General features: G+C 38.6%; 2 protein-coding genes across 2 annotated transcripts; both read right to left on the minus strand.

Moving 5' to 3' along the window:
• Positions 1 to 6,212: 6,212 nt before the first annotated feature.
• Positions 6,213 to 16,261, minus strand: urm1 (ubiquitin related modifier 1). The gene is made up of 5 exons (XM_041059826.1): positions 16,219 to 16,261; positions 14,751 to 14,821; positions 9,703 to 9,784; positions 7,752 to 7,800; positions 6,213 to 7,118 (listed from the first exon to the last, which is right to left on the minus strand). The coding sequence occupies exons 1-5, from the start codon at positions 16,251 to 16,253 to the stop codon at positions 7,050 to 7,052; spliced, it is 306 nt and encodes a 101-aa protein (XP_040915760.1). The 5' UTR covers positions 16,254 to 16,261; the 3' UTR covers positions 6,213 to 7,049.
• A 3,657-nt stretch (positions 16,262 to 19,918) lies between these two features.
• sh2d3ca (SH2 domain containing 3Ca) lies at positions 19,919 to 70,271 on the minus strand. Its single transcript, XM_041059181.1, has 15 exons — positions 70,088 to 70,271; positions 68,698 to 68,979; positions 68,091 to 68,607; positions 65,254 to 65,293; positions 31,478 to 31,606; positions 28,994 to 29,143; positions 27,956 to 28,233; positions 26,806 to 26,933; positions 26,331 to 26,703; positions 24,755 to 24,884; positions 24,537 to 24,652; positions 23,827 to 23,998; positions 23,619 to 23,730; positions 23,297 to 23,503; positions 19,919 to 22,356 (listed from the first exon to the last, which is right to left on the minus strand). The coding sequence occupies exons 1-15, from the start codon at positions 70,104 to 70,106 to the stop codon at positions 22,181 to 22,183; spliced, it is 2,829 nt and encodes a 942-aa protein (XP_040915115.1). The 5' UTR covers positions 70,107 to 70,271; the 3' UTR covers positions 19,919 to 22,180.
• Positions 70,272 to 101,366: the final 31,095 nt, after the last annotated feature.

Genomic DNA, 101,366 nt, shown 5'->3' on the forward strand with positions numbered 1-101,366 from the left:
TCCCTTGATAGGATTGTTTGACTGTGGTTAAAATGCAGTTGCAGGGGCATACAAACAGAAAACGCTCAAAAAATCTCTTTAATTTAGTTCTGCATTCTTACTATTTCTGTTTCAATGCTTGTAAAAGTATTTAATCTGACCTCATTAGTCACACTGTCCATGATTTCACCAGGTGCGCCCGAGGTCTAAGAGATTTAACCTTTTAAAACAGTTTAAAATAAATAAAAAGAACTGCTGCGCAAGTGCAACAGAACAGTAATTTATAGCGTAAAAGGACATGTGCAGTACATTACTTAGCCTATGCAAAAGGATCGTAGAAGCTTTGCACTCTTTCTGACTTTTATTGCATCTTTTTTTATATATGAAGTGTCTCAATCTAAACAAGATTTGTCATTATTTGAAGTATGAGACAACACGGTCTCTGTCGCCCCCATCAATCGCCTGTCACATGAGCATCATATAATCCTCTCATTTTCTGTCACTTCGGACAACACTTGCCACAGAGGCCTACAGTAGGCTGCCCTTTCTGCAGCAGAATGGCTGCACATGGCGCTGAAGGCACCGCTTTATGTTCAAGTGCCTGGTTACAGCGTTGCACTAGTTTGCTCACACAAGAGAGGGGGCACAGGAGAAACACTAAACGTCATGCAGTGCGGTCAGAGAGTAAACAGTGTCGGGATTGTAATCTCTTTTTGGGTAGAAAATAGGGCTGTTGTGTCTTTAAGAGGGGCTGCTGGTCCCTCATCGCAGCTGCTGGCGTGTGTGTGAGTGTGTGGATGCTTGTGTGTGTATGTGTGTGTGTGTGTGTGTGTGTGTGTGTGTGTGTGTGTGTGTGTGTGTGTGTGTGTGTGACATAGAGGACAGCGGAGATTCATTACTTAAGCAGTACAATGGACATTTATCACCCCGTGGTGTTATTCAAATTCAGTACCAAGCGAGGACCCTCTCCACTCCTCACTCCGCCTTGCGTCGCGTCCGCAGCGTTTATTGTTGGAGCAGCGTAAAGAAAAAGCCAGGAGGGCAGAGAGACATCCATCCAGTCAGTCAGTCAGTCCGAGAGACTCGTAAAGGAAGGATGCAAGGAAGGCAGGAGCGACTGTTCGGAGTGTACGAAGCCCGCTGCTCTCCTGGTCCTCAGCCTCCTTTTTTTGTCACCATCCGACGCTGCTCGCTGGGGGGCATTCGGACGGAGCACAGAGATCCGAGAGAACGCACGTCGTGGGAAACGAACCAAGGACGCACCAACGGGAACTAAGGGGTTTTTCCTCTTTTTTTTTTTTTTTTTTTTTAATTTCTTGGTTTCATCACCAGCCAAAAACAAAAAAATCAGAAGGAAAAACACAAATGCTCCAAGTATTTTTCTTCAAATAGGAGAGGGGATTTTTTTTTTTTTTTTACATATTTAACACCCGTGGAAAAAGGCATTGTGCATCTTGAGGCACCAGAACTGAACAGTCTTTCCTGAAATCGATGACAGAACACAGGTGCAGAAACGACGTTCTCCTGGCGTCCTCGCCTCGGACTTTAAAATGAAAGAAAGTCTAGTTGAGCCGCTCGATTCCCTTCTTTTTCCACCCTTCCCGAGACACTTCAAGAGTAAGACTCTGGTGAACCAAAGGAGATGACATTTTTACCTAAAGATTCAACGGCCATTCAGCCATCTTAAAAGGCCCTGGAGATCTGGACAGATTTGGGGGTTAACTTTACAACTAGCAGCCAGTGTAAAGACACGGAGAGATAACGGTAGCTGTAGTGAGAGAAAGTGGGAACTAGGCTGGGTGCATTTCAGGATGCTTTCAAACAACAGTAGGAAAAGTAACAAAGTGACTGTGACCGCAACAATGCCTCTTTAGCATTATAAAACAACTGAGAGAAAAAAGGACGGAGTTTCTTCCAATGTGGTGATCAGTCAAACTGAGGGGGCGAGTTTCTATTTGAATTAACATTTAATAAGTGTCTTTTGAGGAAAGTATATATATATATATATATATATATATATATATATATATATATATATATATATATATATATATATATATATAGAGGCTTGGTGCAACAGCTCAGCGTTGAAAATGCACAGTGAGAAAACTGATTTTTTTTTTTTTTTCAAAAGGAAAGGCGAAGCCAAGAGGCAATGCTGAGCAGTGAGAATGTCAAGAATAATGCACAGTACTGCAACTCCCCATCTTGTAAGGGGGGAAAAAGGGAAAGAAAACAGTTTTCAGTGTCAGACACAGCCAATACTGTCAAAGGGCATTTAGGAAGGCGAAGCAGGTGCACCCAAGGGCCTATACATTAACTGCTCGTACACAGTCGTGATTTAAATAATCAAATGTTTAATTTCTTCTTTTCATCTTGGCAGAGGATATACAGTCTCTAGCGGTTGATTGTCCAAACGCAATTCTTGAGTAAACTCAAATTCAACCCCAAGAATTGTGTATGGACATCTGTTGCTGCAGACTCACATTCATCACTGCTGTCTTTGGCCAAACGCCACATAAAGAATGTGGGCCTCCACAAACCACAAAGGAGGCTATAGGAAGGCCTTTAGTCTGGTTTTGTTTTGTAACTAGTCACATTTCAGGTAAGATACACATCACAGTTTGCATGTTATGGAGAAAAGAAAAGAAAAAAAGTCGCGGGACTGGGCCAATAAAGTGGAGGAAACCTTACTCTGCCTCATGTAATGTGTTTTTCGGGTTGTGCGTTGTGGTTGGCCCGATTGGTATTTACACTTTGTCGAAGATCTAATGAAGACTGTTTGTTTTAAATGGCAAATATCGACTGGAAGCATTGATGTATCGACTGTGTTTGGCAAACAGTAGGAAGCAGTAAGCTGAATGCTCACATGTAGCACAGATGCACGTTGTGGAAGAGATGAGCAAAGCTAAAGAAGACTGGGCCATATTATCAGAGACATGGAGTCATGAATGAGGAGAAGAGACACAAATGAGCGAGGCAGATTAAATTAAGGCGAAAACTGTTTTCGTTAAAAGCTTCATTTGGCTGGAAAATAGTTTGCTATATAATTTCTAATAATTTATTAATATTCTAAGAGTATATTTAGAGCCCATTAAGGCTGAGCCCAAAGTGCATCTGCAGCCACAGATATATTAGTTAAACACAATTAGTTAAAAACACAGGAAGGTTACCATATCGAATTTATGGCTCCTGGAACCAAATCAAAGGCAGATTACTAAATGTAAAGGTGATATAGTATTTTAAAACCAGAAAATAAACAGAGCAGAAGAGGCCTGATGACTGATGCTGCCAAATGTCTGGAGCCAAACAGCGTCACTGATAAATCACGTGGGACACGTTTTGGCCCATTGGGTGTTTGATCTTTTTACACTTTAATTTTTTTTTTTTTTTCAAAGGAATTCTACTGTCTGAAAAAAATTCTAAATATTCTTTAAAAACGACAAATCACTATACATTTACACCAATATTAATCTAATAAATAATAAAAACAACTGAAGGGTTTAAAGCTAAAAGTTTAGAGCAAAAATATATAAAATATTTGACCTCTTATTTTTCTAATTTTTTTTTTTTTTTTAATCTTACTTTGCTCTCAGTTATAGGCTACAGCCACTAATCAATTAATTCGAAACAACACACACACACATACACAACGCGTGTGTGTTGCTGTTGGAACATTAAAGGCTAACCTTTCTTAATTCCAGGGGATTAGTGCATCATGTTTGCTCTTGTGCAGCAGAAATACTTCTGTGTCCAATATACTGAAATGGACACGTCTTGTCTCTGGTGTTTGTGTCACAGAAGGATCGTTTTTAATCATTTATTTATTTATTTATTTCATAGAACATCAGTTGTCCCTAATTTGCAACAGCGTATTGTTTGGGCCTGTTTTAATATTTGAAGCTTGTTTTGCGCAGGTGCATGGTGTGTGCACGTGTTTTTTGTGCTTTTTTTTTTTTTTTTTTGTTTGCTTGTTTGTTTTAGGAGGCTCATTTTCAATAATAATCATCAGGCTGTAGTGTTATGTTGTAAAAGAAGCCTCTAACACTTTGATTGTGGCGATAGATGCGAAAAAAATCCCTCTAAATAAGGACTTTTTGAACATTACAGAGGCCATAAGCTTAGTTTCAACCGGTTAGCTCAATATCTACAGTTCCAGCTACAGTGTTTTGTTCACATGTAACTAACATATCTTGAGGCTCAGCACTGGCTTCACTGCAGGGAGGTATGGGAGCCTATGGGTGCAACAGCAAAACAAGATGGAGAGCTAAACAGTTGGCAACAGTTGCCTTAAAGCACGTGTCATTTTATTCAGTAAATAATCTCAAATTATATGAGAACATGATCAAAAAAAGTAATTAAGAACAGTTCAAATTCTGTCAGCATAATGGAAATATTAAGTGTAAATATATACTTTCTTAAAGACAGGGATGCAGGTTTTCATGCGTTATAGACAAAACCGTTTTACAGAAGGACCATCCTGTCAGCGTGATGTTAAAAAAAAAACACTAAGTCGATGCTATTATGTATAATCATAGTCTAGTACTTTATTTTTTATTGACTAGTGTTTACTTTATGGCTGTTTACCTCAGACTGGAGATCACAGGCGCCTTTTTTTTTTTTAATTCCCACTGTTGTAACCTGAACTGCTCTGAGTGGTTATGATACACGTGTGTGATGTGATGTTGGGACCAGGTCGCCCCCCCTCAGCATCGTCACTCTCTCTCCTGCTAAGCAGTCAGCTCAGTCAGTGTGCAGCCTGTGCACAGTAAAGACTGTGCAGGACCAGGTAATAGTCCAGACCCCTGAAAAAAATAACAATGGGAATTGGCAGGGAATAAAATGTATAAACCTGGTTTGCACAGGAATTATGAATCATGTAACATAACATGTACGGATCATGTAACATAATACAGGCTATAACATAAAATCATTTTTAAAAAGTTAAAAGGTTATACACTTTAAATCTGCAACAGCCTAAAAAAATTTCAGTCTTTGATGTTTTTAATACTTAGACTAAATAATGAGGAAAGAATTTAATAATGGAGGTCTGTAATAGACGCTACGCATATAGATAAATGTAGATGAGCATCTCCTCTCTGTCAGTCTCTCTCTCTCTCTCTCTCTCTCTCTCACACACACACACACACACACACACACACACACACACACACACACACACACACACACACACACACACACACACACACACAGTATCCCATGCCTGTACTAGTTGACACAGTGCTACATTTTCTCCTCTCTAACCCCCTCGCAGCTTCATTAGCATTTCCTTTCTACCGGCCATTATCGGCCGGTTTCCCGTTGCAAATCGGACTCCACAACCGAGAAAAGGTTTTAGGTCGCCCCGGGCGTTCAGGGGAGGACAGCCCGGAGGCTAGACCTCGACCTCCCGCCGTGCTCCTGTAGTTCATACCCCACCCACACACACCCATACACCCCCTCCTCTTTTATGAATATTCCATCTGAGTGGGGCTATAGGATGGTAAAATCTCCCTAAAGTCTCGTCTAATCAGCCTAAAACTGCAGTGTGATCACAGAGCCGGGTTTAAATCGATCAGGTATAAGCTATCACCAGGAATTATCGAAGCGTGACGTAAAATCCTAATTGAGAAAAGCGTTTGGCTGTAGGCCTCTGTGTGTGGTACATATGGATGCGTGCAGTTAAAACTGGACTTCATGGTGATTCTGTTCAGAGAGAGTCAAGTAGAAATACACAGCGTGGTTTTGGAATTTGTAAGACAAGAGCCTTTACATTAGATAACAAATTCATAACACTGACGACATTTATCATACAGAAGTAGAAAATTACAACAAAAAGATATTTGTAAATGAAAAGTACTATATAACAATTACATTTTCGTAATTTATTCTATCTTTAATTTGTAATTTCACCACTGAGGTTATAACTGAAAATACTCGGTCCTGTCAGGGGTGTAGGCAAAAAGAAAAACGTTAAAAAAAAAAAGAACAAAAATACACTTTGTTGAAATATTTAGAAAAATAAATTGATAATTAAGAGTGAAACACCAGAAATTAAAATTGCGTAATTACAAAAGTCACTGTATAAATTATCATTAACAAAAACATTCAGGCACAGTGTTTCTTTTAAATCTTTTTTTAAAATATCAGAATTAGAAGAATTAAAAAAATATAATAATAAAAATGTTTTTTTAAAATCACATAGGATCCAAAAAAAAAGAAGAAAGAGAAAGAAAGAAAAAACTTATTTATTTCAACATTAGTATTTATAAGTACTACATAAACATTTCATAAACAGTTTATAAACTATGATGTAGGTGTAACAAGCTAAAAGTAAATTTTTAGGTGTTTATTAATGTATAACCTATAGCTCCACCTGTGAGGCATTCATAAGTTGCTGCTGGTGTATCTAAAGATAAAGAATTACACTAACAGTTGTAATCACATAAAAGATGTGTTATATGAAAGGTTACAATTATTGACAAATACATTAATAAACACTTAAAATGTCACATCTGCATACAACTACATTATAGTGTGTTATGAACAATTTATGAATTGTTTATATGCAGCTTATAAATGCTAATTACTGGGGATGTTATCTTGTCTTCAATATTCTCTGGACCAGAAAGTTATTTTAGAATTCATGATGAGGTCATTTTGTTTTTCAGTCATGTTGGAAGAGACACTGCAGGGAGAATAAGGTACACACACTAACTGTAGATCTTTATGCATCTGTGAGCTGACCAGTACAACCACAGCGTCGTATCACTGCTCACTGAGCCTGTCCAGTCTGATTCTATAAAAAAAAAAAAATGTTGGTATTTTCAAAATGTCCCTGAATTCCTGTCTCACGGCTTCCACATTTTTCTCAGTAGCCATCTCTGAATTTCCACTCATTCCTGCGGACTAGCATCAATCACCTCAGTCGCCACGGAGCATGGTTGACACATTCACAGCATCCAATGGGGTGACGTGTTGTTGGCATGTGGGGGGAAAGAGTGAAGAGGATGTGGAGTAAAGGCTGTTACAGAGATGTCACGGATATGTTTGCATTCCTCGCTCACTGTCTATCCTCCATGTAGAGTAGAAATAAACACAACATTGTCTTGGTCTTGTAGTTGGTAATCCAGCTCCCCCTGAGGTTCAGAGACCACACAAAATGTTTAATATTCAAACATCTGTACAAGTCAAAGGAGAAATATGTGTGTTTACCAATACAAATATGTGCATTACTCCCGTGCTCCCTTTGGGGTCCAATCAATAACAAACTTTTCATTTCATTTACATTCTGTGTTGAGTCCTGTAATTGAATCAATGGATTTAAATTGAAGCATTCAGACTGTTTGTGCATGTAAATATGTGTTTCAGATATGAGACCCCAAGGACCAACTTGTCTTGCAGCTGCTTCCACATTATATGAAACATTAACTGACTCAGAGAAAATGAACAATCTCACTATCAGTGAACATACAGGCTAACTTTCACACACACGCACACGCACACACACACACTCTTCTTCTTGCTGATTTAAACGTCCACACAAGCATTTTTATATAGTCACAGGGATCTGTGCACGCAGGCTGAGGACATAAACACTGCTGCATTCATGATCTCAAAACATTAAACACGGTAATAGTGCATCATGAAAACAGAGCTTAAAGTGAAAAATAGTACGTTTTACACACTGCTAGAAACACACACATATACACTCTCTCTCTCTCTCTCTCTCTCCACACCATCTGACAGTGAACATGGCTCCCAGTGCTCACCATTAGTTCCCAGTCTGCATCATTGATAAGTACGAGAATCCCAGGTCTCCTGTGGGAAAACACACCGTTTTGAGTCAGACGCATTTTCAAAAGGTAACAGACTCAAATGCACGTATACGTATACACACGTGTGTAAAAGATACAAACAGCTGTAAACAGCTCACACAAAAAAAACCCCCAAATACTAATTTTGTAAACATTAAGGGAAAAAAGCAATCCTCAAATAAATAATTTAATAAATAAATAAATATAATTGAGAGAAAACATTCAAGTTGTTTTGAGTGTAAATCTGTCAAACTGAACCATGTTGTGGGAAAAAAATTCAATTATTACTAATTAAATTCCCTCTAATTCTTACTAATTACAATTTAGTCTTCAACTCTTTGGGGTGGTAGATTGAGACACAGGGATCATTTGTTTGCTAACACAGCTTGACTAACAATTGCAATCAAATTAAGGTAGTTAAAAAAAATGTAAGTGATGAATATACCTGAAAATAACTAGAAAGAATGTAAAAAAAACATTTGGTTGAAAAAAGGATTTTTTTTAACAATCTATAGCAAAATGTACCCCAGAGAAAATAGGAAATCATATCCAGTGTTTTAATTTTCAGCACTTCACCGTATAAAATTAAAAGACAACCAGTATTATGTTTGAGAACAAACATTAATATATTCATGCAATTAAATGTATTAGTGTAAGTGACTGTGTGTGTTTTTGTGAGTGTTACATCCATTTTACAGCACATATAGGGTCATAAATTACTGTTAATGTTATGTAATAAACTGCTCTGTCTCCAAATATGCATAAAGCACTTTCATTACCAATCACAATTTCCCAAATTGTTTTCTGGCTGAACACAATGATGAGTTTTCTTAAAATAAAAGTGGCTTAAGTAAACGAGTAGAGAGAAAATGGGGAGAAACAAACTGTCACTGGAAATTAATGGGGGCCCAAAAATAACATACAGATGTAGCTTTAAAAAAAAAATTAAAAAAAATCACCACCCTTCGAAAGAGGATAATGGGGATAATGGGGGAGGGTAACAACAGGCACCTTTGGGTGCAGTTTTCTTAACAGATGCGAGTGTATTTTTTCTGAAAGCCAGAGAGCTCAGTTGATGTGGATGGTGAGGTAATGCCTGAAACAGAGACTGATGCCTCTTGTATAGTTCAAACAAGCATCTTTCCACCTCGTAGATGCTCTATGACGTCACTGACAAAGGGCAATGCGAGAGGAACCTGTGAGAACAAACGTGTCTGCACAAACGTACACACACACACAGGTCTATGCTGAGAAAGAACAAAAGAACCGAAAAAAGGCAAAGACTGTAAACTAATCACTCACAGCACCCACAGATCTTTTTAAAAGATAATGAGGAAACACCTTGATGGTGGTTTGCTCAAAAAACAGTGTGCTGCCAACATAAAGCACGCACACAAACACACACATCTAATCTATAAGGTTTATAGGTAGCCTAGCTTTTTCTCCATTCATTGGTTAGGTGGTGCTATAAATAGTCCTGCACAAAGGCAGCTGTAAAAGTCAGCCAGTCCTATAAGACTGCTGTGAGCCCTGGACCCAAACACACACACACAGCATACAAACACACAACCTCAAATGCACACACACACACACTTGCACACAGGTAATCATCTTACTGAAACCTATAACCTGAAGGCGAGACTGTTTTTTCCCCTCCGCATTTCAGCAGTTTTAAATTTCAGGAAAAAAATGCTTCAGAAAAACTCACAGTCTGGTTCGGTTTCATTTTAAAATTTTCAACATACTGAGAGCTGTTCTTTCAGAGTCATTTTGATCAAATCTTACAGTTACTCGTAATACTTTGCAGTTACGATTTTGTTCCAGCGGTAGTGCGATGAATAACACATCTTTTAAGGTTACACTGTTGTACACAGATCAAGTGTGTGTCAAGTGCACACACACTCACACAGACTCTCCTTGGACAAAGAGCTCAGGCCTTTCCTTCAGCAGGTTCCGTTGGATCCAGACCAGCAGCTGCTTCATGTCCCCTAGAAAACACAACCACACATACACACATACACACACACACACAAAGCCCATACACAGGCAGACAACAGAGGTCATAGGTTAGGGGTTAAGGGTCAAGGTGCATGGTTCCAGCCCCCTGGTCGATGTGACGCGACAGAGGCACCAGGCGGGACGAGGCTGTGTATATATGTGTGTGTGTGTCTGTGTGCATGTATATTTATGAGTGTATGTGTATGTTTGGGGGGGAAAGGAGAGGACACTGGAAATTGGGGGAGGGTTGAGTGATGTCAATGGCCAAGAGCGACATTTCATTTCACTTTGGTTAGAAAGAAATAAAATTAATGATTTGTGGGTAAAAACCTAGAAACCACGGAACAGATTGGAAAACAAAGACCATCTACAGCCAAACAGGTAAATTTTAAGTGTTAAAATGGAGAAAAAAATAAAAACATTAAGGCCGATATTTTCTAAAAACGTTCACCTTAAAAACAACTGAAATGCAATTACGTTTCTCTCTCATATTTGTGGTGAAAATTTTCAGTGCAGGACTAATGAAATAAACAGCAAAGTCCTATTTCAGAATAATAATTTCCTTTGTTAGAGTCGGACATTAAACGCACTGTGTTTCGCCTTGAATATCAGCAATGCCTGAATTTTCTATGAGTCTGACCTCTCTAACAATCAGATTGACCTTGTCTCAACAATAGGTTGAGCCTCACTCAGACCGACTGACAGCCACAAAGGCAACGACAACGAGAGGTTTTAGGATAAATCCCCACTAAATAACTTACAATGAATGTATTATAGTTATGGCTATCGTCATCATTAAGATTCAAGGTGTTTAAGAGCCTTTGAGTGTTTGTGGGAATGTGTTAGTGCTTGGTGTGCTTCCTTATAAAATGAATAATGCTATGATGTGGACACACAAATTAGGTGAATGCAGTAAAAACAAAATCCACTAATTTAATATTTTCTTTTAACCATTTACTGGTTGTGTGTTCATGTATGTGTGTGTGTGTGTGTGAGAGAGAGAGAATATGCTCACAGTTGTCCCCTTAATGTACATGTGCACGACGACTCGCAATAACACTTGAGAGCAGGACCACAATCGCTGGAAGCTCCATCGTACACACACACACACACACTGCACACTCACACACAACATCAAAATTAACAGTACCGGCCTCCTCCAGCAGTTTACACAGGACTTAAAGAACACAGGAGATTAGGTACAGAAATGTGCAAGGAGAGAGTAAATAAATAGAGGAGGGAAAGAGCAAATACACGACAGGAGAGCAAGAGGAAAAGAGAGCAGCAGCAAATGGAGCAGATACGAGGGTAAGAGGACGACAGTGAGTCATGTCGAGCCAGGTGTGAGGAGAGCGGTGAAGCCGTAGCAGGTAGGCGTCGAACCGCTCAGGGATTCGCGAGTTCAGCTGGATCAAAGGCTGCGCTAATATCACATTAAAACAGTACACAGGAATCAGCTTTGACCTGAAATATGTTCAGAAAAATGCAAGAGAAAAAAATGTAAAAAAATAAAAATAAAAAATGTTGCACTCTTTCAGTGGAGCCAAATCTGGACTTTGATTTACTTTTCAGTTAATTATTCTATTAGATATAGAATCTGGGTTTGTCCAAATCTAAAATTACTGAGACATTCGGGTGTCTGAATTTCATCTGTACAAAAATTCACCAAAACACCTGCCTTTTCCAGGTTTTCAGATTATGAAATTATATTGAGAGTGGTGTATCAAAGGGTCCACACAGCTACCAAAAACATTTTTTGTTTTATTTTCTGGGAAGGAGTCGTCTTCCGTAGTTCAGGGTGTGGTTATTCGTGCATTAAAATAATGGAAACCAAATCAAGCAACGCTGATCACAAAAGATAAAATACAAATACCCACAAGATAAAATAAAACATAAACTCAAGAAATATCAAAATAAAATCCTGTTTAAGGGCATCTTTTTGAAATTTATACTATTTAACAACAAAACAAGAAAAAGATTAAAGAAAAAAAAAGAGAGAGATTTCTAGAGGCACCTGCCTGGTCACTGTGGCTATGAGGGCAACAGACTGTGTGGATGATATGCCATGTATAAGGTGTGTGTGTGAGTGTGTGAGTGTGTGAGCGTGTGAGCATGTGAGCGTGTGAGCATGTGCACACGTTTACACGTGTTCCTCCAAGCCTGTGTGGATGGTGTTCAGGTTAATTGCAGTGCTGTCGGCCAGCTCAGTAGTATAATGATAGCGCTAGTTTTCTACGGTTCCAGGCCTCCATATAAAAAAAGACAAATACCTCCCCTTGCAACACACACACACACACACACAAAGAGTACTAGGCAGTGAATATTGACCTGCACCTCTGTGGGGCTAAAAACAGAACTAATCACTACAGCAGTCATAACTCCTTCTTTGTGGTGACTCATTTCTTTGCTCTCTCTCTCTGCCTTTGACTATTGGTATTTTTCTCCACCATTACCCCTTATTCTCTCTTTCATCCTCTCGTCCATTTACTTTTTCATTTACTCTCTCCTTCTGACACACACTCACACACTCTCTCTCGTAAAACCTGCTCTCCCACCCTCGTTCTCTCCTCCATCTTTTGCCTTCTGTGTTATATCACCCTCTTTGAACACACACACACACACACACACACAAGCAAACATGTTAAAAGTTGCACATAGAGAATAAACAGGTTGCCTTAGCTCAATACATAGGCTGGTAATAATTCAAACTTTCATCAATTAAGCTTTTTATAAGAGAAACAGTCATCAGCCGTTGCCCTCTTAATGGCTGCCTTGTAAAAGGTTACACAGGTCTACGAATTTCAATCACCCACAGTCTGGAGCAAAAAGACAGGCTTGTATAAATGAACTGCATAAAAGATGAAAGTCAATGTAAAGAAATAAGGAGGTAGAGAGGTGAAAGGAAAGAACAATGACACGGAGGAACTGCGAGCGGAAGGTTTTTCATAGCGCTTTGCGGACCAGGTAGAGGGGGGAAAAGAAAATGAGGGAACAAGCAGACGAGAGAGGGAAAATGCGTCACAGGCTCCAAATGCATCTTGGGATAGCTGCGTTGCGTGGGTGGAAGAGGAGACATGGAGGGAGGGGAGAGAAAAGGCGCCATTTTGACGCTGATTCAAAACCGTGCCCGCTTTTCTTTTGTGCGTGCAGTTTTGCCCCCCTTTCTTCTCCTTTTGCTTTCCTGTCTTCGTGCAATTATGACGGTCATGTAGGGAGGTGGGGTGGGTGGTGGGGGTGAGCTATCCATCTTTCTGCTGATACGAGAGGCAAAAACTGTGTGATCCTTAGACCACAGGGGTTTTGTTGAGTGTATGAGAGAGAGAGAGAGTTAGATAAAGAAGGAAAGAGAGAGAGAAAGAGTGGGGGTGGGGTCTTTCAGTCGAGGGTCATCAATCACCGGCTGGGGTCAAAGAGAAATACGAAGGATTCAGAACCAATTATATCTGCCTTCACTGCACCCCCTCTGTACTCACACACACACATTCATACAAACACACACACTGATGTGTAAGGCGAAATTAGTTCGGGAGCAATATTTTCAGGATCACACAAGTCCAGACTTAAAATTACGATCAACAAATACAGCCAGGAAATGTTATGTCAGAACGTCTGTGCTCCAGTGACATTAAAATTATGAACTGCACGCACTACATGGCAAAATCGCAAGTTTTCAAGTGTAGTGCACACACACACACACACTCGCGCACACATAGACACGGTCGGTCTAACAGTCGGTTTGTGCAGCAAGGTCATATCTGGCTGACATTCCCTGTTCTGGTCAACTTTTGTCTTTTTGTTGTCGTGGTAACATCAGCGCCATGGATGAACACCCTTTGTTTAGTGAAATACCAAAGACACATATTTGTCTCGTTTGTTCTCTCTCTCCGTAACACACACACACACACACACACACTCACACACACACAAACACACACAAACACTTACATATATATATATATATATATAAAATCCCAAGACATTTTCACCTCTAGGCAGCTGCCATTCACAGCCTACACTTTCCCTCCTTGTTTTCTCAATGACCCAGGTCCTGAGCTGGGTTTGGGGAATAAAATCAGGCTGCAGGCAGGTTTTCCCTCCTCCATGCTGAGTTAGTGACCCGTGTTGGAGGGAACCTGAATCCCTTGGCAAAATAAAATCTAATCAATTTGGATCCTGAGGTGGAAAAGTTTTTTATGAATTGAGAAATGAACACACGCCCGCCTAGTCAGCCGAAATGATATCAGACAAAAAAAATTGACTTGAGCTCTGTCACCCCAACGGCTCTTTTGCAACTCACAGAAGCAAAATAAACTTCCCTTTAAACCCCTTTACTTCGCACCTTCACATACTCACATACATCGGCATTACCAGTGGGTGACATTTACAAGTGAAAGAGGCAAAAAGTATTAGTTTAGGGGCAGAACAGGCAGCCACACAGATGTTAGAAAAGAGGATAATGGAAGGAGGGAGAGGAGGAGAAGAAATGGGGAAATTGATGGGAGGATAATGGCTTATAAGATTAAGTTATGACAGAGAAGTGCAAAGGGAAATATCTATGCATGACAGTCTTATTTCCATTTTCTTAAAAGTTAAATATCAAGGTTAAATATCAAGATTTATGCACCTGTTGTATGACACAAACACAATATCAACAAAACATACAAAGTAATGTGATACTATAATCTTATGTAAAAAATTATAATCTTTAAAATTAATAATTTGTCATTTTTAAAACATTTAAATGAGTGTTGGGAATAAAATGACTAAATGACTAAAGCTTACAGAAACACTGGACTGATCCTTTAAGTGACATTTCTAAATACAGCCCTTCAATTCATTAGGGAAATCTCTCATCTTTGGGAGATGCAGCTATATGACATCATGTATAAACACAGCATTCATAGCAAGGAAGGCAATCTAGGTTATATAGACTATAAAGAGGAAGGTAATACTCACAAGGTTCTGACTGGCTTGGAAGAGTCACATGATGTTCCTTCACGCCATTAAATAGCAGCTCTGCTCCTCCTCTAGACAAAGAAATAGATAATATGTGTGTTTCTGTGGCTTTCATACAGCTGTTTTTCTAATGTGTTTGTCTAAATAATTTCCTCCAATGAAAACTCACTTGAATAAGCAACCACACTGTGACACGTTGTGGTATAAGTATAGTTAAACTGAGCATGCTGGAAAATGAAAACGCTGTTTTAACACTGGCGTTCACTAACTCCATCATTTATGTCCCCATCATCAAGAGAAAAACACCTTTACAGATACAGCATTTTAACAACACACATAAAAAAGTGGCCTAAACAGGTTGCAGGATTAAATATATAAAATGCATTTATCCCTGGTTCCCATTACTCTGAGCCTGGGGCGATTTGACCAGACAGTGAAAAAGGTGTTATGTGTGTCTGGGTTTGGAAACTTTGGGACTTAAAAGAAACAATTAAGACAAACTGTCTTCATGATCAAATTGCAGATAGAAATCTAAGTAAAATCTTTTTAAATGGTGTTATCGGAGATAAAGTCCTTTCAATGTTTAAGCTTAATAATTAAATATTCATTGTGTGCCTGTAGTGTGTGCAGCTCGGCTGGTGATAAAACTGCTAACTATTAAAGGTGTTTCTATTGCATCTATTGGATTTTCATAGAACAGACATTTCTGTCTAGTTACCTTGATCATTCATTTCTCAATTAGGGTTTTAATACCAGGTTTTAATACCAGTAAATTGGAATCGGTTAATTGGACATGCACTACAAGAACACTGTCTTTATTCTCCCTATAATTCATTTCACAGAGGCATTTACAGAAATATGCCAGTGAATTTAATGTAGATAAAATGTAGGGAGATATGGGAACCCACAAAAGTGTTATCACGTTATATATTATGAATGATATGATTTTATATATTAATGTAAAATGAAATATACCATGACAAAGGATTTACACATATCACCAACCCATAGGTGACAATGTTTACTGCAGTGTTTTTCTTTTTATCTATATTAAAACTAAGGATGTAAGGCTGACTTCAGTCTGAATCTAAGGTCTGAAAAATGTTTCACAGGCTGCAGAGAGAAGCGTGAACAGGACAGAGAGGATGTTTTTTTAAAAATCGAGTCAGTCAGCTGCCAACACTATTCATACGTGAGCGTCCTCCCTCCTCATATGCTAATTATAATAAACCAGCACACAGTCTCTATCCTCTGTCTCCTCAGACTGGAGAGAAGAAGCGACTACACTTTGATTTCATACACAAACTACAAACTAGCTACTTTCTACGCCGATTTCAGGCCTATTTAGACAAACCACGCAAAAATAAATCACTACAACGGGCGTGCAATGTTTTGTTTTGGCGTGATGACGGACACGAAGCTTAAACAGAAACGATAACCTATCATAGAGGGTTTTAAATTCGCCTACCCAAACTCCAGGTGAATCGCTATAGGCGCTGCCATATTGTCGGCACATGCAGGAAGTAGCGAAGCGGGAAGTCGGAAGTGACGTGTAAACTTTTTTTTCCCCCCCGTTTCGGTCAACGGAGATTTGATATATTAACTGAAAGCAAACTCAATGTAATGAATGTAATTTTTTTAAAAAAAGAAAAGAAACAAATAAATATATATATATTTATATTTATATTTATATTTATATTTATATTTATATATATATATATATATAAATAAAATAAGCAAAAGATGTTTGCATTTTATCACATAGTACAACCCTCTGTTATGAAACAAAAACATAATCTGTCATTTTAGAAACAACCATGATCATGTGCAGTGTTGCCAAGAGCTTGAAAATCGTGCTTGTGCAAACATTTCTGTGTAGAATAATTTTCTTTCTAATTTCTTTGAACGTGTAAAACAGCTGATCAATCCTTGCCGTTTAATTTTATTTCTTATATTTTGTATTGACAAATTAGATCCTGTCAATATGAGGAGCCATATTAGGAGCTAGGATTTCTTCAAATGTTATATTCCTAATGTATAAAACATGCTGTTTCCAGAATCCCCATGCACTTTTTAATACTTGAACATGCTAATTTTGAAACCTCTCTTTTAATTTTCCATTAGTTTTTTAATATTTTTGTTGTGAGTTGAACTGGGATGTTTACTTTCCAGGTTTCAACTGAGTGCTATGCTCTCATGCACTTTTTAGGTGAAATTATCTGATGCATTTGTTTCTAACCCAAAATCTTTGCAATTAACATGCCACATGGTGGTGACTTCATTTATGAACTGATATCCCCTTGAACTTGACTTTATTTTGGGAAATCATTATGTTGGAAAATCTTTAGTACATACAGCACTCTCTCTCACACCCACTCTCTAAATGTGCATATGCGTGTTTGCATGTATTTGCATTGTGTCCATGAATATGAAAGTGTGCAGAGGCATGACATGAGTGTGTGAATGCACATCTGTCTCTCTGTCCCTCTCTCCCTCCTTACATACATCCTCAATCATACTGGTGACAGTTCTAGACCCAGTATACAGGACTGGGAGGACGAGATGGGGGTGGGAAGAGGTCAGTCAAAGGTTTGAATTGCAAATCCGGCGCCTTCTGTTGGCGTCCAAGCCTTAGCAGGCCCTTCCCTGTCTTCATTCATGTGTTAATGAGGAGTCAGTGCAGGGGCAGATAGACAGATCGACCAGGGGCCTGGCGAGGGTGAGGAGGCAGGCGGGAAAACCAGGGTGATGGCGGAGGCAGCAGTGGAAGTTTTGAAAAGTAATGAAGACATGATGAGTACGGTTACTGGTTGCAGTCTTTCGTCCCAGCTGGGATGAAGTGTATCCTCACAACAGTCGTGGGGTAAGCTCAGAGGGAGGCAAAGATGCAGAAGATGGGGTGTGGGTAGGATTAGTGTGACTGTAGCTTCCATAGTTATGGAGTGAATTATCCAGGAATGATCACACCATCACTGGGTGTCACATCACATTTGCTAAGCTGCCTTAAGGTTCACATGCTGCTGTTATGGATAGTATGCCACGCTTCTGTTCTATTCTGATGAATTTCTTGTGCTTTTTGCATCTCAGTTTGCATGCAGTAAACAAAAAAGATCTTTTCCAAGCATTCGATAGGTGTACCAAATGTAGCTACAATTTTTTTTAGAGTTGTAAATACACACATTTGATTTTAAACCAGGACAGTTTGAGATATTTTAGTATTTTGAAAATATATATCCAGTTGAAGTGAAACAGCTGTTAACTTCAGTCTTTGTGGGAATACACATTTTAATACTCATAATACTGGATTTGTAAAATCTCAGTTCACAATACTCTGTTAAAATGATATGCTAATATTCATATGTTGTTTAAAACACAATTTCTCTAGTTTGGACTGACACGAGTATTGGTAAACTCTGATGTGACAAATATTGTGTTTTTCCCCTGTTTTGTTGGCCCTGTCCATACTCAGAGACACATCAGAGCTGGAGCTAACATATATCCTCCTCAGAATCCAGTCATGTTCTCCTCAGCCTCTCTTGCTCAAAGGTGGATGAGTTTGCTGTGATTTTTATACATTTCTTAAGAAAGTAAGAAATACAACAATCAGTCATTCCCCTGAGTCGAGTTTTCACCCCACCACCAATATTCACCCATAGATGCACGTCAAAAGTCAACGCTACACTGCCAGGCACCATCTATAGAGCAGCCAGGGTCACACATGATCAGATGACAATGACCAACACAATGGATTAGCTATAAAAGGGCTGGGGGGGAGAGATTAGGGGTGAATTGATGACGGTTGGTTGGCTGGCAGGCAGGCAGGCCTGGGAGATCTTGGGTCTGTTTCAATAAGGAACATAAAGAGCTGAAATTAACATGTACCATGATACCAAGCAGAGAGAATCCTCTTAGAGATTACATCCATAACATGTTACGCCTATGGAACTGTATGGAAAGGGGAGACAAAGAGCAGAGCGAATGATAATTTTCCATTGTAGACTATGGGGGATCCTATTCAGTTCTGTTCTGATTGATTCTATTGTATTCTGTTCTGTTTTGTTCTTTTCTATTCTACATTATAGTTTTCTTAATGTCACAAATGCAGTAATTCTTCCACTTTCTGTTCTACCCTGGAATAAACTCTTCCCCCCCACCCCCACCACCTCCCCACCACAACCTCAGCATAACAGCTGCCAGGCCGCACTACTGCCTCCTTCTTGAAGGGTGTAAGCAGCAAGGGCAACAGCAGTATTCCTGCAACATCTGTATTGTGGTGCACAGACACACATGTTGACAAATGCACACATTGATACACAAACACATGCGAGCACATGCAGAAACACACACTCACACATGCATGGATACACACACACACACACACACACACACACACACACACACACACACACAGTCCATCTGTCTTTGTCGCCCTCCCACTGCCATCGCCACGGGTCTGTCTACAAAACAATGCGTGATGCTTCGCACAACACGCATGCTCAATGCACCTCACACTGTGCATTTTCTGTGAAAAGGGAGATTCACACATGCGGATCTTTGTGCTTAACAAATATTTAAGAACACTAATAGAGTAGCTAGAGTGCCCAGAAGGCTGCACAATCCAAGAAATGGTAAGTAGTGAGAATGCTGTAATAAGTGGAAGGAGTCCAGAAACCACTGACAGTCAGGAAGTACTGCTCTGCCAGGCACCTAAACTGGATCAGGGACCAGGATTCTCATTAACTGCAGTTGGCTGGATGAGGGACTGTAATCTGTTTATGAGCGTCAACTTTGGGTTGATAGTGAAATGCTGTCCCCTACTGGTTACCAGAGTGAATCACAAGATAATGGCTCCTTAAAGACAAGGATCTTTAACTGTATACAGACTCAATACATCTAAAGTAGCTGTTGCTCAGCGTCTTTACTGGAACCAGTGGTGCAAATGTCTCCCAGTGCAACTCACTGATGTGTTCATGACAGTGTTGGGGTAGAAATTCAGGTCTATGACACAGAAGAAGCTATATCACCTAATAGTTGGTTAAGGTCTTTTCATGGGATTTGATGACTATAAAAAAGATTTATAGTAATTATACCTTGGAAAGGTACTATACAATCAAAACTTTACCGACACATGTATGCTTTTTGTCTCAACAAAGAATCAAACTCACTGAGACAAGCAATCATTTTATTTGAAAAAAAAGTGAATTGCTATGTACAGTAAGTAAAAAAACATGAGATCAGTCCTAAATCATTTCTTGTCTTTTTGCTTTTCAAGTCCATCTCATACAGCCCTGTCACACATAACAGGAGAGTCCACACACTGTCAGAGCATTCCTGTACAGCATTCAACAGAGGACAAATAAAAACATTACATCATTGTCAATTTTCATTTTCAATCATTGGAGATCGTAGATATCAAACCTAAACCAGCAGGCATCCTCTTGGTCTAAAAACACACACAATAAACATTTCCATTGTGTGTATGTGTTCATCTGTTATATTGTATTACAATTAAAGATTCAGTGGTTTTTTTGCTGACTAAAGATCGCCCCCTGTTGGACCACAGCGGGAACTGGCATATGACTCCACATCTCATGAACTCTGATCTGTACAGCTTAGCCCAAATACGGTTCAGGCTAGAAAGTGGGACATTTAAGGAACATTCATTTTTTAGAATTATTTGATTGATATCTTATATGAAATGTATTCATATATAGATTATTAGTTTGGATAAGAAAAGGTTAGAAATAACAAAGCATAAACATTTCAAAAAACAAGGTGATGTCAGGAGAAAAAGTGAAAAACTGACAAAGATTTCCTTAAACATTCTGAATGGGTGTCTGCTCTTTAGGGGTCTCAGCCCTTGGTTGAAACGATTGCATAGCCCTGAGAGTTGGCTCCAGCCCTCTCAGGCCCACATACTGTAAATACAGCAATGATTTAACACCGAACACTCAACCAAAATGTAATTCCCATTAAAATAAAACGATTCAGATCATTTAAGCTCTATTGCCAAAACACGAATTCAAAACATATAAAAGAAAAAAAATTCTCTGTAGCAGGGCTGTGGTTTACATGTCCTTCATTGATTCAGTTTGGAAGTTTTTTTTTTTCCATTTATATCTCCAAACCCAATAAGAGATGAAAGATGTCAAATTTTTCTCCATCTATCGAGTACCCTTCAAGGTCATCCACAGACATAAAATATCTTATACTTTGACACATCTTTATATCTAAATTATTAGTTTAAAGCAACATTTTACTTGGTGCAACATTTATAGCTGCATGCATCAACCATTTTAATTATTTCTGGAAATTTACAAACTGCTGCTCCAGATTGCTGAAGCTAGAGTCGTACCAAAGCATGTTCATAAATGTTTCTATACTAAGTGAAACATTGCTTCAACTAGATTTAAAGAGTATGCATCCCAGTTTTCCTCTGTCACACAATGCTTGTGTTTAGCTACATTTTGTGCACAAGACACACAATATCAAATGTATTAGTTGAACAGTTACAACAGAGGGAGGATTGCTTTGTTCCTCTTAATGTTTTTAACAACTTGCAAAGCCCTCGTGCCGAAGTTGCAGCATTACTTTTGCAAATGTTTCATTTCTGATACATTTATTAATGCATGCCTGATACATTTTTAATGGGATTCAATGGGACTGCTTGATACATTTTTAATGAGCTTTTATGAACATGGTTCCCTCAGAATGAGCACTGACAGATTCTCATGACTTTTGGTGAAGCAACATCCATAATGTTCTGATATCCTTTGATCCAATCAAATAAATAAGACAAAAAAACCCCAAAACACATGGAACATTAATGACACACAAAAATAAAGGAATGTAAACATACATACATATGCATACAAACAGACAGACACTCACTCATTCGCACAGACAAAACATCTATATATGAGCTATGTAAGTTATTGTTGTTATTTCTGCTACAGTGTGTGACAGCAGTTGAAACAAGAGTGTCTGTGTTTTATTGGAGTAAAGCCAAACTCTGCAGCTCTGTTTGGTCCTCGGGGCACACCGTACACATGTTACTGTTTGTACCAAGCAGAGGAGCGGGTCACCTATGTCCCCCATATTCTTTTCTACTTAGCTTGTCTCTGATTTGTTGCCATTTAAATATTTTAGCGCTAAGTGAGGAAGTCCAAAGGGAGGAACAGAAGGATCTCCATGCCCTATTTGGAGTCCACAGTCAGTGCAACACGCTATAAGTGAGTAACCTTCTTTTCTTTATTCATAGTGCTCAATGCACATGCTCTTTTAGCTGCCTCTGCATATGCTCTCACCCCTCCCTGTGTTCATACTGGACTTTTCCACATCATCCCCAGCGGTGCAAAACAAGACTGTTCCACTATGAGTGGTGAGTGCAGATGGGGGTGTTTTTTCGATTGCGGGAGATGGGGTAGGTGCTATAGCTCGCTGTGGCGCACAGGAGGCTCCAGCTTGTGTGACAGGGCAGTGAGAACCTTGTCAAACTTCTCGTAACGCTCCGATTGGCTGCCCTCAGAGCCACGGCTGCCCCAAAGGAGACGCATCTGAAACTCCGTCTGGAAGATCTCGTGTATCTCTGCTCGCTCCTGGACTCCTGGAAACGAAGAAGAGAAGAGAGAAGAGGTTATTCTATGAAATAAAGGTTACCAGAAAACAAAAAAAAAATTTCATAATTAAATAATAAAATTGAAAAACAAGACTATGGGAAAAGTAATACTATACTATAGCTGATTTTATTAAAGGTATTAAATAAAATGAATATTAAATTTTCACTGAAAGCTCTCAAAGCATAGTATTTTGTATTTTGTATTAGAAGCAACAACATCAAAATAAAAAAACACCAAATACATGCTGAAAAGTAATTTAAATTATATAGTCACATTTGCTATTTCCCCTATATATGCCCACTTATTATCACATGACAGACTTTCTGCAATGAGTCAGCTGTCTTTGCTGATAAAGATCACAAGAAGTGGTTGAAAGCTCTAAACAGGCTGGTTAATGGACCTTTGAGATGGGATTATTCTGTCACAGACTTTTCCCAAGGTAAAAAACAATGATTCTCTATGCTTATCTGAGTATGATCATTCTGTTCATTCTGCTCATTGCAATAAAGCTATCCAGAAATAACCCATTCCCCAATAAAAAAAAAAAGTTTAACTCTCTACCCTTCAACACAAACTTCTTCATCTGTACCAGTTTTAACAGCTGTTTGAAGAAAGTGTCTCTGTTCTGGCTTAAAGAACTGTTAATGAAAGGAGCAGACTGAGGTCAGGCTGATCGATAGCGACATGTAACAGAAAACAGAGACGTGAATTGATAGCTACTGAGAGACTGTTCAATAAAGCAGTAATGGCCTCAAACTGAGAACCAATAGAGAGGTATTAGGGATCAATACAATCAACATTGTAACCACACACACGCGTGCGATCATTACACCAAATTAGTGATGTCAAGTAACAGCATGAGATGTAACGCACACTGATCCTACGACAAGAAAACTGTGGTGAGAATTTTCCTGCGCTTGGTCTTACCCTGCAGTTTGGTCTCAGCGTTGGTTCTGTAGATTCCCCCGTGATGTGCGACGTTACGAGCTGACTCTAGGTGGTACATGACCACATCTACTCCAACCTCTGAGCTCTCCCACGGCTCCAGCACCTCCCCGAGAGCCATGCCTCGCTCCAACAGGGACAGGACGGGAATGATGTGGGGAAAGGAGGTATTGGACAGAACACTAGACTCTGTAAGCAAAGGAGAGTCTTATAAGTAAATACACACATTTTGGACTGAAACACACAAAAACACACACCAACTACTTACATACTTATTACAACTCCATGTAAACTAGAATCTCACCTTTGCCATCGTTCATATTCTTCATGAAAGGTTTGAGTTTCTTCTCATATAAAATAGCACCCTCTGTATGTCTCTGCCGTAATGTCACCCACGTCTGTTCCAGGCGGGAAATCTGACGTAACCCAACAAAAAAGTTAAAATGCATCTGAGAACAAAAAAAACTGATGGAGCTTTTGTGTTTTGTGCCTTTTATCTGTAGCTCTCTTACCTGTGGCAACTCCAGGGCTCTCATCACTGCAGCAAAGCCAAACATGTTGCCCAGGTTGCTTTTCAACTCCGCTGCCAACTGGATGGTCTTATGGAGCAAGGCCGCCCTCTCCTCCGTGCTTCCTGTGCAGCCCAGCAGGTCCACTGCCATCATAATAGACATGGTGTAGAACCTTAGGAAAGAGGAACATGAAATTCAATAATAAAAGTTCATTATTGCTGCTGACAGGGGAGCAGAAAATGTTGAATCAAAGGAAAGCCACTCTGGAAATTCACACTGTGACAGGTGATGTAGTGAAAGAGGTGTTGATGAAATATATGTAGCAAGTACTTGTAAGTTGAATAGCTGTATAAAAAGTTTATTCGAAGAATTATGCAAAGTACAGAAAAAAGCTATAATACAGTTTGATGCCTCACATTTAGTTTTTATCAAGTTGGCTTTCAGCAAGATGCTGTTACATTGATTGATTGATTGAAAAATATTTATTACATTGTTTAACCAGCCATAGAAAAGCAGAGGGGAAAAGAAAAGGTGGAATGATGAGAAGCAAGTAAAGATGATAAGAGGTCTGGAGGGTGAAGATAAGAACAGAGGGGGCAAGACAAGAGATGAGAGGGAGAAGAGGAGCAGAGGAAATCAATGTCTGAATGAATGAAGGAGTTACTGTGTGATGCATAAAAGCAGACAGAGGGAAACAAATGTGTTAGCACCTCTCCAGCAGGTCAAGTCTCAGCTGGTGTCCATGTGGAAGTGTCAGTAACTCCAGCCCTGAGGACACTCCCATCATCCTTTGCATCTCTGAGGTTACGCCCAATATTCTAGCCACCTGCCCGAGAATAAAGAAAAAAAGGGTTAGATTGCCCTTGTATCCATGTGTGTGCACTTGCATGTGAACTTCATATATTTGTGTGCATGCGTCTGTATGTACCGTGCAGTCCACCATGGTGATGTGTTTAGCCGCAGTCCTTGCATCCACCTCAGCCAGCAGCTCTTTGACTCTCTTCAGCACCGACATCTCCAGAGGCTTATTCTCAGCTGGCAAAAGGCAAGACTCGTACCTGCACAGGAGCGATTACACCGCATTAGAAAACCGGGACAGGACATAAACGCTGGGAAGGACTACAACAAAAGAGAGTTGTGAAGATAAAGAGGTTCCAAAAGAAACCTGGCAGACTCACACAGTCTAGTTGTTTAGTTCAAAGAACAAAGAGAACATTAAGAATGTTTTTCGATAAAGGATTCCTTAAATTTAGCTACTAAAGATTGATTTTACAGATGAGAAATACATTTATCTGTGCTCTATGACAGACAAACTACAGTAAAACTGTAACCAAATTACATCAAACATACTCTTATCGTTGTTAGTTCAATGAACAAAACCAATAATGTAAAGCTGAAATTTTACCAGACTGGTGCCTTAGACATGAGTAGCCTTTACTTTGAGTTTCCCCAGCAATCTTAACACAGATCTAGCAATAATCCCCTGACACCAAAATTTCACAGCGGACTCTCAGATGTCCAAAGCTGCTGCCTGCTGCATCTCTACTACCAACACATACCATTCTCCTTCTACAAACTGCATTCGCTGTGTTCTCCCATGGCACTGTGAGTCCAATAACATACAGTATCTGCTGTGTCTATGACCACAGAACAAAGTCTGCCCTCATGCTATTTCCCACAGGACTACCAGCAGTTTATTCAGGCCTGTTTCCAGTCTCTGTACACTCATACTGGGGCTGTCCTGCAGTGCCTTGCCAGAACTGCCTCACTCTTGTTCTGTTTTTTTTTTTGTCCTTTATGGCAAAATGAAAGCACATGTATTGAAGTTTGAACACACCAGCTTTACATCCTGATAGAATATGCTTCAGTGTGGAGAAAGCTGTGCAACAGTCAGGAGCCACAGGTTGCAGCATTAGGAAAATGGAAATGCATGAAGATTAATCGAGTTTGGTTTGCTTGCATTTTTCACATCTCATTACAGCTATTGTTTTTTTTCCCCTAGATTTTCCCAATTCATTTATACAGCCTGCTTCACTTGATGAATGACATATAACACCCCACGGCTCCATCCTCCTTATGAATTTACTCTAGAGAAGTTTGTTTTATCATTTTCTTTCTCCTAACAGTTGCCTTTTGGCTAACCTTATGACTTTACAATTTCCCATGCTATGTAATGTTTCACTCAAAGGAAGGAATAAGTAAAGCAAATGGGACTTCCACTGTTGGTGCAAATAGTAAGTTGATGTGCTCTGTTTTTTAGCAAGTGTCTTACTGTATAGTTTGCTTGTTACGTGTCTGAAGCACAACATGAAATCTGGTGGTATTAGCCCACAATGCATTTTGTGTACACCTGAATAAGCTTCTGAATTTCTTTCGTGTCACTGATTTGCACACTTAACTCCCAAAGTTGTCTTCGTGAGCAAGTCCTTCTCATAAAGTATTCTGAATCGAGTTAAAAGAGAGCTTTGGAAGCCTCGTCTTGTGTGTTTCTTTGTGTCTCGTACCTGGATGGTCTGAATGAGGATGCTGTTTCCACCTGTGGAGCACAGAACATCCCCTCTCCTTCCTCCCTCGCTCCATCCTCCCTCCCTTCCTCGACTCGCAATCGCTCCACGTAGCTCTTGGCCGGGGGCTTGGGGGGCCCGGGTGGGCAAGGTCTGAGGTCACAGTAGCTCCCTGCTGTTTCTGAGGAATGTGATTGGTAGCTGGGATGATGGGCAGGTGTGGAGTGCGCCGAATGAGAGGTATGCGCGGGATGCTCTGGAGGGTTGTCACTGGCTGAGGGGCTGACCTGGGGGTCGCTGGAACGACGCATCACAGGGGAGGGTGGGACGACAGCCAGGACCCGCCCGCCTGAGTGGGCTCTTTGTCTGGTGACTGAAAATAAAGAGAACAGTCTTAAAATCCCCTCTGAAAATTGTGTTTGTGAATGTGAGGGGGAGTGTATTTGTTGCTTATTTGTGTGTCACTAGAACTTACTAGCACTATATGCAGGAGACAGTGGGGTTTCCCCAACAGGTGATAAGGGGCAACGATATTCCTGAATCTGGTCCATGCTCATGGCACAGTTCCGCATTGCATCTTTGTGGTGGTGGATTGTTGACGGGCTGCAAACACAGCATTTTTTTAAGATGTTAGAAATCTTTGGTTACGGATTTAAAAGCTGGCATGGCAGTGAAGGGAACCTCACAACTTAGGATGTCACATTTATCAGTTTCAGATGACAGGAATGGTGTGGTTAGGTATGTAAACACTAATTATTTCGGGGTGAGAAAAAAGGGAGACATTTGAGTTGGTGTTACCTTAAAAGCAACTTCATGATACACACAATCTTGTGTTATTTGTGAATTACAACCATGTTTAAGACCTAAAAGCAGGAGCAGAAAATAAAGTACAGAGTAGCTTTGTGGAAAAAGATTTACTGCAAAAAAATACTTAACTAATGTTCAAGTTGTACTATTATCCTTTTTTTTTTAAATCACAGTAACACTGGGAAATATTATCAACAATCACGCCCAAATACTTTTCCTCCTAAAGCACAGTGTGGCTTTGGTTTTGCCCTGTGCTAAAGCTTGCAGAACTCCTGTCCATACTCCATATGAGACTAAAATTTATTTCAACTATACATAACATATTGTCTGCTCCTTCTTTGTAGATTCAAGTTTCAAACAGCCTTGTTCTGTTTGAAACTTGATTGACCCAGTGTAGAGGTGAGCACGTGAACGAGTCATTTTGCAACTTCACTCTCAGAGCACTAACAGGACTTGATTACTCATTACTAAGGGAGGTGCTAATGGTGTCTGTGAAGTGAGGGGACCACAGGACCACACATTAGTTTAGTGCTCAAACACAACACTAGTGTCACACAAACACACAACCTGTAGTTGGGCACAGGTTCCGGCTCTGGTTCTGGTGGTGCCACTGGTGTCTCAACTGGGCTGGGACTTTCTGAGTCACTGATCATGTATATAACATAAAGCAAGAATGAAACAATGACAAATATAACTGCAAAAAAAGAATCGTCAGGATTTAATTATTGGCTGCTCAGCTGTTGTATTTCAGGACGGAGCCGCGTCTCCACCACTCAAAAACACAGACAAACACTCCTCTCCTGTTTCTCCTGGCTCACCTGTGAGGTATCATTTTCTCCGTCGTCAGCCCATCAGTCATGGTGACGCTCCTTCTCTTGATGTACGCTCCCCTCTGACTGGACGGTGAGTAGGCAGAGCCTTGCTTGCTGCTGGACAGTGCGAAGGTGGCCTCCAGGTAGCGCAGAGGGAGAGTCCTGCTGACAGGACAGTAGATGTGGGCACCGCTGGACTGGGAGACAGATTTGCGCTGGCCTACGTAGAACCGCACAAGCTCCTGGACCGAATCGAAACTGTCGGTCTCCAACACGTACTGCACCTGAGGACAAAGAGACAACAGCATTTGATATACCATCTTTGTTTTTTTTTTTTAAATACCTGCTGTAATGATCTTGTACTATGAACATGTGAGACAACAGAAGAAACAAATTTCTTTGAGTGGGGACCACAAAAAGCTGCTGTTCCTCCATTATTTGCACAGTTCTTAAAATCAGTTTACACAGTGCAGGATTATGTAATAAGTCCTTAGTACACATAATAAAATAAAACAGGAATCAGAAAGCAGGGTGGGAATTGAGATTCAGAGGCAGAGAGACAAGAAAGGCACAGCTGGTCAACAAGGCACACCTGCATCACATTAGCCTCCTCCATCATTAGTGGCAACAAGAGAAAACAGGCCTTTCTCATAGAGGATGGATCCTGAATTGCCAAACACAGGTGCTGAATGTAATGTTGAAAATGCATTCCATTCAAGTGTGATGCTGATCTGAAGTGAGATGATAAATGGAGGCTGTGGGAAATGCTGCCATGTCTATAAAGGCAGATAAAGACTAAATAGGCCCTTCTCACAGTGGACATTTTTACAGGTCAAACACAGATGTGACACAAATGTGCATGCTGACTCATAGTACAACTTACTCTAAACAGAACAGAGCCACTATTATAAAACTTTTAAAAAATTATTCTCTGCTGTCATGAGAGCACATGAGAGCAAATATAGCAACAAAGTGGAAGGCAGTATACACAAAAAAAACACTTGTTAAGAAGTGACGGGTACTTAAACAGAGATGAATACATACCTTGGTCTCATTCGATTTGACCAGGACTTTGCTAATCTTGAAGTGCAGCACTTCATTATTCCATCGACAGGTCAGAACATAGTCACCCACACTGGTCAGAGAGTCACGCACCAGGAAATCTCCATTACGCAAAACCAGAGTCTCTGACACCTAAAAAAAAAAAAAAGAAGTGTATGTTTTTAAATGAGTAAAAGCAGACAAAAAAAGCTCCAATCCTAAAGAGCTAGAAGGAAACTTGGCTCACTGAGCTAGAGCATGTGTGCGAACATTTTGTTACTGACACTCTGACTGCTGAATAATTGAATTTAGAGAATCATGATTATTTATGACAATGCCTTAGGACAGTTTGTGTTGCTGAACAAACACAGCAACATCTTTCTCACTGCCAAACTGTCTCTGCTATGCGCAGATTGAATTGGCAATGATAGATAAAACGCCAGCGACAATGGCCCGAACGCCTTTCTGAGGATACATTTTATGGAGTTCAGCACTTCAGTAAAAATAGTTATTATTTTTAATTTATTGACAAAATAAGCAACCCAGCAAAGCAATCTTCCATTCACAGTCATTGGAACAGCTACAGGCCGAATATATATCTTGCTGATACCAGACACTGCAGATGTGTTACTGGTTTCAGTGAGAAGAGATCACAAATATCGATTCGGTGGTCACGTAGTAAAAGGGAAACGTATTTCAATTGAGCAGCATCCCCTTTAAAACTGCCTGCAAAGGGGCTGCCCGTGAAGACCTAAGGTGTAACACTTTCAATCCACTCAATGCAAGGGATGAAATATGCAATGCAGCACAGAGTGTCGTAGACCAGCAGGAGGCAGTATATACACAGATGAAAAGTTCAAACCAAGTGCAGGATCCTTTTATCACCCCTATTTCTAAACACGGCTCTATTTTGGTGAGTTTTTGTAGGCGTTTCTTTAATCAGATCCCTCATTGCGTTTAAGAATATGTCATGTTTTTTTTCATAACAGTTTGGAATAAAGAACATAAAACAATACTGTAAGGAAATACACATTAGTCCATTAACTCATGACTTAAACACATACTGGAAGTCTTAACTTTAAAGGGAAGAACAACAAAACAGGATGAAGAAAACGAGCAGGAAGGAAGGATGGGATTTAGGTACGCTAAAGTACAGTATCCGCCGACAGGGCGGGTGTGAGATCTAGTCATTAAGTATTGTTTTGGAAACCAGGGCGTTCAGGGTATCCCCAAGTTTACACTGGGGCAAATCTATGAATAAATGAATATTTTATGTAAATTAAAAGAGGAAAGACTCACAGATGGCTGATTTGAATCTGTGTGTGTGTGTGTGTGTGTGTGCGTGTGTGTGTGTGTGTGTGTGTGTGAGAGAGAGAGACAGAGAACAGAGGTTGATCATGAGACAGAGGTTGTGTCTATTTATGAGTACCCTCCACATGTGCATGCGGCAGTGTGTGTGGGCGTAGGTCTCTTGTTGTGTGTCTCTGTGTATCTGTGTGGTGGTCACCAGCTGTGAAATTCAATTGCGTACATCAGCAACACACGCAGCTGTCTGTTTGGCAGAGTTTCCCTCCTTCTGAACGCGAAAGCAATTTCTACTGAGCTGTGACAGATGATGGGATTCATTAATCAGTGTCATTCTGTGTGTAAAGCATTTAAACTGTGCTCTCAAAGCCAGAGATTTTGGCCAAGTAATCGCTCAACTAATACTATTGGTTGACAACCACATCTACCCACACAGAAATACCATTATGCCTGTACTTCTATCTCAATTAATTTTTGCTTTTTAAAACAAATTATGAAATGTGAGGGTATTGAAATACAAACTGCAGCAGCAATACATCATTTTCATGATATTGCAAAAGAAATGACTATCAGTTTGTTTATTTATTTATTTATTCATAATCTATTTCACTGCCGCAGGGACTGAGGGACTGTGATGAGAAGTTTAACTTGAAGCTTTCATTCATATCTTTAGTGGGTTTCTTCATAACTAAAGGCTTGAAAATATTCTGATATTCTCATGTGGAGTTTTGGTTATTTTTAGATATGAAGATTCAGAGTGTTAGACTTGATTCAATGTAATCAAAACACACTGAAACTGAACCTAACAGATATTAAGTATTTTTTCTTTGTGAAATAAACTTAACAGTTAATCAATAAACTTAACAGTAAATCAACAGTTAATCAAATTATTTTATAAGTAGATCAACTAATAATTTCAGTGTTTGTTTGGAACTTGCTTTTTATGTATTTGCCTGTAAATGGCTACGCAGATGTGAGCGTGTGTGTGTGTGCGCACGCACGTCCTGCACCACAGTACACAGGCAGTGTGTTACCTCAAGGGTTTATTGCCTTGGAAAGTATATGTGTATCATCTGTTCCCAAACATCCATTCAGGACTTCCGATGACATGACTAACTCAATGTACTCTGCTCTGTATGTATATTGATTATAGAGTGTTCTTTACAGTGTGTGTGTGTTTACCTCTCTGGGTATGTGTCCATGGTACCAGCCATGGCTCCGGATGTCAGCAGGGCTCAGTTTCAGCTCCTCCTCCAGCTCCTTACGAAGTTTCTCAGGGGGAGACTCCAGCAGGTACTTCTCCTTGGAGAACTGCATGAAGCAAACAAGCAGAGGAAAACAAGACGTCAGAGGGAGTGAATTTACACAAGAGACTCACAAACATGTGGCTCGTACAGTGTATTCACATAGAGATGGATCATAGATCAGATGCACAGTTTGTATTTGACTTTTATTTATTCAGGTAAATCCCATCCATATTATCTCAAATCCAAGAGGGATCCAAGAGGGAGTAAATATGTATATAAATACATTTTTTATGAATTTGCAATACAAAGAGTAGTAGAATAATAATGTAATATGTGTGTGGTTGGTGCCATTTATACAAATACACACAGACGTGCAGAAATGTACACCTGTGTTACAGAAGGCAACACCGCAGGGAGGCAACACTGTGTGCTGCCTTCCACACATTCACACACTCACTCAGGCACACACACACACACACACACATAAACACTCATATACAAGAACCAATCCAATCGACCCCGACCTGATTACTAAGACGCAGAAATCATCACGAGTAAGCTCTTATTGTTCTCATGCACTGTGGAGACCGAGCTTTAGCATTTGAGTGCGGTCACTCAGGATGCCCAGTGCACGCACACACACACACACACACACACACACACACATTCATTGACTCCACACACAAACAAATGGATCAGATTACAAAGCGTCATATTTCTATTTGCACAAAGAGCGGCATTTGGGGGAAATCTGGGTTGTAAAACATGAAAATAAATTCCTTTGAACATTTTCATGGTTATATACCTACTAATACTCCACAGTTTTGTGTGTGAGCGATAAAATGTAACAGCGTAAGTTGATTTCTTAGCAGATATTGACAGGTAGATTGGTTGATATGTCTTATTAAGTACTCTACTTTGACATTAACTCCATGCATAGCATGAGTTCCCATATCAGATCTACTCAAGTATTATTTGCTTAGGTAAGGAAGGAAAAACGGAAATCCCACACTGGGACTTTGATGTTATGTGAAGATACCACAACAACCAGTGATTCTGGAAAGATTGAGTTCAGACAGATGACCTTAGATGAGGCAAACAGAGGACGCAGATACACAAATACACGAGCGCACAAACACAAACTCTTACACAAATATGCTCAAAACACAGAAATCCACACAGGAATAAACAGTGAAAGGAAATCATCTCGACTCTGCCAATATGAGGAGAAATGAGACTGGAGACAAAAATAAACAGTAAACAGCCTTGTCGCTAAGGCTAGCCTGTCGTTCCTCCTAATATTTTCCTTCAATCTCTCACTCACTCTCTCTCTCTCTAGCTCAGTGTTCTGCTCTCACTTTCTCTCAGTCACACTCTTTTCCCTGTTGCCCACAGTTCATCTTCCGCTATGCCTTCATCAACCCCACAAGCATAAAATTTCAGTAAGTTGTTAGACAGTTGTTGTGTGCGACAGACAGAGAGAGAGAGAGAGAGAGAGAGAGAGAGAGAGGGAGAAACAGTGTGAGGAAGGATGGGAAACTGTGATGATCTGTGTGTGTACATAGTGTTTTTCCACCTGCCAGCTTTAATGTGTGTGTGTGTGTGTGTGTGTGTGTGTGATATGAGGAGACTACAAGAGCCAAACAATCGATCTTATCGTCTCCAGGTCACTGCGAGATGAAATTATTAACTTCCTCCTCTCCTCTTCTCTTCTGCCTCTCTTCTCCAATCCTCAGGGGACGATGGAGGAATATCACCATGGAGGTTCACTCTCCCAGATTAGATTTGAGGTGTGTGAGTGTGTGTTTGTATGTATGAAGGGGAGAAGAGGCCAATAAAAGAGCAGAGGGGTCAAGTGTGCTGTTATTGCTTTTCCTTGTCTCCGTGGAAACCCAGATGAGGACTGCCACTGAACTGATGCTCAACAATGAACTTTGTGTGTGTGTGTGAGTGAATGTGTGTGTATATATATGAAGGGTTATGGGGCCAATTGAAATGTCAGTGGGTCTCTATTTATGATACGGTTCAAGGAATAGACTGACATCAGAGGGGGCACACTGACAGAGAGACTGAAAAATAGTCAGACAATAAAAAGTGATTTGACAAGGACAGACAAAGACATAGAAAATACCCTAACCCTAACATATGAGGGAAATAGACAGTATGTGTCAATCACACACACGCATTTCTATCTGAACTGATCCCATGTAAATATTGTAGAGGAATTCCTCTTTGTGGCTATTTGTGCACCATGTACAGTATGTTCTGAATTCACTGAGAAACATTTCCACACTTCTTCAACACAAGTACAGAGACTGTGTGTGTCCTGTGGTGTCAGACACAGTGTCCTCTCACAGAGAGGGGGAAACAACGACGAAGCAGAGACGCAGGAGCTCAAAAAAGCAGAGATTAAAGAGGAGAAAACTGTATTCAGGAAAAAAATATTTTGACTGATGACAAAAGGGGAAGACACTGGGAATTAGAACAGTGGGAGACATCTGCAAAGACTTACTATAATATTAATAGTATTAATACGATCTTGCCACTCTTATACCGCCACTATGCTGAGTCCTTGGTTACCAAGGAAACATCTTATTGTGTTTGTTGGACTGTTGGTGTGTAAAGAAGAATAAAGTCCTCCATCTTTCATCCACTACAATGGCAGTAACTCCACTTATTGTGAACTACAACTAGTACTGCTGCTACTATTAAGTCTACGCTTAGTAACACTAATACAACAACTATATTAAATTTACCTACTTTGATTACTATTAGCGATACTACTGCCACAGTTTCTACTACTGGTATCACTACAATCAGTAATGCTCCTCTCACCTGCCACAGTTAGTAACCTGCTTGTCTTGCTCCTACTTCTATAACCACTATGACTATTAGCATTATAACTGCCACTATTACTAATATTAATATTGCTGTAAATACTACTTTTACTAGTAACACTATTAGCACTAGACCTTCATTTATATAACATTGTAAAAAGTGCTGCATAGATAAAGTTTACTACTAATCCCATTAGTATTTCTACAGCACTACTTCGGCTGATATTACCCTGCCACTATGCTTCTGTTAGTGCTATATATAAAGATGTGTATATCGAGAGCATGGACTCATCAACACAACAGTCATATAGAGCGGCCGAGAAACGTCAGATCAAAACAAAGAGGCCGACAGTTTTATGAACCAATGGACAGACACAGAGGAGAGGAACAGAGGCACTCAGGCAGCTGAAACAGCCAGAGACGGACAGACAAAACAACCAGCCTACATAAAGACAAGACATCAGACATTCAGGAAGGCACAGAGGCAGACAGACAGACAGACATCAGAAACTCATTAGAGTAGGCAGAGAGGCAGACATGCAGGAAGACAGGTAGCCCATTAGCAGATGAGAGAGTTTAGGCAATTTAGCAGCTGATGCAGGACTTTGCTTTCCCCGGGGGGTGAAGAGAGGAAAAGAGATTGGTGAGTGTGTGTTTCCATGAGTGTGTATGTGCAATTACGATTTGTGTGGGTGTGCATTCATCCATTCAGTGCATATGTGTGAGTTCTACATGGGAGGCACTATTAATGGATGAGGCTCTATTTTGGGTGAGGGCTGAATTGAAGAGAAAGTAACACCAGGTTACCAAAGATAAAGGCATGGTTAAGATAAAGGCAAGTTAAAATACATTCATTATAATGTGACTATAATATATGGTTTGAATGGATGGAAGGGAGTCAGGAAACACGCTATAGGGGCCAGAGGGGTGTGCGAACGTGTGAATTTGAGTTATAGATAACAACACAGTGTGATCCATCACCTAATTTACACCAACACGCACTTGAGCCCCTTTTTCCTCGCAGCGGGCCAATTAGGCGGTTTTGTCTCATGACATCACACCACACCCTCCCCGGGTGAAAATTGACCCTGCTATCACTCAACATCAGTAAGAGGAGAAAAAAAATGGACCACCTAAAAGGAAATTAAATGAAAGGGATGATAATGGGGAGAAATTCTAAATATATGCACATATTTATACATATATAATGTCCACACACCATTCCCCTTTTTTCAGCATGTTGTCGACTGTGTGTGTGTGTTACTGTGGTTCTTGGTTTGTTTTGTTGTCTGCTCTGTGCTGAATTGGTAACTTCCATGTTTATTACTCGCATGCTTGTATATTCGCTTCGAGACAACTGTCCAGGGTTAATATTTCTAAAATACAGTTAACGAACATTATTTGATTAAATGCTGTGAATGTTCACTGGTGTGGGATTTAACTGAAAGCAATCACTTTTCAATATAAACACTCTCATTTGGAAGCGCAAGACAAGAAATAAACAGGCTCAGGTATTTACCATGCACAACACAGAGGGGTAGAGTGTAAACTGTGGCACAAATCAGCATGTTGTTGTTTGTTTTTGAACTAGTTTGTTTGCTAATTCTTGCGGAAGGAGCACAAAGCCAAGTACCCTGAGCAATTTAAAGGGATGTAACTAAAAACAAACAACTCTGAGAGCGAAGGCATGAATGAGAAATGAAATGGAAGATAATTGCTGACAAGTATGAAAAAACCTGCAGGGGAAAACAAAAAGTCTCTGGCATTTACCAGCATGGATGCAAAGTGAAAAAAGAGGAACACATTCCAACGAAAAAAAAAAAATAAAGCACCAACACAAGAGAGGAATGCATTCTAAACAGACTGCAGCACCGAGATCTAAGCTCATGTCAGAATGCACCTTCTTTCCTTTTCAGCTCGTGGACTAGCCTCTAACCCCGTTGTCATAGTAACATCCTGAGTGGTAGTGGCAGCGGGGGTGGGAGAGAGGCTGGGTTTGGGGCGGGGGCCTGGGGTCCCCAGCTCCTGACACACAGACACACACACGCACACACACACACACACACACACACACACACACACACACACACAAAATGAGGTGAGGGGGTCCAATTGTTGAGAAACCTTACTATCCCTTGATCTGCTTTCTCTTTCTCCTCCTCTCTCTGCCCCTTTCAACTCTATGGCTCCTCTCTTTTGGGGAGATAGAGACCAGGATTATTGCATATAGGCCCTTGAATCCTCCTATCTCCTATTACACACACACACACACACACAGGCATGTACACATTATAAGGGTTTATATATACGTTTGCGGCCAATATCACCCCTCTCCAGACTGTTGTAATCCCTCTGTGCCCTCCAGCCTGATTTCCACTGTTATATTTCACACTGGTTCACACGGGTATAATAGTCTTTAAGACACATGTAAAATGATACGAGCAGTAGAGGGAGTGCTGGTAACATTAGACGTTTCATATTTACCCTGTAGTTTTTCTTTGCAAGGTGTGGATGGCATTGAATCAAAGCTGATGAATTGCTTTTGCAAGGCAGCTCAAAATGGATTTGACACCTCACCTTTTTTTTTTCTTTTTTTTTTTTGGCAAGTCAAATAATATTCCAGGAATGCACTATATACTGGGGAGTGTTTTGTTTCTGTGTTTGGACTAAGTTGGCATGTTCAGATCTTGTTTTTTTCAAATGATGATTTAGTGTGAAAGGTGTGCTAAAGACAGGTTTTAAAAATACTCTCAAGCAAGATGTTACCACCATGAGAATAATGACCAAAGTAAATAGCCTACTTCTTCCACCAACTCACAGAAACAAAAAGTCCACAACCATCCTTTTCAATAATTAATGCCTATTGAAATGTGTCCATTGTAAAAAGTTTTGGAATAGCAATTCATAAAATCATATCACATACATGTGTACTTGCTCTAAATGACAGTTTAAAATAAAACCAAACTTCAAACTGTAACACTGCCTCTTTCGTTTAAAAAAAAAATTACCCTACCCTAAGGGTGAAAGAAAGAAAGAAGAAAGTTTTGACTTACACAGTCACAAAAAAAAGCTATTATTTTCCACTATGAATTCCACGTTGCCTCGTGTGGCAGTATGCACACGCACTCCAAAAAAAATCCAAAAAGAAAAAAAAATGGATGAAAATAACTGAGCTGATGTCTCATATGATCAGAGAGTATCAGACAACCAGCTACTCCCTTTAAACAGAGAGGGTGACGACTGGTACAGAGACAGAGAGAGAATATGAGACTGATAACAGTGACCTTCTACTGCCATTACACAAGCACACACAAGTGCACACATACACACACACGACGTTCACCCCTTGAGGCAGCTGGATACTGATATATATCCTACTACAGAAATATACACACACAGACACTCACACATACACACATATATAGAGCGCTGGTGTGAGCTGTCAGTCAGTATGATATCAGAGAAGAGACCCCCTGGATTGAGTGACAGCTGGTGGACAGGATATGACACACACCTACACTCCCACTGAGACGACAGAAAGCTTAGTGCCACTCTGCGCTGCACGGCTCCTCTCTCTTTTTCTCAAAACTACACTCTCCCTCGGCTGTACATTTTTGTTTTCTCCATCAGCTCTGTCACTGTCTCTTTTTTTTTTCCTTTTAGCTTTGAGCGTGATTTCTGACAGCTATGGTAATATCCATATTTTCATTGCTGAAGATTTGAGAAAGCGGTGATATCTCTAAACATGCTGTATTACATACTGTTTGTATATGGGTCAGTTAAGCCAAATTGACAGGGTTTAAACAATTTTAACCCAATTATCTTAGCCATGGAAGAAAGGTCATGTTGTCCTCCCTCAGGCTGTAGGTACAACCAATCAGAGGAAGGGGCAACAGCCTCTGTGGTAGTCTGAGGGACACCAGGACACCCCTCCAGGGACAAGAAAGTCAGCAGTTTCCCCTCTTCTGCTCATAAAACTTAATTGCTGTGACAGTTGAAAGTGACCTTCATCAGTATATCACTTTTTTTTTAACCAACGAGCTTCTCCTCTCATGTGAACTGTAGTGTCTGGACAGTGAGAACACTGTAATTTACAGAAATTTTAGTGACTGAATCGAGTGTGTGTGCTAAATGTCTGTTATACTCATCTTCTGAACTGTGGCACTCCTATTTCTGATGCTTGATCTTTTGACACACAGTTGTAAAGCTATGGCACCCCCCCAAAGCCCCACCATCCGACTGTTTCCGTGTCATAACTGACATGAATGAAGGCCACCAGTAATGAAAATAAAAGACAAGTTGTTAAAAAGAGATTAATTTTCCTTTTAATATATGAATCCAAGCATCTGCCTCCTTCTCTGTGGACCTAACATCTCTCTCTCTGTCCCTGTCCTTATCTGACTCTGCCATTCATATTTTAATGTCTCTTCCTCTGTGAGTCACTTCTGTTCCTGCTTTTTGTTTCTGGCTCAAAAACCTACTAAAGCATTTCCTCTCCTCTCATTTCTCTCTCTAATCAACCTGGTGAGCAACATCTATCAACACTTTGATGAGAAGACCATTACTGAGAGTGAAACATGAGTGTGTATGTGTGTGTGTGTATCAGTGTGCATCTCATCGTGCCAAAAGATATATGCTGACAATCAGCTGCCTAAAGGTCTGAATGTCCTCTCCATGTGTGACTGTGTAATGTGTGTGGTTTTGTGTATTATTATCATTATTATGTATGTAGCCACAAAATCAACACTGAACAGAACTGTGTCTTTCTGGGTTCATTTATCTTGGTCTTTTAAAATCTGTTGTGTGTTTGTACATGACAGCACTGTAGGCGACGATAAGAAGGAAAACAGAAAAAAGTAATCTAGACATCACAGAAAATGCAAAAAAGAAAAAAAAAGAAACATAAAAAACTTTTTTTATCCTGACAAAGATGAACAGACGGAGAGACACTAACACATTTGTGCAGAGATATAAATACACATGACATGCAGATACACACACAAACATACACTCAGGCACATACACACAAAGGAGCAGAGCAGATTTTAATGATGTTTGACTGTTAAGTACGACTCCTGACTGCACGTCTCTCCCTCGCCTCCTAACCCCATGGTTTCTCTGCTAAACAGGCCTATAGGCTACGCACCACGTCTGTCTCTCTCTCTCTCACACACACACACACACACACGCACAAACACTCAGAAGAGTGAGGGGAGTAAACATCCATTTCCCCAAAGCATCCACACAGACTCAAATCCCACAAATAAACCTGCACAGTGAACAGAAACACAAAAATAGCACGTGTACAAAGACTACACAGGAGCCCACACAGATATACAAACACACACTGTTAGATACAAGTGTATGTGCAGGTAAAAAAAAAAGAGGTGACAGCGTTCCATTTTGCTGAAGGTACTGATAACGTGTCTGGTTATTAAAGAAACAGATTGGAGTGTTAATGTCACTCAGATACTGATTAGAGATTACACAGATTCAATCAGACATTTCTCTGGATGAAATGAGATCGCTCGCTTGAACCTAATTCAATTCAAATTAGTTTAATACCTCTGCTAATGACACAGCGATACAGGCATAACACATTGCATTGCTGTAGCCAGATACACATACAAATTTTATACAAACACATTCACAGTTTAATTGCAGGGTCTCGCCCAGTGACTAGAGAGCAGAGAGCAGATGACTAAGGGGTCAAGTCTTTTCCGAGCTGTTTAGCTTAAAGGCCTTGAAAACCTATTTCCTCAATCAGCTTTGTACTTTAAGTGATGGGATCATACAGGAAAACAATTTTCTGACAAAGACAGAACAGTTTTGGTTTCGGTTACATCTGTATTTCTGTATAATAAACAGTACCCTAAGATATATTTTTAAAATTACAATATTCAGGATTTTAGTCATGGATGTGTTATGTTATCAAGAAATACCTTAGATTTGAAGCAAAGTTTTCAGGGGAAGTTTATGAGCATTTTAAATGCGCATCAACATCAAAATATGTGTGTGTTAATAATGACAAATACCAATGAAGGCTGATGAAAAGTGAGCGAAAACTCATTTTTGACATGGGAGATGATTCTGCTTCATCTCCTTGTTTAACTTTCAGCAGTCTACCAACATATACCAACATAACCACATATTGACACCCCACTCCTTTACTGTCGACTCAGCAATGCCACACCTATAGATGCTGTTGCCATGGTAACTCCGTAGTCTGCAGCCCCCAGCTGGTGTTTTCCCTGAGGAAAAAATGTATGTGTGTGTGTGTGTGTGTGTGTGTGTGTGTGTGTGTGTGTGTGTGTGTGTGTGTGTGTGTGTGTGTGTGTGTGTGAGAGAGAGAGAGAGAGAGGTTAATGTGCCCCATGTGTGCTTTGCTCTGTCATGTGCAGTGGGGTGTACTGAGGAGGAAAACATGGCTGGTTGGGAGCAGTTATCATGGTATCCCATTGTATGCATGCTTGTGTGTGTGTGTATGTGTGATCTTTTCCTATAGTACTCCTATATTAAAATCATCAGTTTTCTTTCTTTCAAATTGGTTGGTCGAGTAGTTCACACCCCTAAATGAAGATCATGAGACTTTCATTAAAGTACGCTGAAGATACACAAACCAATGAATGAAGATAAAATGCCTCAAAACCCTTTAGATCCACTTTACTGCCAAGAGCTTACAACAAGAATCTGAACTGAATCCAAATTAATTAAACCACCACACCAATAGCTGAAAACAAAGTCATGGAGCCACACCAGAGCGAACAAGTGCGGCCCACTCCATCACTCTGCTTTTTGCTGTTTTTCTTACAATGACTCATGCTTTAAATTTACACACATTACAGTGTGTGGTGACCTGGGCTCCTGCCAACAGGGCTGAGAGGATTTGGGACAAGTACAACATTTAGTAGTCATGTTCCCAGCTGTGCAGTTTTGTTGACTGTAGCATCACTCCACACAGGAACTTGCACAGAGAAAGGTCGGCCAGTACAGAATCAAGGATTTAACAACAGCGTAACTTACATGAATGTGTAATCTATGACATAATTGGTGACAAAGTAGCTAGCAGCTAACCCACCATTGTGGGACCATGTTGTATTGTGTAGTTTTCTCTCTGTGTTGAATAACAGGAAAAGCATGTGTGGTGTGAGGAACTTACGTTTCCAAGCTCAAGAATGAACTTTCATGCTCAAGATGAAACATGCACACAATGTGCTGATGCTCACTGGCAGGCTTCTTCTTCTCTGACATTTATTGGTGCATTGTTACACTTCTTTCCACCAGCTATTGATTAGCGAAAGACAGTGAAACCATCAGCAAGACTGTGCTTTGCATCGCACATGTGCACAACCACACCTTGTGCGTGTACACGAAAGGCTAACAAAACAGGCGTCCACTCTTGAAAGACGGCTCTATAGCACTGCTCGCAGTCAAAAACTGCACAAGGTACTTCTAAACCTGGGTATCTGTCTATTTTTTTCCAGGACATTTTGGCAGACAATTGTTAATTGTCACACACCTGCATGTTATCGTAGCCAAAGTCAAACCATAGAGGGTAATTCAATCCCTGGTGGAGCCACACAGGTCTGCCCCCGGCTAAGAGCCAACTTGCATGAGGCACTCAGATGACATTAATAAATGCTGATCACCGTGTTCCTGGCTCTGCCTCTGCATCTTGCAGGGACCCTGTCATTGTTTTTTCTTTTTTGTTAAGGGCAGCTTACAATGTGAGAGGTTTGACAGTTTCCCCTGCATCATCTTCTTCTCTGGAGCATGTGGAAACTGTTTCAAAACACTTCATTAACTGTTTATTAACCCTGACTGGCACAGGTGAACTGACCCTGCCCATTTTGGCGGCTGGTCGAAGCTCAGAGTAATCAACGAGAATGAAGGTTCTGCTGTTCAATCATTGCACTTCTGCCTGCTTTTCTGTGCCTAACATACTTCACTTCTCCCTCACTGCAGTGCAATTTATAGACAGCTCAAATGTACACACACACACACACACACACACACACACACAGGTGTGACTCTTCATATGGCTTTCTTTTACTTCATCACTTTATTCACACCCCCCCGTGTATTAATTAAACACTGCAGCCTTTCTCTACATTCCTTAGCTTTCCTCTTGCCATGTTGTACTCTTTATTTGAATGCTTATCTTTTTCTGAACTTGTCTTTTTCTTTGTTTTTCTCGTACACCTCCTCATTCCGTGACACTTCTACCTGTTTTCCAGATAGAGGCAGGAAGGCTGGAGATAAGAAAAGAAGTAGAGGGAGGTAGGCTGTCTCATTTCCTCTTTTCTAACCAGCATTCACGGCTGGCCTGTGTCACCTCTTAGACTTTCTCTCTTAATATGTACTTTATTGCAACTCAGTCCATTACCTCTTCTGTTTGCTCCTCCTTCATTCCTTTATCCCTAATCATCTCAGTCTCTCTCCTATTCACTGCCAGTTCATCTCGCCCTCCATCCCCTCCTCACGCTCTAACCTGCCATCTCTCAACCACATATCATATCATTCCCCCGCTCTGTGCACTTTCCCTCACCGATCCACTAAGCTGCTCCGTCAGTGTGTATCTGTTTGTGTGTGCGAATGTGTGTTGATGCCATACAACAGCAGAGGCATCACCTTGTTCCATCAGCAAAACAGAGAGAGACAGAGAAAGAGAGAGAGAGAGAAGCAATGCATTAGGAGGCAGAGGAGAGAGAGGGAAGTAAAAATGCTGTATAAAAAATTAAGCCTTCAATCAACCAATCCTAAACATGCGGCTACATTTCTATAGATATTTATTTCGTCAGTAGTTCTAAAGAATTCACTTTTTGCCTTAAGTGAGAGCACATACTGGTCTACTTTCTGCTCTATTCATATAACACCAGCTCAGTCTTTCATCATATAATTATGTTGCAATTATTCTGAAATCAGGCCCCTATAAAATCCCAGTATTCTGCTGTTAAAGGCTCATTCTTAATTACTTTTCTTCAATTTTAGCACCATTTCACCCATGTTAAAGAGTATCCTCTTTTTGTCTTTAATTGAAACAGGAGCTGTTAGTGTCTATGACAACCAGGACCAGCTGGGACAGCTGAAAGATGCTTTGGGCAGTTTATTCACTCGGCTGGAAATACAAATCTAACCTTTCATTTTGGCTGCTCAGCGAGATGCTTGCGATTGGTGGGGCTGAGGGCTTAAAGTATCATGAATGTCAGCAAACTGGAAAAGTACTATTTCTAAATATGGCCTCAGTGTGACAAATAAGCTAATTATGGCATGTTAAGTCAGTGTCACAATAACAAACACCTTTTCCAAGCTTGGTGTCAATATTTCTTTCGAAAGACAGAAAGAGACAATCCCTTTCTCTCTCTCTCTCTCTTTCTCAAACACACACACACACACACACACAGTCACACACAATTCCCCTAAGGGCTGTGCCACTTGCTGTCATCTTCTCTTCTCTGGGCTGGACCATTAATGGCTAATTTGTAGGCTTTTGGGGGTGAAAGGTCATCACCCTGACGGAAGGTCTAAAGGACTCAATACTAAGCTTGTATATGTATACATAAATACATATATAGTACATATATATTGCAACCAATCAGACGTATATGTTGCTACACACACACCCACACAGACATCTATTCCGTACTTGCCATTTAACCGTGCGCTAGTACCATTACCATCCATACTAGTACCATCTATCTTGACAGTGACAGGTGTGAAGGGAAAACCACAAACCCACAATGCATTTCTCCCATGCAGTTAAACAGGAAAGGGACAAAAAGGGAGGCAGCAGTTGAAGGACAGGCAGCAGAGAGGCAAAATAATGAGAGGAGGGGGTTGGTGAAGAGGGAGAAGAGGGCTTTGGTTGGTTAAAATGAAAATAGAAACCTGTCTCTCTCGTCGACTTGTGATCTTAAGAGGGATGATAGAGCGGAAAGCAATTAATGTGCTCACCAGTAACTTCAGAAATTTGGTCAAGTGATGGACAATGCAAAGGGTCATGATTTTGAAAACATTAAGAACATCTACTTATATTGTACTTACATATTATGCCATTAATATCATTATTATTTTAGTTCAACAAAGGCTGTGGCCTAAGCTGCAGCCTCGTTACCATGGATACAAGGCATATGGTGACACAGCATCTAATTAATTAATCAATGAGTGACAGCAGAGGATTAATCAGCTTTGCTGGTTGAAACACAGCCAAGAAGTGGGATGTAAATAGAAACATGGACACAGACAAACACAAACACAACTTTTGATGTTTTTTAGTTTTTCCTTATTATATATTCATTTAATTGTATGTGCACGCATACTGGTCACAATTTACGATTGTAAATGCTACACTACTTACCGTAGCGTTAAGGAATGAGGTTCAACTTTCTGTTTTAAACAAAAGTCAGATGGGATCACATCAGGACTCACTGGCCTGAAAATGGGACTCTGCATCTACTGCAGGTGGGAAAAACTACTCATTTTCAGAGAGCCCGATGAGGTGACTGTGTCCAAATTCTGTTCCAAGCATTGAGACAAATACACTGTGACCACTTTATTTTTATCAGACCACACACACCATTTCAACATCTTACATGTTATTTGTTGAAATGACAAGATGCAGTTTCACAGGGGTTTATGTGCTGTATTTGCCCGTTCAATATGAAGCTATAGAGCCAGGAGGTGGTTAACTTAGCCTTGTACAAAGATTGGAAGCAATCTTAAACTGAATTTTCCAGAAACTGCATGTAAGAGAAAGATCATTTTCATATCATTTCAGCATATCTTGTTTCCAATTTTGAGTCCAACAATGATGCCATTATTTTTTTCCTGAATGAACACATACAGATTCAAATAGAGCTCTGTCTGGAAACCATGCTGCAAACACTCCCTTTAGATGGAAGGTCACAGTAGGGAAGTGTATCATAAACAAGTTTGTCCGTAGCTCGGTCACGGTGACATCCGACTGCTGCGTCAGTACACACACATATACACACACGCAGACATAAATTTTGCCTAGTCACAGTATAAACAATGACCTATCGACAGGCTTTGGAACTTGATACACAAACACATGCACAGGAAGAGGTGATGATGATGATGATGATGTAGTTGAAGATGCAGCTGTAGAGGTAATGAAGAGGGGGTGAGGGGTGAACACACAGTAACAGTAGAGACAGGAAAGAAAGAATGGAAACAAGAAAGGAAAGATGAGAGAAAAAGAGGTTAAAAGTTATACAGCGAGAAAGGGGAAAAGAGAGAGGAGAGAGGAAGGGAGGGAAGAAAAGAAAGTGGTGACCATACATGATGAGATGGAAATGAGGAATAGTTTGATCCCATAAGTAGACCACGGGTGCATTTCAATCAGTTTCATCTCCATATTACAAGCACACACACACACACACACACACATACACACACCCGTCCTCGACACCCCTGATCATGCAGACCAGCAGAAAGAAGCACGCCCTAGAGCTGTGATGCCATTGGCCAACAATGATGTCATCTCTTCCTGGAGGATGAGCAGCGAGCTGTACAATTGGCTGGCTGAGGCAGACAGTAGGAGAGCGGCGCTGAGGTATCAATTCCATTCATACAGTGGCAGCAATGGAGTGTGAGTGTGTGTGTGCGTGTATACATGTCTGCATGTGTGTGTGTTTGTGTGCGTGTGTGACCACTCCCCATTGGGGTATACAGGCAGGGCTATTAGGGCTGTGTCCATCATTCATAGACACAGACAGTACCTGCTGGGATGCTTCCTAATGGACGTTCTCTATCTCACACACGCACACACAAAAACACACACTGGAATTTCGCTCAAATGCACACTATCAAATATGCAAGTAATCAAGCATGCACACACACAGCTGCACACACACACACACACAGCTGACAGGGGTTAGGAGGGTTGAGATGGGTGTTGTCTCCCTGTTGTTACTGGGCTGTTGTCATGGTGATGCAGATGGAGCTTTTACTGCTAGCTGGGACTCTCACTTTGCAATAAACTACACACACGCACAGACAAACACTCTCACATCTCTTTTCACCAATATGTGCACGTGAACACCTTTTCAGAGCAGCCTTGCCCTCACAACTGCTTTCAAGTAACAGAAAAAGGAACAGAAAGGGACTTGCTTCCATTGTTTTTAAGTGTGTGTGTGTGTGTGTGTGTGTGAAGGTGTGAGAGTAAACACTCCCTTGAGACACTAGACACGTTTCTCTAAGAGATGCTCATGGGAAATTAGCCTGTGATAGCCTGTTACAAAGTACTGCGCATTCACTCTCCTTCTTCTCTTGCTCTCTTTCCTCCTCACTTGTTTTACACTCCCCTCCCCCTCTTACTACCCACACCTCCCACTCCTCACCCCGGCACCCCCTTTTTTAGAGTATGATGTCACTCGGAGGCTTGTAATTGCCAGCATAGCTGCAGGGATTTCTTCCAAGACTTCACGTGTGAACACAAGATGCAAACCAGCCGTGAATCTAAAATCGTACCTTAGACTCGTTGCGAGTTTATATGAAAAATCCAGCACACACACTGTAAGATAGATACAAACCCAGATATCACACACTGAAAGCAACCATGATAATGGGAGATGTTCTGATACAGAAAATAATTGCCTTGCTGGAGGATGTTCTTTGCCACAGCCTTGTCCATTATTCTTTTATATCTGGACACTTCCATTGCTTAGTTATTACACATGAAAACAATAACAACTGCTATCTACTGCTCTGTCAACACACTCTCCTCATCTGTGTGTCTCTGTTTAAACTAATCACATTTGCTAAAACCCAGTGATTATGTGTATGCCTGAGTTATATCACGCTGCGGCACACAATCTCTGAGTCCACACCGCATGAATTCCGTCTTAGTGTTAATCTAATTTGAATTGAATTAAGTCCAACAAAGCTATCAAATTTCAGTCAATTAAATCTGTTCAATGTCTAATCAGTATCTGTATCTGGTTCACATTAGCACGCCAACCTGCTTCATTAACGACTAAAAAGTGTTATCAGTGCCTCTACAAAAATGGCACTCGATCTGCCAAGTCTTCTTCATCTCTGTGTTTAACCTGGGCATGTGCAGTAGTCCTGAAAAAACTCGTCAATTACAGAAAATTGACATTTTTGATAATCAATTAATAATTTAAGCTGTTCTAAAAGAACAAACACAAACTGTCTGACACCTTAGAGACTTACAATTCATTGATGTGCAAAAACAATCATGAGATTAAATTTGTTGCAGCCCAATCTGTAGACCCATGCTTGCCCACATGTGTAGGCATGTACACATTCAAAACTGAATGTCTGTGGGTGTGTGTGTATGAGAGAGAGCATGAGCAAGTGTGTGTTCATTGCCATTCTCAGCTGCTCTCTGCAAATCACCCAGAGACGCTTTAACAGCCCCCGGGTCTTTTCATAAAGGAAAATGATGCATTAAAAACTCCACAGAGGTCCAGGGCCGTTCCGTAACTCAAACACACATTACCCGGTGGGATTTATTAGAAATTAGAACAAAAAGCAACCCACTGGCATGGAGAGCTAGAAAACCTTGACCTAAAGAAAATACTCCCTTGCAATCTCCCTGACATGACAAAATTTAGATATTCATCCTATATAAATAAATGAGGAGTTTGAAAATAAGGCTCGCGCAGTGCAGGGAAAACAGAAATATAATCATATCATCGCAATATGCTCCAGCTAAAAGTATATCAATAATAACAAGAATAACAATGAATTCTTTAATATTAACTAAACTTAACTTCTCACTATCATCAGGGGCATCTCAGTGTCTGAGAAAGTTGTGTCATTGTGTACCATTTCACACCAGAAGGCCCTATTTTTTTGTATCAAACAATGGGCTTTAAAAGCACGAGGCGGCAACTGCCCGTGCCGGAACAGCTATTTGTTTCATTTGGGAGAAGTGAACCCTTAAAGCTGCAGCCGCCTGCCATCCAATAGCCTCAGCGTTCTCCGAGGTCAGGAGAGGTCAAAGATGAAGAGAGCAAACAATTGCCAACCTCCTGCTCCAAATCCCTTCACTATGCCACACTCCCTCTCAGCTGTGTCTTTCCCAGCATATGTGAGCATGGTGTGCGTATGTGTGGATCCACAGCAATGTGCGATTTCTCCAGCGTGAGCCTGATGTAGAGACTTCAGAGGACTGATTCACACACAGCACGCACACACACAATCACACACACACACACATACACACACACTACGCAGCCCTCTGTGTCAGTATAGAGGCAGACACTTGACTTCATTCATCTTAAAACACTTCACATTGAAATTTGTGAATGAAAGTTCTCGCAATAAAAGAAGATTCAGAACGAGGGAATGGGAAGTGATGAGACCATTATCCCTACTATGGATCAATGACGAGCACAGGGTGTGAAATACATAAACAGCACTAAAACGGTGACTACATTCAGTGTGAAATTACACCTTTATGTTCAGTTATCAAGACCTCTTTCATTATTTGAGATCATCTATAGATCGTTTCCCGCTCCTCAGCATCCATTCACGTCCGGGAACAATTAGCTTTCAACATTAACATCCCTGTGAGGCCATGGTTGCTATTATTTGGCATGTTTTACTCAGCTCTCAGTCCACAGATTCAAACAAGACAATTCAGATCCAGTAAACAGAGTGAAACACAATTAAGCATAACACACTGTAGACTGTAATTGCAGAGTCTATAGAAGCAAAGGCATTAAAAGATGAAGAAGCAAAATGTAAATATTCACCTAAGTAATTACCTTAAACCCTGCACCCTAAATGCTGAGATAATTATAATACTGAGTTGAGGGGCATTTTCATCTCTAACCTACAGGCAGGTATTCTTCAGAATAATCTCTCTCCTCCACCAGCCTCTGTTTAAAGAGTCTAGACCGTGATTAAATGCACAGCCGTGTTCGCCACAGGTTTATGTTCTTATGTTATTCTATTTTAAAGCTTTCCTCTATCATGTCAGGAGAGAGAGCCGATGATTACATGAGGCACTGAGCTGGAAAGCTCTGTGATCCTGGCCTGCAGCTAAAAGTCGTGATATGAAGAGACCAATTCCATTTTTTTTTTCTTTTTGCATTTCCACTTGTTTGAGCGGTGAGCGTGTTATGCACTTGAGTTTGCTGAACCACAGAGTGCCTGAAGACATATTTCTACTACACAGCCTCTACTATGCTCACACATATGACTGGTTAAATTTATGTATATTACAGTATTTAGAACTCTTTCACTATTCACCTGATTGCTCTTTGGTCTGAAGACTGATTGCAGTTAGAGCTGAGCCTTTAATGTGTAAGATTAACTTTGCAAACAAGTTAATATTATTTAATAAAAGGCTCAATGAACCATATGTCAACACATCTGTTAATCCAAAATGTATCTCTTTAGGAGTTAAAGCACTTCAGGGGCAGTGACCTGCAGCTGAAGGGCCACTTAACTCTCAGTGTTTTCTCCAACCTCTTAAACCAAGATGAGGATTAAAGGGGAGCCTGAGAACAATGTACCAGAAGGACAAAGCACTGCTGACAAATGAGACAGTAGAGGATTCTTTACTATGTTGCTGAGGTAAACTGATTGCTTCCTGTAGCTGCTTCACAGTAAAAGCCTCTAAGCGAAGCCTTCTGGTTGGCTTTTATTGTGAGGCAGCTGCCAAACGTTTTGAGTCCTGGGTAGTTACGGAAGCTTTTAAATGATGGCAGGTCTTTCATCTAACTTTGGACATTTTTTGGTGCTTTTATTGTGACAGACAGCTTTACAGAAATCAGCTGGTTAGGCCAAAAGTCTTGGACCTCAGCACCTTCTTGTGATGTTTCATTTCCCTACCATGTTAGCATCCACGCTATCTGGGAAAGACCTAGAAGGAGACGACTTCGAGGAGACATTTCGTAAAAGGCTTCAGGTTGGTTCAGGCAGAACACTGAAGTTGCACTTACATTAGCTGATTGGCATCTGTTGTTTCACTCATGCTCAACACTGTGGCGTGGTTATCCTCTTGTGATTGTGCAAATCATACCAGTTCTCTCTCAGAAGCAAGATCAGGAGTAGCCGGATGGTTTGGTTACTTTTAGGCACAAAAACTACTCTGGAACCTGCGAAGTTGCAAACGTCAAACAAACTTAAAATAATAAAAATATAAATTAGTTAATCTAAAGAATTGTTGATTGATTATACCAACATGAACTAATCCATGTCTCAGTTAATGCCCAAAGCATAACAATCTGACAAATCCATATCTTGATACGTTCTGAAATTTGATTCGATGTTTGGTACAATTTAGATATTATAAACCAAAGAGATGCTGAGAACGTAGAAATATGAATGAAGAACAATTTCACAGAATGGACTGGAGCACCACACACACACACAGTCATACACACAGGAAACATACATAGCTGAGACGTACAAACACAGACAAGCCTGTTCCTCGTTGCTGCCAAAAACATCACAGTGCCTTAATGAGAGTACGGACTCTGGAACAAGGCAATTTAAGCACACGCACACACACACACACACACACGCACAGCTGCCCTTCACACTATGAGCCCGCAGGGTGTGACAGGCAGGCACGCCAAAAGAGGATTTGTGGTGAAAAGCCTTGGGGAGGAGGGCGAGAGGGAGAGAGAGATAGGAGGAGTGGAGAAGAGGGGATTACATGGTGAATATTTCAATACTAAAACATACCAATTGGCTTGGGCTCTCTTTCTGGCTCGGACACAGACACAGACACAGACACAGACACACACAGACACACACACACACACACGCAGACACACACACACACACACAAAGGCATTAGCAGGGCCATATCTTCCACAGTTAGCTTAGCACTGACTATATAGAGAGTGGGGTAATGGGTAAAACTAATACAAAAACCATTGGGACCCCCCAGGGATCTGACTGACAAGCTGATTGCTGGTTAACCTGCTGTGACTGACTGAGTGGACCAAAACCAGCCAGGCTTTTTCTTTCCTTGTAAGACTATGTCATCTTTCTGGAAAAAAAAAAAAAATCTAAAAAGGACACAGATCCAGCATCTATCCAACATGCAAGAAGAAGTGACGTGTGAAACACTGATTTTGTTACTGAAACTAATAACATCAAAGGTATGTAGAGACATAAAACATCATATAGGGCATAACGCCAGTGCAATTTCTGTTATTAAACTGTGACTTGCTCTTGAGGATAAAGATAAAGCTTAGATGAGATGTACAGAAGGGACAAGAGTGTAATAAAGCTGGACGGTTTAATATGTATGATCTGTTTGTTGCAGGATTTCTTGAAATAAGCCTCCGTCTGTATGTAATAAACCGACTCCTATGATCTCTTTTATTTATAACTAGGGCTTTCAAGTTGTTAGCCATTTACAGTTTACAGCACTAACGCTGTATTTTCACTTACTGAAACAGACTCTGCTGCATCATCAACACCTAATTTGTATTAACTCCCCATTTGTCTCTTCACATTCTATAACCAGAAGATTCTTTTATCTTTGCTCATCACAAGAGATTAAGAGGATTAAGAAACCAGAAAACAAGATAAAAAAAAATGGAACTACATACAAAGTCATTTTAAGGCATCACTGAGAATCAGTTTGCACCAATTAATGTATATAAAGATGGTCGGCACGTCTCTACGTCCTCCCACTGTATAAAAAGAAAGCCAAAGTATCCCAGATAAGAGTGCTCCCATCTTGCACTAGTGATGTCATTTGAAGCCAGAGTCTCCACAGTAGTGTCAGGGGTGTGGAGCTATGGTATCGAGGTCCCGCCCATACACCCGCCCAACCCAACTGAAAGTCAATCACAGCTTTCAATCATGATGTCACACACACTTTTTAGAGCTACCCTGTGAAAAAATAATTTGACCTGTACTTCGATTTTTTATTTTGTCCATTAACATGGAGGAGGCAGGGTTTATTACTTATACTGCTGCCAGCCAACAGGGGCTTTCGCTTCTCTTTTACTAAGCTGTCATGCCGTCCATCTTTACATAAAGTCATTGGTTTGCACAAGCAGAAACTAAGTTCACAGTGTCCAGGATTCGTTGGCAGAGAGGTTCCATGTTGTGAGGTTACAGGTCGACAGCAACATTGTAGATACAGTCGGGCTGCAGGAACGCTAAAGGACAGAGGGGCCGGCTGCTGGCTGGCATGATGGCTGCCACATGCTGGTAAGGTCAGCAGGGAATGAGGCTACAGAGTTGAAGTGGTAGACACACACACACACACACACACACACACACACACACAGAAGGGGGAAGGAAAGGGAGAGTGGCTGGCAGAAAAAAAGGATTAACTTCAAAAACAATCAAAGCGTAGGGGAGGGGACCATTCTGTGTATTTTTGTGTCTATGCATCTGTTTATGTATTTGTGGGTGTGTGTTCATGTATGCATGTGTGTGTGTGTGTGTGTGTGTGTGTGTGTGTGTCTCTCTGTCTTTTTTCTGAGGGCTGATATGGGGGGGGGGGGGGGGGTCACCACTGCAGGAGTCCAGCAGGCAGTTACATTGTCCCAATTTTTACATGCTGGAAGCCCTGGGTATAATGCAGACACAATGGTTAAGCTGTGTGTGTGTGTGTGTGTGTGTGTGTGTGTGTGTGTGTGTGTGTGTGTGTGTGTGTGTGTGTGTGTGTGTGTGTGTGTGTGTGTGTTCATAGTTAGCATACTGCAGTCAAGACCAGGGGATTAAGAGTAATCTCTGTCCACTGATACAGCTGATGAGCAGAGGTCACACACCACTAACACTGCATCAACAACATCTCTGCACATCACTTGTGAAACAATGCAGTGTTACTAATTTATTAATTATAAAAAGGATTTACATGTTTTATCCTTTCTGGCTGCAATTTTGGTTTTAAAACTTAACTGTGGTGTATCTGCTTTACAACTATATCTGAGTTTATTTTGGGTTTAAAAAGAAAATATAATGGTTACAGTTTTCTGTAGTGGAAGCAGTTTTTCATGATGTGGTTACTGACCACAAATGAACATTCATGAAGCACAAGCCAAGACAGTCTGCAGTCATTAGTGGTGCACAGACAGCAATGAGACACTCTGTGAGTAATTACTCTATCTACGGTATCCTGAAAAACATACTGTACAGTCTAACGTCTATTTTAGTTTTTATGGAGAAAGTACTATTAATACACATAAGCCAGATGTTAACATCTGGGTTCATTTATAATGTATCTAAGATACATTTTTATCATTTTATCTTATCAAAGATAGAGTAGATAACAAATCATTGAGGATTTACGTTCAGAAGTAAATAAAAAGTGTATGAAAACACTGCTTCAGTACTGAAAACAAGTGGAAAAAACTAAACTAAACTAAAAACCCAAACTACCAATTAATTCTCATCAAATTTTATCACAGTTCGAATGAGATGATAGCAGCGGCTTTCATTTTCACCAAATGGAGGTATGCTCAGAGATGAACATTATTAGTTCCTCTGAGCATTCTCAGTTTCACACACCAGTGAGGCAGTGAATTATCCTTATTTTTGCAGACAAAAGAAGAAGCAATCACCGATTGTGGGTGTTTAAGAGAAAAGTACTAAATGTGAAATTAAAAGTGTTATATTCTAAGTAATGATAACCCCCAGGAGGCAAAGAAAAACCATCAATATGACACTGAATGTGCAGAACAACTAATGATTAAAGCATTACTTGTCTGGGTAGCAGACAATGTTTGGGTTACATGACACAGTATTGTGCTTGTCAGGCTATGTTAAATTAAAATGGATTGGGGAATCAATATAGGCCTATAGACAAAATCACGCTGTTTGTAAACAAACCCAAGTTGCAGAGAATTAAGTAATTATTATTTTTACAATAGAAAGGCTCCCACTTAACTCTAACCATTCAGTGAGTGCTAATTAATTTACCCCCCACTCACACACACATACCCTACCATAACCACCACTACGCAGGAGCCCCATGACAGATTTAATTAAAATAACTTCATTACTCTGAGCTTCAAAACACTTCACTCTAAAGGAAAGCACATGCCTCTAAAAACTGGGAAAAAAGACAGCCAAGAGTCATTTTCTCTATGTTTTTCTCAAAGACAGGCATTTGGTTTTTAGAACAGCAAAGCAACCAAAGTAATCCAAGATGAAAACACCGACTGTGTCAGCTAGTTGTCACGCTGACGAAATGTCCTGCTCCCACAGACAAGGTGGGACACGCCGACACCTAACATGGGGATTACTGCCCTGAAATGCCGCTAAACCACACACACAAACACAACTCCACAGCTTCCCTTAGTTTAAAGTGAAGCCATAATTATAACAACACAGTCTACAGAGCTACAAATAACGTGGCAGAGAAGAGAAGAGAAGAGAAGAGAGGAGAAGAGAAGCGGGAGCTTCTACATGGTCTACTACAATCACTTCAGTCCAGCAGTATCATAACCCCAGGCAATAACGTCCTTTGGTTCCTCATAGTCTACTATTTCTCATTATCTCATCTATTAACCAATACCCTTTATGTATTCTCTTCTTTTATCACTGCTGTCTTGTGAAATACTTGATACTCCCACTCTGAAAAAAAATTCTTTACTAAAACAAACCCCTGCCAGATAAAACCCAGAGAAGCACTGCAATACCCCCTCAAAAAAAAAAAAGCCTGATTCTGTTGGACCCTGAAAAGTTGACAATTTGGAAATACAAGCACCAAGTATCAAGCACAGCACATACAGAGCCGTGTTGCATATAAAAGTATACACATACAAAACATACTTTTGGTGTCATTCTGTCCCCAGCAATAAGGTCGGATATACGGTTTCAAGCACCAAGCCAGAATTAGACCAAAGTAAAACTGATACTGTAGGATACTGTACGCTTCACTCTACTGTACCCTTCACACACATGCACAATCACACACAAACACACAAATCAGAAACACATATTTCCTTTCTCTCTTTTTCATACACACATACAAAACTCCCAAACCTCTCTCCTCCCTCTATCACTCTCTCCACGCTGTGATTTCACACAGTCCATCTGACACCCAAGTACTGTTCAGCATCTATGATATCATCAGTCTGCCAGCTAGCAGGCAGGCTGACATTACCGGCTGCCGGGACAGGAGAGGAGCCAACAGTGAGCACACCTCCCACAAACACACACAAGAGCAAACCTACAAACACACACACACACACGTGCATAGACGAATGCGCCAAATATGAGGAAACTTGGACAGTATATGAAAACAGAGCACACATATGCCTTGTAATGACATATCATGCACTGAAAACACTTTGTTACACACTGGGAACCACAGGCTCTGTGTTTTTGTGTCACAACACATGCAAACAAACAGAAACACACACACACACACGCAGACAAACAAATAGATGCTCACTCACCTGCACCTGCATGAAGGACCCCCGGTAGAAGCAGCATGCTGCAGCCGACAGGGCACTCCACAGACTACACCTCTCCGTCATGGTAGGTACACACCTTCCTCTGCTACCTTTCCTCAGAGCTTTCCCCCCGCTCCTTTCTCCTTTTCCTCTACTTCACCTCTCCTTCTTCTTCCCTTTCTCCTATCCTCTTCTCTCTCTACCCCACCCAGGGTGTCCAATCTAAAACCCGAGTCCCCCGACTAAGCCTGTCCCACCCCTGCCAGCCTCTTCGCCTGCCTGCCTGCCTCTCTCTGCCTGGCTAACAGCCCCTCAACATAGTGCCACCACTACAAAACCAAGCTACAAGCTAAACAGCTAACACCACAGCTACAGCTTGCAAGAAGCTGCTGGTAACCACATCAGCTATTAGCTACAAGCGAGCTGCTAACAGCTGGTTCTGATAACAGCAAGTGATATTACAGCTCCTGACATCTCCGCTGCTTCTGCCCTGCACCGGCTTCTGTCGCTTCTGCTCTCGCTTCTCTCCCTCTCACTGCACTTGCTGCACTTCACGCGGCTGCTAGGGATTACCTCATTGCTTGCTGATGAAAGGAGTGTGGGTGGGGGGAGGGCGGACCAGAGGGAGAGAGGGTGGGAGGGATGGATGGATGGAGGGAGAGAGGGAGGGGGGTGGTGAATGCTAGAAGGCACAAGCAGAGAGGAGTGCTGTCGAATTGCAGGGCTGAAACCCCACCCACCCACCCATCCAGCCACCCGACGACCCCCGCTTCAGTGCTGAGACAATGCTGACACGGGGTGAGAAGGGGTTGGGGGTGGAGGTATGGATGGAGTGAAACAGGAACAAAGTGAGAAAAAGATGGGAGGAGGGAAAGAAAAGATAATTAAAAGATGGGATGATGAATGAAGAAGATGCGGATAGAAGGAGGGAAAGGAGGAGGAGGAATGCAACCTCCCAAAGGATTCTAACCTTTCTTTTGCCAAGAAAGGAACCCAACTGAGACACACACACACACACACACACACACACACACACATACATACAAGCATGCTTGAATGACTACTCACACCTTTTATTCCACCTACATGTCAACACATACACAAATTACTATATATTACTAGAGATAGCAGTGAATGTGAGTGTGTGAGTGTGTGTGTGTGTCTGTGTGTGTGCGTGTGTGGCTGAATATAATGATGTGTCTCTAAAAAGCCATGCAGACTGCAGCTAGACAGCTCATTATAAGCTGAAACACACAGGCAGGTGTTTCAAGGATAACACGGTGTGATTTTCACCGGCCCATTTCACATACAGACACACACACAGACGTGCACACACACAAACACAAGCACACATACTGGCAGGGAGATGTCAGGAGGGGTGGGGCTCTGTCTCCAGAGGCCTGAGTGAGTGACATCATTGAGGACGCTTCACCATGGCAACACTGCGAGAGCCTTGACAGCATCCAAAATTCTGACACTGCATTTAGTTGGGTCTGCACCACTGCAGGGAAGCATAACGCAAGAAGGAGACATCGCCAGGGAAGGAGAGGAATATGCAACGCACAAGGATCACAACAATAATGTATGCTCCTGTTTACTGTCCTTTACTTTACTTTGTCTTCGAGGTCATCTCTGGACAACACAAACACACACACGCGCACAGAATCAGATGATGCCGTAATCACTTTGCTAATCTGCCTCTTGAATGCATGCTAGTGGGTCAGAGGCAAAGAGACAAAAGGCCGATAGATAAGGAGCTACAAGACACAGGATGGGTTCATTAACTGCAGCGTCTCCTCTTAATGTAATCTCAAACCATCCAGCACTGGATTAGACAGATTACACAGTTGGGACACAATTAATCTCATAAGAGGGACCCTGTGCTTTCCTTCCCTCCATCCTCTGTAATACCATGTCAAAACAATCCCAGCATACAGCATGTTACATCTGGCTGCTGTGCCACACACACATGCAAGCTGTGGGGGAAAACACATGACAATATGATGGATGCAGAGTTTAAAACATAGATGGTCTGCTGTAGCTCAGAGCTTAGCATTAAAATTGCCAATGTTAGGGGTGTAATTCCCACTCAGACAGATCATAATGAAAATGTATTGCAGTGTAAGCTGCATTAGCTAAAAGCCACTTTACAAAATTACACTTTTTGAAACATATATTTTTATATTGCACCACCTAATCATTTTAAACAAGTGTTTGCACAAGTGAAGGAATCCTACCAAGAGGGTGCTCCTCTCGCTGTTTTGATGCAAAATATATTCTGAAAGCTGCAGCTCAACTTTCAGCAAAGCAAAGCAACAGATTCACCATGTCCTCCAAAAATGCATCAATAACTTTTTAAGTTTAAATACGATGTCTTGAAAGGGGTTGACAGTGAACCAAATGAATCTCTTACAGACCTAAATTAAGTCAAATCACAATTTTCAATTGTCTGAATCCCACAGCTGTCTGAGAATACAGTAACTAAAACAACCAATTACAATTATCCTGTAGTGTAACCAACCAGTCCAAACTTTTATATGGATTTACTGTAATTCAAAAGGACAAACAGACAGGAATCGACAAAAGAAATGAAAGAATGTGTATTAAAAACCTAATCTTCACTATTCCACATCCTTTAAAATTTTTTATTGTAATAGACTGAGCTCTCCACAGACACAGGTTGAAAGAAAAATGGATGTAACTTGGTCCCATTTTGTGCCTTTGGGAAGACTAAAGAGAGTCTCACTCTTTCTTTAGGGTCTTGTACACTTCATTACCCTCAATTGTCTTTCTTCTTTTTCTTCCCTAGCCTCGTCCTTACTTTGTTGCCACTATTGCTTCCCTCTAAACCCTTATATCTATCTTTATTTTAATTCTCTGCATTTACAACAGGTGCTTCTGACAGATAACGCGAGTACAGGTACTTGTTCTTCCATTTTCTTTTTATCTTTTCACTCTTCTTTTCATGTCAGTCTTTTCTCTACTTACGCTTATATTCATTCATTGAATCTGTCCTTTCTCTTTCCAGTGTTTGTGTCCCTGAACTCCCTCTGTCTATGCTCTGTCGAATTCAACCTTTCTCCAACCCTTCTTATCACCACGCTCCTCCCCTTATCTCTCCCTCCTACTTATCCCGACCTCTCATCACTAGCCTAACCTCCTCCTTCCAGCCTCCTCCTTTCTCTGATCCCCGTCTTTACCACTCTCCTCTCCTCTGTCCTTCCCTTCTCCTCCACCTCCGCCATCCCTCCACCTTCGCCTCCCTGCAGTCCTCTATCTCTACATCTCCTCCCCTCCTCGGAGGCGGTCTTTAGTTATATATTAATTAGTAAGCCCCATCCCGCAGGCTGATAGGGAGCACAATGGAGAATCCCTGCATGTGCCTGCAAGCATCCCACTAATAAAAGGAGTGTGTGTGTGTGTGTGTGTGTGTGTGTGTGTGTGTGTGTGTGTGTGTGTGTGTGTGTGTGAGAGAGAGAGAGAGATAGAGAGAGATACAGAGATAGAACATGAACAGTGAGAGAGAAAGTGTGTGTGAGAGGGGAGAGAGGGAAATGTATATATGTGCATGTGTGTGAAAGATGAAAAGAGACACACCGAGGGCAGATCAAGATTATATGTGCACACATACCTTTGTGACTGTCTGTGTGCACACGTCTAAAAACAAAGACTGGGCTCCACTGGGAGTTGGGAGGGTACAGCTAATGATCTGTGTGTGTGTGTGTGTGTGTGTGTGTGTGTGTGTGTGTGTGTGTGTGTTCGATTGTCATCAGTGTGTTTTCACGGGGTGGACCATACACACCAACTGGTTAATCCGTACTGAACCATCAGATATGTGTTTCAAAGCCTGTTTGAAACATCAACCAGCAATAATGATGCAGAGACAGAAAGAGGCCTGCTCGAAATGCTGTGCCTATGTTCACGTAGACATGTAGAACAACATTCATTTAGGTTTGAAATAGCACAATTAAAAATCAGCTGTCTTGCTTTAATCGCATTAAAATGACTAAACCTTACACAAATGTGTTGCTGTAGCAACTAGACACATCTTTAGCGTGAATAAAGAAGTGTGTAATGCTGTCTCAGAGAGATCAATGTGTCATTATTCTCTGCCTCGTGTACTGCTTAGTGGTATGAGCATGCTGTCCTTGACCAAGGTGGACAAAATCACAAAATAACCGGAGAACAAAACAGCCCTGCAGTAAATAGTCGAGCTTAATGAGACTCTCAGATGTGTTGATTTAACTGAATGATTTTTTTTTTTTTTTGGAAGGCTGAAGCAAAAATCCAAATATTTTTTGTGTTTTTCAGTCAGTGTCGCTGATGTGCTTGCTGGTGCAGGTTTCCTCTATTTTGCATGTGGTATGAAGATTTTTGACACTTTTCATGACATCACAGATTTTTTTTCAGTGTTTGCAACTGAAGCACCAGTAGTTCAGGCGGGGACTACTGTGCTGTAAATCATAATTACAAAGGCAACTAGACAATGACTCATTAAGTGTGCTTGTCAGCATTTTTAGCCACACTAGCGGCGTTGCTTGAGGGATGGTGACGCTCAGGTCTGGTCAGTCAGTCCACCATGTGGTCCGGACTGAAATATCTCAACAAGTACTGGAGAGATGTGTTAAATGCGGCCCAGATGTTTATGGTCATCTGAGGATGAAGCCAAATTACTTTTTTGATGGCCTCACTTTTCCTCTGGTGCCACCATGAGGTTGACAGTGCTACCATTCTTAATGGGTATCATCATACTGGTATATTCTGAATGGCGCTGTATGGTACTCCAGGTGTTTCTGTTATTTTGTCTAGGGCTGAACGATTTATCGTTTTCTGATCGAAACCGCGATTTCAGACAACGCGATCACGTGATCGACAAAGCTGCGTTTTTTTTTTGCAGTGCTCCTGACTGACCCAGGATCTGCTGTGTCAACTATTCCTACCTGCCAAGCTCACCAATCAGAAGCGGCATGCTGCTCGTGGACAGGTCAGGCTAACGCAATCAGTATAACCTGCTCCACCTGCTGCTTTATTTCTGAAATGGCTTCAGCTGGACCAGACGTGCACCAGAAACAGGTACTGTGCAAAACCTGTCGCGATAAAGTTGCAACATCCAGCGGAAACACAACCAATTTATACCGACACCTGAAAAATCACCACAGGTGTTTGCATCACGAAAAAGTTTCGCTGAAAAGTCTGAAAATGATGCTCAGGCCCGGAGCAGCGAACAGACAATTACAGCATGTTATACCAGCGTAACTCCGTATGATAAGAGCAGCCGAAGACACCGGGAGATAACGACTGCCATAACACACTACACTGCCAAGGACATGGTGAAAACCTCCTCCACACGCTGGGCAGAAGATGTGTGACTCCCTCCCGCACCTGCTTCAGCCAGGTTTCCATCCCACAGCTGTACGTGTGAGTGTAAAGAAAAAGTGGTAACAGCTGAAACATGTGGAGTATTATGCCACAACTACTGATATGTGGTCAAGCAGAACGACCGAGCCATATCTTAGTTTGACTGTGCATTTCGTAAATGACAGCTTTGAGTTGAAAAGTCGCTGCCTGCAGACAGCATACTTTCCCACTGACCACACCGGAGAGAATATTGCCCTGGGATATTTCACTTTTTAAGTTAACACTGTCAAAGATGCTCTTTTAGTTCATTTGTGATCACTGCCATTGTCAAGGACTTTATAGAATTCCCCTTCATGTTTCTTGTTAATGCACTTGAAATCAATTCTTAACTGTATTTTTCATTCTTACATTAGAGTAATGGCATTTAATGTTTCAATGGTATGATGTAGTTTTTTGTCATACTTGTAAATGTTACTGTACATTGTGAATATTGCACTGAAGCTTGATTTGGAAAAAAATTGTGAATCAAATCGAAATCATAATATCTGCCAGAAAAATCGCAATTAGATCTTTTCCTAAAATTGTTCAGCTCTAATTTTGTCCACATCATAGTCAGATCTTATAATCTAGTCTTACATATGACTAAAGATCGTGCTACTGTGAGTCCTTTTTTCTTTTTGGTGACCTAAATAAAACCAATTCGTGCAACAATCCAATATGTAAATGGCTTTTCAGTAAACAAAGTATGTTTTGTGTGTGTGTGTGTGTGTGTGTGTGTGTGTGTGTGTGTGTGTGTGTGTGTGTGTGTGTGTGTAGGCATGTGTCTGTGGTCTGTCTTTGTGAGTCCGTCTGCACATTGAAAGAACAGTAACTAAACACTTTCACAGGGGTGTGTTACCGAGGACCAGCCCTGGCAGTTTGCACCCCCTCTCATTTACAGAGGCGCCACATTAATTCAATCTACTGTAATTGTCACACGCACCCACGCATACATGCACCCACAGGGCACTGCCTTAATTTAATCGGGTGACACGCAGACACAGATTTTGGAAATTCAAACCATTCGCATAATCAAACATGCACTAATGCAGATACACAGCTGAGTCCCTCCACTCATACACACACACACACGTAGATTTTTTTAGGGCAGTGAGTCACGTGCCAGACATATGTTAATAAACCTCATATGAACCAGCCTGTTTCACTTCCCCCCTCCTACCCCTCCCATCAATCTAGCACCAAACCTCTAAATAGGACAGGAGACAAAGCAGGGCTGGGCTGCAGGCAAAAAACACACAATCATAGAGCAAGTAACCACACACGTACACATCATACAAATTGTTCAAAAACAAGCTCACACTTACACTGAACAATTTTGATTAGTTAGCTGATAGCACAGTATAGGCCTGTTTTATTTTTTCACCAGCCATTTTAAAGCTGCTTTTTTCCAGCTTTCACTAAAAGTCACAAAAACAGTCGATATCGCTTGACCAGTTGTGCCTCCCCATGAAAAATGAATGATGATGGATATTTTATGATAAAGCTGAAAAGATGAAGAGTTTGTCCTGAATGCTTTGGGGACGTACTGATTGCTTATTTTCTTTGAGCATATTCAGAGCAGAACTGTTTGCCTCTGTTTTCATTTTACGTGTGATGCTGCATGCGTGCGTGCGTGTGCAAATTGTATGTGTGTGAGTGTGGACATGTGATAAACTGAAGAAGGGAGAGTCACTGGCCTGGTCTTTCCCATTATAACAGTGAACACTGAGGCCAACTCCTGATTTAAACATCAGCTGTCATAAATGTTTCAGAGAAATGGAAGGAGATGGAGGGACTGCTGGCAGCTTTCGGGGGGGTGAGGGTGGGTGGTGGTGGGAGGGTCTGTTGTGGTGTGTGTGAGCAAACAAAAAGAGAAAAGAGACATATTTGGGTGACAAAACATGCAATGGGATTTGGAAAAAAAAAAGTAGGTGAGTTGGGGTTAAAAGCAGGAAACAGTGGCCCTACTTCTCTTCTTCCCTTTTAAAATCGGAGTGATGTGCTCATGCTACAAGCTAGAAATATGTTGAAAATTCATGTTAAGAGCTCTCAGTCACACACACAGTATGTCAGGCTTATTCAAAAATTTAAAAACTTCAGAACAGAAACAAGTCAGGCAAAATTTTGTGTCAGTGTGAGCACAGGAGCATCCACATCTCAAAATGTCCATAATCAAACAGTGACAATAATGCCCTAAAAAAAATGTGCTCATTACAATAATACCCACATAAAAATACCTTGTTTTATGTGACCATGTCATAAACTTCTACATTTTATAAAAGCTCTGTATAAGGAAGTCTTTTTTCATCTTAAAGTTCAGCTCAAAAAATTCTGCTGGAATTCAGTACTCCCAAACTGACTGACATAATACACAGCAGTGTTTTATAATGGATGTGGGCAACCTTGCCTGAAGTAAAGACCACATCACTAACTTAACAAAAATCTATACACTATAAAATATAACATTATTTTAGAGGAGAAAAGAGGAGAGACCTTTGTTTCAGCCAGAAAATGCCACATATCTACGAGTTGCTAAGGCCTTCATCTACAAACCTAGTCAGTCCAAACTGGCTAAACACTAGACAGCTTGATGTAATTTATAAATGTATTTTGATGCTATTTAAGTTGTGTTTGCATCAGTTATGCTTATAAATATGGCAGTAAAACAAGCCTATATTCCTAATTGTGAGAAACTGACGCAAACTTTGCAGATTTTTTATCTGGATCCAAACTCTTTGATTATACCTGTGACTGAAGCTCAAATTTATAAGGTCAAAGTCAAAGTATGTCTGAGGCAAGCAGAGTGAGAGGTTACGTAAGTGTACTATTTGCATGCTGTTGTTAAAATCCGAACAAGAGAGGCAGTGCGGTGGGATTTAACTGTTGTCAATTTGTGGGTGTCAGGGGAAGTTGGATGTATTTGTTTTACAAAAGGGATATAGCTCAGGGTCATAGGAGAAGGCTTTTACCGCCGCACCTGTGATGTATAATCAATAGAAAAACAGATCCCATGAGCTCAACAGTTCACTTCAGTCTCTCCTGCCCTCTCCCTTACTCCTTCCTTCCTTCCTCACTGAGCTTCACTTCCTTGTTCTCACTCCTCACGTTTGCTCTCAGTTTAAAGTCCAATATTTGAACTTATGTGTGTTTGTAGTATACAGGATGAATGGTTTCCTTATCATCCAGCTCCAAAGTCATGAATCAGCTTCACACGCTCTCTGATCTCTGAAGGAGAGAGCATGTGAGTATATAGCCCCACCTACTGGCTGCAGTACAAACTGCCTTCTAGCTGCACAGTGCTGACATTAGCACCGCCTCACTCCAAATTCAATTAGCTAAATGGCAGACTGAATTAGGCTAAATGCAGAGCGAGCCTGCTGAAATGAAGTACAACTGTTGAAGACTAAGAGCTAATAATAAGCCGCAATTATATCTGAGTGCACACGTTAAAAAAATCAAATTCAATAACATGGAAAGGAGGAGGAAATTCAAACTGTATTGCTCATTTAGGCGGAAAACTACAACTCATATCTACCAGCAAGTGATGAAATGAGAAAGCAAACACTGTAAATTATTCTGGGTAGGAAAAAGCTGAAAACTTTTTGTTGCTCTCTTTGTCTGACTCTAATCAATGCCTATACCTACCAACAGGGTTCTCACATTCATCATCAATATCACTGGGGGACTGAGAGCTGCAGAGGTTTAATCAAACACCAGCACTGTTAAAGCACTGACATTTTTGCTTAAGCAGAAGAAAAGGTGTTTTAAACCAACATTTTTCTCTGTCTGAGGAAAAGCTAAATATATTTTCAATGCTGAAATATATGGTGCTACTTTTTTTGAGGATAATGCTGTTGGATATGATCTTTAACATCAAACATTTCACAACACAAGACTGAAAATAAACAGTATGGAATATTGATTATCATTTTAGCCAGAGTTATGAAGACTTTGCTTCATTAAGAGAGAAAGATTTATTTTGGAAAATATTCAGTTCCATGCATGTACGAACACAGAATCACACCACATATTTGAAAGCATGCACCCTGACAGAAGATGACAAAGACGCATACAGATGCAAACATATATGGACTGAAACTTACCTGCACATATTCACCCTGGTTTTCTGCTGGCTCCATGTGGCTGAAAAGACAGAATAAAAAAAGATGGTAAGTGGAAAAAAAGAAGCAAAAAAAGAGAAATAGAGGAAATGTTAAGCAATGTAATAACAGGAAAAAGACTGTAAACCTCTGTCAAAATTGTGTCTACATGTGCGTTAATACACACAGGTACACAGCCTTGGGCTTTTGTGTTTGTTCTGGTATTGCAACAGGTGCAGTGCATGTTATCACAGACCAAAAAAAAAAAAACCTTCCTTCCTGTATTCCCATGACCCACTTCTGCAGCGGCCTTTCCAGTGATTAAAATGTTATTGCAGTTCAGCTTCATAGAAAATGGATAGATAACAAACCCCACTGAGCATCTAAGGTTGCTGAATATGGAGCTGGCCTCTCAAATCTCTCGGGTACAACAACTCATGGTTTTACACTCATGATGGATTCGTATCATGTGTCAAAAACCCTGCTGTGTTGCAGTCTTGGAAGCCATACTGTGGGTACTGCTGTGCAGCTTTGTGATATAGAGCAAGTGTGAGCAAAAGGGGGCAATTACACTCCCAGACAAGTTTTAAGATCAATCAGCACAGTTCCCAGTTGCATGATGGGTCTCATAAGGCCCATGGCAAGGCTGTGTTAAACATGACCACAGAGAGACCAGATCAAAGGGCCCCATCGTGGCATTGGGCGCAGGAATGTTAATAGGTCCCACGGCAGAGGAGCTGTACATTCCCTTCCCAAACTGCTCCTGTGCTGGATCTCAGTTTTTTTAAAAAAAAAGAAAAAAGTAAAACATTTTCTTTCATCATTCACACTGATATCAGCATTTATTCAGAAAGAATGTAACCAGGCTGTAAATACAAAAACATACCAATCATACATGAAGCTTTGAAAACAAATACCACACAGGCTCTAGATAGGAAGAAGGCTGTCATGCACTACAGTAGAGCTGCAGTCAGTGTCAAGCATACCAGCTGTGGTTCACACTTCACACAAACATTTACTGACACGCCTTGTGTTTATGTTCAGGCACTACAGAAAACAATTAAAACCTCAGATTTAGGTTGTAGATATGATCACTGTTTGATGCCAAATTTCAAAATATTCCAGTGTAAATACAAACTGCTCCGCATAATTGTATTGTGCTTGACTTTAATTTAATTAATACTGAAACTCTTTCAAAAAGTCCTTATTGTTGGCTGTTTTTCCAGTGCTAGATACACCTATATTATATACAGAATGTCCATTCTAGGAGGAGATGACAAACTTCTAAACTATTATTTTCATTATCAATTAATCTACAGATTATTTTCTCAATTAGTCAATTAATCAGTTGCTCTATAAAATGTAAGACTATAGGGGAAAATCCCTGTTACTCCCCTTTGCAAATTAGTGCCAAACATTCTGAATGCTCAGCTGCATGATGGACAATGACACCAAAGAACAAAGGCTATAATTATGCCAGTTAACTGAGAAACACCATAACTACATTTCATTTCAGAGCCAAATCTTACCAGCCACCAAAAGCATGAGCAGCAGAGTCAGAGAATCACCTGAAAGGGTTCTCCAGAAAAGAGGGCAGACCTTGTCAAAGAAGTGAGGAGCTGCACTTTGGACAGGATAAGAGCCGGAGAGACCTTATGGACAGTTAAGCTGAGACATGGAAGGAACCCGTGATTTAGGACTGAACAGAGCAGAGAGAGCTCTTTGAGGTGCCCATACTGAACTTGCAGTACCCTATAGAACTGTATTTCCCACGACCCCCGGGCTGACCTAATGGGCTGATGCTGCACGCTCACACATGCGAGCCCATGGATGCCAGCACATCTACAGCCCCTACCCACGCATGCACTTACACACGCAGCACAAATCCCACTGTAATACGATACATGCACTCTGCTATCATGCGTGGAATATTGGAGGCAGAGAGACCTTGGCATGTCATGGGAAAGCAACGGGAAAATGCAATCTGCTCGGCTGAGAGGAGGCGCTGGGGTTGGGGGCATCTTTCAGGAGATACAGTACATTTTCCCCTCAAACTCTTCGAGAAACTTCTGACTTTGTTAATGTTTTGTTTGATACCACAGTATAAAACGCACACAATAGCTAATACAAAAACTTATTTCTGCAAGTCTCCCGTGTGTCAGAACAAATCAATGCAGAATGAGAAAACATCAAACCGGCAACAGTGCGGCAGCTTTCCAGCAGCATCTGATCAATAAAAGGAATCAATGTTACCTGCCGCCTTTAAAAAGTGAAGTAATGAATCGTGTTAGCTTCTCACCTCACACCCATCGCCTGAGAGAAGTCCAGCACACAAAAAAGTCAGCGATAACTGGGAAGTGCCAACTGCCCAAACTTTCCCTATAGCTCCACAAGCCGCAGACCTACGCCCCCTTGCTTACACCCAGAGCATGGCCGGATTAACCTGTTGTGGAGGCCAGGGGGCAAAAATGTGCTCTGGGCTCCAAAAAACCCCGGTTCCTACACTCTCAGAGCAACGTGTTCCATTTTGGGTTTTTTTGTTTTTTGTTTTTTTTTTTTAGAAAACATTTTTACAGATTTAGGGATGTGCAACATGTAAGCACAAAACTGAAATAGTGTGGTTCTTAAAACAATACAAACATTAAAATATTGGAGTAACTGTACTTACTTTCCAGCACTGATTTTGATTTACAATAAACTGCCACTCACTATAAGACTGGAGCTTTCAGGGCCCCCTGGAGCTCTGGGGACTTTGAAAATCCAACCTTAGCATAGAGGATGGAAGCTAAAGCTTAAACAACTGCAAATTCCATATTTTTTGAAAGGGAAAAAAAACTCACCTGTGAGGGCTGTCAGACTTTTGGTTTCCTTCATCTGCTCCTTCGGTCTGCTCTCCACTCTCTGTGACCTCCACTGTTTTAGATACAAGCCCAGACTCTAACCCGTCATGCTCAAGAGTCTCGGACTGATCGCTCCCCTGGCTTGGTGGACGTGATGAAGTCTCTTCAGGGTTCAAGTCTGCTCCTGCCTGGCCGGTTTCTTGCTTGTCACCAGTCTCTGCTTGGAGTGTAGCACTTGGGCCACCAGATGGTGACACATCTTCACAGACGCCTGTGGGTCCAGAGATGATGTTTTGGGTGCTTGTGACATTGATTTCACCTGTGGCTTCCATCTGCGTCTTGGGATCAGTGGCAGAGTCTTGGTTGTCAGCTTTAACTGCAGCTTCATCCCCAGTCGCTTTGCATGAGGTGGCTGTGATTCTTGGGAGGTCATGGTCTTTGTCCCCTGGAAGTCGCTGGCTTTGACTTCTGCTGGTGCTGCTCTTGTCTTTACTCTTCTTACTGCCACTGGGGCCTCCTATAGAAGAAGGGGACATTAGAAATGATCATAAAAATAGAACCTGGACTAATTGCAGTGTTGCAGCATTCATCACTTCTGCTGCTTTACCTTTGGTACTCTTTTCCCTCTTCCTCCTCAGCAGCCGTGGCAGCGTGCCTACATGTGTGTAACTTTCACTGGAGCGTACGTAGCTGGCTGTGCGAGGGCGTATGGCACCCAAGTCGTCCACTGTTGTTTCAGCAACTGAAGCCAGGACCTTTGTGGGGACAGCAGCACGGTCACTGCCATCTCCAAGTGCACACTCAGACTTTGATTGAGAAGACTTGGAGTCGGATTTATCACTGGAGCGGCGAAAAGAGAGGTTGGTGAGGCTGCCGAACCACTTGAAACCTTGGGAGGAGAATAGATTGAAAAGAAGAGGGAAAAAAAGAAATAAAATGAAGCATAATGAGTGGGCAATTCTTTAAAGTTTATTTTCTTATTTGTCAGTGTTTCTGAACTCATCCTCATGAGTTTTTTTTTCCTACATTGTGAGTTCAACTATTTCAAAGTTGAAGGAAAGTTGGTAATTTTGTTATGATCGCTGAAGTATCTGGAAGACAGAAGTGACAAACTCACAGAGAATTTTCGCTCAGCACAGTGCCTCTCAGATCTACAGAGCATTTAAGGGTCAAGCAAGCAGCTCTGACGAGCTACAGCACAGTGCCTCTCAGATCTACAGAGCATTTAAGGGTCAAGCAAGCAGCTCTGACGAGCTACCAGGCCCAGCATTAAACAGAAGAAGAAGTTAGCAGCTGAGTGGAGCCTCTCGCAAGATAAAATGGGGATGTTTTTCTCAGTAGCTGATTCGTGGATGTCTAAATACGCAGCAGGTTTGTTATCATGTTCACTATAACAAACTACTAAGGTCGGTAAAAGTCAAATGTTGTGTTTACAGACCCTCCCCACCCCCACCACCACCACCCCAAATGGGCAAAAAATAAATTAATGACACTTTAACAAATACGTTCTTCTCTCTCTGCCTTGATGTTACAGTAAAATACCCTTTTGCAGAACTAGTTTTTGATTGTGTCCCTGTACAGATGAGACAATGGAAGCAGTCAACTGATGAATATTTGTTTGCATGTGCAGCTATTAAGAGAAATGTATAGGTTCATGTGTATTTGCATGTAAGATGTGAGTGGGTGCATGTAATCTTCCTTGATTATCTCTGTGTTTTAACATTAGTAGGCATGAAAGGGGACTTTTTTCCCCTCTGAATAGAGAAGCAAAGATATATAGGACTTGGTTTTGGTTCTGTGCAAGTCTTCTTTCTCAAGAGAAATCATTTCAGATGCAGGTTGATTCATTATCACCGAAACATTGCAAAACTGACGTGCCTGACCGTCAGCAGTGGTTAACCTTAGTGCTCACACACAGTGCTTATTTTAAATGTAAACACATGAACAAAGTGCAGCTGCTCTACACACAGACTCACACAAACACACACAATACTCACTCAGTTTCCGCATGCTCATGTTGTGGCTGAAGTGTGGCTTAAAAGATCAGCTGCAGGTGGCTGATAGATGGATCATTTGATGAAAGATGAAGATGCAGTGAAACAGAGGAGGAGAGCCAGATAGGGTGGATAAGTTTTTGCTGAGGAAGAGAAACATCAGAATGAACCACAGTTCCTCTCTGTGGGTGAGATACTGCACATAGTTTGCATGTGTGAGAGAGGCAAAAGTGAGAGATGAGCGGCAGTGGCAGTGGCAGGGCAGACCGTGACACTTCCTGTGTAAACCTAAGAGGGCCAATGGTAAGAGGAAATGAAAAGACGACATGAGATGACAAGGGTTAACAGGGTCAGATAAAAACATAGAAGTATAAAACATGTGACATTGTCTTCTGGCAAGGATGAAAATGTGTTGATAAAATAGAGGGCGTGGTGGTGGAAACTAGGAGGAGTCTGAAGTGTCTAAAATAAAGAGCTGGTCATAAACTCTCCCAGAGGTAATAATAACAGCTATCACCTTTGAGTATCCACTTCAAGCTAAGAGTCCTTTCCCACTACAGTTTTTATACATAGTTAATGTTCGATGAGGGCAGTGATTCTTATGATGTTGGTGCACACTTCTGCATGATTAAGATAATTCCAAGGTAACTTTTGTGTGTATAAGAAGGTTTATGTTGGAAATGGAACAAGTTGAAAGTCTGTACTTATCTGCATGCAGGACATCCTGCAGCACAACCCAAATTTGTATTTCATTCCAATGAGTGAGGGTGAAAGTCACACCGTATATTAATGCCTGTTTTAATTTTTCTTGTTCTTTTCCTTCAGGCAGCAATGATGTGCATGTCATTTCTTTTTCCACAGGGTATAGATGAACCAATTTCAGCTATTTGGGGGGCTCATCTTGGATTTCTGATGTAAGGCTGGTGGGTGAGAGCTAATGTGTCATTTGGCATTATCAAGTGAAAACTTGCCACTCAGTTGTGTTTAATTAAATTAGACACAAAATGCCTCCAGAAAGCGCAACACATCTCAGAATCATCCATCTTTTAAACCTCGTAAGAGGCTTGCCGATGGGTCAGTCAGTAAAAAACTCATGCTGTGCAGACAAGTATTAATCAAAGAAGACAATTTATTGTTTCAAAAGATAGTTTCAAAAGATACTGAATATTTCAGGCTGAATTTTGGGCATACGTACATGAAATTGTACAAAACACAGATAGCAATTTGATGGAATTTTCACAGCTGTGTAAAACAGTCTGGTTTCAATATTTATTTTAGTATTATATGTATTATTATATTCTTTTATGTCACTATAATGCAGTATATACTGGCTCTGAAGATACAGATACTGTACAGGGTTTTTGATGAGACTGTATCAACAAAATGTTAGCATCTGCAGATTATGTTTTCCCTGACTGGTAACCTCATCATGTGAATAATGATCAGTTTAAAAGTAAAGTCAGGAGGGGGACACTATAAAACCACAGACCAGAGATAGCATTCTGTCCCCTTTCAGTGGTCACAGTTGGTTTCTTATAATCACAACCACAATCTTTAATTCATGTTTTTTTGTTTTTTTGCCCACACTTAACCAAATCTTTGCCACAGAAGCAGGAGATCAGAACATGATGATTTATTTTTTAGTTGTCGATTTGCAGGGACTGACAAATGACTTATTTGGTTAATTAGGTACAAGGACTTGTTGTTGTTTTTATAGTCAGATGTTCACAAGAGACAGACAGTCCAAGCTCAGAATCATTTTTGTATGAGATACATATTTTAATGGGAGATTATATTTGGTTGATTTACAGTTTTTGTTGTTTTTGTTTTTTTTTTTTTTTAAACAAGTTTCATTTGGAATAATTATATAATAATAATATTGTAGCACACAAACAAGTAGTGATTACTGTAGTGTAGTCTTTGCAAGTCTATGTGGTGTTCAACATGAGCCACATGTCTGCCTGGGTTTTCACTTCCTGTTGACTTTTGGGTGTGCGGTTTCTGCAAAGACACTTTTCGCCTTCCTGTCAATACATACTGCACCAGGGTAATTTTGAAACTGTGAAGTGTGAAGGCAAAGAACAGAGTGAAATAAAAAGAGCAAAATGAAATTTCAGTACATCTGAAACATGATATTTTCTTTAGTTTACTAAAGGAAATATCATGTAACTCGCACAGTGAGCACTGTGCGAGTTCTCTAAATTCTCTCACAGTCTCTTTTCCCAATCTCAGCTTAAGAGAAAAATGAGACATATTGCGCCGCTCTCAAGTTTGTCTCAATTTGATATCCTTACTTGGAACCCCTATCTCAGTTATGTCTCGGTGAGAAATATACATGGTTCTGTCTCTCACTGCTCACTATTTGAGTTCTCAGATTAGTCTCTTTTCTAGCATCTCAGCAAAAAGAAAAAAATGAGAGTAGTGCAAGCTCTCAAATGAGTCTCAATATGAAACACAAGATTATACCTCAATCATATCTCAGTTTATCTCTTGAGAAAATAAGTAATCAATTCAGGCAAACAATGTATGAGATATATGTTTTATTTACATGATCTGTCTTCTTCCTGCTTAATCTAAAGTTAAACTTCTTCTGAAAACCTTTCTTAAGAAACAATGACCTTATTTGAGCCTCAATTGGAACCTCTATGAAGAATGAGGATCTTTCTTCTGACACACTGGTCCCACAAGACAGACATTCTAATTGTTCACCTTCTAATGACACAAAACAATTACTGCAACATTTATGCAATACAATAGGGGATGATGCAGCGTGGGAGAAGAAAAAGTCTTTGAACTTCTGTACATTGTTTAAGCAGTCTGTATTCAGACTATCAGGACAAAGCAACTTGAACATTTTAAGCAAATCACCAAGGACTTTAACACTTTATGACAGTTTATGTAAGCCATGAGGCACTCTGCCACAGTTATTGATGCATTGTCACATAATGGTTTGTCTGTTGTGTCCTTGAAATTTGACTCTTCTGCACACTCCTCACTCAAACACTCTTCAAATCCCTCACTGAATATATGTCAATCCCCCACATCAGGGAGCGCTTCCTCAAATGACCGAGGTGGATAAATGTATATGTTCATTTGTTAGGCCATCAGGAGGATCTCTGAAGGCTGATGTGGAAGATGGTTCTTCATTGTCCTCGATAGAGTCAACAGTTGAAATACTCTCTTGTGCCATGCTTCCTTCTGCTGGTAATAAAACAGAATAAAAATCATTACGGGTAAAAAAAAAAATCTTGTCACAACGCAAAACTTATATAGTCTCAGCCTGTATATCACATTCTTACACTCAAATGATTTTCTCATATTTTAACAGGATCTGCTCAGAGACTAAATTTAATGAGTCAAGTGCCACAGCAGCATACCAAACATGAGGCTGCAGCCACACGGTGACCTATATGAAAGGATCATGGCCTTGTGTTATTAACAGCCTTAACTTAAAGGTGAAGCGTTCAAACAAAGAACATTAATTATACATGCTGAGATAACTCACATTTCATGTTTCATTCTTCACACGTGCTACTGTTATCAGGATAAGAGAAAACAATATTGCCATGCTTGGTTTGACCAACTGTGGACTGCATTCTATCGATCTATCTATTTATCTATAGTGTGCATGTGTTTGTTCAGTATAGAGGTTTCCATCTAATCAGCTCTTTAGTAAAAAGAAATACATTTTATAGCAAGCGTCTTATCACTTCCATTTTCACTTGTGTATTCTTTATCCTGCATTAATTCTCTCTGCTGCTTGGATAAATTTAACAATTTACGCTATTACTTACTTTTAGTGCTTATTCCTTAGACGCTGTCCTGTTTCTTCCAAAACAAGTCAGTTCTGCCCTCCAAATGAGCATGCGTGCAATGCGAACTCATCATTGGACAAATCCATGGAGAGCTGTTCCAAATCTCGCGATAGTGTGTTGTTGCGACAGTGACAGGTCAAAGTTCATTTTCTCCATGATGTGTCCATCTGAAAATTGCCATTTTCGTGTCAAAATGTTCAGAAGAGATATGTCTTGTGAGAAATGAGTCCAATATTTACTTAAGTTACTATGGAGCGAAAAAACTGACCATAATCTGTGTTCGCGTTTCTAAACCATCTGTAGTTTGGGTTTCGCCGGCGGGAAAGTTTAAAAAAAGAGAGCGAGCGAGAGGGACGTGTCCGCTCGCCGCAAGTTTTGCTCCGGACACGCCGAGACTTCAAGAGGTAAGAATCATAATCTGTATTAGTTGTTCAACTACGTAACGTTGTGAAGAGGTGAAATATTTAACTGTTTCGACGACGGAGTGGTCCGTTGGAAGGTGGAGGTGACGTTAATGGCGTCTGTCCAACAAGTAACGTTAGCATAAGTCTTCGAAATGAGCCTCCACAATGCATATTAATTTGGGGGCCTTGGCTTTTGAGAAATGTTTGAGAATACTGCTGTAGGTATAGTAACAATCAACAAAGAAACTCCGGACTACCTTTTTATTCAGACCGGCGGAGATGGTATGGTTGGCTAGGTGTAATAAGAAAAAGTGGCAGATAATGGCTAACACCAAGCTGTGCTGTCAACACTTAGTCTTTGCCAGGAAAATGCTTACAAAACACATGATACACAGAAACATGATTAACGCTGATACTGTGTCATCATGAGTTAAGGCAATGTTTGCTAACTTAATGGAGAGTGTCTTATGCTAACGTTAACTAACTTTATACGATTATTAATGAATATTAACATGTGTGGCTTAGTAATTAGTAATAATCATAACATTATGGTCCAAATGGGGTAATAACATAACATAAAAATAAAGAAAAAAATAACAGTATAAATTGTTGTGCCCACATAGAAATTGTTAAACATTTTCTCTCTCGCTTTCTCTCTCCCTCAGGGTGTTTTTCATTTGTCAGATGGGAAGACAGTTATACCGGCAAAATCTTTACAGGATCTAACATTTTGCCAAGAGATGAGACTCCTGTGCAGCTGCAAGATCTTAGATCAGGAGATCCTGTTTTAGCAAAGTGGTCATATGGTAAAATGTATAGGAACCCTTTTGAATATATTTCAGGGGAAGATCAGACTAAGCCGCCAAAAAATGCCGCCAAACTCCACAGGAGTCATTTTTAAATATGTTAAAAAGCGCTGAGCCATCAGACTCAAGGTCAGGGTCTGACACCATTATATTAGAAAGGAGCCCACTGTCTGAACATGGTGAGAAAATCCCAGCGCTGAATCAATCACCTGATGGGGGACATGCAACAGGCCACAGCACCGCTGGCTCACCATCCTATGGGTAGGCTTGTCATAATTATTACATAATCGCCGGGGCCCACGAGTTCAAAACTTTTAATCATTGTCTGATCAGATTTGGCCAAGTTCAAAACCAAGAAAACATGCATTAGGATAACTTTGTTATCCCATCTGTGTTTATAGGATTATACATTACACATAATCCTTGGTAGCGTTAGCAAATTAGAAATACACTTAAAATGTTATTAAATTATAGTATGAACATTTAACAGCACAATAATTCACTGTATTAATTATTATTGTGATGAGGTAATGATAAAGTATAAGGTAAAGTGTATAAATGAGCTAAAGGTGATCAAATTAATCTGAACTAGTACAATTAAGTAAAATCCATTTTCACTCCTTCACTTCCTTCCTTTCTTCAACTATATAAATATTTTAATAGAAAAAAAATAAATGCAGCAGAGATAGGCCTATAACACAATGGCTCAGACTGAAAACCTAGTTACATGTCCAGTTATACAATTAACAGAAGTGCAACAAAGATAATTTGTGTAGCTACAAATTGCTGATGTTCCCTAATTTAAACTTACACTAGTTCTACTCAAGCACTCATAGCTCTCTCCGTCTTTTAGAGACTTCTACTCACTGCAGTTTTTTTTAGCTGTAGCTGTATTGTTCCACATTAATTGCTATCTAAGATACTTTTAGCTTCATGGGTTAGCTGCTAATGTTCATATTAGCATTACACACATACATATCTTTTTTTTTTTCTTGTGGTGTTGTATCTCTTTCTATTTGCCTTGAAGAAGGCCTATGCGAGGTCATGTGGGCATGTTTTTAATATGTTCAAAAATGAATTTGCCTGCCATTAAAGCTGTGTAACCATTTTGAAGAGTAGCTTGGTATTTTCTCACTCTTGTATTGTTTGTACTATTTCTCCTTTTCAGATCCAGGCCAGGTCAGAGAGCTTCAGACTCTTTGCGACCTCACTGGAGAGAGACATCGTGACAGCGCATCTTCACCATCAGGCCAGCAGCTTTTTCCTGGGAGTGGTGTGTTCATCTCATCGATCCGCCTCGCTGCCATGAATCATGCATCAAAACCACATTGCATGTGTCTTTTTCATGCACCTTTTGATCATTTCTTCACTGTTGAGTGTCAAAATGCAGTCCCCTTCGGTCGCCCTGGCAATAACCCCTCAGGAAAGCGGGTCCTTGACCATAAAAAAGTTGATGGAATGCTAAGTAAGTATTCTCAAAATTAGGCTCTGTGTGTTTTCAGGCCAGGATAGCAGGGACAATGATTATATCCAATCAGGACAGTGTAGCGATGATTACTATCAGAATAGAAGTTTAACACTAGAAATGAAGTTTCATCCAGTTTCACTTACAGCACCTTTAAGGATAACAGACTGTTGTTTACATTTATGTTTATGATTGGCCCAAAGAACTAACTTGCTGTTTTGCAATTCTTTGAACTGAAATGGATGTCACACAGTTTTATGTCCTTTTAACCTGAAGTGTGGTTGTGAATTGTCTATGCGGTAATTCTTTTTGTCAAATTACTCATGCCAGATTTTAATGCTCTTATCTTATAGCTTATGTCCTGAGATGTGCTACTCTACCTGGTTGGGAACAAATCGTGGAGGCCAAGCTCAAGAAGGCCTTTATCAACAAATGTAGGGCCAGAGAAGGCTCTAAGGAATAGGCCACTGCTATAGTCTACAGTATGTGGACTGCTTTCTCTCTCACCCTCTCAAGGGGGTGAGTAAATGATGACTGAATTTTTATTTTTGTATTTATTTTTATTTTTGTATCTTATTTACGTTTTATATATTTGTATTTTGTTTTCAGGTTTAAAAAAGTCTAAATGCTGCTACCCAAATAAAGTCTTAAACTTTTCAATTTTGAGTATTGTTTTTACGGTTAATTCTAATTACTACAGATAATCTTTAAATTACATTCTCAATATGTTCTTGTATTTCTCAAATATGGCTCATATGTCATTCTCATAAATAGCTTTGGTAAGACATTTAAGAGAAATAATCAAGACATGGAAGAGACATGACTGAACCCAGTGAACGTTACTGCTGATCACTGCTCTGTAATCCACCAATACGGAGGTAATGAAGTCAAGTAAGAAATTCTGTAAATATACACACTGAAGCATGTGCAAGCACACACACACCTTGAGGTAATGAGCTGGACTTTCATTTTAGACTTTTTGTCCCTATCAGGTTTTTCACAGAAGTAGTTTGCTGGAGCGAGCGAGCGTGTGTGTGTGTCTGTGTGTGTGTGTGTGTGTGTGTGTGTGTTGTGTCTGTGACTGCTGCTTTAATTTCACCTTGATGAAAAACAAGCCTTCAATAATTCACCTCTCCCCCTCCTCATATGATGACAAATGTCGGTCACTTTGACCCAAGGCCACGCTGATACACTCCACCCTGTGAAAGAGACACACAAACCTGAAACCTTATATAGACAAAATTAGAACTGCTGTGGTCCTGACTAAGGTCCCACCCAGATTTTGCCCATTTTATCTTGTTTCATTTCATCTTATTTTATTTTATTCCCTCAGTCACATATGAGGGACTAAATATTACTTAATCATTTCTTTACAAAGCCTATGTACAGCTGTGTTCTGCAGAAACACAATATGATAAGCTTTCTGAGCAGATTCAGTGTACAAACACTTCAGTAAATCAGGGCAACAAATGTTGTTTCTCATTGGTTATTTATGAGCTTAATATCGATGAATGCGGTAAGAAGTAAAAGAACTGATAGGTAGGTAATAGATATCCACTAGATGATAGGGAACTATCATGCTCCATTTATATTTAGCACTGTCAGAGTTTGAACAGACAAACTGAGAGTCCTACAGTGTTGCCTAAAAATATAATCACGTGATTATTCTTTTTAGCCTTGATAATATATCCTAAAATGTCAGCTTTAACTTTTGTTGAAGGTTTCCTAATATTGTATTTGCTGGGATAATTTGGTTTATAGTGAAAAAACTTTGTGATTATCTTTTGTATTAGTTTCTCCAGTCAAACCTTCAGTGTACTGTGGTATTTAAACAGCACTTTGATTGAATTACCCAGAGCTGTTGCTCCTTAAACTTGAATTATAAACTTATTTCTGGATAACTTCTATTATGTATTGTATCTGCTGTACATGACTATGCACTGCAGTGGGTGTGTTGTGCTACATTGCATTTACAAGATGATGTATCCTGATTACTGATTAGCAATTACCTACTGTCTTTACCGGAGCATGACTGGAAACTATGGTAATCCTGTAATTTGCAGCTGTCAGAAAGAAAGGAAAAACTACAACAAAAACACAAGAGAATATGTAGAGGAGGAAAGAAAAATTAGAAGAAGAAAAAGTCATGGCCAAAAGAATGAAAGTAGCTGCTTTATAACTGAGCGGTGTATATACAGTATATTTTTTGTCCTTTTTCTTTTGTCCCATGAAGCAGCAGGAGATAACTTTAATATTTTTTTTCTATAGTCCCTCCCGTCAGGTCAAATCTCCCCAACAGTTTATCGTTGTTTATTTTAAGCTCCGTTTTTGCACTGTGTGGCAATGCAACCTTGTATCTGTACTTTACATCCCTCCTCCTCCTTTGTGTCATGGCATCTCCTTTCCCTTTCAAGCATCCTATCTGTCACTTATTATTGCGTACTGTCCAATAAAAGAGAAATGCTGCAAAAAACAATAATCGTAAAATAAAGTGAAGGTGGAAGAGGAAAAGGTCAAGCCGACGGTGTTTCAGATTGTGTTGTCATCAGGTTTTGGCACTTTGTATTGATGTGGCCTCTATTTGTCACAACATAAGGGAGGCTGAGAGCTGAATTATTGAAGCCTTGTTTGTCATCAAGGTGAAATTAAGGCAGCGCACACCTACAAGCACACACATTCATCCTGGCATGCACAGACACATCCTTTGCTGTACTTGTGAGGACCTCAACATTATGTTACTGTTTCCAAAGGGGAGGAAAAAAAATTGCATGACGTATGTCATTTGTTATGAAATGGCTGAACCATCAGAGGTGGCATTTTGTCCACCAATGACATTTACTATCTTTTGTGCTAAAACCTTGAATAATTTAGTCCATTTGAATGATATTATCACAGTTATTTTAGTTTTATTAATGTTAAAAGAATGACCTCAAATGTCCAAAAATCCTCCTTGTAGATGAGTTAGGGCAATGTGTCAACATCATGTCCAAACTCAGATGCACAAAGGTTTAATGTGAAACAGATTTAAGGTATTGTTGACTTTCTTGCACAACTCCATATTGAAAGTAGTTTAGTCACTAGCTAGTTGTTACTGCTGGAGATGCAGCAATAATTAGAATGTTTGTGTGTGTGCAGTATTTGTTCTGTTCAATATGCAATAACTCTTGGTACCCTGTGTGAGAACACATTTGAGATGCACATTTCTATCGACTGCTGGAAAAATGACAAAGATTTAGCAACAACAACAACAACCTGATTTTATATTTTTTTGTGAAATAAATTTGCTTCCAGGTACTTTGAAGCAGAAGGAACTGTCTGTCCAGATTTGCATCAGTTCATACCCAGTGTTTTTATTTTGGAGCTCCAAGACAACACTTCATTCTCTCAAAGTCAACCACTGCAACAGTATTAAAAATCACAATACACAAACAGTGCCCACAGTCTTAGAGCACAAGTGTATAAGCAATTGTAATGATTGTACAATTATGGAACTATGGTATGTAGCCAACCTGTTGTAGCAAATAACCATTAAAGAGTGTATGTAATCATGTTAAATAGCAGAATCCAGTGCATTTGTAATGTGTCATGGTGGATTCAAATACAAAAGAGCTTTTAAAATTTATAGTCATGTGTTTCAGACTGTAGGGGGCACCAAAGACAATTGAATTTTCGATTAGAGAGACATGTCTGTGTGGATCTTACAAAGACCAGTAACATTAAAAAAATAATAATTTAAAGTAAAATTTCAATATCAGTTTCATCTGATAAATCCTATTATAAGAGGATGTGATATGTGAGACCATAAGAAACTTTAACAGTTTATGGGACCAAACAGGTTATTAAGCCATTAATTAGGCAAAAAAAAACAAAACTGTTTGTGAATAATTATAAACAGCTTAATGTCAGTGGTTGTAATGATACAAAAAAGTGTGCAGAGTCAATTTATCATCAACACTGTAGATTGGACTTAATGTGATCAGTACACATGGAGTAAAATGGACTAAGTGGGTTTGTAGTTTGGTTTACATCCAGAAGACGATTAACAGAAGTTGTGTGGAAGGATCACTGAATGACTGGTATGGTTCTGTATAGACAGGGACACTGGAGCCGTGTCTGTGATGCTCAGATGTTCACTGAATGAGTTTGTGCTGAATTATTTTGGAAAAATACACAAAGACCTGAGAAAACTCCAGCCATGGCTCCAAGTGCTGTATTATTTTAAACCGTGGACACTGACCTGGGCAGGTTTTTACTTCAGAACCATCAGTAAAGAGACAATTGGAAGTCACAGGATGAGGAAACAAGTATTTAACTGGCCTTTGCTGACCCAGATTTCCTTGACCTCTGACCAGGACTGTTACACAGTAAAACTGGAAAACCTTTTATAACAGGATTTAAAACAGACTTTATCTGACTTTATCATTCGTCCCTTTCTGTTTTACCAGACTGGGTCAAACTGAAAGTGAAATACACATGATTTATATAGAGACATTTATATCTTTTTAGTAATGGTTGTCACAGGCATTTTACTGCTGGTTAACTGCTCTTGTGGCCTGTTTGCTCTATTATATTATCAATGTCTAGAAGTTCTGTCATGAACCTGCACCTCTGCACCTCCATACAGTCACAGCAAGAAAGACAGAATGTGGCTTTCCCACACTGATAATGCTGTGTTGGCCACCATGTTGTCTATTTTGCTATTTTTGGACAAAAATCAATTAATCATAGACTCAACAAAAGAAGGAAGGAGGGAGCCTGAGGTTCTATATCAAAGGATGTCTTCTATGATAAGAGTGCAAAACAAGTGTTGACACAGTTGGTCGACTGCTATCACTTTCTGTGTCTTCCCCTTTGTGGGTTGCAAGGGAAGTAAAGAGGGCAACTTAGTCATAAGGAATCCAGGTGTATGTGTGTGCCTGCATGTGTGTGTTTGTGTGTTTAACTCTGTAATGAGTCCAGCAGTCCAGCCAGCTGACAGTGACTCATCTGCACCAGGTTTCGCTTTCATAGTAGCACTCTTTTCTGTTGGTGTTGAATCATGAGGAGTAAACACTGACTCTTCAATGAAAACTTCATTTTATTTGATGTGGTGCTGCTCTGATCTTTTACTCTTTATACATTGTGCATTTTTCTATATTATTGTCTGCTTAGTGCAGTGTCAGGGATAAAGTTTTATTGGTAACGTTGGTAAGTAAGTAATTGGTAAGCAAGATAGATTTCTTACTTGGTCACTTCATACATACTGCATGTAAACGTTCTCCTTCTACTAAACTGTATAGGCACTTTATATGTTACATTATCATGAGTTAATGTGATAACCAATGGAAAAACAATTAAAAAAACATTTTTGCTGCAGCAGTGGGGGTAGCTGCAGGTCACAGGGTTACATCCACGCACTAACTCTGTCCAGGGTCATCTCACTTCTACTTTTTGCCCCTGAGGAAGTTCAGCAGAGCAGTTGGGGATTAAGTACTTAAGGGCACTTCACTGAGGGCTGTTGAAGGATGGAGGAATTCTTCTATTTCACATCCCTGTCTGGTCTTGGAATCCCAGGGATTCAGTCCACTGGCATTCAACACATATACTTGCCTCTAAAACTTTTCAGCTATTGTTGCTACTGCACGTGTTAAGACAACAGTCATCAGAGACCAAGTGGTTATAAAATGTATTCAATAGAAGAAATAAGCAGCACAGTACTGTAACTGCAGCAGGGCAACTCTGTGTTTCTAATTCAGAGACAATAGAGCTTATGCAATAAATGCTTTGAGATTTTTCGCATTATGTAATGTCAGCTTTCAACCACTAGAGGACTGCAATAACTGAGGTCATAGGCGGAATCAATCCAAATTCTTGTGCTTGATTTGAATGTAAGTCACCTAAATTATATTTGTGTGCTTTGAAGATGAATCATGAGAACTGCAGAGCATGCATAATAGCATCTTAATTCACACCATAGTAGTATCTTCTGCTGTCAGTACTTGGAAATTTCTCTAAAAGTAGAGAGTAATAACACATAGAATGGTTATCAACAACAAAGACAACAACAACAACAACAGTAATGGTCAAAGCAAGTTTTAGCTAATCGACAGTTACAGTGCAGAGATTGATTTTCTGTGAGGACCAAATCTTGGGGGGTTGGATTATGATAAAAATTTTCAGACACTCCTGAGCTTCAAAGGGATTTTGGTGATTACTGAGACTGGTCTCCCAGAGGAAAAAAGTTTTAACACAGATGCTACCCTGGCTGAGCAGAACCAGATGCAGGTTCTGTTTCTTGTCCACGTCCGATGACGCTCATGCATGTCAAATGAGGGATGAGATTATCGAATCAGTCCAAACATTCAAGCAGAAAAGAATAATCTGGATCAAATTCTGGGCATGAAGTCATGCCACTGACATGCTGTGTGCTTCACTATAGCATAAATCCCCAGCTTCACTCCCCCAGCCCTCACCCCCCGAGACTAAACAGACAAATTTGCATGGTTTTGAACACAGTGAGGTTTACCAAAGCACAGACTGACCAGACCTCACACAAAGCTGTTACACAAACAGCACAAAAATAGCGAAAGACGCATGGTGGCAAGACAAAATTCCCATGTGCTGCTTTGTCACTCAGCATGGACTCGGAGGACAGGGGTGATCAGGACCATGGACAGTTATCCAGACAAAAAACTGAAAGTTTGTGAAACTTAAAGGCCATCATTACTTCCCTAATTTGATAATCCCTGTTGAAACAGGTCAGTGAAGACTCAATCCAATGCATAAACAGTTGGGCTGTTGGTGTAGAAAGAAAAGGCCAGAAAAGCAGGATTGCTGTATTGGTTAGTTCAGTAGTTCCACTAGTTCAGTAAGATATCGTCCCCAAAGATGACATCCCCTGAAAAAGAAAAGACATTTCACACAAACAGCCATGTTTTAACAATATTTATTTTATAACAATCTCCAACTCCAACATTGCCAAAACAATTTAGAAATTCAAGTTATCAGAAATTTTCTGGTTTTCCTTGATGCAAAATCATCAGTAATGTCATCATATGAAATCTGCTCCCCTATTGAGTGATTGATACTGATGACAGCAAGGCCAGTGAGCTGTTACTGAGACATGGTTGACCTCAGGTTCAACTTGATCAACTTAGCTTGAGCCACAGTGACTGGCAGAGTAAGTGCAATCCTGAGCAGGATTATCAGAAAAACAAAACTGCAGGAATTCTAGGCCTGTATTTATAATATGAATGAAATGTGCGTTATTTGGAATAAAGTCGAGGTGACTTTAGCCCACTAATTCCATTAGAGTATTGCTCTATACAGTGCCCCCCCCCTCGTCCATTAAATTCTGTCCCCCAGGAGCACTGCACCTTCTCAGCAAGCAAGAGCGCAGGCCTGCAGCTGAAGGGGGCACCAATTTGCCAAATCTCCACACAGTAATATGATAGATAATAGAAAACCGCTTAGCGGCACAGATGATTTTTTTTTTTCAAATGGTTGTGCCGCCCCCCCATGTGATGCTGCGTGACATAAATGGTTTGGCATTAATTTAGCTTGTTTACATAACCTTGGTAAAATCTTTTGGCAGTGCTGGCATCATGACACATAAATGTAGCCACTTTGTCATATGTTTTCTGTCTCAGTTGGCGCTTGGCCTGGAAGAGTAAATAATATTAAGATGAAAAATACACAACACTAAAATGCATGCAGCATCTCAACCTATGTAAAGTTGCCCATAACGCCGCAACCAGTCATACTGGTGGGGGGGACAGCTGCTTGCCCATGGTACCTTTGTGTCTTGTGCTGTCCAACCTATTGAATCAAGAGACATGGCTTTCCTCTCTAACAAACTGTCACGTCTAGCCCTTGATTCCAGTTATGTCTTTTTGTTGTGTTCCTGTTTTATTTTGTAGCTCTAACCCTCTGTCTCTTTTCATATTTACTTCCTGCCCTTCTGTGTTTCCCGCCTGTTTCTTTACCTGGCTCCACCCTAATGTGTTGCATCTGTTGCTTATTGTCTCTCCACCCCCTCATGTATTTAAGTTGTGTCTTCCCCTTTGTTCTCTGCCAGTTTGTCTTCGTCCTTTGAGTCAAGAGTTCCAGCAGTTTTCCTACTGTGTTTTTCCTGTGATAATTGGGAGGGAGGGAAGCTTTGGGGCGGGAGCCTAGTGATGGCCACCAAAGCATGAAGCGTGTATAATAACTAAACTAAACTAACTGAACTATAGCTAAAATATGCCAAAAAAGTCATTTTAGTAAGACCTCAAAATGTCATAAAAAACGTCATAGTATAGTAAGCCGTCATATTCGGCCAAAAAAATTCAAATTTTTTTTTAGCCTGAAAATGTCATAAAAATGGTCATAATATAGTAAGGCGTCAAAATCGGCCAAACAAAGTCAACTTTTTTTTATCCTCAAAATGTCATGAAAATGGTCATAGTATATGAAGGTGTCAAAATGGGTGAAAAAAAATTATCTTTTTTTTAGCCTCAAAATATCATAAAAATGGTCATAGTATAGTATGGCGTCAAAATCGGCCAAAAAAAGTCAAAAAATTTTTTGACCTCAAAATGTCATAAAAAACGTCATAGTATAGGAAGGCGTCAAAATCGGACAAAAAAAGTCAAAATTTTTTTTGACCTCAATGTCATAAAAAACGTCATAGTATAGTAAAGCGTCAAAATCGGCCAAAAAAAGTCAAAAAATTTTTTGACCTCAAAATGTCATTAAAAAAAACGTCATAGTATAGTATGGCGTTTTTTTCGGGCAAAAAAAGTCACAATTTTTTTTGACCTCAAAATGTCATAAAAAACGTCATAGTATAGTATGGCGTTTTTTTCGGGCAAAAAAAGTCAAAAATTTTTTTGACCTCAAAATGTCATAAAAAACGTCATAGTATAGTATGGCGTCAAAATCGGACAAAAAAAGTCAAAAATTTTTTTGACCTCAAAATGTCATAAAAAACGTCATAGTATAGTATGGCGTTTTTTTCGGGCAAAAAAAGTCAAAAATTTTTTTGACCTCAAAATGTCATAAAAAACGTCATAGCATAGTATGGCGTTTTTTTCGGGCAAAAAAAGTCAATTTTTTTTTGACCTCAAAATGTCATAAAAAACGTCATAGTATAGTATGGCGTTTTTTTCGGGCAAAAAAAGTCAAAATTTTTTTTGACCTCAAAATGTCATAAAAAACGTCATAGTATAGTATGGCGTCAAAATCGGACAAAAAAAGTCAAAAATTTTTTGGACCTCAAAATGTCATAAAAAACGTCATAGTATAGTATGGCGTTTTTTTCGGGCAAAAAAAGTCAAAAAATTTTTTGACCTCAAAATGTCATAAAAAACGTCATAGTATAGTATGGCGTTTTTTTTCGGGCAAAAAAAGTCAAAAATTTTTTTGACCTCAAAATGTCATAAAAAACGTCATAGTATAGTATGGCGTTTTTTCGGGCAAAAAAAGTCAAAAAATTTTTTGACCTCAAAATGTCATAAAAAACGTCATAGTATAGTATGGCGTTTTTTTCGGGCAAAAAAAGTCAAACATTTATTTGACCTCAAAATGTCATAAAAAACGTCATAGTATAGTATGGCGTCAAAATCGGACAAAAAAAGTCAAAATTTTTTTTGACCTCAAAATGTCATAAAAAACGTCATAGTATAGTATGGCGTTTTTTTCGGGCAAAAAAAGTCAAAATTTTTTTTGACCTCAAAATGTCATAAAAAACGTCATAGTATAGTATGGCGTTTTTTCGGGCAAAAAAAGTCAAAAAATTTTTTGACCTCAAAATGTCATAAAAAACATCATAGTATAGTATGGCGTTTTTTTCGGGCAAAAAAAGTCAAACATTTATTTGACCTCGAAATGTCATAAAAAACGTCATAGTATAGTATGGCGTCAAAATCGGACAAAAAAAGTCAAAAATTTTTTTGACCTCAAAATGTCATAAAAAATGTCATAGTATAGTATGGCGTTTTTTTCGGGCAAAAAAAGTCAAATTTTTTTTTGACCTCAAAATGTCATAAAAAACGTCATAGTATAGTATGGCGTCAAAATCGGACAAAAAAAGTCAAAATTTTTTTTGACCTCAAAATGTCATAAAAAACGTCATAGTATAGTATGGCGTTTTTTTCGGGCAAAAAAAGTCAAAAATTTTTTTGACCTCAAAATGTCATAAAAAACGTCATAGTATAGTATGGCGTTTTTTTTCGGGCAAAAAAAGTCCAAATTTTTTTTGACCTCAAAATGTCATAAAAAACGTCATAGTATAGCATGGCGTTTTTTTCGGGCAAAAAAAGTCAATTTTTTTTGACCTCAAAATGTCATAAAAAACGTCATAGTATAGTATGGCGTTTTTTTCGGGCAAAAAAAGTCAAAAATTTTTTTGACCTCAAAATGTCATAAAAAACGTCATAGTATAGTATGGCGTTTTTTTCGGGCAAAAAAAGTCAAAAAAATTTTTGACCTCAAAATGTCATAAAAAACGTCATAGTATAGTATGGCGTTTTTTTCGGGCAAAAAAAGTCAAAAATTTTTTTGACCTCAAAATGTCATAAAAAATGTCATAGTATAGTATGGCGTTTTTTTCGGGCAAAAAAAGTCAAATTTTTTTTTGACCTCAAAATGTCATAAAAAACGTCATAGTATAGTATGGCGTTTTTTTTGGGCAAAAAAAGTCAAAAAATTTTTTGACCTCAAAATGTCATAAAAAATGTCATAGTATAGTATGGCGTTTTTTTCGGGCAAAAAAAGTCAAATTTTTTTTTGACCTCAAAATGTCATAAAAAACGTCATAGTATAGTATGGCGTCAAAATCGGACAAAAAAAGTCAAAAATTTTTTTGACCTCAAAATGTCATAATAAACGTCATAGTATAGTATGGCGTTTTTTTCGGGCAAAAGAAGTCAAATTTTTTTTTGACCTCAAAATGTCATAAAAAACGTCATAGTATAGTATGGCGTCAAAATCGGACAAATAAAGTCAAAATTTTTTTTGACCTCAAAATGTCATAAAAAACGTCATAGTATAGTATGGCGTTTTTTTCGGGCAAAAAAAGTCAAAAAATTTTTTGACCTCAAAATGTCATAAAAAACGTCATAGTATAGTATGGCGTTTTTTTCGGGCAAAAAAAGTCAAAATTTTTTTTGACCTCAAAATGTCATAAAAAACGTCATAGTATAGTATGGCGTTTTTTTCGGGCAAAAAAAGTCAAAATTTTTTTTGACCTCAAAATGTCATAAAAAACGTCATAGTATAGTATGGCGTTTTTTTCGGGCAAAAAAAGTCAAAATTTTTTTGACCTCAAAATGTCATAAAAAACGTCATAGTATAGTATGGCGTCAAAATCGGACAAAAAAAGTCAAAAAATTTTTTGACCTCAAAATGTCATAAAAAACGTCATAGTATAGTATGGCGTTTTTTTCGGGCAAAAAAAGTCAAAATTTTTTTTGACCTCAAAATGTCATAAAAAACGTCATAGTATAGTATGGCGTTTTTTTCGGGCAAAAAAAGTCAAAATTATTTTTGACCTCAAAATGTCATAAAAAACGTCGTAGTATAGTATGGCGTTTTTTTCGGGCAAAAAAAGTCAAAAATTTTTTTGACCTCAAAATGTCATAAAAAAACGTCATAGTATAGTATGGCGTTTTTTTCGGGCAAAAAAAGTCCAAATTTTTTTTGACCTCAGAATGTCATTAAAAACGTCATAGTATAGTATGGCGTTTTTTTCGGGCAAAAAAAGTCAAAATTATTTTTGACCTCAAAATGTCATAAAAAACGTCATAGTATAGTATGGCGTCAAAATCGGACAAAAAAAGTCAAAAAATTTTTTGACCTCAAAATGTCATAAAAAACGTCATAGTATAGTATGGCGTCAAAATCGGACAAAAAAAGTCAAAATTTTTTTTGACCTCAAAATGTCATAAAAAACGTCATAGTATAGTATGGCGTTTTTTTCGGGCAAAAAAAGTCAAAAAATTTTTTGACCTCAAAATGTCATAAAAAACGTCATAGTATAGTATGGCGTTTTTTTTTTCGGGCAAAAAAAGTCAAATTTTTTTTTGACCTCAAAATGTCATAAAAAACGTCATAGTATAGTATGGCGTCAAAATCGGACAAAAAAAGTCAAAATTTTTTTTGACCTCAAAATGTCATAAAAAACGTCATAGTATAGTATGGCGTTTTTTTCGGGCAAAAAAAGTCAAAATTTTTTTTGACCTCAAAATGTCATAAAAAACGTCATAGTATAGTATGGCGTTTTTTTCGGGCAAAAAAAGTCAAAATTATTTTTGACCTCAAAATGTCATAAAAAACGTCGTAGTATAGTATGGCGTTTTTTTCGGGCAAAAAAAGTCAAAAATTTTTTTGACCTCAAAATGTCATAAAAAAACGTCATAGTATAGTATGGCGTTTTTTTCGGGCAAAAAAAGTCCAAATTTTTTTTGACCTCAGAATGTCATTAAAAACGTCATAGTATAGTATGGCGTTTTTTTCGGGCAAAAAAAGTCAAAATTATTTTTGACCTCAAAATGTCATAAAAAACGTCATAGTATAGTATGGCGTCAAAATCGGACAAAAAAAGTCAAAAAATTTTTTGACCTCAAAATGTCATAAAAAACGTCATAGTATAGTATGGCGTCAAAATCGGACAAAAAAAGTCAAAATTTTTTTTGACCTCAAAATGTCATAAAAAACGTCATAGTATAGTATGGCGTTTTTTTCGGCCAAAAAAAGTCAAAAATTTTTTTGACCTCAAAATGTCATAAAAAACGTCATAGTATAGTATGGCGTTTTTTTTTCGGGCAAAAAAAGTCAAATTTTTTTTTGACCTCAAAATGTCATAAAAAACGTCATAGTATAGTATGGCGTCAAAATCGGACAAAAAAAGTCAAAATTTTTTTTGACCTCAAAATGTCATAAAAAACGTCATAGTATAGTATGGCTTCAAAATCGGACAAAAAAAGTCAAAATTTTTTTTGACCTCAAAATGTCATAAAAAACGTCACAGTATAGTATGGCGTTTTTTTCGGGCAAAAAAAGTCCAAATTTTTTTTGACCTCAAAATGTCATAAAAAACGTCATAGTATAGTATGGCGTTTTTTTCGGGCAAAAAAAGTCAAAATTTTTTTGACCTCAAAATGTCATAAAAAACGTCATAGTATAGTATGGCGTCAAAATCGGACAAAAAAAGTCAAAAACTTTTTTGACCTCAAAATGTCATAAAAAACGTCATAGTATAGTATGGCGTTTTTTTCGGGCAAAAAAAGTCAAAAAAATTTTTGACCTCAAAATGTCATAAAAAACGTCATAGTATAGTATGGCGTTTTTTTCGGGCAAAAAAAGTCAAAAATTTTTTTGACCTCAAAATGTCATAAAAAACGTCATAGTATAGTATGGCGTTTTTTTCGGGCAAAAAAAGTCAAAATTTTTTTTGACCTCAAAATGTCATAAAAAACGTCATAGTATAGTATGGCGTCAAAATCGGACAAAAAAAGTCAAAATTTTTTCTGACCTCAAAATGTCATAAAAAACGTCATAGTATAGTATGGCGTTTTTTTCGGGCAAAAAAAGTCAAAATTTTTTTGACCTCAAAATGTCATAAAAAACGTCATAGTATAGTATGGCGTCAAAATCGGACAAAAAAAGTCAAAAAATTTTTTGACCTCAAAATGTCATAAAAAACGTCATAGTATAGTATGGCGTCAAAATCGGACAAAAAAAGTCAAAAAAAATTTTGACCTCAAAATGTCATAAAAAACGTCATAGTATAGTATGGCGTTTTTTTCGGGCAAAAAAAGTCAAAAAAATTTTTGACCTCAAAATGTCATAAAAAACGTCATAGTATAGTATGGCGTTTTTTTCGGGCAAAAAAAGTCAAAATTTTTTTTGACCTCAAAATGTCATAAAAAACGTCATAGTATAGTATGGCGTTTTTTTCGGGCAAAAAAAGTCAAAAAATTTTTTGACCTCAAAATGTCATAAAAAACGTCATAGTATAGTATGGCGTTTTTTTTCGGGCAAAAAAAGTCAAAATTTTTTTTGACCTCAAAATGTCATAAAAAACGTCATAGTATAGTATGGCGTTTTTTCGGGCAAAAAAAGTCAAAAAATTTTTTGACCTCAAAATGTCATAAAAAACGTCATAGTATAGTATGGCGTTTTTTTCGGGCAAAAAAAGTCAAACATTTATTTGACCTCAAAATGTCATAAAAAACGTCATAGTATAGTATGGCGTCAAAATCGGACAAAAAAAGTCAAATTTTTTTTTGACCTCAAAATGTCATAAAAAACGTCATAGTATAGTATGGCGTCAAAATCGGACAAAAAAAGTCAAAATTTTTTTTGACCTCAAAATGTCATAAAAAACGTCATAGTATAGTATGGCGTTTTTTTCGGGCAAAAAAAGTCAAAAAATTTTTTGACCTCAAAATGTCATAAAAAACGTCATAGTATAGTATGGCGTTTTTTTTCGGGCAAAAAAAGTCAAATTTTTTTTTGACCTCAAAATGTCATAAAAAACGTCATAGTATAGTATGGCGTTTTTTCGGGCAAAAAAAGTCAAAAATTTTTTTGACCTCAAAATGTCATAAAAAACGTCATAGTATAGTATGGCGTTTTTTTCGGGCAAAAAAAGTCCAAATTTTTTTTTACCTCAAAATGTCATAAAAAACGTCATAGTATAGTATGGCGTTTTTTTCGGGCAAAAAAAGTCAAAATTTTTTTGACCTCAAAATGTCATAAAAAACGTCATAGTATAGTATGGCGTCAAAATCGGACAAAAAAAGTCAAAAACTTTTTTGACCTCAAAATGTCATAAAAAACGTCATAGTATAGTATGGCGTTTTTTTCGGGCAAAAAAAGTCAAAAAAATTTTTGACCTCAAAATGTCATAAAAAACGTCATAGTATAGTATGGCGTTTTTTTCGGGCAAAAAAAGTCAAAAATTTTTTTGACCTCAAAATGTCATAAAAAATGTCATAGTATAGTATGGCGTTTTTTTCGGGCAAAAAAAGTCAAATTGTTTTTTGACCTCAAAATGTCATAAAAAACGTCATAGTATAGTATGGCGTTTTTTTCGGGCAAAAAAAGTCAAAAATTTTTTTGACCTCAAAATGTCATAAAAAATGTCATAGTATAGTATGGCGTTTTTTTCGGGCAAAAAAAGTCAAATTTTTTTTTTACCTCAAAATGTCATAAAAAACGTCATAGTATAGTATGGCGTCAAAATCGGACAAAAAAAGTCAAAAAATTTTTTGACCTCAAAATGTCATAAAAAACGTCATAGTATAGTATGGCGTCAAAATCGGACAAAAAAAGTCAAAAATTTTTTTGACCTCAAAATGTCATAAAAAACGTCATAGTATAGTATGGCGTCAAAATCGGACAAAAAAAGTCAAAAAATTTTTTGACCTCAAAATGTCATAAAAAACGTCATAGTATAGTATGGCGTTTTTTTCGGGCAAAAAAAGTCAAATTTTTTTTTGACCTCAAAATGTCATAAAAAACGTCATAGTATAGTATGGCGTTTTTTCGGGCAAAAAAAGTCAAAAATTTTTTTGACCTCAAAATGTCATAAAAAACGTCATAGTATAGTATGGCGTTTTTTTCGGGCAAAAAAAGTCCAAATTTTTTTTTACCTCAAAATGTCATAAAAAACGTCATAGTATAGTATGGCGTTTTTTTCGGGCAAAAAAAGTCAAAATTTTTTTGACCTCAAAATGTCATAAAAAACGTCATAGTATAGTATGGCGTCAAAATCGGACAAAAAAAGTCAAAAACTTTTTTGACCTCAAAATGTCATAAAAAACGTCATAGTATAGTATGGCGTTTTTTTCGGGCAAAAAAAGTCAAAAAAATTTTTGACCTCAAAATGTCATAAAAAACGTCATAGTATAGTATGGCGTTTTTTTCGGGCAAAAAAAGTCAAAAATTTTTTTGACCTCAAAATGTCATAAAAAATGTCATAGTATAGTATGGCGTTTTTTTCGGGCAAAAAAAGTCAAATTGTTTTTTGACCTCAAAATGTCATAAAAAACGTCATAGTATAGTATGGCGTTTTTTTCGGGCAAAAAAAGTCAAAAATTTTTTTGACCTCAAAATGTCATAAAAAATGTCATAGTATAGTATGGCGTTTTTTTCGGGCAAAAAAAGTCAAATTTTTTTTTTACCTCAAAATGTCATAAAAAACGTCATAGTATAGTATGGCGTCAAAATCGGACAAAAAAAGTCAAAAAATTTTTTGACCTCAAAATGTCATAAAAAACGTCATAGTATAGTATGGCGTCAAAATCGGACAAAAAAAGTCAAAAATTTTTTTGACCTCAAAATGTCATAATAAACGTCATAGTATAGTATGGCGTTTTTTTCGGGCAAAAAAAGTCAAAATTTTTTTGACCTCAAAATGTCATAATAAACGTCATAGTATAGTATGGCGTTTTTTTCGGGCAAAAAAAGTCAAAATTTTTTTTGACCTCAAAATGTCATAAAAAATGTCATAGTATAGTATGGCGTTTTTTTCGGGCAAAAAAAGTCAAAAAATTTTTTGACCTCAAAATGTCATAAAAAACGTCATAGTATAGTATGGCGTCAAAATCGGACAAAAAAAGTCAAAAAATTTTTTGACCTCAAAATGTCATAAAAAACATCATAGTATAGTATGGCGTTTTTTTCAGGCAAAAAAAGTCAAAAATTTTTTTGACCTCAAAATGTCATAAAAAACGTCATAGTATAGTATGGCGTTTTTTTCGGGCAAAAAAAGTCAAATTTTTTTTTGACCTCAAAATGTCATAAAAAACGTCATAGTATAGTATGGCGTCAAAATCGGACAAAAAAAGTCAAAATTTTTTTTGACCTCAAAATGTCATAAAAAACGTCATAGTATAGTATGGCGTTTTTTTCGGGCAAAAAAAGTCAAAAATTTTTTTGACCTCAAAATGTCATAAAAAACGTCATAGTATAGTATGGCGTTTTTTTCGGGCAAAAAAAGTCAAAATTTTTTTTGACCTCAAAATGTCATAAAAAACGTCATAGTATAGTATGGCGTCAAAATCGGACAAAAAAAGTCAAAATTTTTTCTGACCTCAAAATGTCATAAAAAACGTCATAGTATAGTATGGCGTTTTTTTCGGGCAAAAAAAGTCAAAATTTTTTTGACCTCAAAATGTCATAAAAAACGTCATAGTATAGTATGGCGTCAAAATCGGACAAAAAAAGTCAAAAAATTTTTTGACCTCAAAATGTCATAAAAAACGTCATAGTATAGTATGGCGTCAAAATCGGACAAAAAAAGTCAAAAAAATTTTTGACCTCAAAATGTCATAAAAAACGTCATAGTATAGTATGGCGTTTTTTTCGGGCAAAAAAAGTCAAAAAAATTTTTGACCTCAAAATGTCATAAAAAACGTCATAGTATAGTATGGCGTTTTTTTCGGGCAAAAAAAGTCAAAATTTTTTTTGACCTCAAAATGTCATAAAAAACGTCATAGTATAGTATGGCGTTTTTTTCGGGCAAAAAAGGTCAAAATTTTTTTGACCTCAAAATGTCATAAAAAACGTCATAGTATAGTATGGCGTCAAAATCGGAAAAAAAAAAGTCAAAAAATTTTTTGACCTCAAAATGTCATAAAAAACGTCATAGTATAGTATGGCGTTTTTTTTCGGGCAAAAAAAGTCAAAATTTTTTTTGACCTCAAAATGTCATAAAAAACGTCATAGTATAGTATGGCGTTTTTTCGGGCAAAAAAAGTCAAAAAATTTTTTGACCTCAAAATGTCATAAAAAACGTCATAGTATAGTATGGCGTTTTTTTCGGGCAAAAAAAGTCAAACATTTATTTGACCTCAAAATGTCATAAAAAACGTCATAGTATAGTATGGCGTCAAAATCGGACAAAAAAAGTCAAATTTTTTTTTGACCTCAAAATGTCATAAAAAACGTCATAGTATAGTATGGCGTCAAAATCGGACAAAAAAAGTCAAAATTTTTTTTGACCTCAAAATGTCATAAAAAACGTCATAGTATAGTATGGCGTTTTTTTCGGGCAAAAAAAGTCAAAAAATTTTTTGACCTCAAAATGTCATAAAAAATGTCATAGTATAGTATGGCGTTTTTTTCGGGCAAAAAAAGTCAAAAAATTTTTTGACCTCAAAATGTCATAAAAAACGTCATAGTATAGTATGGCGTTTTTTTCGGGCAAAAAAAGTCAAAAAATTTTTTGACCTCAAAATGTCATAAAAAACGTCATAGTATAGTATGGCGTTTTTTTCGGGCAAAAAAAGTCAAAAATTTTTTTGACCTCAAAATGTCATAAAAAACGTCATAGTATAGTATGGCGTTTTTTTCGGGCAAAAAAAGTCAAAAATTTTTTTGACCTCAAAATGTCATAAAAAACGTCATAGTATAGTATGGCGTCAAAATCGGACAAAAAAAGTCAAAAAATTTTTTGACCTCAAAATGTCATAAAAAACGTCATAGTATAGTATGGCGTCAAAATCGGACAAAAAAAGTCAAAAATTTTTTTGACCTCAAAATGTCATAAAAAACGTCATAGTATAGTATGGCGTCAAAATCGGACAAAAAAAGTCAAAAAATTTTTTGACCTCAAAATGTCATAAAAAACGTCATAGTATAGTATGGCGTTTTTTTCGGGCAAAAAAAGTCAAATTTTTTTTTGACCTCAAAATGTCATAAAAAACGTCATAGTATAGTATGGCGTTTTTTCGGGCAAAAAAAGTCAAAAATTTTTTTGACCTCAAAATGTCATAAAAAACGTCATAGTATAGTATGGCGTTTTTTTTCGGGCAAAAAAAGTCCAAATTTTTTTTTACCTCAAAATGTCATAAAAAACGTCATAGTATAGTATGGCGTTTTTTTCGGGCAAAAAAAGTCAAAATTTTTTTGACCTCAAAATGTCATAAAAAACGTCATAGTATAGTATGGCGTCAAAATCGGACAAAAAAAGTCAAAAACTTTTTTGACCTCAAAATGTCATAAAAAACGTCATAGTATAGTATGGCGTTTTTTTCGGGCAAAAAAAGTCAAAAAAATTTTTGACCTCAAAATGTCATAAAAAACGTCATAGTATAGTATGGCGTTTTTTTCGGGCAAAAAAAGTCAAAAATTTTTTTGACCTCAAAATGTCATAAAAAATGTCATAGTATAGTATGGCGTTTTTTTCGGGCAAAAAAAGTCAAATTGTTTTTTGACCTCAAAATGTCATAAAAAACGTCATAGTATAGTATGGCGTTTTTTTCGGGCAAAAAAAGTCAAAAATTTTTTTGACCTCAAAATGTCATAAAAAATGTCATAGTATAGTATGGCGTTTTTTTCGGGCAAAAAAAGTCAAATTTTTTTTTTACCTCAAAATGTCATAAAAAACGTCATAGTATAGTATGGCGTCAAAATCGGACAAAAAAAGTCAAAAAATTTTTTGACCTCAAAATGTCATAAAAAACGTCATAGTATAGTATGGCGTCAAAATCGGACAAAAAAAGTCAAAAATTTTTTTGACCTCAAAATGTCATAAAAAACGTCATAGTATAGTATGGCGTTTTTTTCGGGCAAAAAAAGTCAAATTTTTTTTTGACCTCAAAATGTCATAAAAAACGTCATAGTATAGTATGGCGTCAAAATCGGACAAAAAAAGTCAAAAAAATTTTTGACCTCAAAATGTCATAAAAAACGTCATAGTATAGTATGGCGTTTTTTTCGGGCAAAAAAAGTCAAAAAAATTTTTGACCTCAAAATGTCATAAAAAACGTCATAGTATAGTATGGCGTTTTTTTCGGGCAAAAAAAGTCAAAATTTTTTTTGACCTCAAAATGTCATAAAAAACGTCATAGTATAGTATGGCGTTTTTTTCGGGCAAAAAAGGTCAAAATTTTTTTGACCTCAAAATGTCATAAAAAACGTCATAGTATAGTATGGCGTCAAAATCGGAAAAAAAAAGTCAAAAATTTTTTTGACCTCAAAATGTCATAAAAAACGTCATAGTATAGTATGGCGTTTTTTTCGGGCAAAAAAAGTCAAAAAATTTTTTGACCTCAAAATGTCATAAAAAACGTCATAGTATAGTATGGCGTTTTTTTTCGGGCAAAAAAAGTCAAAATTTTTTTTGACCTCAAAATGTCATAAAAAACGTCATAGTATAGTATGGCGTTTTTTCGGGCAAAAAAAGTCAAAAAATTTTTTGACCTCAAAATGTCATAAAAAACGTCATAGTATAGTATGGCGTTTTTTTCGGGCAAAAAAAGTCAAACATTTATTTGACCTCAAAATGTCATAAAAAACGTCATAGTATAGTATGGCGTCAAAATCGGACAAAAAAAGTCAAATTTTTTTTTGACCTCAAAATGTCATAAAAAACGTCATAGTATAGTATGGCGTCAAAATCGGACAAAAAAAGTCAAAATTTTTTTTGACCTCAAAATGTCATAAAAAACGTCATAGTATAGTATGGCGTTTTTTTCGGGCAAAAAAAGTCAAAAAATTTTTTGACCTCAAAATGTCATAAAAAATGTCATAGTATAGTATGGCGTTTTTTTTCGGGCAAAAAAAGTCAAATTTTTTTTTGACCTCAAAATGTCATAAAAAACGTCATAGTATAGTATGGCGTCAAAATCGGACAAAAAAAGTCGCAATTTTTTTTGACCTCAAAATGTCATAAAAAACGTCATAGTATAGTATGGCGTTTTTTTTCGGGCAAAAAAAGTCAAAATTTTTTTTGACCTCAAAATGTCATAAAAAACGTCATAGTATAGTATGGCGTTTTTTTCGGGCAAAAAAAGTCAATTTTTTTTTGACCTCAAAATGTCATAAAAAACGTCATAGTATAGTATGGCGTCAAAATCGGACAAAAAAAGTCAAAATTTTTTTTGACCTCAAAATGTCATAAAAAACGTCATAGTATAGTATGGCGTTTTTTTTCGGGCAAAAAAAGTCAAAAAATTTTTTGACCTCAAAATGTCATAAAAAACGTCATAGTATAGTATGGCGTCAAAATCGGACAAAAAAAGTCAAAAATTTTTTTGACCTCAAAATGTCATAAAAAACGTCATAGTATAGTATGGCGTTTTTTTCGGGCAAAAAAAGTCAAAATTTTTTTTGACCTCAAAATGTCATAAAAAACGTCATAGTATGGTATGGCGTCAAAATCGGACAAAAAAAGTCAAAAAATTTTTTGACCTCAAAATGTCATAAAAAACGTCATAGTATAGTATGGCGTTTTTTTCGGGCAAAAAAAGTCAAACATTTATTTGACCTCAAAATGTCATAAAAAACGTCATAGTATAGTATGGCGTCAAAATCGGACAAAAAAAGTCAAAATTTTTTTTGACCTCAAAATGTCATAAAAAACGTCATAGTATAGTATGGCGTTTTTTTCGGGCAAAAAAAGTCAAAATTTTTTTTGACCTCAAAATGTCATAAAAAACGTCATAGTATAGTATGGCGTTTTTTCGGGCAAAAAAAGTCAAAAAAATTTTTGACCTCAAAATGTCATAAAAAACATCATAGTATAGTATGGCGTTTTTTTCGGGCAAAAAAAGTCAAACATTTATTTGACCTCAAAATGTCATAAAAAACGTCATAGTATAGTATGGCGTCAAAATCGGACAAAAAAAGTCAAAATTTTTTTTGACCTCAAAATGTCATAAAAAACGTCATAGTATAGTATGGCGTTTTTTTCGGGCAAAAAAAGTCAAAAAATTTTTTGACCTCAAAATGTCATAAAAAATGTCATAGTATAGTATGGCGTTTTTTTTTCGGGCAAAAAAAGTCAAATTTTTTTTTGACCTCAAAATGTCATAAAAAACGTCATAGTATAGTATGGCATCAAAATCGGACAAAAAAAGTCGCAATTTTTTTTGACCTCAAAATGTCATAAAAAACGTCATAGTATAGTATGGCGTTTTTTTCGGGCAAAAAAAGTCAATTTTTTTTTGACCTCAAAATGTCATAAAAAACGTCATAGTATAGTATGGCGTCAAAATCGGACAAAAAAAGTCAAAATTTTTTTTGACCTCAAAATGTCATAAAAAACGTCATAGTATAGTATGGCGTTTTTTTTTCGGGCAAAAAAAGTCAAAAAATTTTTTGACCTCAAAATGTCATAAAAAACGTCATAGTATAGTATGGCGTCAAAATCGGACAAAAAAAGTCAAAAAATTTTTTGACCTCAAAATGTCATAAAAAACGTCATAGTATAGTATGGCGTTTTTTTCGGGCAAAAAAAGTCAATTTTTTTTGACCTCAAAATGTCATAAAAAACGTCATAGTATAGTATGGCGTCAAAATCGGACAAAAAAAGTCAAAATTTTTTTTGACCTCAAAATGTCATAAAAAACGTCGTAGTATAGTATGGCGTTTTTCTCGGGCAAAAAAAGTCAAAAATTTTTTTGACCTCAAAATGTCATAAAAAACGTCATAGTATAGTATGGGGTTTTTTTCGGGCAAAAAAAGTCAAAATTTTTTTTGACCTCAAAATGTCATAAAAAACGTCATAGTATAGTATGGCGTTTTTTTCGGGCAAAAAAAGTCAAAATTATTTTTGACCTCAAAATGTCATAAAAAACGTCATAGTATGGTATGGCGTCAAAATCGGACAAAAAAAGTCAAAAAATTTTTTGACCTCAAAATGTCATAAAAAACGTCATAGTATAGTATGGCGTTTTTTTCGGGCAAAAAAAGTCAAACATTTATTTGACCTCAAAATGTCATAAAAAACGTCATAGTATAGTATGGCGTCAAAATCGGACAAAAAAAGTCCAAATTTTTTTTGACCTCAAAATGTCATAAAAAACGTCATAGTATAGTATGGCGTCAAAATCGGACAAAAAAAGTCAAAATTTTTTTTGACCTCAAAATGTCATAAAAAACGTCATAGTATAGTATGGCGTTTTTTTCGGGCAAAAAAAGTCAAAATTTTTTTTGACCTCAAAATGTCATAAAAAACGTCATAGTATAGTATGGCGTTTTTTCGGGCAAAAAAAGTCAAAAAAATTTTTGACCTCAAAATGTCATAAAAAACATCATAGTATAGTATGGCGTTTTTTTCGGGCAAAAAAAGTCAAACATTTATTTGACCTCAAAATGTCATAAAAAACGTCATAGTATAGTATGGCGTCAAAATCGGACAAAAAAAGTCAAAAAATTTTTTGACCTCAAAATGTCATAAAAAACGTCATAGTATAGTATGGCGTTTTTTTCGGGCAAAAAAAGTCAAAATTTTTTTTGACCTCAAAATGTCATAAAAAACGTCATAGTATAGTATGGCGTTTTTTTCGGGCAAAAAAAGTCAAAAAATTTTTTGACCTCAAAATGTCATAAAAAACGTCATAGTATAGTATGGCGTTTTTTTCGGGCAAAAAAAGTCAAAAAAATTTTTGACCTCAAAATGTCATAAAAAACGTCATAGTATAGTATGGCGTTTTTTTCGGGCAAAAAAAGTCAAAAAAATTTTTGACCTCAAAATGTCATAAAAAACGTCATAGTATAGTATGGCGTTTTTTTCGGGCAAAAAAAGTCAAAAAATTTTTTGACCTCAAAATGTCATAAAAAACGTCATAGTATAGTATGGCGTTTTTTTCGGGCAAAAAAAGTCAAAAAAATTTTTGACCTCAAAATGTCATAAAAAACGTCATAGTATAGTATGGCGTTTTTTTCGGGCAAAAAAAGTCAAAAAAATTTTTGACCTCAAAATGTCATAAAAAATGTCATAGTATAGTATGGCGTTTTTTTCGGGCAAAAAAAGTCACATTTTTTTTTTACCTCAAAATGTCATAAAAAACGTCATAGTATAGTATGGCGTCAAAATCGGACAAAAAAAGGCAAATTTTTTTTTGACCTCAAAATGTCATAAAAAACGTCATAGTATAGTATGGCGTCAAAATCGGACAAAAAAAGTCAAAATTTTTTTTGACCTCAAAATGTCATAAAAAACGTCATAGTATAGTATGGCGTTTTTTTCGGGCAAAAAAAGTCAAAAAATTTTTTGACCTCAAAATGTCATAAAAAATGTCATAGTATAGTATGGCGTTTTTTTTTCGGGCAAAAAAAGTCAAATTTTTTTTTGACCTCAAAATGTCATAAAAAACGTCATAGTATAGTATGGCGTCAAAATCGGACAAAAAAAGTCGCAATTTTTTTTGACCTCAAAATGTCATAAAAAACGTCATAGTATAGTATGGCGTTTTTTTTCGGGCAAAAAAAGTCAAAATTTTTTTTGACCTCAAAATGTCATAAAAAACGTCATAGTATAGTATGGCGTTTTTTTCGGGCAAAAAAAGTCAATTTTTTTTTGACCTCAAAATGTCATAAAAAACGTCATAGTATAGTATGGCGTCAAAATCGGACAAAAAAAGTCAAAATTTTTTTTGACCTCAAAATGTCATAAAAAACGTCATAGTATAGTATGGCGTTTTTTTTCGGGCAAAAAAAGTCAAAAAATTTTTTGACCTCAAAATGTCATAAAAAACGTCATAGTATAGTATGGCGTCAAAATCGGACAAAAAAAGTCAAAAATTTTTTTGACCTCAAAATGTCATAAAAAACGTCATAGTATAGTATGGCGTTTTTTTCGGGCAAAAAAAGTCAATTTTTTTTGACCTCAAAATGTCATAAAAAACGTCATAGTATAGTATGGCGTCAAAATCGGACAAAAAAAGTCAAAATTTTTTTTGACCTCAAAATGTCATAAAAAACGTCGTAGTATAGTATGGCGTTTTTCTCGGGCAAAAAAAGTCAAAAATTTTTTTGACCTCAAAATGTCATAAAAAACGTCATAGTATAGTATGGCGTTTTTTTCGGGCAAAAAAA

Source organism: Toxotes jaculatrix, chromosome 16, assembly GCF_017976425.1.
Source record: "Toxotes jaculatrix isolate fToxJac2 chromosome 16, fToxJac2.pri, whole genome shotgun sequence".
Classification (NCBI taxonomy): domain Eukaryota; kingdom Metazoa; phylum Chordata; class Actinopteri; family Toxotidae; genus Toxotes; species Toxotes jaculatrix.

Coding starts and splice junctions, on each gene's coding strand:
- urm1 (XM_041059826.1), bottom strand. CDS start 16,253: ATGGCAGCGCCTATAGCGATTCACCTGGAGTTTGG. Junction 14,822..16,218: donor GCGATTCACCTGGAGTTTGG/GTAGGCGAATTT, acceptor TTCTTTGTCTAG/AGGAGGAGCAGAGCTGCTAT. Junction 7,801..9,702: donor TTTGTCCAAGGAGAGTCTGT/GTGAGTGTGTGT, acceptor GTTTTCCCACAG/GAGACCTGGGATTCTCGTAC.
- sh2d3ca (XM_041059181.1), bottom strand. Junction 29,144..31,477: donor ATGGACACATACCCAGAGAG/GTAAACACACAC, acceptor TTTTTTTTTTAG/GTGTCAGAGACTCTGGTTTT. Junction 24,885..26,330: donor TCCTCATTCAGACCATCCAG/GTACGAGACACA, acceptor GCTCCTGTGCAG/GTACGAGTCTTGCCTTTTGC.